Consider the following 137,829-nt stretch of genomic DNA (forward strand, 5'->3'; position numbering starts at 1 on the left):
CTTCACCTCTTCATCTCTACTTTATCCTTCCTCCTCCCCTCATCCTCGCTCGCTTGTTTCCTTTACAGTGCACATGGAGAGGGAGTCTGTGCCGGAGGAGGAAAGTGGGGGATCCACGAAGCGCCTCAGTGCTCGAGATAATGAGAGGTTTTGGGTGGCTAAGGGCCTCCCCAGGGTCTGGGTCCTTGGTGCTTATGCCAGAGGTTGCGTGCAAGAGGCGGATGAGACAGTAGGGTCTAATTACAGTATTTGGGGAGGTGGAGGGGGGAGGTGGTTGTTGTTGGGGCACTGTGATTGGCTGGCAAGCCCAAGGCTGATGATGCGTACAAGCGAAGAAGGAACAAGAGAAATAAACAGGATCATGGCAGTGATGCTTACCTCTTGTGCCACCCTTATAATTATTTCGGATGCCTGCATATAGAGCTTTATTTTTTTATTCCTCATATATCTGTATATAAGTATTGAAAATCACAGTACTATCACAATAGAGCTAATACACAAGGAATTATTGCATTACTGAGGTTCAGATAAATTAAAATGGAAATATTAAAAAAATATGTTTGTATATATTTTTAAAATACATTACAGGAATAACAAATTGCACTAATTAACAGTAAGTGACAGGTGATCAATGGCTTTAAAATCAGTGCAATGAATATTGGGTAAGCAGATCTTATGAGCCAAACATTACAGCCATGAAACTGATGCCAAAATACCCATTGAAAAACTAGGGCTAAATAACTCACAACTAAGAACTAAATAACAAATATAAAACCTTTACGTAATGAATGCCCAAACAGCAACCCCAAACTCAAAAAATGTAACCCTGTCATTTCCTTCAGGTAGTTATAGCAGCCCTTTTTTTATCTTGATGCTTAAAAAATGAGCAGCTGCACAAAACTATGATGAAAATACAGAGATTTGATGATTATTACAGTGAATTTGGCACAGTGACATAATCTGATTCCTTTACTGTATTTGAAACCACTTTTCATCTCACAACAATAGGAAGCTGAAAGCTGCCCCCTCCCCTCCCCTCCCCTCCCCTCCCTCACCCCCCACCCCACACATGCACACAGTTCCCCTCAGTGCCCTGCAAAAACACCCCCCGGGCACAGCGCCGCTGCACAGCTAACAGGATCCCCAGGCTCCAGGGCCAATGTGTGGCTCCAGATTGCATCACTCGCTGCACACAAGCCCCCGGCTTTTAAATAGCGTCCGTGTGCTGCTGCTGAGGGGCCTGTACCCACAATGCCTTTTCTGTGTTTACAAAATGTCTAAACAAAGACAATCATTTGGCCAAATTTATGTATTGGTCTATAGTATATATATGTCCATCCATCCATTATCTATATCCGCTTATCCTGGGCGGGGTTGCAGGGGATGCTGGAGCCTATCCCAGCATGCATTGGGCAAGAGGCAGGATTACACCCTGGACAGGCCACCAATCTATTCCAGGGCACACACACACCATTCACTCACACACCCATACCTATGGGCAATTTAGAGTGTCCAATTGGACTGTGGGAGGAAACCCACGCAGACCTGGGGAGAACATGCACACTCCACACAGAAAGGCCCAAGCCGGGACCCCATGACCTTCTTGCTGTGAGGCGATATATATATATATATATATATATAACCCTAACCCTAACGGCAGTTATAAGCAATGAGGCCTCTTTCTTTGGATGGGAAAATAGCCCATGCCTTGAATCATTTTGTGCAGCCTGTGTTGGTCCTCTCATTCTTTAATTTGGGGGCTGTGGCACTTGGTAATGTCCAGGTTAATTTAGGCTCAGGTGTGCAAGTCAGGGGCTGTCATTTTAGCATGAATATTTTAATATTTTAATATAATAATATTTTAAATGTTCTGACTCTGAAATATAAAATGCCACTTGGTGCGGTTATAACAGGGAATTAAATTCTCATTACGCTTTCTCATCTAAAATGTGTTACAGAGGAACTTCTCCTGCCAGGGAACACTTACCAGAAGAACCCATAATGGCATGGTATTCATTTCATGCTCAAATCCCAGTCATTATGTGCTTCTTTATTTAGTGTTATATTTTCCTCAGCAGAAGTAAGTATGAAAACGCATACATTAACAAATGAACTCCTGCAATGGTTGTGATTAACAAATATTATCCAGAAAAGAAAATTCATTCAAACTGTGCATGGCTACAGTATTTGAATGCTCATGGAATGTTTGTTTATTTATGTATTTATTTATTTATCACTTTGACTATCTCTTTATTTGTGTTTTTATTTGGAGAAGTATAAATAGTCCTACTCTGAGGTTACTCTGAGTATCTGCAACAGTGTCCTCAGTGTTACAAACGCCACCAAGGTGTCCTCGCATTATTAACGGCTGTTGCTAAGCAACTACATTAGGGATAGTACCGTATCATATTTTAGGCATTGCAGGCAAAACGCTAAACAGCGAAAAGAACAGGGAGTGCAGAAGAGCTCCACCTTGTGGAGAAACAGGCTTTAAACAAGCAGGCTGCTGGGCTGATTTCTACAAGGAGGGGTGCCGTCAAGGCCTGAGATAATACTGCATCATCCAAACTGTTTCAGGAAATGTCGTTTCAAAACTTGATTACTTGTAAAATATAGACAGAACCCTATTATAATAGAAAAATAATACCTACTATAAAGTAGGCAAACAACTTTCTTCGATCCAGGCATTTTAGTGAGAGTCAGTAGAACCTGACAAAAATGTATAATTTAGTTGTGGCCTGTGTGAGGATTCCTTCACTGAAGGTACCACAGCTTAGAGTTTTAAATGACTGTTTTGCACAGTGTGTACAATGGTAGCTGTGTAAAGTGGCTTATGATATGGGCTGCTGCCTTAGAGCAAATCCTACTTGTTAGAATGACAACGTTCCATTCGTAAAGAGCCAGAGAGAAGGTTGTACTCCGGTGCATTATAGGCAAGCTTTGTGCACTGGTGGTTCTTCTATACATGCAGTACTGGCACAAATTATGGAAATTCTGCATTTATAAACAGATTATGATGATTAATGCAGTATTTTGCAACAATTTCTCTTTTTTGCATACTAAATGTTATCTATATTAAATGTAATATCAACATAAATAAAAAATGCAGGAATAATTAGCATTTGTATTAATCAAGTAAAAATCAATACACATCCCTATATGCATTAGTTCATTCCTACATAACTGAGCAGTCAAATTTATCTTACTGTTGGAAATTTTATAATCAGCTTGTACATGTATGTCATGCATGTCATGATTTTATTACTATTATTATTTTGTTTTTGCTGATATACTTTATTTCTCATGATTTCATTATGTCATTACCATCTTTCATCAGTACATATTTTAGCAGGATGCCCATTAATGGCCACAGCCGGGGGGAGGTCTGATGTATCCGCGCTCCTCTTTGGCCTGAGAAATGGAAAAGAAAAAAAAAACAGTTTAACAGCTCATTGTCCCTGTCTGTACAGTAAAACAGCCTAATACCAGGTAGTGGTAAATGGACCGCATTCATGCAGCGCATTTTCCAGCAATTACTGAACAAAGCGCTTTACAATGACTGCCTCTCGTTCACCCATTCGTGCGCACGCGCTCACACGCCAACGGCGAAGTCCGCCACGCATGGCGCCAAACGTCTCATCGGGAGCGCTCGGGGTTAGGCGTCTTGCTCAAGGACACTCTGACACGCCGTCCATATCTGATGATCAGCGTTTGTTTGTTACACAACAGTGATGTTGCTACAATGTGGGAATATGGGCGGGGCTTATGACAGCCTTTGTGGATCGGCACCCTGAGCCTTTTTTACACAATCTCAGATGCCTGAAGTGTGGGCAGTGGCTAGACTGACACTGACACGATTGGGCTCCACAGAGTTACACAATTAAACCAAAAGCGAAACTATGAACAAGCCATTGCTGCGTTCACATCGTCAAGCTAAATCTCAAATGAAGTTTTCTACAGGTGCATTAAAAAAATTACATGCATGCTGAATTGGAATTTAAGTTTGCCTACCTGCTCTTTACCCGTACTCCTGCTGTCTCAGAGTTAGCTAATGTAAACCGTAAATATGCATCAGAATGACTTTTCAATAGTGATGCTAAGAGTCTCACAAGTCAACTCTGCTACAAATGCTGGGAAAACGAAGCCATTCCAACATTACTGAAGACAGGGGGGTTCAAAACAACGTTTCAAGTACTCAAATAAAGACACAAATAGATAATCCCAGAGTGAAAATCTTCTTATCTCATCACCCTAACAGTCCTCTGCGTTTTGTTAATTAATTAACTTGGGATAGCCTTTCCGTTTAAGAAAATGGCATGAAGATAATCTTTGCATGCATGTATGGGGTTAGGGGGATTAAATCAATTATATATTATACCTTTGCTGCTATTGTTTTTTTTTTTCATCATGCTTAAGGGAGGGGGGTAATGAACTGAAGATTAATCATTTGGACTTCTAAAACCCCTGTAGGTATTTAATTTAACTTTAGGAGGTGGGTTAAGATGGCAATCCCCTTGGTATGATTAAATTAGCATATTTAGCTTCATCAACATGTTATTTTGGCTCTACGTGAGCCAACTGTACAGTTCAAGAAATCTTTTCGTGATTAATCTCCATGTGAACACAGTAAAACTAGTCACACAGTTGCGCATGACAAAAGAACTGAACCAAGGACAGCGGGCTAAGAGCGCCACCTAATGGAGACAAGGAAATTAACTAATAATTCTGTAATCAATAATTCTGACAGAATGAGTTATGATTATTGGACCGATAGACCGAGACCACGGATGAAAAGAAATATATCCTGTTTGAGCGGAAATATTAGATTTCTAAATGTACTATTTATTTAAATTGCATCTGTTCGAAAATGAGGCGCGAACCCTTCGTCTCATTTTATTTCAGATGATCTATTACCAGAGTATTGAGCTTCAATGGATCTAACAGTAGATTCTAATGCAAGAGTAATGAAAACCATTAAGGGAGCTCTGCGGTTTCAGTTGGAAGACAAAATTCAATGTAATATTTTTTTTTTCAAGTGCATGTGGTTACAAAGCATCATCATTGCCCAAATTTGTGTCTCACAAACTTGGAACTTCCAAGTGACGAAAGACGAAATGACTATACTTGCAGATGACACATTTTCATGTTCATACGTCAGCTGCTGGCCTAAATTTGTACGTGAACGAGTCCATGTTGTATACGACAGGAACCTCATCAGTTAAGTCTCGTGCTTTCTGTGATCTCGTGCTGAACGTAGCCTACTGTATGTCGCCGGTAATGACATCTCAGGAAGAGCCTACAGGACATAAGAAAGCCCCCCCCCCCCTCCTCCAAGTAGCCGTAAAAATTCTCATTTCCAGTGAAGCCGATTAGCCACGATCACTGAGGAAGTTCATGCACTTTTGATGTTCTAACTCCGTGTTAGAATTTATTTGACCGTTTTACCGGGCTTTACAAAATCGCTACAAGCAGGCGAATGCTCTTTATCTGAAATTTGGCTGTAGTTTTCGCGGATTTTACGCCGTATGAAGGCGTGTATTATTTATGCTGCCAAAACAGCAGTTTTTTTCTCATCCGAATTTTTCGTTATCTCCCAAGAGAATTGCAAGTTATCTGATTGTGTCCGCAGCCAAAATTGCATTTTACGGCATAGCAACAGGAGTGGAGAAAGGTCTAGAACCACAGACTTAAGGTAAAATTTCTAAAAATTGTACCATTGCTCTGCAAACTGTAATTATTATGCTATCAGTTATTACAATTACCATTTTCATTATTAAAAGTAATTTATGTTCTACAGTTTGATTAGTTACACTGACGTTGTTGGAATTTAGCAGGGCGACTGACGAAGCTTACATTCTTTACATAATAATAAAATCAGTTTATGCATCTGGATAATTACTTAAGCAGCTGCACTTAAGAACTTTGCACCAGGGTGTAACGGCAGTGCCTCACCAGGGAATCGAACACGCAGCCTGAGTTACAATTAGCCTCCTAACCATTATGCTCTGCAGCGACCATCATTATAGTCCGTTGTTTTTGTTGATGATGATGACGAGTATGATGATGTTGTTGTTGTTGTTGTTTTTGTTGTTGTTCACTGTTATACCTAACTGTGTCTCGCCTTACACCTAACCTACCCATATAAAATGTACCATGTTTTGTGACACAAATCATAAGTCAAAGAGAAGTATTTCCAAAAGCCTGTTTGTCACCACCTGTCCAGATAATTTTATCTTTTTTGCCTATTACTTTCCAGTGCAACTAGGGAAATGAGAATAGTCACTAAAAATGAAACAGTCATAAAAGTATGTAAGTTGGCTGCATGACGTACTCATCAGTTAGCCTCACAAGAGCCACCTGCTCTGCATGTGCTTGGTACATTTCCATGGCTTAAATCTTCAAAAGCCTACATGGGCTGTGTAGTTCAAGCAGTCATTAGATCGTATGCATACAACAATACCACTGAAATAAGATCCTTGTCATTTTTCAAAGGGCAATGTCAAGTGATTTTATGAAAGAGGCATTCTTGGGGGTGGCATGAAAATCAGTTGCAATGACAAGACAGAAGCAGTTGCTTTTATTGCAGATTTTGACCTTTCGAGCCTGCTGTTGCTTACATATTTATTTGGCTGTCTGCATCGGCCTTCACCGTATGTAACAGAACAAAACAAGACTAAGGCCTTGAAGCAAGACATAACACTAACTGTGGTCTGTTGTCTTGCATCTGAGCCCTCTAACACGTAATTATCTTGCCATAAAATACCGATATGTGCTAACACAAATGATGTTTTGCAAGGGCTTTGCCGAGTGTGGTTGATGTCTCATTGTTCACCACGGTAATTAATAGCATCGGCTGATATTTAGCGAAGATAAATAGGTGTCATGTTGGTTAGCCCCCAGGAGTGGACACCAGAAGGGGAACGGATATGTTGCAGACACTTTGCACGCCAGCTTCCTTTTGGCGACCATGTTAGTGGGTTGGGGCTTGCGTAACAGTCATGGTCTGATACGCAGCATGAATCAGGCTCAATATATCCGTCTTTGGTAATGCTAACACCCTACCACCACCAGCCCCCCCCCACACACACACAAAAGAGAAAGAGTGACAGAAAGGAGAGATCATGAGGCAGTGAGGGGAAGAGGGATGGAAAGTGTTTTTGTCAAATTGTCAGAGTTAAAGAGCCCCAAGACACAAAGCAAAAAAAAAAAAATTGCACCATGAAATGCTGACCAGTATGGCAAATGGTCAGATGATCAGAAGACAGTAATGGCACAAAACAAAAGCCTAACAGCACAATGTACTGTTGGAGATTTGTCTTTCAGACATATTGAGAATACGTGCATTTATTGTGACTATCAGCAGGGTGAATGTATTTCACTGGAGCGTGGGGCTAGCGTGGGGCTAGTGCATTAAATAAAAAGATTTAAAGTCAGCTAGAGATGATTCTACTCAAAACAGGAGAAACCAAAGACAGTGTTCAGTCACAGAGGAAGTTGCGTTCACCACAGCTGCTGAAACTTACAGGAAGGAAGAGCGTCTCTACTCACAGAGTCCTCCGCCGCTGTCTCTCTCTCTCTCTCTCTCTCTCTCTCTCTCCGCTCTCTCTCTCTCTCTTTCCCACCTTTCACAACGATACGGCGCTCGACTTCTCACCTCCGCAATTAGCAAAGGGGCCCAACCCCTTTCACGTGTTTTTGGCGAGCGAAGCTGATTCATTTTTTAGGTGTTCCTCTCGCACCCTGTCCTGCCGCAGTGCTGTCGCAGTCGCTCTCGGAGTCCTCCTTTCCTTTCTTCTGTCTTCGAGTGGCACTCTAGCGCAAAAAAGAAAAAGAAAAACTGGGCCGCTGAACTCGCTCTAGCTTCTGACCTTGTGTCACCTCCCTGTCTCTCTTACCTTCTCTCTCTGCAGCGGATGCTTTTGGACGGGTCGACTGAGACGCCCCTACTTTGGACTGGGGGGAGGGGGGAGGAGGGGGGCAGATGGTCCTCAGCACTTGGAGGGCTGTGCCACAGGATTGAGGCTTCCAGTGCTGATCTGAGGAGATCAGGCTGCGCAGAACGAGGGAGGGGTTGCCTTTGCCGGGCTGAGGGGAGCGGTGCTTTTTTTAGGGAAGAGGGCCCGTCCGTACCGAGCTGAGAGGTTAGCCGGAACTCTGGAGACATGGGATGCTGCAGCGTGACCCAGCGGCACACCGGGACTGATGAGGTGGGACCGGAAGAGATCGAGCTCCTGCAGATAGACAACCATGGGTAAGAGAGCAGTCCCTCCTTCAGTCCCTTCCACAGGACTGGGGGCAGGGAAACCCTCCTCTGAGCACTGCTGAACCTAATATCTCACAAACAACCACAGCTAAAGCTACTGTATCCCCTTAAGAACTGTATTTCATTTGGAAAGCAAGATTTTAAGATTGTCGTTGTCATAGTTGTTGTAGTGGTATTTGAATTAGCCATAGTATTGTAGTATAGTACAGTATATTTGTATAAATATTAGTAGTACTATTTCTATTAATATTAGTTGCAATTGTAACTGTACACAGGCTTATATAAACTCAGTGTTTACTGCTGAACTTCCACATTGTCATATTGTTCCTATTTGAATATTATATTCACTGTTATATTTGAGCTGTGCTGTAGTGGGCACGTGCTTCATCTCTGCCGTGGTCACCAGAGCTGGGTGGTGTCGGGCCTTGTGAGCCAGGACTCATGGAGGTTAAAGGCTCCTCACATTAGAGAGGAAAACTTTGGCAAAACAGAGCGGGAAAAAAGAGCGGAATCACCTCCAGTGGGGAGCGGTATGCGCTCGCCCAATCACATCACACCCACTCACACCACACGATAAAAGTGGTCTCCTAACCACTGTGAAATGGCCTTCCGCCATGCTGTCTTCTGTGGGTGACCGTATGGTCAGTGCATCTAGAAGCCGGATAATCTGCAAACAACAGCCAGTGGAAAAGATGCTACCCATGCACTCAACATCCTGCATTTCTGCATTTACATTGTTCCTTTGGCTAGTTTTTTTCCCCCCTCTGTGAATTCAAATTAATGATGAAATTTGACCTTTAGCTATATTTCTGCATTTACAGTATAATTTAAACTGTACTTTGACCTCTTGCATATGGGTGTATATTAGTTCATTTCTGTATGTATTCATTCTTCACACTTAAAATGCCCAGAAGAAAAACAAGTACAGTAACCCAGATGGGGCTGTTTTATCTGTTTAGTTTTATTTCAGTACTTGGACGACCCCTCCCTTGTCAAAGTAAGTAACACTGACATGCCCCACCCCACCCCCCACTCATAAAAAGCTCATTATCAGAAAAGGGCTTTCTACCTTCTGGCCGTCTAGTCTTCCAGAGGAGCCAGAATGCTGTCAATCCCTTCTTTAAAAAAAAAAAAAAAAAAAAAAGACAGACAGCTAGTTGTGGGAGGAGCTAATCGCTTGCCGCAGAAGCACGCTGTCACAACGCGTTGCGACACCAAAGTGGATCTTCGTCGTGAACCAAAAAAAGGCGGGACGGCGGCGCGTGGGGAGGAAGCGCCTTGCGAAACGGCGGCGATCCGGTTCGGCGAGAGTTGCGCAGCCGCGCGAGCCGCCGGGCGGGCGGTCAGTTTAACGCGGGCGGCAGCGGCGGCGGCGCGGGCGTCTGCAGGGGCCGCACAGATAACGCGGGGCGCTTTAGCACCATCTCCGTCCCGCTTCCTCTCCGAAACGGTCACGTTTTGTTAAGCTGCTTATCTCCGAAAGCCCTGTGGAGAGCACGCGGGGGGGGGTGTCAACACGAGCCCTTTGGTCACTTCTGAATAGCATAACGAGCCAGATTGTGTCAGACAATTACGGCACAATCATGGGTATTTGAGGTACTTGATATTAGATTTAGATTTAAGATGGTACCGTGAGATAGACTTCTCGGCATTTCTGTAGCGCTAATGAAATAACCTGAAGCTTTCTTGTGGGTCACACGGTTACACTTGGGGGAGACTGTATCACAAATATAGTAGTAGTAAAAAAAAAAAAAAAACACAAAAAATGGTGTAACAAGCTGGAATGTTCCAAAGCCTGGTAGGGTGAAAAAATAGACTGTGGAAAAAACTATGGGCAAAGTCACTGTGACGTCACCCAGCGACTCTCCACGGGCTTTGTGAAAAGGGTTTGGAAGCCCGGGATTGTTACCATTGACTTGCATTGAAATGGGTGGCAGAAACACCTATACTGGAGCCAACCGCACGGGCGCTAGCGAGCAACGTCTTTTGGCGAAACCTTAAAATAGCCAGTAACGTGCAGACATGCCACGATGTTATGACAGTTATGACGAATCCCAATTTTTGAAGTGCCCATTACCCACTGTGGGTGAGTGTGTGTGTGTGTGTGTGTGGATGGAGGACTGAGATGGTTTTCTTGTTCTCAGGGTGTGGAGCCTGGGAGAGCTGAGGCTGCAGCAGTCTCAGAAGAGCAGGTCGGAGGAGGACCAGCGGCACCGCCACTCGTCTGCACGGCAGCCTTCACCGGAGGTCAGCGCGCCAGGCTCATCCTACACCTCGCCCACATCCTTTTTTTTTTAAAGCCTTTTTTTTTCTTTTTCTTTTTTTTTTAAACCATGATTATTTGCCCTTTTCTCCCAGTTTGGAGTGCCCAGTTGAATCCGTAGACCCGTCTCACTGCTGCACCGTCCATCTGTCAATTTGGAAATTGCAGAAAAGTATAGGTGCAGGCAACCGCCGCTATTTATGTTCTGCGTGTAGTCCGCCAGTTGAGCTGCGCAGCTCAGCTGCTGCGTCAGAGGAGCTCGTGCCCCCGTGTGGTTGACGCGGGCAGACTGGTACACAGTGAGATGAGACAGTCTCGCTAATCGGAAACCTGCTTATCTTATTGCAGATACAGTCGCTTACCCTCCTGTGACCTGGTGATTCATTTTTGCCCACCGTAGGGGACACGAGTCTCTGGTCTTAATCTCTGGAATCGTATTATTCTACTGTGCTGACACCCTGCTGTTCTGTGTGGAGTCCATAAAAACTCAAATAAATCATAATTAAAAAAAAAAAAAATTCACTGCAATATGTCTTGACAAAATGACATGACAAAAAATATTATGTCAAATAATAAAAATGCTTAAACTTTTTTTCGGCTGGGCCTACAGCCACCATGCAGTAGGGCTGCCAGGACTGGGATGTTATCCATACGCTTTATCCCCATGTCTTCGTGGGATGAGGTACCCAGCAGCCCCTCACACTCAAATCTTCCGCCATTTCGATTGGTGAATGTGGTTTGTGAAGCGGTCCGATCACAATCACATCTTTCAAAAAAACCAGCCCGACTGATGTTCAGCGCCGTGCGCTCCCGAAGCTGCATGCGCTATTATCCGAGTGCTAACGCTAGCCCAGGCTACTTTGGAGAACCGCACAGCAGGACTCACAGTTCCCAGCTCACGTGGCTGCTCTCTGACCGGACTGCCTCAGTCTTTCCAGCCCCGCCCCGAGCGGGAGAAAGACTGTTGACGCTGTTGTGATCGAGTCGAGGGATTTACGGACGGACTGTCGAAAGGAACCACAATGGCGCTGTTGACACTGGCGTTGCGGTAGCTTACTCAGCCTCAGTGTTTCTAGGGAGGTAAACAAATAGCAAGGGTTCACTTTTTCTGTTGAGTGTATATTTACAGAAATGTTTTTGTTCTTGTAGCCACAGGATGCAGATCCCGTTCCTGCAGAAGTGACACAATGTCGCAATTCACAGGTGCAGTATAACATACCTATGTTACGTGTTTTTAATCTGTCATATCAAATATGAATGAATGAATGGATGAATGAATGAATCATTGCATTTATGTAGCACTTTTTCAAATGCTCAAAGTGCTTTACAGTGATGAGTGGAAACTCACCTCAGCCACCACCAATGTCTGGCACCCACCCCGGTTATGCGCCGCAGCCATTTTGTGCCGGAAATCTCACCGCACATCAGCTGGAGGTGGAGAAGGAGAGAACGTTAACATTCGAATATACGTATTAACTGTTTCAGTTGTTTCAACAGTTGGGCAAGTTTTGCAGATCTGAGGGCATTTTTTCAGCTTGACTGGCTGTCATATATGTTTAATGTTTTATGCCTCATAAGGCCTTTACTTCCTCTGGGCAAACCATAACCTTCCATTTGCTAAAATGTACCCGCGGTCCATTTGCTAAAATTTACCTTCTGTCCTGATTAAGTATCGTAAACATTTTAATGTTGATATGAAGTGTAATGTTAACGACGCTGAGTGTGATATTAATACTAAAACCGATTCAGAAGGGAGGCGAGGGTTCAGCCCGGTCCTCAGGGGAGTATCTTACCCATAAATCAGACCTAGGCCTGTGGTATTAAAAAACTGAAATGACGGCACCTGTTGACAAGGGCCATAATCGTAAACAGCGTGTGTGTGTGTATGTGTGTGCGTGTGCGCATGTGCATGTATGCGTGTGCGTGTGCGTGTGTGCGCATGTGCGTGCATGTGTGTGCGTGTGTATGTGTGTGCGTGTGTGTGTGCTTATCTTTAGGCTGTGCTCTGGGGCAGATCGAGGGAGCACCTGCACCAGCGAATCTACTTTGAGCCAATCAGAGCCTGGGAGGGGCAGCCAGCGTACGCGTACGGAGAGATCCTCTGGTCTTCCCTGGTGCAGATCCACAGCCACTACACAAAGGTAAGCAGCTGGAAGCCTGGGCATTATGAAGAAGGCATACATGTGTCTGAGATAACATCTGAAATGTACCGAATCGATTTTGTGGAGGGGGGGGCTGGGACAATTCCAAGGGCCCTGACTGTGAGGGGCCCTTAAAAACTTGCACTGTAATTGTGTAGGGATGGGGTGCCCTGGGGTGGTGGGGAGCTTTAATGGGAGATCTTTTCTTGTGGCCCAAAATCCCTGGTGGTGCCCCTTTTGGTAGCAGTGTTCCCCAAGACTAGGTCCTCTTGCAGAAGCGCTGCAGATTTGAATCTCGGCTGTGTTCTTACCTGCATTGACCTAGGAGTCTGGCAGCGGTATAACAATAGCAGCTTCATCCTGCCAGGGAAGACCAGCCAGGCATCCTCAGCTTGCAGCTGCATGTGTCCTAAAAAAACAATCTGCCAGGCTCTCGCAGGTTTGCAGCTGACGTTAGCAAGTGCGTGCAAAGCCCTTCCTGTTGTACCTTGTGGTTTTGTAAGTGCTACCTACTCATAGAGTGTGAATGATTCTCCGGAGTGTATGCAAAGCAGTTATGTATATATGATACGTGTACACGAACAGAGAGTGAGAGTTACTATTATGAACCCTTGTCAGTGGGTGGTGTCACCTGATTCTGACTCTTGTGCAATGAAGATGCGCAACTTTGGATTTAAAAGTATGAAAAAATGAGAACAATGAAACAAGAAATTAAAACTTTCATAAATAATACATAGCATGTATCATAATAAAAAGCCTAATTAATACTTGCATGTCTGTGTGCACTATATGTAAGTTTGCAGCACTTTCAACAGTATTGGTATAAATTCACAGATAATGAAGATGTTTTCGAACTGAGGTTGAATAATCCACATGCTTTTGGATCGTGCGTAGTAAATATCATCACTTTCTGTGAGAGGCTGGTCCAGTAATCAGTGAATGTGCTTTCATCAGGATATTACAGGTTATATTCTGCCAACACTAAATCATTTTTGCCCCCCGTTTTCTGTCAGGAGAACAATGAAAGATACATGGTACTGTTTTCCTTCCATCTTCTGATGCTGGCCCTGGATGCCTCCAGCCGTGAGTTTATCTATGAGGTAGGACACTAGACCTACTGCTCTTCAGAGGGGTTAGTGGATCTCCTATATTTTAATTTTCACTAATACATTGTCATAAACTGTTTTAGCAAGCACTATACATCTCCTAGTTAACTTTAGGTTAAATGCGTCAATTACCCGTTCAATCAGAAGTTAACGTTGAAGTGAATGTCCAAGCACAGTGTACACACTGCTAGATCTGTAGCTCTCATGTCTGGAAATTATGTGCTTTACAGGAAAGGAAACTATTGCTATAAAACTTCTTTTTTTTTCTTATTTGTGACTAATTAGTTATATTAGTGTTTTGGCAGATGATTATATCAGTTGTTGGTACAGTGGTAAGGGATCTGTGCTTCGAACTAAAAAAAGAATTTCTGATTCAAGTACCAGGTGCAGGGCTTCAATGAATAAACAGCTGTGTAAGCACACGGTGTCTAAATATAAGTCAGTGGTGCATGATCAAGAAAGAGCTGTCTGTTTAATCAGTAATCATTGCCTGCTTTCGTTCTAGCGCAGTTTTTTTCCAGTTTCCTTTCCTATCGCACTTTTTGCTGCTTTGATAGTCATTTCTGCTGCTCCTGCTATTACTCCTGCTACCATAACAACCAGTACGTGTCAAAATAATAATACTTAGTGATAGTGTATCATCATTATCATTACCAGCGCCATCGTACACTTGTCCCTCGCCTGTTGGTAACGCTGTCCCTGTCCTCCCACAGGGTGTCCTGCCACTCTCAGGACTGTCGGTGCGAGCGATATCACAGGACGGAAGCACCCCCAACAGGTTCGAGATCACCGGTGAGTCACCAAATTGCCCCGTTGCCCTAGTTACCACCGCCCTCTGCCGCTAGGCTTCCACATTTCCACAGCACGTTCCACCATTCGACCTCACCGATTCGGCTTCCATTTTGTCAGTTGAAGCTTTTTCCAGAATCTGTGCTGCTTGTTATCGTGAAGGAAATGTTGCTGTCAGTCCTTTGTGAAATAAGATTATCCCTAAAACTGTAGTATTCTGATGCTTATCAGAGTTTTGATGCCCATGTTTTCTATTTCAAATCATTTCTAGCAGTAAATATGTCTCATCTGGGGCAATTGAGTAAGCCAAATTATCAAGCAAGATTTTCGTGAGTTTTAGTATTGCATTGTGGCTATAACACCAGATCTAATAACCGATTGTAGGGTTTGAATCCCCAGGGGTACATCGCTGTTATACATTTATATAGTTTAGCCTAATAACAACATCATTTATCTATAGCAAATTTCAAAATCACAGGGACATTCCTACAAAATTAGGATAAAATGGAAATATCGGCATTGGCAATAGCACAGTATTCTATGCATATATTTTTAAGTACCTGCATCATACATTTTTTTTGGCATGTGAAGAGTTGGCTAGCCTTGAAGAGGCGGAACAAGGAAGTACATTAAAACTGTTGATTTTTTTGGTCTACGTCGTCTCTTTAACTGAAATATCAGCAGGCAGTGGGCCAGGGGGTTGCGGGGTCATTCGTTAAAAGGGTGATTATCGCTGCAGGTCCCATGGTGGACTCCAAGATGGTGGTCTGTGCCAGCCCGGCAGACATGAGGAGGTGGGTGGACAGCATCCAGGAGAGGAGACGGAAGGCCGTGACGCAGCAGCTGAACACCTCTCACAGCGTGCTGTCCTACCTGGTACGAGTGCCCCCCCCCGACCCCCCCGCTAACCCCCGCTCCAGACGGGCCTTCCTCACGCAGGCGCTCTGGTAATAACGGGCCCGAGGTTCTGCGTGTGGTAACGGAGCACTGGGGGCTAACAGCCGGAGCTCCGGTCACGAAGGCTCCTTTCTCTCAGCTCCCTCCCTGATGCCATCGCCTGAACGTGGCATGTTCTGTACCTGTTACTAGCTGAACTGCAACGGACGTCATTAGCAGCAGGACTATGTTGGCTGCTGTTTTTTGTCCTGGCTAATGTAGGCTTACTTGCCAGGCGCTCACAGGTGCAAATGGACACGTCTCTCCTAGCTTTGTTTTTTTTCGTACTGTTTGGTTTGTAGTGATGCCTTCGTGGGTCTATCAGACGAGCACACGCTCTTCAGCCGTGTGGGTGTCGCTGCCATAGTGACGGCGTGATTGGCAGTTCCAGATGGGAGAACAATGGGAAAGCCAGTACCAGTGCACTCCATGACCAAGCGCAGCAACATTTACTGTAAAATTAGCAAACGCTGCTAGACTTGGACGTGGAAATGTGCACTGGAAGTGGTTGGCCAATCTGACGTATAAAACGACTCGATTTTTTTTTTTACTGGTTTTGCGTTTCCTTGGCGACAAGGTGCCGTGTGACGAGGGCTGGAAGAAGGAGGAGCTGAAGAGGCACCTGCTGCGCGCCCCCATCTGGCAGTGGGAGGGCACCCCCATCCAGCACATGGGCCCAATCAGCCACCTGTCCCTGGTCCGCACAGTCAACTCTCAGAGAGAGGTGAGCCGGGGCAGTGTCACTGGCTGGGGCTGCGGGGGTGCACTTTTCCTGGACTTTTGCTTCGAGATTAGTTGGCAACCATTTTAGAAACAGATTCACTTGGGGAAAGTTTTTTTTTTTTTTTTGCGCTTTTGTCAGAAGGAAAATTTTGAGGAATGTGTTGTTAAAATTATGTGTAGGAACGGCTTTAACAGTAATCTCTCTCTCTCTCTATTTTTGTCTATCTCTCTTTCTCTCTCTGTCTCTCTCTCACTCTCTCTCTGTCTCTCTCTTCCTCCCTCCCTGTGTGTGTGTGTGTGTATGTATGTCTCCCGGTGTGTGTGTGTGTGTGTGTGTGTATGTCTCCCGGTGTGTGTGTGTGTGTGTGTGTATGTCTCCCTCCCTGTGTGTGTGTGTGTGTGTATGTCTCCCGGTGTGTGTGTGTGTGTGTGTGTGTGTGTGTGTGTGTGTGTGTGCGTGTGTATGTCTCCCCGTGTGTGTGTGTGTGTGTGTGTGTGTGTGTGTGCGTGTGTGTGTATGTCTCCCGGTGTGTATGTGCGTGTGTGTGTATGTCTCCCTCCCTGTGTGTGTGTGTGTGTGTGTGTGTGTGTGTGTGTGTGTATGTCTCCCCGTGTGTGTGTGTGTGTGTGTGTGTGTGTGTGTGTGCATGCTTGTTGCAGGGGTCCAGAGAACGTCTGCTGGTGCTGTTCCCTCACGACCTCCTCCTCCTGTCCGTTGACGCTCAGTGCAGCTCTGTGACGTATGAGGTATGGTCAGCTCTACCTGCCACAAACCCCAGTGATCTACATACGTCCACGCTGTAGCTAAACCTCACTCACTGCACAGGGGCCCAAGAGCATAGCTGTAGCGTGATGTTTGAGTGACAGCTGCCGTATCCTCGATCCCTTCGCATTCAAAATACATCTGTCCTTGCTGCTCTTTCGTGCAGCCAGCCAGCCTGCTTGGTTTTGAAAAAGTAAAAAGCTTACCTATGCACTTTATAAAAACACACACACACACACACACACACACACAGTCACACATTTTCTTTTTGAGATGAGCTTTTGCACACCCAGAGAAGAGGACCGGTATGTGTCTAAGCACAGGTTTCCTCTTTTGAGAAAATAACAGCTAACACAACTAATGAGCTAGCACTAACAAACAAGAAATTCACCCTCTTGCAAACACCAGAAAGGATAATGTTCAATAACACTTTTAATAACACTTATGACAGAAATATGTTTAAAAGCACATGGTCTTGTCCTCAAGATTATATCCTTTCTGTCCAGAAACCACCCTTGCATATTAAAATCTCACTCACAAATAAAAACGTTAGTGTCTAGGCTACCATTTGCTATTTAGCTTTGTAGAACTGCACTTCAGTTGATTGTGTAAGACAATTAAGAAATACAGTTAGAGCTTTTGTAATTATTTTGAAATTATTTTAACTGATCTGTTCAAACAGAGCTAATACCACATCAGTGAGTAGTAAGAGGCCTGTTGACTCACCCACTTATTGTGTACACTCTTTTCCTATCTTGAGTACTAACTGAAATTTGTGGAAAAAACGAATCCATGGTGATTTTCCCTTCAGTGTTCCCAGATTAAGCGCTTTCCAAGACTGTTCTATTTGTTTGTTTTTTGTTTTTTTCAAATTTGTAAGACTGCCCATCCTAACTAATGATGCTACTATTGCCCTTTTGAATAAGATGGAAGGTCATTATTCCCTATCTTAGTTTTTTTTGCAAGAAGGACACTGGAGCATGGATTCTGCAATCTGTTATTTGCGCTTAAGGTAATAGCAGTAAGATTTGAACTCAATGGGCCGGCTTTACTAAGGCCTATATCACATGCAAAACATTTTAGCACACGTAAAACCAATAACATGGCCAATGACTGAACATGGTATTTGTTTTGCACCAATCATTAGTTGTGTTATTAGTTTGATAATGCTAGAGGCCTCAGTACATCAGGCCCCACTGTTGGCTGACGAAGAAGTTTTTTGATGCTATAGCATATGGCCGACACAAGAGGGCACACTTGTATTTTTTCACAACTTAGTCATAGAATTTGTTAAATTTGGATGCTGTACTTTTTTAGATGGCAGTCATTTGTAATTGCTTGTCTAAAATATGATAACAGAACTAGGTACTAGGTAGTCCATGTTCAATTCCATTATAATATTGAGACACTTCATTCAACGGAATTCCATCACGTACATTATAATTAAACAGTTTCATTTACTTTCGATACTTTTTTTATAAAAGAATTATGAAATAATTTCAGATTTTTTGATTTCATGATTTCTTATCACAAGGCCCACATTGGGAACCGGCTCTGAAAACTTGCTACAGAGAAGGAAAAATGTCCTTTTAAAAACCTTTACCATACAATATCAACACATAATTAAAATCCAAGTTACTTTAAAGAAATACAATAATTCACTAAGATCCCGTATTTATCAATGCTATTGGGTCCCAGGTCCAGTTTTGATATATTGCATACATCTGGAACACGGCTATGTCAATAGCTTAAACATTTCATTGCACTCCTGCTTGTTTCCTGGAAAACACAGCGATCGCTGGCGTGATTGCTGCCACCTATTCTTTGACAGCAGATTTAGTTTTACTTTGTGATTCAGTGGGTCATGTGTGATCACGCTGTCTGAACAGCACTGCAGCGTTGGGAATAGATCCAAACCATAGTCAAAGTGAAAGTGCATTAACACAGTAATACTACTACTGCAGTCCTTAGAGGTAGAGTATAACAGCTAGAATGCAGCAATGGGGGGGGGGGGGTCTCTTGTGCGGTGGGAAGGGGCTTTTTGTTCACAAAGGGGGGGGGGGATCCCCAGTAGGCAACCAAGGTTTTGGTGCTTCATCGACGTAACAAGGGAAGAGCAGTTAGAAGATAAATGAATGAAACTGCCATTTCAAACAGTGAAGAAATTTCTGCAAGGTTCTGATGTGCTTTATGGCACTGATTTTGAGACTTTTTTTTTTCTCTATAAGCTAATTTTGTGGAAATGGCAGCAAGTTAAAGAAACATCACTTTTTTTTACTAGAGTTACATAAGCATATATTGTAGGTGCTGTTTCATGGTCATTGGGTTGTTTTGCTTGTTTGCCTGCAGTTACCACTACATGCTATGTTTTTTTTTTTTTTTTTACCTTTTTATGGTCATTTTTAGTTTAGGAGATGTGATACTTCTCAGTTTCACGTCCTGTTGTAATTTCTGTCTCTCTTTCTATTTCTCTTGCTCTTTCTCTTCCTCCCCTGTTTTTGCTGTTTTCCATGTGTCTGCTGTTTCATTTCTCCATCTTTATAGCCTGTGCTTTTTTGAATCAGTGCTGGCCTCTGTTTGCACCCATTGCATTTCAGACACTCATTCAAGTGAGCAATGCGCACTGGATGGAAATTTCAGAGACGGCTCATACGGCTGTCACACTCATCCCCGCTGTACGCCGTTACAAGCACAGTGACTCAGATCTGTTCACAATCACACACACACACACACACACACACACGCACACATGCACGCATGCAATGATGCCTGCACACGCATGCAGAGGTACACGTCCACAAGCGCAAGTCCACACGTACGCAGGCCGCAGACACACGCCTGTGTCTTGCAGAGATGTGGCTTTCTTCATACGCTTACCATCTATTGCCAGTTGTTTTTATTATTTTTTTGCGTTTGTTTTTTTTTTTTTGTTTTTTTTTTCCCTAACGTAACTGAAAGTAGCCCCTGCGCCTGTGTGGGAGGGGTGCTGCGCACTGTGGCACAGTATATCTGCCCCCGGCTTCCCTATTTAATGCCGTCTTCAGTCCTAATGGAAAACATGCGCCTGCCGCCTGAAGAGCAACAAAAAGAGAAGCTGTAGGCGGATATGAAACTACACTCCTCCCAATGACGTGAGCCCCCAAAAGGTTTATCGTGATGTCACGAGATGCACCACCGGCACTGTCGTTGCTTGGGTTAGGGGGTACGGGGGAGCGCGTCAGGAGACATTAACCGTGTGTCCACTTCAGAGAAAAAGGTGTTCATCCCCACAAACGAATCATAACAGTGATAAATATCACTAAGGCACAGCTGGTTTTAGGGTAGGACTGTTGCATTTCCAGTTGTGCTCACTGGGTGATCCCAGGTTAAAATGAGAGGTGTGCACGCTTTTGAGGGGTTGCGCAGTGCAAACAGCAGCTGGCAGAGAGGTGATGTCACCTTGTTTCTGTCCATTGCAGGGTCGACTGGCACGAAACGGCATCAAAGCCCGGGAGCGGATGTCTGGCAGACTGGAGTTTGAGCTGACAGGTACTGCGCGCTGTCCCAGAAGCCCCCCGTGTCAAAATGTGTCATTGCGAACAGAACCGTATTTCAGGCTCATATTTATATTTGGAGCCTTTGAGCATCGTCTTGTGCAGTTTTCTTCCGGTAGGGTGAAACTGGCCACACCGTATGAGTCAAACAAGTTTGGTTTCCATATCCGCTGCCCAAAGTAGTAGCACTACTGCATCAAACGGTTCAGCTACCAACGTAAAAACAGTTTAAGGGTGCTGTACGCTCGCTCATTCTAATCTTTGCCCTGTTGGGACTTCCCCAAAGGTGACCTCATGGAGCCTCTGCTGGTGTCATGCACCTGTCCTGGAGACTACGACAGCTGGATTTTCCACCTGCAGCAGGTTTGCAAAAAAAAAACACGTTTAAAAGCAGCGACTGAACCAGGGAGAGTTGAAAGTTTGGTCATCTGCTCCTCACTGCTGCCCGTAGCTTTAATGCAGAGCACAGTAATCCCACAGATTACTGTGCTCTGCGTCTTTGGCTAATTCGTCTCTATCAAATGCTTAAGGGCAGAAATTCAGTCATTTTTACTGCACAGTGAAATGATCAGTGTTAATTCAGCTCCTACAGAGTACATATGGACATATGGGTTCGAGTAGAATTAACACTGGACATTTTACTGTGTGCATATTATGGCACAGCAAACCTTAAGGCTCACTGTAAACTACAGGCCTATTTCTGCCCTTTTCTTTTTTGCCTGTCCAGCCGGAGAAGGATTCCAGGCCTGTCTCAAACCAGCCTGCCCCACCTCTCATGCCCAAGAAATCACAGAAACGAACGAACGCCTCGCAGGTCCCCGTGTGAGCGACGCCCAGGCAAGCAGCCGCCCCCCCCCCGCAGCCTGGACGAGCCTGTCAGCCACGGCTCGCCGCTACGCCGCTGAGGGCGCAGTTAAAGAAGGGGATTCTGGGTAATCCTCCGCGTAGCCGCCCCGCTGCCACGCGTTGCCGATCCCATAGCGTTCCAGACCAAGGAAAAGGAAAAGAATACTGCCGCTGGTGCCCAGCGCTGGATGGAGTTAACAGACCTGATCGAGTACACGGACTGAGACTGCGCACACACAGGCTCAGTTCAGACAAACTCAACGAGCATCAGCGTGATTAAAGGGGAGGGCTTGTGACGGGTGTGCGCTGGTGAGCGGCGTTGCCGCGGCTTACCGTAGCCCCCTGCCACGCGCGAATGGGGAACGACCTGGTCACCGTGGTGACGGCGTGAAAGCCACTCCAGCCTTGCACGCTCGGCTCGAAGACTTGCGGCGGTGTACCCCCCGGCTCTGACAGGACTCTTCTTCAGAGAGCAGAGCGTCACCAGCACAATTCAGGACTTTCCCCCTCTTGCTGCAAAGCGAGAGAAAAAAAGGTTAAGCAGGGATTATTTACATGGAATGGCCCAATGACTTAGAATGTACAACCCAAATAATGTTAGGGGTAGACCTGTGCGCCTGAATGAGTCGCTGCATAAGAAAGTGTCACGTCTCGAACAAGATACATCTGCCATTCAGAATCAGATGGTTTCAAAATGCATTTTTGTGTAGTCACACAAAAAATACCTCAGCACAATTTTAAAATACCCCAGGGAGTTTCCTTTCACAAAATAAAAAAAACAAAAACAAATTGCCATGGCTTTGTTTAAAAAACCGAAATTCTTGACTGGGCTGTTTTTCTGTGCAAAGCTTTGGCGTTTCTAAAGAAAACTGGAAGGGCTAAAGTAGAAGTACAGATGGTATTTGTGTGCTTGCAAAGCAATAGCTGCCCTTCACATGTATTAGAATGAAGTATCATTCTGTGCTTGATAAACTGAATTGGTAACATGTATAAAGACATTCTTTATAAGCTGTAAAAAAGGAAGTGATATTTAGATCAGAAAATATGTGACAATATGAAACAGGTGATATGAAATGAGAATCTGTGCTGTGCCTAAAAACAGCTGAAAAGGATTAATGAGGTGTTAATTCTCTTTTCTTTTTTCATCATGGTTGGCTTCGTACAGTGTTTCATATCTAGGATGCTTAGTGTAATGCGCAATGGTACTAAAATGATTTATGGACATTCCATTGAGCTGTGAAATATGAATTTCAGCACTGCTAGGATCGCTGGTTGATGAACTGCATTTTCCAATTTATTGTATAGAATTATTAAGCTTTACCATACCCTGAATTATATATTTACAGGAGTGCCAACTACTTAACAGAAAAAATATTTTAAAAATATTAATATTAAAGAATTAGGATAAATTATTGATTTTTTGTAATGTTTACGTCATGAGTGACTAGAACATTTTCCACCATCCAGGTGACACTGAAACGATTATAAAGGTGAACTGTTGATTACAGCTGATCCATAATAGTTAATAAAGCCATAGAACACATTAGTCAAAAGACAAACCAGCTAAAACAGTCATACACTGCAAATGACCAGACATCCTGATACATGTCAGAAAGCAATAACACCAACACACACAAGTTCAACATTTAGTACATTTATTTATACAATAAGCAGGGTGTGAACACAAAAAAAAATCGTATTGCCTTTTTAAAAGATCAAATTTGGACATCATCTGTTTTATAGACATCTACAAACAAATGAAATTAAGGATGCACAACTGACTGCTGTGAGTTCTAACTGCAAACATTTTGATGACCCCTTATTTCACCTCGGGTTTCTCCTATATACACCGACTCACAGAATGTCATTTGCTGCACTGTTCACAGGTTGCAGCAGGGACAAAGTGCTCTTTTGAATGGCTTCTATACAGCACACAAGCAAGGTCTTGAACCAGCTTTTCAGAGTGGCTACAGAAAAGTGAGTTACGCCTGTTTGCTTGAGGAACAGAACAGACCACAGGCCATTCCACCAATCAGAGCCCATCATTTTGCCACTGCATCGAGAGTAGCACTGCAAGGGCTGCAATGAGTTTGGAAACCACATTTTCAACACCAACATTGACTTCATGATCTACTGTCATCCAATTTTCTGGCTGCCTGGTCTGAATACTTCTTGCTCCGTTTTCATTTTCTAAAGGCACTTTCTAAAGGTGATCAGCTCCTAGAACAATTACAATTGAGTTGTGCAGCCAGGACCAGTCAGCTGAACCTTAAGATCAAGAATTTTGATGCATTCATTCAGAAATCGGTCCTTTCACAACTCACATATTATCACGTATTATCCACATATTTTAAGCCCATAACTAGATGGCTGGCATTCCCTCGAGGTCGTATTACTGGACACACAGACAAATACACAGTGCAACCCACACCAAGGTGGCTCCATGCACACAACTGGAAAAGAGAAAGAACAAAAAAACCCTCAATACAATTAGCAGGTCAGCTAACTAGCCAGATGAGAGGAGCTTATGTGGACCAAAGGACCAAAATCAAATCATATCCAGAAAGCTGAAATTTACTCATGGTCCGTAGATTTTGGTCTTCTAATCTATTTGTGCTTGAGAAAGAAAAGGAAACCACAAAATCTATTTTTTTCAGAAATGAGTATGTCAAAATAGCGATACCCAGCGATCTAGTTCGCTTGCTATTTGTTCAGAGGTCAGAAGAAAAAAAAGGAAAGTCCCTATCCGTTGATAGCAAATAGGTTTTTACTTTTAAGAACTAGATTTTCTTTTTGTAGATTAAAGGCCTGTGCAAAACTAGACCAAAAACAATTAGAAAATTGTCAAAAGAAGAAATCATAATGCCCGGGTGGAAACCGAACTCCCAATAGAGAGAGTGAACTGCAGCTATAAAGGCAGGAGCAATTCTAGAGAGCCAGACGCCGGCTGTGAGCTGCTTCAGATGAAAGTCCCTCCTTCGGGTTACAAGCAGGTGGCCAGGGGTCAAATAAATTCAGACGGTCCTGAAGTGCGCTAGCCTGCGTGGCACGGTGTCCCCCCGAAGGAGTCCGCACGACGAGGAATCCGTCGGCAAGAGGAACGAGAAGGGGAAACATCACTCCAGAAATAACCTTCTTTCCGGAAGATACCGAGTTCAGGCCTGAGGGGTCACTCGTACGTCAGGCTGGTCAAGCTGGCATTTCCATCGATCTCCTGGATGGGGCGGTCTCCCTTCTCCTCCATCGACAACTGGAAAGGGAGAGTCTCGTCGGGCAGGTCCACGGCCGTGGAGGTACAGGCTTTCCCTGCTGACGAACATGGAAGAGGCATTAATGTCGGCGGCCTCTGATCAGACCGTCTGCTCCGCTCACACCTTGTTCACCTGTTCAATGCTGAACTGCTCGCCACCGATCGATGCACTTTGACTGTGCCCTCGGATCCCAGACTGCCCGTGTGTGTGTGTCTATATGCTCTCCATTCTGTGCCCTTACCGTTTCCCAACACCCTGTGAATATATCGCCACGCAGATGTGAGTTTGCTTCCAACCCGGTAGCATTATGAGCCAATCCAACTGCGTGAATGGGACAGTCTATCATTTATGAATTCCTGGTAACGAAACACCGGGGAACTCCTGCTGAGATGCACCAGGGCAGGGGTTTTTATTTCAACCTTCAGTGCTTTTTTTTCCCCTCTTCCTTTTAATTTCACACCTCTCAAGCTCTCCCTAATTCTATATGCTAAAAATAAACTCTGTGTTTATACTGAGCTGCATTTCCGTCAGCGCGTTGGACAGGTGTTGATACTTACTCTGCACTAGCAGACACTGCCAGGCCTTACACCCAGAGAGTGTTTTTTTTTTTGTTTTTTTTAAATGAAAAGATCTCCAAATGTCTACTCAAATGACAACAACATGTTGCTTTTTCAAGGGCTAATGTTACCGCATGCTTTTTTCTAAATTGATTAGCAGCTCCGATAGCCTTTCCCATTAGCAACAAATGAGCAGCATTGTTTACAATGGAGCCACGCTGGTTGTATCCAACTGCTCTTTCATCAGGATGTAGCTTCACTGTGGCGTGGGAGAAACAAAATGGCTGGTTTCAGCCACCATAATTGACATGGAGAAACGCAACTGCAGTCGCACGTTTGCGTTCCGCATTGCGATCCCTGTTTTGAACCTATCGCTGCTTGCTTGCTTGCGGTCACGTCACGTCACGTCGTGTTTTTTGATGCCTTTTGCACGACAGTAAACCTGGTCACTAACTGACAAAAGAGATAAAATGGGGACCGGACAACAGGAGCGCGTCAAAAATTTACCAAAAATTCACACCACTTACTGGAGTTCATCTGTTTCTTCTGCTTTGACATGCAGGTCTTAACCAGAACGGCGAGGGAGGTGAACGTGCACAGCGCAAGGATCAGCCCCAGGAACACCATAGTGTGACCTGGTTCTCCTGGTGGATTTTGAAAAACGTATAGCATCAACAGTCAATACCCCAGCGCAATATTTATAATAGAGTTACCAATATACAATCAGCAAGCCGTTAAAAACACTGTACAGCACTGTATATTTACAATGCCGATGGACTGGTATTTCAGCCGTTATACAAGACAATAGATCTGGAGTACTATTGGGGGAAAATAAGCATCCCGTGTTAAAAAAAAAAAAACACAGTTCCTGATGAACTACACTGGTCTCAGTTCTCCACCGCTTAGAAGCAAAGTAGGTGCTCACCAGGCATTCTGCAAGCTGGTTTGTGTGTCTTGTTTCCAGGAAATAGTGTCTTCAGGCCAAACTGGTCACACCTGGTTCAAAAGAGACCACAGATACCCAGGTGGCAGGTGGCAGGTGGCAGGTGGCCGAGGGGGGGGGGGGGGGGGGATTAGGGGGCAAAAACAGTCTGCACACAACAAATAGCAATTTCCACGTTACGCATTTTTTGTGTCCATGCTAGCTGACAGAAATGCATGAAGTGAGCATGTTAATTAGTCGACACAGCAAGCTATCAAATCAGGAGGATCACAGACCAGGTATTATGCTATAATAGTAACAGTGGTTGTGGTGTGGAAAACGCCATACTCTTGATGTTTCTATTTCTTTTTAAACTCAGCAGAAGTTGCCCATTACATTACATAGCCTTTTTTTAATCCTCTTGACATTCAGGCTAGTCAGTTTGCCACACTGGACTATGCACTTTGCAGTAGTCTCAAAATTTTGTGTTAAAAATATGACCATTTACAAGACTAATCAGGAAGTGGACAAATAAAGAGTCTTACCTTGTTAAAGGTTTACAAACCCCTCCGTCTGTGTCAGAGTACATGCCATCAGAGCACGGCTCACAATGGAAAGAATATAAATATGTACCTGTAATTAAAACACACTCAGCATCATCCTTAAGCACCACAACACTGAACACACAGCATTACACATGCTAACTTACAGTATGAGGGGACTTTGAATAACTTATCGCTGTGGTGCTTAATTTGGCTATTTGTTTTCCCCGGGTGAAACAGGGGTCATAGAATTGAAACTATGACTGAGGTCTTATCTAGGAACTGGGATTTTAACCCGAAAACAGGAGGCTGGTTTTCTGCACGTCAGAAGCCTGCACTGTACTTGCAAGAGCTGTCTTTCAAAATGATTAAAGTATATTAAGTATCAAATGGATATCATGTAAAAGATAGGTGGTACCGGGCAACCAGGATAAGGACTTCAGTCATGACAGTGAGTGGGGCCAGACTTACCAGTCTTGATCAATTCATGGCCCCTGGGACATATCTCCTTCTCCTGACAACTACCACACTTGAGTGAGTCGCACAAGAAACCTTCATTGCATGAACAGTTTGCATCAAGAGTGGTGGAGCATTCTCTCAACGTAACTAAATTTAGGATCAGGAAAAAAAACAGGAAAATAGAGAATGACTGTTATTTTAAAAGGTGGCATACTTCTGACTGTATTTTGGAGATTCATCTTGTGCAGGATGCCTGGAGAATTCTTACCCTGTTGGCAGGTTGTACATTTTTTACAGCTGTCCAAGTTGTCAGTTACTTGGGAGTATGTGCCCGATGAACAAGGAGCACAGGTGGTTTTATGCGTCTTACTGCACTGTTTCTTTACAAAGTGACCTGCCAAATAAGAGTATTAACTAGCATCATGAATGCGGCTATTTAATACAACGTGGTCCTGATTCATAAACACACCATTCAACAGTACTCCAGCTAACAATGGAATAAATAACAAAACTCCAGTAGTCCAAATTTTACACAGCAACAATTCAGGAGACATTCGCATTTAAATTCAAGGTCAGATATGGGCATTAAAGGCTCTTGGTTGCATCCTCCTGAAGTAACTGAATCAAGTTTTTCATCATAATTATGCCAGAACGCTCAAATTCAGTTTCAGGCACCTGGCTGTGATCGAGAGAAGGAGACGTACCTGGAGGACAGAAGTCACAGCACAGTTCGCCGTGCGAGTACTGGTGGTCATGGTCGCAGTCAGCTGCCAGCTGCCCCAGCTGTGCCAGTGCGAGGCAGGTGAGTATGAGCGTGAGCCTTGGGTTGCTCATGATTCTGTCTGCCTGAAAGTCTCTCAGACCTTTTCAAGTGTGAGTGGGAGCGAGTAGGGCTTTTGTGGTATTTACACTCTATACGTCCGATGTTTCATTGGTTAGCTGCAGAAGAAAGGAAGGGGGGGCGGGGAGGGGAGGATGGTGAGGAGAGGGAGAGAGAGAGAGAGAGAGAGAGAGAGAGAGAGATATTCTGTGAAACCCCTAATGCCAGTAGTAGTATTACGTCACAAGTCATATAACCACTATTGCCCCTGCCTAGAACAGGGGTCCTCAAGGAGTAGGGGTTTTCAAACCTTTTTATTTTAAGACCTCACCTCAATAAAACTTTTTTTTTTTATTTCAACTCCTTTATCCAACACACTTATACAGGCTGAAATGTGCTGGCCATTTAATAGAGAGAGAGAGTGTAAGAGAGAAAGAGAGAGAATCATTTCTATGTTTAAAAGTCCATGCTAATACAAATGACATGACCAGTCACTGGAACCCGAGCAACCAGCAAGGCGCAGCTCGAAGAACCACTGCAACAACAGTTTCCCATAATATAAACGGGCACTTCCAGTATTGTACAGTGCACGTAGGGCGTTTCCAAGGGCCCTGACAGACAGGGGGTCTCAAAAAATGGTGCTATAATTGTGCAGGGAGGGGGTGGTGGCCTTGGGAGGTGGGGCCCTATGAGACATCTTTTCACGGGACCCAAAATCCCTGGCGGCACTCCTGCATAGCTGTCTTATACATGTGACAACAACAACATCCAGGGGGGCCACTTCTAATCTGTCGTAAAAGAAACTGTGATAATAAACAGCAAAAAAAAGATGAATCATTCCACATCTATGGCCTTATCACAGCAAAGCTCTTTCAAGAATCTTCAGGTTCAGTCACCAAACTCTGGAGGGTTCCCAAAACAAAGGTACTGAAGACACAGCACTTTGAAATGTTTTAAATTTTATTTTAACATTGGGGGACATATAGTAGCAATAGTCTTGTTTCTCTGTAATGTGTATGAAGGGTTAACATACTGTATATGGGATTTTGACAGAAGAGGGTGTGGGGGGGGGGGGGATATGAACATGACACTGGACATATTTGTTTGTTTGTATTGGGTTTATGGAATGAGCAAAACCTAGCTGGAAATTTATAGGAATTCATACGTTCTGCCTAGACTCATATTTTTGGTCCTAAAAAGAAGAAATGTCTGGAGGAAAAAGAGATGAGCTCAGTTTATATTCAAGGCATGATTCATTTTCCAGATAACGAGGATATTGTGTGGGTGCTATTGTTGCTTGAATTGAGAATGATGTAGTGTTAGGCTGGGTGATTCATATTTCTTTGCAGGATTTTACCAACTCTGTAGATACACTACCTGGCCAAAAGTATGTGGACACCTGACATCCAACATTTCATCGGAATTATGCAAATGGGCTAACACTAATATTTATTTAGCAAGGAGAATATGAAAAAATGTATGGAAAAGGACATAACCAATTACACCGAAGCTGACCGTATTAGTGTTAGCATTGGAGCAATTCAAGCCATAGATGTATGAGTCAATTCTATTTAATCCCATTGATCGGGAACATAGCTACCACAGTCTCCAGAGTGTGATCTGAATCTGTCAGTAAGGTGATTTGGACTGGTGAATAACTTTAGCTCTCTGGGCAGCTAGCTAATTAGGATAGCAAACTATTATATCTGTGATATCTATGATATGACTATTATATCTATGATATCTGGCACCTCAGCCTGTCATCAAGCCTTCTACCAAATTTACTGCATCGATAAATCAAGTAAAAAAAATTTTCTTCCCCCCCCCCCGTTTTAGCTATATAATTTTTAAAAATTTATTATAACGGAAAGTCAAACCATATTTTGAACCTTGGTGATGTTATATCACTGCTCACCCTGTAGTCACACAGCATAGCATCAGTCAGCTAACTTTCTGTAGCTAGTTATCGGAGAAATCCCAAAACAGTTACAGTCTACTTTTTCTCTAAGCCTACGCATATACAAGTCATGCTTTTACTGCTTATACAAGTTATGATGCCACATAGTCCCCATGGTACGGTCAGCACTGAAAGTGGCTATCGAGCACATATTCATATAATGAGCTGGTTTCACACCACCACTGGTGATTGGTGAAAAAATATTTCATGTAAATCACATTGCTCAAGACATCAGTAACAGCGCATTCAACTACCAGTAAAAAAATAAATATTCCAGTAATGAGTGGGCTGTATAAGTACTTAAAAACTTTTTCTTTTAATTCAAATTATCAACAGAATAACAAGCGCTTAATATCATAGAATTTCCTTCATTATATGTAACAGCTATTATGGGTCTTCAATACAATGGAGAGATCAATCTGCTCAACAAATGTTGACAATGAAAAGTTAATGAGAACTGCTGATTTGAACTGCTGATCAAACACACAAAATGGTAGGTGACAGTCAACAACGAAGAAAGCGCAGGACTGCCTGGTCACCAGTTGCATTACACTTGAAACCCTGCCAGACCCAGGAGGCAAGACATGCACCCCCTCCACAGCTCACTCACGCACACACACGCGCACACGCACACACGCACACACTCGTGCACATGCACATATAGCGGTGTATGATCCCACTCACATTCTCTGAAATGTCACAGGTCTTTTTGCAGTTTCGGTACATCAACCCGAGCGCTAATGTGCGTTACCTGTAACTCATAACCCGCAGCGCGTCACCTCTGACGCTATCTCCCACGTTCCACCAACCACAGAAAAGCCCTCACTTCTATAAAACCCAAAATGTCACTGCAGCTTCAGACAGAAGGGAAACTCACTGAAGCGTTCTCTAGTGTTTGCTCTTTGGTTGCTCCAAACGCAAACTTTGCCATCGCTGACATCTCCCCACATTAAAACTATGTATTTCAGTATCACTCTGTTCTACATTCACATATGTAGGTAGCAAAATATAATTTAGAAAAAACACACTGAAAAATACCTGTAATATAAATAAAAAAATTTAAAAAAATCATATTCAAAAGAGATAAGCACCCTATCGAACAATTTAACTAAGCTGCTAGCCATGTCAAATCACACTGATGTGACCTCAGTGTCTAGCAAACATTTAGCCTTAAAGCACCAAGTAACGATCTGTGTAACTGATCAGAAGCAACATTTCTCCCCAGCCCTTAGGCCGAGCGTGTTGCAAGAAGACCAGTGCTTCCTACCGCAGTGAGCTTAGTCATTTCTGTACCACAGTTCCTTTTTGCTCTGTCTTGATATGCGTGCCTCGAAGTCGAATCAACGCACGTTTGCATAATGTTACGGAATTGAGGCCGTTCTTATTTTAAGGTTGGTCTGCCTTCTAAGAAAGTGAAAAGACAGCTGCATAGTTCACACATTGTTCAGCTGCAAGCTCTGAAATGACTACACGAACACTGAGTACCCCTGCAAGCCCAGCTCCATCCGTTCATAACTGCCTACTAGGACCACTATTATTGACTCACTGCAATATTAGTCGTTTATTGTGTCAGCCACTAATCGTAATACATTCTTGCAAACAGACTTTGATGGAGCTTACCTTTCACTCCTGTAATCCATGACTTGCTTTTAAAATGCATGTCTCTAGGTGCTCTTGTGAAACACAAAATAATGTGAATCATAACATGATTAATAAAAGCGATATCATAAACAGCTTGGTTTTATCCAACAAACTGTCATTTTAACAAAGTGCATTTTACTTGAGAATTTTGATAGTGGAAAAAGGTAAAGGCTATTTCACTGTTGTGCTACAATATTCACCGGGATACCACACACCCACAGATGAATGGATGTTAGTTTCCCCTTTTTGCAACACAATGTTCATTAAAAAGACCAGGTTAAGCATTAATACAAGAAAATGTGATCAATTTAGAGTCTTATTTCCATTTGCTACCGCTTGATGGGTTTGAATTAAGAGTAGTTAAGTGTGTGTGTGTGTGTGTGTGTGTGTGTGTGTACGTGTGTGCGTGCCTGTGCGTGTGTGTGTGTGTGCGTGTGTGCGTGTGTGCATATGTGTGTGTGCGTGTATGTATGTGTGTGTATGTATGTGTGTGCGTATATGCGTGCGTGAGTGTGTGTGTGTACGTGTGCATGTGTGTGTGTTTGTGTGTATGTGTGTATGTGTATGTGGTGTGTGTGTGTGTGTTGCACCGTAAGTTATTAAGTAAGGTACAAGACATAAAAATGTGTGCTGTATCTGAAGGAAGCATATCTCATTCCTAAACACAGAAATAGGTGCTCACACCTATTTAAACCAGGATAGACCAGTGTGGGAAGGGTTATTGCAGCCAAACTTGTGTTGTGTTTCAGTGATCCCACTTGCCAGTGTGATTGAATTAAACTTCCACCTTCTTTTGTAAAATGTTTGCTGTTCTGGTGAATTCCTACATCGCCCTGACTCCACAGAAAGAAGCGATGGTTCCTGAGAGTTTGAGGAAGAGGATGGGATGAAAAAATATCTTCTGCGTTGGTTCAACAAGAATCAACGAGAATGGCTGAGTTCCATGTTATGAAACCGACCACCCTCACCAGCACAGCACTCAGTCAGCCGCAAACCCTCACAACCAGCATCTGTTTTTTATAGCACTTCCCATTCTACATTTGTCACGCCATCTTGGGACAAAGAGTAATCGATGAGATCCAACCAGCACAGTGTCTGTGCAAGAGTCATTTGTCACCGAAATATTTAAGTTGTTTGGCACCTTTAATAGCCACAAGAGGGAGACAAAGACAACTGTACGGACTGGGGGGAAACAGACAGCACGCTTTTCAGGCAATATGTGGACCGTTTTACTAGAAATGACGTATGCATAATTTATCACAAAATAAGCAGGACTGTCCGACACACTGTTAATCTTGAGTAGGGTTAAGGCCCCGCAACAGACACACGCATCCATTCCAGCGTTTTGAGGACCCCTGGTGGTAATAGTGTCATAAGTAATTTAACCACCTTTTCATTTTAAGACCTCACCTCAATAAAGAGAGAGAGAACCAATAGTACTTTATGGCAGTGAGGTGTGGGGTCCACTCACACAACACAAATTTGCAAAATGGGACAAACATCCATTTGAGACCCTGAATGCAGAGTTCTGCAAAAGTATCCTACGGGTTCAGAGGAAAACCACAAATAATGCATGTAGGGCAGAATTAGGCCAATATCCACTACTAATTAATATTCAGAAAAGAGCCATCAAATTTAGGAAACATTTAAAAATAAGTGACCCCCACTGCTATCATTACAAAGCCCTGAAATGCCAAGAGGTGAATTTAAAGAAGAGTCCCCTCAGCCAACTGGTCCTGGGACTCACTGAAGAAAATCCTAACACCACTAATAATAGTCAGTCCCAGGACAGTGACATCCTCCTAGCTCAGAGAATTCTACCAAACACAATTATAATGAAACAAAAAGAAAAATATTTGACCTATTGGAAAGACATGACAAAAACTCAAAATAAACTTAATTGCTATTTGGCCCTAAACAGACTGTGCACCATGGCTGATTACCTGACCATGGTGACAGATAGCAAACAGAGAAAAACCTTTACAATGTGCAGACTCAGTGAGCACAGCCTGGCCATCGAAAAAAGGCTGACACAGGCAGACCTGGCTGTCCAGAGAGGACAGTCTCTGCAGTCAAGGAGTGGTGGAGACAGAGCTACACTTTCTCACAACATGTGGAAAATACCCAGACATAAGGGAGAATTTCTACCAGAAATTCACAAAAATATGCCCTGAATTTGGAACTCTAAATGACCACCAAAAGCCCCCCTATTTATTAGGAGAACACAAAAAATGCATCAGACTAGCAGCAAATTACATCACAGCTTGCCATAAACAGAGGGACAACCAGTGAGCCTATTTGGGTAAGCCTATATGTCTGTAAACGGTATGTCCATGTATATGTTCATGTGTTCAATGGTGTATGTTCTTTATATGTTCTTTTCTGTGCTTTGGCAACATAAGTTGTATCTTGTCATGCCAATAAAGCATTTTGAATTGAATTGAATTGAATTGAGAGAGAGAGAGAGAGAGAGAGAGAGAGAGAGAGAGGGAAGTAGAGAGAGAGGGAGAGAGAGAGAGAGGAGAAGTAGAGAGAGAGAGAGAGAGAGAGAGAGAGAGGGAAGTAGAGAGAGAGAGGGAGAAAGAGAGAGGGGGGGGGTGAGAACTAGAGAGGGGGAGACGAGAGATCATGTCATGTCACCATGTAAAATCAGTCTTTTCCAAGAGTGTAACACTAAATGTAAACCGAGACAATAACAGCCAACTGCCTCCCAAGGTCGTGGCGGTGCCTGGGTGTTGGATGAGCAATGACATCACGAGACACGACTCACAAATGTCAAGGGCTTTTCAGTTCTGTTTCCAGAGCACCGGGGCTGAGGCTGAACTCCTCCACATCGGTGCTGGGGAAATCCTGAGCACCAACAGGGCTCACCCTCGGAACCAGAATACGCTCTGAAAACAAATACCGTTCATTGCTGCTGTTCCGGCCTCCAGCCGACGCCTCTTTCAAAGGCCCGCTTTCAAAAGATAACATGGAGTGAAATAAGACTAAACATGGGTATCCATTGTTGTGTGATCCTAAGTTACAAATGTGCCTATAATTACATCCAATATTCAGATTGTTTATGAGACTACTGAGATAAGGGAAAAAAATATCAACAACCATTTTGGCACAATTGGTAAAAAGCAACATGTTTTTGAGGGGGAGGTCATACTTCCTGGACAAAGTGTTTTGGCTCAAATCAGGCTAATGACCTTATACATTTGGACTCCCACACTATAGAATGTAACACATGAAAGATGCATAACTAAAATGAAATTAGTAGGAATTACAGTGATTTATTTCAGAGTAGGTTGAAAATTCTCCGTAACGTAGGAAACCAAGAGCAACTACGGCAGCTCAAGAATAATCCCGCAAAGCCGACGGCAGGGATTATTCTTGAGCAAGGTATTGTGGGGAAATTGAGTCCTATGAGGAAACCTGGTGAAATACATTTAGTATATAGCCCAATTTGTAAATGACATGGAAGTTGAGGTTGATTGAAGTCCATCAGGACCTACACATGCATTGTGCAACAAAAGGAAAAAAGCCAATGGGATTCTGGAATGTACTGGAAAAGGTATTTAGTATAGTCAGTCAAGGTTATATTGATGTTGAACAATATCCTCAGAGTACTGTGTGCAGTTCTGTGTAATACAATAAGAAATATATTGGAACATAAGGCAAGAAGAGGGGAAACTAAATTGGTTCTAAATTGGCAATAAAACATAACAAAGACTTATTTAAGCTTCTCAGTCTTGGGGAAAAAAAGACTAAAGGGCATTTGATTGATGTTCTTAGAATCATAAATGTCATTAACAACATAATCAGGAGGTAGTTTTCACAAAAAGTTCTCAAAGTCAAAGAGAAGCTTTTTAGGTGTTCAAGACCACAATTGTAAACACCAAACCGGACCATGTACTATTTGGTCTGTAAGTAAATAGCAAATATATGTAAACTGAATGGCCCATTCTCATCATTATGTATTCTTATGCTCTTTCAGCAACATTAACATATTATCCTCAGATTTGCTCATCCAAAAATAAGAGTTCAATTTCGTTCAACAGGACACAAAGATTCAATTCTAATCCAAGACATTTGCAAAAATACAAACAACTTTTATTTGTCATACAAAAAAAAGTATACAACCTTTTGTAGGCACAAATAATTACCAATGTGAACATGTAACATTTTTAGCAGGTACCACTGGTACAAATTATAACCAGAGCAGACAGGGATCAGGATCATGGGGGATCACAGAGACAGGTCAGTCTGTTGAAGCCCTCAGTTTGACCCCACCCAGGACCCACACACCGTACTGCCCTACAAAGCCTAACTGCAGCAACTACGCAAAGGGTGAAACTGAGAAAAATGGCTTTAAAGTGTTTTAACCGGCCAGCCGTCATGGTATTTGGGCATAAAAATCACCTCATGAATTCATATACAATTAGTGCAATATCACTTACATACCAATAACCCATTGGGGCTGGCCACTTCAAACACGTTAAAGCCATGTTTCTCAGCTTTACTTTTTGCGTAGTTACTGCAGGCTTTGTAGGGCAGATCCATATCCCCACGCAGCAGCATTTCTCGTCTCAGATGGTCAGCAGGAACCTTGCCAGTGTGCTGTGGCACACTCCCCCCCCCCCTCCCCTCCCACACCCCCACACCCCTCACACCCCCAGCCTTGTTCATGAAGCTGCATTGTGCATTGAGTTATGTACTTCCCCCATATTTTATTAAACCGACCATTTAGACGAGAGTTGCGTCAGTCACAGCGGCAGGTATAGGCCCTTCGCTAAAGAAAACTCTAAACATGAAAGTAATTCACTGAACTCAAGGTGTAAAGTGTACGTCATTTCCTAATCAAAAGAAAACTAAAACATCCTCTGGGAGGGAGCATTTCCAAACCCGACGCGCCCATTGTTTCAAGTCTCAACCCCAGGTGCCCTGTCGTTAGAGCCTTTTTTTTGCCTTTGGAAAGCAAAGTGAGTTTGAGGTTGGCTCTGGAAAAAACCTGCAATCTAATTAGTTCCAATAAGTTTTATCCACTGAGCTCATCCCTGTTCTCATTGTACTTCCCTTTGTCTCTCAGTATTGACCTTAGCCCAGACTGCTACTACTGCCAACAGTGCATAGTAAACATAAACATATTTTAGAGTAAAATTACTTTCAAAGGTTCATTGCTATGGTCATTGCAATCTTCTTTGACAACAACATGACAGCACATGCAGGGCAGTGGGTCCCCAGGACCCAGGCTTTTGAAAGTTAACAGGAGGATTTTGTTGTTGATCCGTTGTTTTATTGGAAGCCAGTGAAGGCCACGGAGAATGGGGGTGATGTGATTCCAGGACTTGGTATTGGTGAGGAGACGTGCAGCAGAGTTTTGGACCATTTGCAGTTTACGGAAGGATTTGGAGCTGATGTCAGACAGAAGAGTGTTTCTGTACATTTCAGTACATTTTCCTTCCTAATTGCCTTGCTAGAAAACTATTTATTTATTTTGATTAAATGTTAAAACTTTGGATCTACACAGACTTAGATGAATTTCATTTGAATCACTGCCTTCTTTTGGAGCCCCATCTATACAACACTATGGAGAAGTGTTGTAACTGACAACTTTTTTATTGGCAAGTGACATCGCCTGGACCAAGTTAGACAGACTTATTTCACATCAGCGTATCTACTGTGGGTTATAAGCCCAAAAAGTGAGGCTTTTCTAGTCAGCAAATGAACATAATAACAGTACATGCATCCAAAATGCAATATATTCCTACACAACTTGTTTCATATGATGAAAATTCTGATAAAAAGTTGTATTTTGCACCGCAAAACCTGTGTGATTACATATTGTGGGTGATCACAATAATCTGCACAATCACAATCACAATTTGCATTTGCAAAAATGTACACAAGAACCAGAAAATACTTATTTTGAGTGGTGGTTGGCATGACCGGCAGTTCAGGCACGTGCAGGGGGGGGTGGGGCGGAGGGTGCTCAAGCACCTGCCCCTTTGCCCCTTGCTGTCCAAAGTGCCCTTTTGTCAAGGCGTTTTTTGTTTGTTATGCCCGTTTTGAGCGCCTGCCCCTCTAAAGGTCTCTGCTTGGCCCTGAGGAAGTTACCACTTAATGGTAAAACACTACAACATTAATACTTCTACAACATGCAGAATCCTTGTCGAGCCTTACTCACAGAAGAAAGACTACAAAAACAAAAACAAAAAGAGTAAATCAAGCAAAAACAGCCGATTACCAATATCACAGTTGCATTAAATATTTCAGTCAAAGACTGTAGACAGCTTGAAGGTCTGCTGTAATTAAAATATGGGTGAAGTAGTGGAGACCCCCTAAAAGCTTCTTTTTTTCTACACGATTGCCATACCCATGATGGGGGTCTTTATTGGGGTTCGTATTTAACACAGAATAGCCTTAAGCACTGAGGCGTTCCTGCTATACCCATTAATGAATTGTGGGGAAGACAGCCACCCACAAGGAGGCCAGGAAACACTCACTGAAATGCTGAGTGTTCCCAATGGGTAGCAGGACACGTGTACGATGTCACGGCTGACCCTGGCATGACTTGACTAGCGAGGAGCAGCTGCTGTCTCCGCTCTCTTCCACGGGTCTGCGACAGGGAGTGTCTGAAGAGGGAAGAGAAGAGAAGGGAGGACAAGGAAATGAAATGCTCAAGACGCACACCTGACCAGGCGGCACACAATCGAGCATGAGGCACCACAACAGCTGTGGATCAGCTGCGGCTACGCACATGTCACATGTGCACAGTGCCTTTTGGCTTATGCATCACACACACAATGCAGCAAAATACCAGACACCGAGCCAATATGTACCTGCCTTCTTCTTGTAGTTCTGGGTGAAAGGAACGATTAGGTGCTTGCAGATGACAGGAGACAGAAGGATGAGAAGGAGAATTGGTGGCACAGCAATGGCGTAACCAGGGAAACCTGCAGAAGGCAGAAGCATTCAGCAATCTCAGGTTTACAGTGCAGCTTCACACATCCACTGCACTAGGCAATAAACAACTCAAGCCAAAAGCTGTTGAAAGGAATTTATTGTAAATACAATAACTGAAAAACAAAACTTGTGCAATATGAACAAAGTACATTACAGGCATTTAGCAGATGCTCTTATCCAGAGCGACTTACACAACTTTCACATATCATTTACATTTTCTTATACAGCTGGATATATACTGAAGCAATACAGATTAAGTACCTTGCCCAAGAGTACAACGGCAGTGTTCTACCTGGGAATCAAACCACTGAGCTGTAGGTTACAAGACCAACTCCTTACCCATTATACTACATTGCCAACATAAAAAACGTATTTTAGCATATGCATATCCAGCCATTATATTATTCTTATTTTGCCCTCATGGTGACTGCCTACGGGATGCGATGAGAAATACCTCCAGGCTTCGAGACTGGAGGTGTGTCTGCACTCAGAGAAACAGATGCGGAGGCAGAGGCGGTGGTGGGTGGAGTGACGGAAGGGGAGGCGGAGGCGGTGGTTTGGGGAGACGTCATGGCCACGGCTGCAGACAAGGTGACGTGCTTCTTGTTGTCGAGGCCCGAGACAGAAGAAGGATCCTGGGGGTTGGATGTCCGGTTGTTCCCCGGGTCGTCGTGACACTCCACATCCGAAGTGTGAGAGCCCGGTTTCCTCACTCCCCGGGTCCCGCAACTGGGCAAGGGAGACAACACGTGAGCAACATTCAAACATCCGCCATCCACTGTCCCGCGGAAGAAAAATTCCCTTGAGGAAGAGGAAAAAGTCCAGGTTCAATCAAGACTCTGAATGACTGACTTGATGAAAAGAAACAGGACTATAGTCATAAAGCATTCACTCTCTGTTTTCCCACTTACGATGAGGCTAAATAGTCAAACGTTTCAAAAGGTAAGCTGCCCTGATTGAATTTTACTTTTCTCTTTGATTATCTCGGAAATTATTGTTGATTGGATAAATGCTAGAAAAGACAAAACATCTTCAGATGAAATAAATCTTTCCGTACTTGGTCCAGTCTTCGCACTTTTTGCCAGCAATATTGTTGAATTTTCCTTGTTGACATCTTACACATTTCTTTCCTGAAACAGAAAAATGAAAAGATTTCCTTCAATATCAAAGAAATGAAAATCTCTTCAAGTAACTTAGAGACAATACACAACAGCTAAACTACAGTCTCAATGTCTTTCAAATTACTTTCCCAAAAGCCAGCCATCCAAAAACACTTAAGTTACTGGAACTAGAGCTTTGATCTTAATTTCAACACTTTTACAGCTAAAATAGAACAGTTTACTACCCAGTCTTCTGTGACTCACAACTAACAAAAACAAAAAATAGTACCACACACACAACCACACCAGTGGTGCAGGTGCAAGAGAGAATAAACAGTGTTGGCGAAGAAAATGGAGTCTGCACACCACATTAGCATCTCCCAAATACCCAAAAATTAATTTTAAAATGCACCACAACATGATGAATGTTTTGACCCCTGCTTTAGTTTTCACCGCGATAAATTTTATTTACACCCATATAAAAGCTATAAGGTCAGGTGCTTGTTGCAGTGACAGAGGGGGAAAAAACATGGCAGAAAAATGTAGAAATGTGTTTTTAAACAAAACAGCAGACAATAGGCTGAAGCTGGCAATAGTGTATAAGGCTAAAAATGTACAGAAAAATGTACAAAACATGTAGGCTGTCCAGAACAGCCACCATTTGTTCTAGTTTTTTACCTGTCTCATCCAGCTCAGAACCCCTGTCACACTTGCAGGAGCTCTGGTCTTTCTCTCTGGCGACAAATCCCTCGCGGCATCGACACTCTGCGTCCGCCGTGCTCGTGCACTTCGAAATAAACTCACTTCCCCGCGCTGGAGGAAAAAAAAAAATGAAAATGAGGTTTTCATTTATAAATAGATAGACGTGTCGACGCTCACAGAGAAGGTGGTATGCACGAAACCAGAATGTGTAGCCCATCGGAGTTCCTGTGGTTTGACACACAGCGAGAACCCCCATCAGCTCGGCAGTATTGTATACCCTCATTACATATCCTTGAATTTGTACGCTCATTTATACTGTTCTGACATTTCCATGTATATGGTAAAAAGCTATGGGAAGGCAAAGAGAAAGCTAGGTGGACCAGCAGAAAGAGAGAGAACAAGAAAGAGACATCTGAGGATAGGTTATTACACAACCCAGGAAAAATACGAGCAAAAAACCTGAAACATTCATTCATCCCATACCTTCTTCACAGGTTCGACAGTTTTTACAAGAAATTCCGTTGTTGGGTGTTGACTGGAACGCGTAGTCTGGGCAGGGTACACAGTTGCCAGTCCCGTATTTTTTCTCATGACCTAAAAAAGTTTTAAAAAATTTTCATTGTCATTATCATTATGATCATTGTCACCACCATCACCCTTGCTAATAACAAAATCTTAACAATCTTAACAGAAAAACAAACTCACAATATAAGATGTTGGTGTACAATGCTTGTTCCAGCAGGATTGTAAGTAAGCAGGGCACTGCTCTTAAAGACTGAGAAAGCCCTCATACTTTACCTGGCGGACACAAGTTTGGCGCTCCTGACAAAAACTTCAGGCAAATGCAGAACCATGTTAGGCAGCACAGGAGTCTTATACTTGCGTCCATACTTGTGCATTCAGCTGTACGGTATCTCTCCTCTTTTTAGCACAGACCTGAAATTTATACGGTCGTTGTGAACAAAGGAGACACCATTTACAAAAAGCCGTATTTTTTTTCTTTCTTCCCTTTTTTCGTTCAGTCCTCAAAACCAAGCGGTTGTGTCAGGGTCTCAGACTATCGCACTGCTTAACACAGCGCCTCTGAGCATTTCAGAGCTCATGCTAATGACATAGGCAGTTGTGTGGCACGTTTATAGCCTCGCCCTCACTTTTGAAGACACAGCGTGGAACGCTTCCGTTTGCTCTGACCTGTTTCCATTACACGGGCAGCAGGAAGTTAAGGCATTAAATCTTGCTTCTCAGGATAACCAGCAAGCGCATATTTTCACTTGCTAGTACAACAATAAAACTCCTGTGCTTTTATATCATAGTTGTATTACATCAAGGATCACCAACATATCTGCATTTCATTTGAGAGAGAGAGAGAGAGAGAGAGAGAGAGAGAGAGAGAGAGAGAGAGAGAGAGAGAAATGACATATATAATGTGTACATTAGTTTGCCGGTTGTAGAGTTGATTATTATTATCATTATTATTATTATTGTTGTTGTTGTTGCTGTTGTTGTTATTTATTTTTATTTTTTGTTTGTTCATGTATCTATTATTGTTATTACTGTTGCTCTTTATAACTCTTGCTTTGGCAACACTGTGCATGTCATGCCAATAAAGCACTTTGAAATTGTGGAATTTTTAAAATATATATATTTCAAATATATACAGGCTTTCATGAATTGAATTTTTTTTTAAATTTTCTCTTTGATTCAGTCATGAAAGTCCTCTTTCAATACTGATGAATGACAAATTACAATCTATACTAGATTTTTCTGAAACATCCTGTACAGCAGTTATTTACTCTCTTTGCAGACATTCATATTTTTGGTTTGAGTCTGGGGGAACTCCCAGGTTACCTCCACATTTTTCCTATTTTGAATTACAAAGAAATTGCAGTTGCAAGACTGATATTACTGTGAGTGAGACAGGGCAAATGTGTTGGATAAAAACTGATTCTATCAATACTTCACTGCCCATAAAAAGTGTATTAATTATATGATGGCAGACACTTCAGTAATTTAAAGTTCTATATAGTTCTGTATTTGGGCTGGCACTAAATGACATTAACAAATGGTGGAAAATATTAGACACTGATCTTCAAATACTCTATGAAACTAAAAAGGGGGAAACGCAAGAAGAAACTGGACTAAAAACCGAAACAACTGCTGTGAGAAAGTAAATCCCCCTTCCCCCACAAAAAGTGTGTCTTACTCAAAAGTCTTTCTTTATATAGCCACCTATTCTCAATTCCCTCCAGCAGAACCGAGCACAAATAGGCCTTCTCACAATTATTCAATCGGCAAAAGGTATGACACATCATTCTATTTATGAAAGCTGTGCAGGAGACAGAAAATGAAGGCGACGGTTGTGAGACACTGACAGCTCAGTAGTCTGGTGTAACACAAACGGTGTTTGGAGCCAAGCTAAGCTCTGTTGCCAGACTCTGGAGCTGGGGGAAAGGGGGGGGGGTGGTTTTGGCGAGGGGGGGGGATCATTGAGAGGTGCACTGCCTCCCACGCAACCAGGGGCACCTGAGTCCTTGGTTTGGCAAGGGTGGTCTGCTGCTGTCCTACCCCAATGGAGACACTGTTATCTGCTCTCCTGTGTTCTAAGGGCGCAAAAAAAAAGGTGACAGGTTTTCTCTGGGTTAAGAGACAAAAATCCATTGAGAATAAGAGAAAAATCCCCGCAAAGAGAGGAGTTGCCATGGTAACACCTCTGCAGAACATACAGGCAAAAAAAAAAAAAAAAAAAAAAAAAACCATGGAGCAAAGCCTATTTCAGTTGTGTAGGTGTCACTTCCTTCCTCATCTACCATAGGTTCGGAGGATGTTTCCAGAAATTGCATTGAGACTGATGCTATCTGTCAGAAACTCTTTAGATGGAAATTCGAACCATTGTTCCGGTAACACATACCCACACCTCCAGCAAAAGCGTATACCTGTACAGCGTGCATACTAAACCATCCCGGCATTCACTGTATCAGTATTGTTTTCACTTGACTGTTCTTGGCATCACAGTATAACCATGGCATCGCCAAAATGCAAAGTTTATTGGCCAAATGCCAAAATATTACTGATTTGAACTGAATGGAACAACTGCAAACCACCATGTGACAGCAGTAGTTTCTGAGGTGTGCAAAATTAAAAAAAAAAAAATATATATATATATATATATATATATATATATATATATTATATCTTCCAGACCAAATTTTCACAAAGCCAAGTTATTTGAGGAAATAAATTTAATTACTTACTTGTCTGATGGAAAATAAATCAACTTGCTTCTTTTTTTGACCAGGCATACATAAAACAAAGACAAAAACACTGTTAAGGGTACAAGTGAGGACAATTTTCTTTATAGAATACAAAAAATCAAACAAGATTAAATCAAACAATATTCACTTCACTGCTAATTTAAAACTTGCCTGAATTGCACCTGCTGCTGATCAGGCTGTTAGTGGAAAGCCACTTGTCTCTGCACATTGCTGCCCAGTTCGATTCTTCATACGTTGCAGTACGATATGTCTGCCATCTCAGTTTCCTTCAGTAACTTGGACATAGCAGCCTCTGTCCACTACACATTCTCACAAATACTGCATCACTAAGACAACATTTTGACCAGATAGGTCTTTTTTTAAAGTGATTTTAAAAAATCTGTAGATAGACATATCATCACTGCCAGATTAGTGTACATGCGCTACTTGATTGTGAAACGTACTGCATATGTCAAACACAGTGTCTTCTGCAATGACTAGTCTACATGTTAAAACATACTTAAATCCATAACCACCATAAGATCCTAATGAAGCACAGCTCATATACTTCCAATGTGTTCAAGGTTGGTAACGTGGACGACGTTTGCGAGTTGTGTGGCCAGTTAATCGTTAGTTCTAACAAAGCTGCGGTGTTTGATGATTCGAGTTTTCAGATTTGCTCGTTTTTCTGACAAAGGATAAGCCGCGTTGGTCATATAGATCACGTTCGGTGTTGTTCATGAGATGCCTTCCTGCATTTTAAATTTGAAATGTTACGTCAAAAGGGGAAAACACACTGCTTTACATTTGTACTGTAAATAAAATTGCTCCGATCTTGTTGTTATTGCCCTTACAATAACAACAACATCAAAAGTTAGATGAGGAACAGTGAAAGAGAGAGGACAGCAGTAAGGTCACGACAGTGACGCCAGCTTTTGGCGAAGACTTTCAGGGAAAACCTCTCCGGTTAAAACCTGAAAACGGACTCAGTCAGCAGAATTTCTCATAAACGAGATGAGCGCGAACGGAGGCAGCGTCCGGAGGGGGGGGAAACGAGATCCTCAAGGCCCGGGTCTGCCTGCAAAGAGCGTCGGGGGAACATATGCGGCTGTGCTGGTTTGGAAATTACAGGTTTCGCACCAAGACTGCTAGGTCTGCAACCACGCAATGACAGGTTTCCACCAGGAGGAAGCCTGATCAAACAGCCGCTACCTTAACTGAACATCTCAGCAGACGTTGAATCGTCTGTGCAAAGTCACACGTACGAGAAGGCAAGACGTTCTGAAACAAAATTCTCAAGCGCCTGCTACTTGCTGGAAAAGGATCAGTAGTTCGATTATAACTTAAAATGTATAACCTGACATCTTTATATACATATAATTGGAGTAATTGAATTATGATGTGGAGAAGATCAATAAGCATTTCCAACAGAACACCAGCAAGGTATCTAGTGTGAGGGAACCAGCCTACGCTAAACGGTGAAATTAGTCATAACTTTGAAGTAGCGATCCATTGAATTATACTTTCTCAAATGTACATTTATAAAATAATGCTGATGTGATAAAAAAAAAAAATTACCCTAACAGTAACGTTGAAAAAATTACCCTAACATTGGCATTGAAGATCAAGTTGATGATTGACAGGTAAATGGACTGCATTTATATAGCGCTTTTATCCAAAGCGCTTTACAATTGATCCCTCTCAATCGCCAGAGCAGTTACAGGTTAGGTGTCTTGCTCAAGGACACTTCGACATGCCCAGGGCGGGGTTTGAACCGGCAACCCTCCGACTACCAGACAATCAGTCTTACCTCCTGAGCTCTTACGGTAGATACTGACTGACGCTGCAAAGAAAACCCAGGAGGCTCTGCAGTAACGGGGGGTTGCTAATAAAACCACCATGTGGTTTCCTGTTTTGGTGGTTGAAAGCTTTGCTTTTCTTTCTTTCTTCTTTTTGCTTTATGAAAAATTAAGCATGTAGATTTGTCAGTAAATGTCACTTTCATTTCCCACGTTATCTCAGGACAAAAAAAAACCATGCGAACAGTAAGTGAGTAAGTGAAGCATTCGCTCCCTGCACCGAGCAGCTGGTCCACATGGCTGTGTCATGCCCTGTTTGTGTACCTTCTGCCATGCTATTTGCAGCTGACATTTAAAGCAGGAAACGAATGGTACAAAAATATTGCTTTCCTTTCAAATTAGAACCATAGAATTTTAGCTCACTGCATTTTTAACATGGGCAAATGGATTGTGTAACAAATCTATAAACAACCAAGTGATTTTTAGGGATAAAATCTAATGATGTGGGAACAAGTAATAACATCTGAAAGTTTTGTGGTTCATTTTTTTAAAAAAACAATCCACACAGTAAATTATCTGAATTATTAGCATTTATTTTGAGCTGGGAAGAAACATCTACTAGCTTATGTTAACTCAAAAGAGCACTTGCAGTTGCCTCTGAATAAAACATACTACCATATTTACATTGCCAACGCCATAACTTTGTCTCATGTGCTCTTTGAATAATTAATGGGTGTGCTTCTAGCCGTGGCATAATTTCATCTTAAATATACAGTATTTCCTGAACAAAACGGGACATTTTTATCAGAACCTGGGAATTTTGCTCTGTATCATACTTTAACTTAAAAAAAAACAGTACTTCCATGCCAATTTACATTATGGCCTATATACAAGATGAACAACTATACTCAAATGAATGCACGAATGCAGCAGTAAAAATGATCTTAAATTAAAAATAGTTTTTTTTAACAAATTTGTGAGAGGAGGGAAAAAAAAGTTTCTAGCACCTTCTGAGTTGTTCTCCAACACAATCCTCTCAAAATGCCGTGCCTAAAGTTGATGGTTTGGGTAGGGGGCAGGGAACCGGGGAAAGATGAAAGTGCTGAAATCTGTAACGGGATTAAACGCTTAACGTGGGGACTGTAGTCCGAGGGACAGTCAGGATGCAACTGTGCGCCTTCCAACTCAACCCATGCGGACCCAACACCTACTGTATACAGGAACCCGACTGCAGGGGGCAGTCATGCAACAAGCTTAGGACTGAGGTTTGGTGAAAAAGGGGGGGGGGGGGTGGCGGGGGGGTTGCGGAAGAGTCACACTGCAGTCATACTGTTCAGCCCGCAGGGCGGCGATAGTGTCCGTGTGTGTTTGGGGTGGCGCCCCTTACAGGAGTCACACTGCAGTCATACTGTTCAGCCCGCAGGGCGGCGATAGTGTCCGTGTGTGTTTGGGGAGGCGCCCCCTACAGGAGTCACACTGCAGTCATACTGTTCAGCCCGCAGGGCGGCGATAGTGTCCGTGTGTGTTTGGGGTGGCGCCCCCTACAGGAGCTCCTCCTCCAGCTTCTGGGTGGCGCACTTGATGCGGTCGTTCTCCCGGAGGTTTCGTAGCCGAGCGGTGCGACTCGTGATCTCCTCCACGTAGGATTTGGGGAACCAGCCCCTCTCCCCGTCAAATAGCCGGATCCCCTCCACCCAGCCTGAAGGGAAGGGGAGGAGCCAAGCGTTACGGTGTGAAATGAAATCTCTTTCTGCGGGAAAACGCCGGAACTCGATTCAAAGACTGAACAAGCTCCACGTGTCCCTCGATCTTCCTTCAGAGATTTGACAATTTGTCACAAAGTTCCACAGTAATAGGCATGTAAGTAAACACAGAAACAGAAAATGTACACAATGCTTTGGTAAACAGTGGTGACCAACCCTGTTCCTGGAGATCTACCACCCTGTAGGTCTTCACTCCAGGCCTTACAAAGCCCTCCTCACCCAACAGCTCAAGATCTCGTTGAGCAGCTAATTAGTAAAGTCACATGTGCCAAATTAGGGGTCAAATGAAAACCTGGGTTGGGTTGGCTACCAGTGTTTCAAAATATAGGCAGGAACATAAAAAGCACAGCTCACTTTGAAAGTGCAGCAATACGTGGACACACACAAGTACTACAGCCCTGTCTGATAAAGCCCTTTCTGAAACAGAGCTTCTGGGGGTGGACAGTCCACTTCAGTAAAAGAACTGTTCCAATGGCCTACAGAGATGAACTACAGATATGCCCGCCCAGGAGAAAAAGAGGAAGTGGACAGCGGACTGAGAGGCTCACCGTCGCTTGTGATGGTCTTCGCCTGAAGAATGTCGGCCTTCTCCAAAGTCAGCTCGTCGTGTTCCACGGCCTGGTAGCTCTTGATGCACTGCACCTGGGAGAGATCTGCACGAGGAACAAAAGTAAGGGACCAACCGCTGTTTGTTCATGACATTTTTGTTAAAAAAATAAGCACACAGTTGCAGGCTGAACTGGAGAATGTGAGGAGGTCTTCATCACATTTACTGATGGTGATGCTGCTGTGATCCCTCCACCGTACAGCCGAATTAAGCTGTCATCTCTCCACCGTACAGCCAAAGCCGCATTGGATGGGATGGAGCCAAAAAACCGCAGAAATCCTGTTCAAATGTGAAGGTATAAACATATAAACCGTCCCTCCGTCTCTCAGTAACACACTCACCGTCGTTCTCCCTCGTCTGCTCTCCACTGGACTCCAGATCCGGGGGAAACATGGCCGAGATCCAGCGCTGCTTCTCACTCCTGTACATAAAGCAGACTCGAGAGTAAACGCACACAGAAGCACCACCAGCCGGTCCCTACAGAGAATTGTCACCTTGGGTCCTTTCCTATCCCCCTGCTAACGAAATCCACGGTGCCCTCGTGTGCATATTTCCAATATAGAACACACCTCAAAAACCAAAAAAAAAAAAAAAAAGTAACATCAATGAATATAAGCGCCATCCTTCACACGGAGTTTCAATAATGAAGTGACACATCTTTCGTTGTAAAGCTGTGGTGTGAACTCGATTAATTTTTTTCACGATGCCTTCAAACCAGGGGAAACTTAGCGGCGAGCAAACGGGGGGGGGAAGGTGCTCCCGTTCCCAGTATAATTCAAATCAGCAGCTCTCACCAAGGGCCAGAAACGGGCGGACCTCCAGGAGATGGGACCTGACGTAAAATGCCCACTGAGGGGGAAAAAGGCACCGTGTGGCCCCTCTCTCTGAGACACTGTGTGGCCCCTCTCTCACTGTGTGGCCCCTCTCTCTGAGACACTGTGTGGCCCCTCTCTCTGAGACACTGTGTGGCCCCTCTCTCACTGTGTGGCCCCTTTCTCTGAGACACTGTGTGGCCCCTCTCTCTGAGACACTGTGTGGCACCTCTCTCACTGTGTGGCCCCTCTCTCGAGACACTGTGGGCCCCTCTCTCACGTGTGCCCTCTCTCTGAGACACTGTGTGGCCCCTCTCCCTCTCTCTGAGACACTGTGTGGCCCCTCTCTCTGAGACACTGTGTGGCCCCTCTCTCACTGTGTGGCCCCTCTCTCTGAGACACTGTGTGGCCCCTCTCTCACTGTGTGGCCCCTCTCTCTGAGACACTGTGTGGCCCCTCTCTCACTGTGTGGCCCCTCTCTCTGAGACACTGTGTGGCCCCTCTCTCTGAGACACTGTGTGGCCCCTCTCTCACTGTGTGGCCCCTCTCTCTGAGACACTGTGTGGCCCCTCTCTCACTGTGTGGCCTCTCTCTCTGAGACACTGTGTGGCCCCTCTCTCTGAGACACTGTGTGGCCACTCTCTCTGAGACACTGTGTGGTCCCTCTCTCACTGTGTGGCCCCTCTCTCTGAGACACTGTGTGGCCCTCTCTCACGTGTGGCTCTCTTCTGAGACACTGTGTGGCCCCTCTCTCACTGTGTGGCCCCTCTCTCTGAGACACTGTGTGGCCCCTCTCTCACTGTGTGGCCTCTCTCTCTGAGACACTCTTGCTCTCTCTCTCTCCCTCCCTCGTTCTCTCGCTCGCTTGCTCGCTCACTCACTCCGTGCGCGCCTTCAGCAGGATCTGGTGCTTGAACTGTGGCCCGTCGCACAGCTGCAGGTGGAAGATGAAGCCAGAGATGCCCTGCAGCTTCTGGCTCAGGTCCTTCACCTTCAGCTGCCCAATCCTGGCATGCACAAACACCACAAACTTCCACGTGCTGCAAACAGAGGAAGACAGGAACGTCCGTTGTACAACCATTGTGCTCAATTCTCCAAAGAACAGCGACAGCTAACACAAAGGGTGTTTGTGAAAGAGTTTCACCTCTCTGGCTAAAGAAAATACTTTGTCATTCAGTGTCATTTAAAGATGGTTAGTACATTTTCAGTACTTGAGACAGCAGCAGAATGGATTATTGAGAGGGTTGTCATGCTTTGATTCAATAAAATATACTTAAATTTCACTAAAAATAGGGCTTTTTTCTGAAAGTTCTAACTAGTTAACACTCTGATTATTTTACATGTATGTACCAGGGAGACAAAAATGACAGTTTCCTGGAATGCAAACAGTGTAAAATGTAAACAAAAGTATGTCGTCGCCGCTCACTCCTTCTTCCGGGACAGCAGAAGGCGATCGTTGAACAGGTGCAGGTAGACCGGCCGAGTGGGCAACTTCAACTTTGACCCGGATATACTCATGGTCTGCGTGTCCACCTCCAGCAACTCCCCGTGTTTCACCAGCCACCGAGACTGAGAAATCAGCGGGAAGATCTGAAAACAGAAAGTACACGAAGACATAGAATACATAAAAGACACGAAGGGTTAAACTTTCTATTTGACCTGATAATGTACCGCTCTGTTCTGCAAGAAACTGGCTTAAAGCAAAGAATTGTCACATTGGGCACACACTAATCATTGGTTGTCTTGTGAGTAGCGTTTAGGCATGTTGGATATTTCCTCAGACATACGCAGACATGGTTAGGCGCCAGCTGGTAGCTATGTTCACTTCTTTAATACGAGAACTAAATCAAGGATGTGCATTTCTGCGTACACCACAAAACTGAGTTAGAGTTTAATGAACTGAGATGTGAACTGAGATCGAAGGAGGATTGGATGTATACAGACAGACCATGCATTGTCGTGAATTTTTCTAGAACGGCTGACCAGTGCCTTCTGAAATATCTGAAAGCTTTTGACACTACCTTTCCCTCAAAGTGGATTTTCTTATTTAAGTGAATGAGTTCTTCAGTTCTCTTCATTGACTGAACACTGGAATTACATTCCTTTATGATCTGTAAAACACAGGGGAATAAATGAGTTACTGCTGGTCCATCTATGGCTCGTAAAGTTTTTTGCTAGCCTGCTCAGCGTTCAGAAATTCTGGTAAAATGCCTTCACACATGACCCTTTCCCAATAGACCTTTAAAAACAGAATCTTACTGAACACTCAAGAAAATTTTCTTTGACATGGACAATTTGTCAAATAAATTTACTCCAACATATAAGATTGGTCAGGGAAGAGAATATTAAACTTGATACCTTTTTCAGCTCATTAAAAGCTTTGGTGGCAGTGTCCTCATCTCGAGATCCAGGGGTTGTCCTCTTCAGGATATTCTGAAATTCGGAAATTATTATCAATTATATTTAATTTAAGCAACACGGATGAGAGGTCATGATATATCGAGAATACATTCACGGCTACTGTTGTTTTTGTGTGTGTGTGTATGTGTGTGTGCATACGTATGTGCGTGCGTGTGTGTATGTGTGCGAGCGTTTATGCGTGCGTGTGTGTATGTGTGTGTGTGCGTGTGTGTGTGTGTGTGTATGTGAGTGTGTGCGTGTGTGTGTGAGTGTGTGCACGTGTTTGTGAGGGGATTTCCAGTATAATCACTGTAGAATGCAGTCTCAGAATCTCAGATCTGAGAATCTGTGCTGATCTCTGCCTCTGTTGGGTTATCGTTTGTTGTAGCTGTTTCTTCCTGGCTGAATCTGATCTCAGAAGTGTTTTTGTCAGTGTAAGCCACTACCTCTACCAGCATCTTTAGCCTGGTTATCCTCTGGAATGGGAGGATGAGGAAGGAGGTGAGAGGAAGACGCTGGCAGATGGGGTCTTCCTCCAGACGAGCCAGAATTCCGGGAAACCTGGGGTTCTCCTGTCTGCAGGGTGGGGGGCGGTGGGGGGTGGGGGTACCAGTTAGATTCCCGCAGTTTCCATGACACCAACGACAGCACAGAGCTCAGTACCGTGAAGCACCGTTTAGCCGGGGTTAAAAAAGTCACACGGTCCACTCTGTGAAAGCAGCCCTACATGTTAACAAAAGGTTCTCACAGCAGGCGCTGGTAGGTCTGCTCCTGGTAGGCCTGGTTGGTGACGTAGGGAAGGTAGACCCTGCGCAGGGCAGGGCAGTGAGCCAGGACGATGTCACACACGTCAAAGCGCAGTATGTCTTCCTCCAAACGCTGCTCCAGGTCCTGCAGGAACCTGCAGTGCGGAGGGAGGGAGGGAGGGAGGGAGACAAGGAGAGGGCGTGGGAGAAGGAAGGAGAGAGGGAAGCAGGGAGGGAGGGAGGAGGGGAGAGAGAGAGGGAGACAGGGAGGGAGAGAGGGAGACAGGGGGGGTGGGAGGGAGAGAGAGAGAGAGAATGAGGGAGAGCAAAAGAGAAAATGAAACAGGTACAGAAAGAACATAGTATTCTGTTGGTGCATGTCTGCACAACTTGAGGCATCCTTAGCCTAAATATCAGCAATAGACAAAAATTGGCACATAACTCCAAACAAAAAGGATCTACCACCCAAATGATTCTTGTGTTATTTATTGTGCAGGGTAATAATTGAAACGCTGACGCATTTCGACTAATGCCTCCCTCAGGGCATGAAATCTGTCATTTCCTCTTTCTTGTTAAAAGGCAAGTGCGCAAGATCCCCACAGGTGAGAAATCCATGCGTCATACCACTAATCTCCCTCTTAATCTCAATATTGCAAATCATAGCATAGAAAACATGCACAAAAATTAGACAGAAAAAACAAACAACTGTTTTTTAAAAACAGCTCCAAAAAATATCTTTTTAAAAAACTGCTTCCAAATAGAAAATCACGCATGCCAGCCTGAAATGTAAATAATATTTGTAAAATGTCAGTTATGATGTTTCTGACTTCTTATTACTTTCTCCCAATTTAAGGTGAACAGTATTTGCAGCAACACAAGTATGTGCTCATCCAAAGCATGTTTGAGAATTCGGTGTTTCTTCTCCCCCCCTGCAGTCCACCCACTGAGCTCACATACTTGACCCAGGCTAACAGTCTCACGGATGCTAATAAGTAAACAGAACACAAGGATTGAGGAGACAAGGACAACTCTGCCAACTGAAACCCTACGTACTTCCAGGGCAATGCTACTGCTATTTATTCAGTGCCTCGGGGCACCCGGCCCAAATGGGCAGTGGGACGAACAGGATTCAACCCCAGAATGTGGAGTGGCTGTGTCCCTGCACTGAGATCCAGTGTCAGAAGGAAATAGGCCACGCAGAAGCCATTTAAAAAAAGTCCCTCAGCTTGTTTTCAGTCTAACCGCCGTGCCTCCGGGCTGACGGGCCAGCCCCTGTCGTACCTCTCGCTGACGTCCTTCACGTCGGGCAGCTTGGAGAACAGCCACTGCCTCTCCTGGGCCCCCAGACACTCGCTCAGGTCCCGGGACAGCATGAAGTGGTCCACCGCGATGGCCAGGCTGCGTATGTAGGAGGCCTCCGACGTCACCAGCTCAAATTTAGCCTGAGGTGAGGGGGCGGGAGCAGAGAAAGGGCGTACAGAGACTGACTGTGCTGACACAACCCCCCCCGCCCCCCCAGACAGATTCCTGACTCCTCCCCTTATTTTTTATTTCCCAGTTTTCCTCCATGTCTGTTTACCCCTCCCTCTTTTCCCATCGCTGTTCCTTCTTTCCTCACTCTCCCTCTTAATCCCGCCTCTCTCCCTCCCTCTCTCCCTCTATCCCTTCCTCCTCCCTCCTCTCTCTCTCTCCCACCCTCCCTCTCTCTCTCTCTCACCTCCTGCAGTTTCCTCTCCTCGTTGCTGAAGGAGTCCAGCGTGCCGCTGCTGCGCACGTCGGGGATGTCCTGCCACAGCGAGAAGGCGGAGCCCCGCGACGAGCGGAAGGAGCTGGTTGGAGAGAGGTTGTCGGGGGGCGTGGCCTCCCCCGCCTCCCCGTTCCCGAGCCTCTCGTCTTCAGCCCCCGGCTCCACCCCCTGCTGCCGCTGGATTTCCCTGTTGATGGCCACATCGCTGTACTCCTGGTACAGTATCACTGAGGAACCGAGGGCGAGAAACAAGGTGCAAGGGAATAATAAAATTATAATCACAGTGGTGAGGCAACACACAAAAATGAGAGGGAGAGCAAAGTACTAATGCTTTCTGTTTTTATTAAAAAGAACATTCTACTTAATACTTTTATGGTAGGTGTGACTAAATTTAGCTTTATGTCTGACTACATAATTCCTCATCTCGCACCAGATGTCCTCGCAATCAGTGTTGCCTTAAAGAAGTGATTTCATGTAAAGAACACTGAGTAAAATTTCAAAATATTCTTTCTGGCACCTGTTTACACTGAATTGCTGAACATTACCGCAGGGCAAAATGTTTTTCTGATGAAAAGTGGCACAGGCATTTGAACGGAGCTCCACAGGGAAGAGGGGTTTAAAAAAAGGGGATTGATGTGGGGCATATGTGAGGAAGTTGGGTGAGAGAGGGTGGGTGGAGGCGGGAGAGATTGGGGGGGTCTTACGGCTGGGCAGGAACCGGGACAGACGATTGCTGCTGAGAGTCACTGAGGTGCCCGCGTGCTCCTCTATGGAGTCCTTCCTCGCACTGAGGGGAGAGAGAGAGACACAGGGGTCACTGCCCACCTCGCCTGACGCAACGGCCTGGTGTGCCGACGTCGCCACGGCGACGGCCCTCACCTGAGCCTGGCGCTCCCCCTGTGCAGCGGCGTGGTACCGTCAGCGGGGGGCGACAGCAGAGCGGGCGGGCTGGGACCCATGGGGCTGTGGGGGGCGCTGTCACTCGACCCCCCTGAACTGCGATCTCTGGAGCTGGATTTGTCTGAGGGGGGGAGGGGGGGAGGGGGGGAGAGAGAGAGACAGAGAGAGAGAGAGAAGGAGGGGGAGAGAAAGAGAGAGAGAGAGAGAGAGAGAGAATGCGAGAGGGAGCATACAAAATAAAGATAGATAGATAGATAGATAGATAGATAGATAGATAGATAGATATTTAGATGTTTCTCCTATTCAAACCTTGCATCCGGTTTTTTGTATTCAAATTTTACACAAAAACAGTAAAAGAACATAAACGGAGAAATGAACTGAAATCAAATGTTGAAATAAAAAACGTGATTCACTTCACAATTATTTGACACTGTCTGTATTAAGGCACAGTGTGAAAGTCCTAATTGTCACTGTAAACATTTAGGCCTATGTTTGGTGCATCTGAAAAACACGTATGTTGTTAAAAATGTAAATTATGCATATTCTAGGGATAAATATCAGAACTAGATCTGCCACCAATCCTCCCTGCATTTAATGTGTGATTGTTAGCCAGGCTACTGAACTGGTCCCAACAAAAAACTGATCAGATTACTGGCACCTGCAAAAACCCCAGCCAGATGTAAACCTCCCGCATCTCTCAATAATAAAATAATTAAGAGGGAGGGTGAGAATTTAAATTTAAAGAATGACAGTTTTTTGCTAAAACTGTATATTCAGATCATCACGGCAGGACAAAAAGCATTTATTTTAGTTGCTGCGTCAAAAAGAATGTTAGCTTGCACGGGCGAATGGGAAGAGAGAAAATCAAAACAAGGGTTCACACATTTGCATTTCCCGGACTTCAGAGCGTTACGACACACATAGGTAAAAATGGGTGACCAAGGAGCCTTCTGATTGGTCAGGCCCTGCTCCTCCCCCTACAGAGACTCACTGCTGGGGCTGTGGCTGCGGGGGGGCTGCCGGTCCCTGGAGGCCACGCGGGCGGACAGGGACTTGCCCAGCTTCAGGGCCAAGGAGCTTTTCCGCTGGGAAAGCTGCAGTCGCGAGATCAGCTCCGACGCGGAGAACCGCCTCCTCTCCTGGTCGCCGTGACGACGGGCGTGGAGGCCCCCCGGCGGCGGGGGGGCCTCGGGAGTCGGGCCGCCCGCGCCCGCGCACGCCGACCCGTCCCGCCAGCTCCTGCCTCCCGGGGCTGGCTCGGGTGGCGGCGGCAGATCGGGGAGGGCGTCGGGCCGGGGGTCTCCGGCGCCGCCTGCTGGAGGGGTAGGGGAAGGCGCCGGGGGCAGCGTGGGGGAGACCAGCCCCAGCTCTAGGCCTTCTTCCAGAAAGGGCCCCGGAAATAAATACTCACACTCTGGGCTGGGGCTGCTGAGAGAGTCATCGCTCAGACTTTCGGGGGAATACACCCGCATCTTACGCCCTGCAACACACACACGGACACGCACGCACACACACGCACACAGACACGCACAAACACCATTAATTACACTCATGTAATAAATTAAACTGTCTTTTCAAGTGTTTTAATCTTGTAATGAGACTTGAAGTCTTTTCATTAGCTTGTTTTAAGTGACGTTTTGCTTGACAAGTTAAATTGTCTTAACCCGTTAGGCCATCTGGAAATGAGTAAAAAAGCATTTGTCTTATTTAGTAATAGAAATAAGATTTTAAGTCTAAATATAAGACCAAAATTTAAGTCTAAATGTAAGATTAAATTAACCTTTTTTTTTGCAGTTTATCACTATTTTGCAGTATGGTTTTTGGCTCCATAAGTTCAGGTAAGTTTCTGTAGACAATGCTGAACTGCATTCACAACATTTTGGTGATTCTTTACTTTGAAGTACTGAGGTCAGTGATAACAGAGCAACTTTTATGTGGTTTATGATTTTTTTTAAATGATTCAAATAAAACGGGTAGTTGAAGAGGCGATGTATTCAAGCAGGTGCTCACTGATAGATTTCTCTTTGATGTCCCCGTAGGACGTGCGTCTCTGGGGACTGCAGGGAGCAGGACTGCAGACTCCTAAATCTAGGGAACAGGACCTCTGGGAGTGAGGATGGTGGCTGCTGTCTGGGGACGAGGACAAGGGGAGGAAGAGAGGGAGCGTCAGAGGGGGGCGGGGCTGCGCGAAGACGGGCACGTCGCTGGATCCCTCGCTGCGTTCCGTCCCGCTGGGGTCGCGGACGACGCTCGATCCCTCGCCGTGCTCCGGAACCCTCCGTGCATCCAGGGCCGCGCGGGGGCCCAGACCGGCGCCCTCCCCCGGGTCCGGCGGGGGGGTCAGAGAGCGTCCGTTTGGGGAAGGGCAGGGGCCCAGGCCGTTGGGGGCGGGCGGCGGCAGCTCAGTGAAGGCCAGCGTCTCCTGCTTGCACACGGCCACGTGGTGATGGGGCTGTTGCGGAAAGGCCCTGTCCTTCCGGGCCTCGCTCAAAGCCTGGGACTCGGGTGAGCCCGGGATCCACATGTTGGGGCCCTCCCCTCGGCAGCGGAGAGCGTGGAGGTGGGGCTGGAAGTCAGGGAGAGGGGGAAATCCATATCCAGGGAGCATGACGAGCGGGATGCATTGGAGCTTGGAAAAAAGGACAAAAAATGTCTGCCATAAGCAAAGGGAAGTCTCATTTAAATATGAGTAATGTGTCACAAAATGGCACATTTGGTGACACCAAAAGAAATAAGTATCAACATTAGTAACTTGAACAGAAGTTGAATCATATAGCAATTTCACATTCCTTTGCTATTGTTACTTTCCATATCACACCTCTCTGAAATATGCCAGTTCAGTCTACTAAACTGCTGGTCCACAAAATTAAACCAATTTAAAATATTGAATTTTAAGACTTTATTCTAAACTCTTTATTGGCTTGTACTCCATCATTCGTTCTGCCCATGTTGACAACATGATAGCCTTCGTACGCAGGCCCAAGCGTGGCAATCTTCCAAATCGATCTTAATGCGGCAGGAGTTCTATGAGGAAACATACCGACCGAACAAAGCACCGTGAAAAATGAAAGATAATTGCGAAGCTAGGCTCACGCTTGCGGCCATGCTAAAGCATACCGCGGCGCTAGGAGATCTGTGTCACACTGTCAGGGTATCTGTGTCCTGAGAGATGGGTCCTGAGCCTCCTGAGGGACCAGACAAAGATCGTGCACCAGTTCATTCTGTTCAATGTTCCACTTACTCATTTCATACGCACGTGTGCATAAACACCGGGCCTCAGTCAGATCAGTATTTTCAACACGCTGACTCTTTAGATGCCAGTAAAATTGGCAAACACTCAGAGTTTTCTCGCTGAAACACTAACAAATCGAGTTTGTTGTGAATATCAAAGAAAATATGCTTTTTAAAAAAAGATTGTCAGTAATTGGCAGGAATTCTAAGCATTAGGGCATTTCAAAAAATTATCACTAGGCTGATTCATATATGCATGCACATACACGTACACACGTGCATACAGTACATACATGAAATAATACGTATGTTTTAATTAAACTCATGACACCTCACCCTAAAGGCGCACCTAGCTGAATTAGAATTTAATGTGCGTGTATTAATGTAATATATCTGTGTGAGCTTTAGTATTTATGAATACGCAGTGACATAGAAATGCGGTGTGTCTTTAGTGGAGGAGAGTGCTGTAGGTGAGGTGCTTGTTGACGGTCCGGCTTGCTGCTCCGGGTTCGAGCCCCCGCCGGGGCGGGACTGGCACGGCCCTGCCGTTCCGGGCCTAATTAGAGGGAGCGGCGCGGGGTCCTCTCAGCCCCTGTGCTGATCCCCTCCCATTCATCCTCAGATGGCCCTCTGGCTCACCTGCAGCGCGACCCCCCCGCCGTGCCAGGACAGGGCCCGGGGACGAGGCTCAGCAGACACAAAGGAGGCTTTCATGTGCGCGCCGCGCACCTTTAAACCACTGGGGGGGAAGTCCCTGACCCATTACTCTCTCACCCCACCGTCTGGGTTCCTCCGTCCCGTCGACGTACGCCTCCGCCCCGTCCACACGTTCCGTGCGTGACCTTATGGAACCTTTTGTTCTTTTTTTTTTTTAATATCCTTTATTTTTTTTTATCAAATGATTTGCTCGACTGCTGGTTTTAAATGGCAAAGGAACTGATAAAAAAAAAAACTTTGCTCACCTTCTCAGACCTCGTGAAACTAATTTAAATAAAGCCAGAATGGAAAGCTGACTGATAAAAGGAGCACACAAAATCGAACCTTCAACAAAGCAGAGGGTGTTCTTTCTTGCCTTCCGCTTTCCCTTAAAAAAAAACCCCAAATGCGCAATCAAAACACAACCTGTTAACTAGGTCAGCTGTCAAGTCTAATTAGGCAGCAGATCTATTCTGTCCAGACATTAGTGCAGCGATTACCCTTGTCTTGGAATCTGAAGCATCATTACAGGGCCAAAGGTCAAGTGGAAGTGAGTGTCACTTAGTCAGAATTCAGGTACCTGCTGTCCAGCAGTATGCACAAATATTTATACGAGAAGACAAAACACGCACAGTGTCACAATATTCAGTGTCATATTTACCAGAAGCAGAATTTTTCACACCGTGTTCATAGATCATTAAAAGCTGAGGTACAAGTACACCCCTGGTCAGGATTTATGTTTCTTAGGGCCATTACCCACAATCCATCTGTGTTTTCTGTACTGGTGTTCCAGGCTTTAGGCTTCAAACTCACAAAAGGACACAAGGTCACTGTGTCAGTATCTGACTCAACTAACTTGCATTTCTGAGTTTCACTCTGCGTGGTGTATGCAAATATTTTTTTAAGTTTTTTTACAAGTCTTTCCAAAACTCCCAAAGTGCATTTCCCTCTCTCTAAAGCTTTTCTTTTTCCAAATTTGTTTAGAGCTTTCTCATGCCCCAACTGCCTCTTTCTATAAAATGAACAGTCCCTCGTGCCTTTTTCGAGAACAGAAAAACAAGTGGCCTTTGTTTCCTAAAAAAAAAAAATCAACGTCCCGCTTCCTCTCGATCTAAATGTAAACCCCCCACTCCCCCCCTACCACCACCACCACCAACCCCGAACCCAGACGGTATGCACCCAAGTAATCCCCACCTCCCCCCCCAAAAAGTCCATCCTTTCAGACTCCACTTCCATCACCCTCCCCCCTTAATCTGTGCAATGCCACGAAGAGGGGCTCGTAAACATACTGAAAGGGCCCTGAAAGAACACAAATACACAGGATATGGGATTCACGGGCAAAAACACAGGATTTATAAGTTAAAACATGCACAACCCTCATTGGTTATAATAGTGCCCCCCACTTACTACGCACTGTTGACACACACTATTACACGCACTCTTAAACTGTACACACTTACACACAGACACACACATGCACATACACACACACACATACACAAACACACACGCACACACACATACGCACGCACACACGTACACGTACACACACACACACAAACACACACACACACACACCAGGGCACATACCGGCAGGAACGCACACAGGCTCAGACACAAATGATTACCTGTTCCCTGCCCTAAACAAAGGTCTCTTTATACTGGAGCTACAGTGGAGGAGACAGCTGGGGCAATCAGGAAAGAGAAAAGAGGACAGAAAGACTTTTTCCCTGATCCCATAATCCACGCAAAAATCATTTTCATAACATTTTATTCTTTTTTTTCGTACATGCAGTCCAATGTAGGGCACATTAATCAAAAAGAAAAAAAATCAATCTTCTCAGTCTCAAATTTGCCGGGGGAATGTTTACCTCAAATATAGACCTGAATATCAGCAGTCTGATTCATCAAAAAAAATTCATCAGCAGTCTGATTCATGAGAAAATTCTCAGTTCACTGCCAAATTTGAATATCTAAGCTGTCATCATATCTCACTTCAAATAACTCTTCAAATAACACAATCAACTTACAGCCCCAGCAATCACTATCCACTCTACTGCTTCTTGTAACTAGCGTGCCTAACTGACTTTACTGAGAGCACTTTAGGCCATGTTTACACCAGCCTGAATTCAGCTGCTCTTCAGTGTACCCAAAGCGTTCTTCACTGCTGTAATCTCTGCAGGTACACCTTAGTCCAAGGCCAGGAGCAGATTCTCCCAGTTTCATATGCATTTCCTACATTGCACAAGTCATGTTCAGTCTACGTCATGCCTGTCTAATACGACAGCAGATCACACACACGTTCCAAATGACTGTAGTTTCATTGAGTTTCTGTAGTTAGACCCAAATCCATTCCTGATTTGCCACAGGAGAACCAGACATCAACTGCCTCTAAGCTGCCATGCTGCCATACGGCTTAACAGCAACATGCTTGAAAACTGAAACTTCGTCTTCTGAACACACAATATTTTCAGTTGTCCATACACAAGCAAGTTTGGTACCCAGGGAATCATGGGAAATGAAGGAAGGGTAGTAATTACACTCTGCTCACTCAAATAATTTAATACACATTACTGACTGTGATTTTATCCTTATTGACTACTGTACCCCCACACCTGAATTATATTTAATACACATAAAGCTTTCAGAAATTAAAATACAATTCATTGTTGTTCAAATATAAAAATAACAGTCTCTGATGTTTCTAGATTTCAGGAATTCAAGGCCTTGATGTTGAAGATTAATGAATGAATTAAATTTCAATGTCAGGTTTGCTAAGCAGATGCACCATCCAGTCAGACCCACACAATGAATATTTTTTGTACATTGCAGAAATTACACAGTTGAGTATTTTTCTGAATAAACTGAGATTGAAAGTAGGATACATCCACCTGTGAAACCTCTGACTAACTATCCAAGGCCCATTCTTCAACCACAGTGCTACACTGCCACCCTCAGTGTTAAACCGTACCATTCAAACTACCTGTGTAAACAGAATGTGCAGCTAATCTGTTAAGTGTCAGCAGACCAGAGAACCATAGTCTACCACAGTCCTGTGTTAAATAATGCTTTTTTTCTGTGCTTTCCCCTTGTTGTGTAAGGTGCCTCTCAGTAATGCACCATGACTAAAATTCAAAAACCTATCGATGCTGCACTGTCTGTGTATAGGAGGTGTGTACCACGGGTGTGTGAATACAAACAATCACAGTTTCTCGTTCCGTAAAGTCATGACAAACTTGCCCGCTTGTGCTGAGTAACACAATGGGATAATGTTCAGGCAGCCAGCATTTTAACGGTTAAAAGGTTCAAAGGTTAAAATACAACACTGCTGGGTGGGGCAGCCACGGTTACACCCTGGGGTGAAGTATTTAACTTGAAGTACCTCAACCAAACTATGAAAATTTATTAAATATTTAAAAAAAAACTATGGATGTCACCCTGGATAAAAGGGTACAGGAGCATATAAATAAGCCTATTATGAAAGTCTCCTCCTTCCATAAGTTCATATCAGGGTAAAAACTGTTCAGTTACAGACAGCCCTCTTACTCTCTGAAAGAAAACAAACTAATCTGAGCTCCCAGTGTATCTGCAATGTGGCTACTTTCATATACAGAATGTTTTTGTACGATATTCTTCAGCATGGAACATGGCAGTCCTTATATCACTAGCATCATTCATTTTAGATACACAATTATTTTCCATTTTTACAGCCCTATATATATATAAGATGAAAAGTGTCAATCATCAGTCAAACAAAATGCAAATTTTTCCCCTAACCTAAAATCTCCCATTGCCCATAAAAAGTAAACAGTTTACTCTTTACTCTGGTAGTAAAAGAAAGAAAAACTGGCTTGCACTGGTGTCAGTTGCAGTCACTGCAAAAGACTCATCCACTACATTGATGAGTGCATGCTGTGCTGGTGCAAGACTGGCCATGCACGCAACGCAAGCATCAACGTGAGAATGACATCACTGACTGTTCAACAGATCACTTCCCGGCAACCACGTGGGAGTCATCCAATCAAACAGCCTGCCCACGTGCATGCACTGGGTACATTCATCTCTCCTGTCTATATCGTGCATCCCTCAACCTTTTTACAAGGTGAGGACTGTGCTGGAGGAGAATTCAATCTGACCGCGATACCACTCTGTCCATAGCATAGCTTTCACATTGCAGTTTGATAAAAATGTCAACCCTAAAACCATTCATGGCCTTAATGTCCTCATTTCTGCTCTCTACCAGCGTTTTACTCTGTAAAAATCTCTGACTTCTCCCACCTTACACAGGAATATACAGACAAATGGCCATCAGACCACAGAGTTACACACGCCGCTGAGCGGTTCTGCTCGTTAAACGGAGACAGATCGCATCAGCGCTCTGATTTCCCCAACGCTCACACTGTGCCCTCCGTTCCTAGCTACAGTGCAATCGGGAGCTTTCTCGCGTGGGACGGGGGGAGTACTGCTGTCATGGGAACGAGCGCTACAGAAGATCTTACAAAATCCGCAGCAAAAACATCCTGGTGGATGGATTACTTTAAACATAGGTCATTAGAGGCAATCGTTGCCTGAGACAGATCTCGAGCCTTCCTTTGGGATTTTTTCGAGAAACAATACCATGCACTTGACTACAATGCCCCTAAACCTGCTTAACAAACATTATTAAAAGTAATTAGCAGTAAATATCCTCAGAAATACACACATAAAACAGTAGGACTGTGATTAGCCTGTGGCACAAATAGCCCAGATCGGGCAAACTGGAGTGTGGATTTATTGAGCGGAGCTCATGATCTGCCAGTAGATATGAAGCTGGAGGCTGAAGTGTACTTTCCTCCGCTGAACTAGACCATAAAACCAGACCTGACAGCCGATTCAGCATTTCTCCTCATAACATCTCAACTGCTGACATCTCGGGAGGTAATTTCTCGAAATAAGAATAACAGCCCAATTGGAGCAGACACCGCTGCATGCAGACTGCAGATACGTCTGACGGGAGAGCTTTGGAACCCCGAGGACACGTTGCACAGAAGCACAGCCTCGCGAGAGGACTCAAAAATGCGAAGGTGATAATAACACAGGAGCCAATGCTGAAGTAAGCAGGAATGAGAATACTGAACCTCACCCCAAAATCCAAATTTTTACAGTAAATTAGCTGGGCTCATGATCTGGATGTCCAATTCATCATCAGCACTGTCACGTCCTGTTCTAACCTCATAACTTTCTTCCATAATGGCAAGTAAGCTACGCTTAGCATGCACCGGTAACTGTCATCCTTGATGATCCGTAACCACTACAGAGACATGTATGCTAAGTCAGGTTAACAGAATGTACTTTGCATTTGTAATGGCTCAGTTTTGGAACTTACCTGATTTTAAATTAAAATAAATTTAAAAATAAAAAAAACCCAGGTTAGGCAACCTTATAAACAAAGCACAACCAAGGCCAATTTAAACATTAATTTCGCACTGTTTCGCACTGTTGATGCCTGGCTTTTCTCATCAAAGTGTCTTTGATACAGTAGCTCTGTTAAAAATAATAATAATAATTTCTTTTTTTTAAAACTATACAAATAAAATGGAATTGAATTGATAGAAAAATTGGTTAATCTGAATGCCCGAGTTCTGGTTGAGGAATTTCTGCTCTGTCGCATGTCTGCCTATTCCTCCGTTCTTCCACACACGCGTGAGGAAGCACCGGGGAGCGATTCGCCCTCAACACTGCCACAAAGGCGCAGAAAGGAATGTGTGTGCCAACACAAATTTGGAGGGAAAACAAACTTTATTATTGCGCTGTTTTCATGTCATAGCATAGGGATCGGATAATTACATCAATTATCCGGCATCCCATACGGATCCGCCATCCCTGTGACGTCGTTCTTCTCAGTAATAAGAAGATGCTCCATCCCGAGAGCTCCAGACACGCACGGACAGACCGCAACGCGCCAATCGAGCGTGGCCTCGGCGTCTTTATCTGCGTGTGGCTCCGTCACCCGAGAACGGCGGCCTGCCCGTGTTTACACAACTCCCTCAGCCTGAGGCCTTCCTCTCCTGACAACTCCGGGACCACAGCACAGCCTGTCAAAGACTTAAAGAAAAAAAGGCTGAAGGGGGCTCGTTGGACACACAGCCACGCAAAGACATTTGAGCCAGGTGAACGCCTCAGAAAAGGAACGCGAGAACAGACGCAACAAGTCGAGACTAAAAATCATTTTAGAATATGACTCAGTGTGTATCACACCGTATCCCGGCTTCCCAGCACGGCTCCCTGTCTGAACACGACCGATGGGAAAACATCCCTTTGAAATCAATAATATCAGCGGTTGGGTGTCACAGGGTTGTTGATCCAAAATGGCCACACTGGTTTAAACTGACGGCACTTGGGCGCTCAATGGGACGGGTAGGTATAAGTGCTCTCCACAGCCGCTGTTTCGACCTTATAACCTTGGTATTGCACAATGGAGCCTGGGTTATGTCTTCAGCTGCTTTTCACAGGAGGTCCAGAAATGTGGGACACAACTTGTCATATCCTGATAGCGGTTGAACAAGGCCAGGATCTTCAGGGCACTTACTGCTAATTAAACTCACCCCCCCAAATGGCACGCCTGGCTACTAGCTGTCATCAGTGAGAGATCAGTGAGTCTCTCCTCCAAACCGCACCAGCTCTTCAGCATTTCTGTGTGGTCTGCTGAGTGCGTGCACTTTGTTTCCAATCCTCTGACTTGTTTGAGTGACACTACAGCAACTTCAGAGACAGACTTAAAATTCCTAACCGGGGATAAAAACAGGAAGCCATTTAAAAAAATTTAAAAAATCTGACAACTTATTTCAAGATACAATTTCATTCTTGGCCAACCGAGACAAAACGAAATAGAGGAAGACAGATAGATCTTATGTAATAATTATAATCACGTAATAATTATGTATTAGTAAATGAAGGCCAGACAAATGGCTTGCGAAGGCACTGTGAAGAAGCACCGTCAGTCTATTTGAGAATAATGCCACTAAACTAAGAACCATAGGCCTTGGAATGACAACGCAGCATCTCACAGGCAAACGCAAAAGCAACTGCAGTGGTCGCTTCCCCCTTCACATCGCACTGGAACAATCTTCTCCTCTTCTCCCAACACACTTAGAATGAACAGAGACCAGATACAACACACCAGAAGATAAAATCCATCGTCCGCACAGCCAGAAACAACACCCTACCTCCATTAAGAATAAGTACTGAGCACCTGCTTATATGTATGTACAGTATATGCAGTATTAATAGACAAAGATCTAATTACCTAATGACACCAGCTATAATTACAGCCCTCAATATCAACCCAAAGTACGCAATGAACAAATACTTAAAAATGTAATTGCTTGATGGTATTCTGTGAAGTGTATACACTGAGCTTCTCAAAGCTTTGCTGAAGGACAAAAAATCTGGAACCGAATTCTTAACTCTCCGTACACTGTAAGTAGCTGACCTACTTTCCACATTCTGCAGATTCATCAATTATCCATTAAGTCCCTGTTTTCTTTCTCTCTCACCATTTTGGATGGAGAAAAAGCAGAGCCTATTTACAAAAAAAAAAAAAAAAAAAACATTTACCCTCTACTACATGGACAAGTAAAGACAAGCCGGTCGCAGGCACTTGTTTTGAAATGTGATCCGAGACAGAGCACTCCCCGAAACTGACCAGGTTAGGTAAAAAAAAAAGAAAAAATAAACAAAGCCTGGACTTGAATGTTTCCTATCAGCTTTGAAAAACAACCTGCCCAACTAAACCTAGCCTTCTTCTGCCCCTAACGACTCACAGCAAGGCCCAAAACCCGACATGCAAATTAACCCGTTACTTTGAATAGTTTTGTAAGGGCGGGTCTATGTAATAAAATCCTTATGGCACGATTATGTCTGTAGCCTCTGAACACGTTACAGTACTGGGACTGTATTGTTTGGATGCCCGCGGAATTGTGTGCCCCCAAATGTAAAAAGAAGGTGAGACCACCTGACAGTTTTGGAGGGGTAGAAGTTGAACACCAGCAAGACAAGTCAATCAACCCAGATACTTTAAGGAAGCAATCTTTCTTTTTTACCCGACCTGGGTCAAATATGTATTTGTTTTGGATTCAACTACTTTTCTACTCTTGACTGATCTTGTCTGGTGTATTGGAACTAATTAAATACTTTCAAAAAGAGCAAACCCTGCCTTCTGGTCATACTGGCAGGCTCAATTACACCAGGCAAGATCAACAGAGCACAGAAAAGTATTTGAATCCAAAACAAGTACGTATCTTACCCAGGTCTGTTTTTTTTTTTTTTTCCCCAAAATAAATAAGAGCATGGCGGTAACAAGGAGCATCATCGGGGAGTGTCATTCACCATTTTACGGCAGGATTAAGAAGCTCAAACCAAATCCCCTAACTGTAACATTTCCTTTCTACCAAGGGTTTAGTTCAACAATCAGTCAAACAATACAAAACCAGAAACCCTCCCTTTCATCTGTACACGTGAAACAAGCAGCACAATTAGCAACTCCCTCTTCTCCAAGGGGAGAGAAGTTCAATTTGAGATGAGTATTGCAAAAAAAAAAAGAAAAATGCTTCAGTGTCAGCAGAGATAAATCGCGTACATTTATGAGCCACATAAATATAAAGCACAACAACTGTGAAGCTCGGCACGCTTCCAACTTAACGAACGTTTCGCCGAAGCAGCGCTTGCCGCATTCTGATGGTCAGGTGGAACAGAGGGGAAGCATATTCATATTCAAAAGGTCAAAAAATGCTTTGCCGTCTCCATAATTCAGGCGGGAATTCCGGGTAGCCACAGCCCTGGCATCGTGAAACCGAGCCGCGCTCAGGCCTGGGAGCCGCCGGAGCCAGCTCCACTGCACACCTGGGCAGGTGTGCAGGCAGCACGGGCAGGTAAGAGATTAGCATACATTCCTGCAGGGCACGGCTTTCTCGGTCCTGTCAAGCGTTCACACAGAAACAGAGAGAGAGAGAGAGGGAGGGAGGGAGGGAGGGAGGGAGGGAGGGAGGGTGGAAGGAGGGAGAGAGAGAGAGAGCAGAGGGAGCCAGAAAGAAGGAAAGAAAGAAAGAAGGGAGAAGAAGAAGAAAGGAGAGAGAAATAAGTGGTGGGGAGAGGTAAAAAGGAGGCTTAAGTCAGAATAACTTAAGGGTGCATACTTTGAAGTCGATGTAAACTCATTTGAAATTTTAAAGTGAAGCGCAGAAGCTATGGGGGGGGGGAGGGGTAGGGGGTGTAAATCAGGGTTGTTTATGTTAATGGTATACCAAGGGACAAGCCTCTTACATTCCAGAAAGCATTTTAAAAATACCACTTTAGAGACAGAAAACAGATTTGGTTTTCAGTACTGTAAAAAGACACTAGGGATTAAGAGAGTTCATTAGATTGGAATTTGGTGCGTGAAGGTGTACTGTATCGCCATCAGTAGCGTACCGCAGCTGAAGGTACGTTGACTGGAAGGGGGAGGCCACTTTCAAAATGCGGGGAGCAGCAAGTTCATTTTCACTGCCCACCCTCCCGCCCCCCCAGGACAGACCTCCTCTGACACACACAGGCACTGCACATTCCCCAAATAGCTGGGTGCTTGTCATTCCACCGAAATTGCCTCCGAAGACATGGGAGGAGACAGAGAGAGCCACTTGGAGAAACTCGTCCGTCAGAAGGAACGCTACAACACAGGCATGCTAATGGTGGCAGCTAGCAAGCTACAAAAATTAAAGTCTATTGGGCAATTTTCCCCAAAATGATTATTCGTTTCATTTGGATAATGTGGGTTTGGTACTCACCAAAACGATTGTTCGTCTGAATTGGATAAATGTGGGTTTGGTATTTACCGAAACGATTATTCATCTGACTTGGATAATTTGGGTTTGGTCATTTTCCACCAAGAATGCGGTTGTTGACCTTCCCCCTTGTTCTCCAGACCCTCTCCAGGTACCCCTTAAATAACCCACAGTGCTCCGATCCACTGCTCTGACCCCTTCACCGGCTCCATGTCGCTGCTTGCATTCACCATTTTGGCCTACACTCCCTCTTGTCCCCTTGAGATAAAAGATTATCTATCCCATATCTTCAGTCTCCAATTTCTAACCCTTCTAACCATTTCTATTCTCCCGCTCCCAGCGTGGAATGAGCTGACAAGACAAATTCAAACTAGCTGAATTTCTCTTTTGCAACCCAAATGATTTTTCCCCCCTAGGACCTACAGCTCCCCGAGCTTGTTTATAACAAGAACTGTTATTAAAGTGTGTTATTAAAGCTGAGAGATGAAATGTGTGAGACAGAAAAAATGTTTAGGGTGGAGGGGGGGGGGGGGGGGGGGTTGGGGGAAGGGGAGGTTGTCCAGAGGAATTCTTAACTGAGAGGGGGTGGGGGGTTATATGAAAGATTTCTGTTGACAAGTATACCATCTTCACCTGCTTTCCTTTTAAGAATGTGCCAACTAAGACACAGGAAAGCCAGCATGGACATTCATTTCATTGTGTGAGATTTACGGAGCTCAGCGTAAGAGCCTGAGATTGGCCACCCATGCATGAGTCTCACTCCTGATATCGGACACTTAAGGTCTGTAGCCCGCCTGGTGGAGTCAGCCAACCAAGTAGCCAAGACTGGGCTTTGTTTTCTGAAGCTCACTTCCTGGTCTTGTTGAGAGACGATGCTGTCAGTGTGGTTGGCTCCAGCCAACCAAGCCTTTCAGCCGCCCATTTCAAGTCAATGGTATAAATACAGTACAAAATACAAAGTCAATACGTAGTCGCATTATGTGTTTTTCTTAGTCTAATGTCTCTCCATGAGATAATTTAAGTTATTCTGTCATTTGGAAAACGTTTTAATATTTTGTGGACCAATCAAGAAGTTTGTGTCACTGCCTCGTCACTGCATGCCATTCGAGCACCGGTATCTCATGCGCTTAATAAAGGGAACGGACTGTCAATCACATTGTGCCCAGACCCGGCCCAGACTTGATGACCATATAAGGGTCCCCCCTTCTCCCTACTTTACAGTCTCTGGCTCCAATCTGTACAAAATGGCAGCACGAAAATTGCACTTCCGCGGCTTAAAAATGCTTTTCACGAGCGTCACTGGGTGACGTAACAGTCACTTCGTTCATATTTTTTCTTCAGTCTGTGGGACCGTCCACCACCTGGATCCCAGAGAAGCCAAGCTTCATTTCACTGTGCCGTACAGACAAGCTGCAGATACATTATGCTGGAGGGCTGTGCATCTTATGTAACTGGTTCAGGGAGACCACAGGTGCCCAAGTAACCAGAGGGGGTTGCTAAGGCAAAATCAGAGGGGGTGGGGGGGGGGGTGTATCCTCCCTTCCTGGGTGACACCCTGGGTCAATTATCACCCCCCCAGGACTCCCAGCCTCAGTCTGCATGAGGAAGGTCAGGACTGGGGCTGTGGCACATTACCAAATTTCTCAAGGGCACATCAGTGGCACCCAGCCAAGCATTCCAGCCTGCCGGTGGCCTCGTCCGTTTGCCAAACCGTTACGCTGAGCAGATGCCCCTTACAGAGAGGAACTAGCAGGTTGCTTCACTCCCGAAACGAAGAAAACCGCAATCTTCACAGATTATTATATCGCATCGTAATGATAAAGAAGGGGCCAAGCAGTGGATTTAGATCACTGTAATGAGCAGCTATGGCAGACTGCCTTGTGACTGCGTGAAAAGAGACAGAGGGCAGGTACTGCGGCAGGACTGTCCCTCAGCTCGATGGGCCCACGCGTACGTTCAGCTTCCCCTGCTTCCGCTGTTCTGGCTGGCAATGCACTGCGGTGATTTGAGCTCAAAGCCCTTGCTCTGTGTGACAGCAAGGTCCACTGAAAACAGGCTCTGTCGGGCTGCATAGTGTGTTAAACTAGTGGGCATGGGAGAGATAGAGATGAGAGAACAAGCAGACAGACAGGACAGACTAGCACTGTGTCATTTCAACCTCACGTCATGGACATCCAACCTTCCCCCCCCCCCCCCCCCCCCCCCCCCCCATCCCTATGGCCCAACAGCCTATGCCTAATTTTACATATGAACTGCATTCAAAGTATTTTACTTCGCTGTCCTTACAAGTTTGTGGTCGCCATTTTCACAATACAGGAAATTTTCACAAAGATAAATCTACCTGTTCCCACATTTCTATCTTTGTTTGGATGCCACAGTGAACACAATGCCTGCCATACAGGGGCCATGACTCACGCTTTTCGTTATTATACACAGCCTCTGTATAATGGTTTGCTTTTAGCCCTCTATCGTTTTGATAAGGGAATCTTATCACAGGACACAAGGGCCAGATTCCCCCCCCCGCCCCCCCCCCCAGAGAATAAATCGTAGTGTAATAAACGAGAGCGCACAAAGTGCTGAGTGCTCCCGCTTATCTGCGCGAGCGAGCCGCTCTGAGTCACACCGCAGGGCCGCACGCCTTTCATCTCCACACGAGCGGGCAACCCGGGACAGAGCCGAGTGCCAGCCCAGCGCTGCCAGGGCATTCAGACGCACTCAGACGCACTCACGGGCGCCCAGGCGCTCAGAAAGGGGGCAGACACACACACACACGCATGCACGTACACACACACACACACGCACGCACGCACGCACACGCAAGCATGCACACGCACAGACAAACATACACACATGCGCACACGCACACACATACACGCACGCACACTTACGTACACGCACGCACAAATATAAACACACACACACATACACACACACGCAAGCATGCACGCGCACACACACACACCCACACAAACGTACACGCATGAGCATGCAGGCACGCACACTCACACACATACACGCATGATGGTTTTTTAAAAAAAAAGAGAATATTTATTTTGTTGGAAAGCGTTTTATCCCAGTTTTAATTGTAATTTCTTCCCCAATTTGTAACGGCCAATAACTGGTAAGTCCATCCCATGCTTGTGATGTCTGTACAAGTTCCAAAATCAAAATGCATGAAGTGAATTATTTAGTATTTAGGGTAGGAGGCAGGGAAGGAGATGTCCCGATGAATTTACGACTGGCGGGTTGGGGCAGGGGAGGGGTTGTACTTCGGCAGCCTTCGGAGTGAAAACTCACCGACTCCATCATGCGCTTCCATTCTGTGGCAGGGAGCAGCAAAGCTATCGTGCTGGAGGACTGAAACCTGCACATCCTGCGCAGCTGGCGCAGACAGACCGCTCTCTGTCCCCCCTCCCTTTGAGGACGGCACTGTGGCCAAGTATGTATCGCCCCACAGGACTTCCAAACGCAGTTCAGGTGCGTCGCTGGACTGAGAACCAGCACTTTTCTTTTATAAACCACCAGAAAGGTGAGAGGCAAAAAATATGTATATATATATATATTTTCAAGAGTCAATTATAACATTCACTGATTTACAGTAAAAAATAAATAAATGTATCTCACTTATTGTGCCAATGACATGGTGCTGAGTATTTACAGTACCAGCAAAGCCTAAAAACGGTAAAGTCAAAAGCACGTCAGGCACTCACCCACCTAGAACCGCCTAGAGCAGGGATCCCAAACTCAAATCCTGGAGGGCTGCTGCGTGTTGCTGGTTTTCGATGTGTCACAGTACTTATGTGCTTAATTTAAGGCCTTGATTTGCACACCTTGGGCTAAATTGGCTGCTGATCGAAAGGAAATCACAACAACCAGCAGAGACTGCGGCCCCCCAGGACTGGACTTTGAGACCCCCTGACCTAGAGAACGGGGAAAAGCAGGACGGGCGATACTGTGAGGCCCAAAAATCTGCATCCCCACCCACCGCTTCTGACAGCCCCGCTTCACGGCCTCCGTCACACGATCCCGCAGGTGCCGGTAAACGAAGACACACAATAAAACGCTTTGTGGATATACTGCCACCGTGAAAAAGCCAGGGGATAACGCGGGGTGGGGGGGGGGGGGCATGGGCAGGAAGAATGCGTTATCTGTTCTGTGACCATATGGGAGAGGCTATATTAACAATGAACAAAACTACCGATGGTTCATTCCAGCTACAGTAGGCCATCCCTTACCCTAATCACAAGCACTGCAGCTGGCTCTGGATCACGGTTTTGGGGGGGAGCGTAAAAATTTTAAAAGCGATACCACAAGGTGCTCCGTTTGATGTAGACAAACACTGTCTCACCCTACGATGCAATATACCTCACTGTATACCTTAGCGTATATTGTATCCCATTTGCTTAATCATGCAGTTATTGTTATAATTTTTTTCAACATTTTTAATAATGAAAAATATATATACCAAACACTATACCGCACACATAAGTATATACCTCTACAAATATACATCCAATTGTATCCAACGGACTCATGCAAGGTTCAGTATGGAAGTCGGATGGGTTTTTATTATTATTATTATTATATATATATATATATATATATATATATGAATACACACTGTTCTCTTGTATAGCAGATAAAGAATTGGATAAAAGATGGAATCTGCTGCCTTCTGCCCAAAGGCAGATTAAAATTCTGAGTGTTGGATTCTTGAAGCACACAGGCACGCAAACACACCCACACACACACACACACACACACACACACATACACATACACATACACACACACACACACACACACGCACGCAAACATACCCAAACACACAAACACACACACATACACATACACATACACATACACACACACACACACACACACACACGCAAACATACCCAAACACACAAACACACACACAGACACACACACAGACACACGCACACACACACACAAACACACACACACACACCCACACACACACAGACTTTTAACTCCCTGCACAAAATTGAATATGCAGATGTGTTTCAAAACACAGCTATGCGTTTCATCTTTCCCAGCATGGACCACCCTCCCCCATCAAGCCCACTGAAAGCACACGAGGAAACCTCAGCTTACACCACTTTAATATCACACACCCAGCCAGCATGTCCATCTCACAGGCAGTCTACCTGCTCCAGAGAACATTCAAAACAGAGTTATTAGAAGGACAGAAACACTGTGCTGAACCTACACAGAAAGCACAACTCCCAACACAAACCAGTCCAATACACTCCATCATCCCCTCGCTATCGCTAAAGCAACTTATGTCAACAAATGGGCCACATGACTAGCCACCAAAGCTAACAAAGCACGCCAGAGATCAAAAAGTAGCTCAGTTCCAGCAGGTGAGCACCAGCTCGCAGCGGCGCTCAGAATGATAGTTACGACACATCTTTCAATGAGCCGGACAGTTTTTTCCCCCCACTCGGTGCATGTAATTAACACATGCAGTAAGAGGAGTAAGAACAGCCTGTCCATGTTACGGTACGGTATACTACCTCATAGAGGGTGACTTCCTCTGGGCCGGGCAACAGTCTGCAGCAGAGTGGGATTCTGGGTCATCTGATGGACTGGCTGGGGTGCTGTGTTATCCATGACTGCCCCGTGGCGTCCGCTGCTCTTCCTCTCCACTCCTCTTCCTCCTCCTCCTCTTGCTGCCAGTGCACCAGCTCCCGGTCGCGGAGACCAGACGAGACGGAGCAGTCCCCTGTCCCTGCGCACGCTTTCGCTCCTCGCCAGCCCTCCTTCCAAAAAAAAAAAGAGAAAAAGAAAAAGCCAAAACAAGGCAAAAAAAAAAAAACTGCTAAGAGCCGCTCGTCCGGTCCGGTTTCTCTCTGAGTGGATTCCCTTTCTCCGTCTTCCTGTCTTTATTCTCCCTCTCCTCTCACGGCTCTACTGGCAAAAACCTCTTCCGAAGACTCCCCCCTTCCATCTCTCTCCCTCAAAGAGTTATTTATTGTTTTATCTGCCTAACACCTGCCAGCAGAGAGAGAGAGCGAGAGAGAGAGAGAGAGGGAGACAGGGAGAGAGGGAGGAAGAAAGGGAGAGAGATATAGGACAGAGCTGCTGTCTGGTAGAAAGGTAGAGCACTGTGTGTGTGTGTGTGTGTGTGTGTGCGCGTGTGTGAGTATGAAGGTCTAGATTCTTGTCTGCCGTTTGCACTGCAAGTACGCAGCACGCAAGAGGGGCGAAAAAGCAGAGAGTGTGATTGTGCGTGTGTGTGTGTGTGTGTGTGTTTCTGAAGGCATCTGATTGGAGAAAGCAAGTCACTGCTAAGACTTGCCCAAGCTCACTTATCCCCCCCCCCTCCCCTCGCTCTCTCTCCAATTTCCCTTTATCAAACACAAAAAAGGGAGAAAACAGGTTCAGCCTGACCAACCTTGCCCCCTCTCGGAGCTGGATAGCAGGGTTGCTGTGTGTCAGCAGCCACTGAACTGAGCTACGTTGTGGTAAAATAAGGCAGCCATCTTAAATCTCTATGAAATTAAAAAAGTACGACTAGATTCTCGTTGGCAGATTCATATCTCTCCAAATACTAAAATATGCGAAAACATACGGGTAAAATCCTGAAGAACGGTGTGTTTTTAGGCGGTTTTATAAAAATTAATGGATTCACACATATGGCACAGCAGGTCCAAACTTTGCACATGCTGTATGTCTGTTTCGGATAGTGGTAAGCAATCATTTTCTTTACAACTGCCGCATAATTAATTTTTTGGCAGCACTACATAAGGCATGTCGAAAATTCTGCACAGAGAACTGAACCGAGTGAGTATTCGTGAAGTATCAACGAATCCCCGCATGGCCCTGTTTCGACACGGCCCTCAGAGAGAGGCGCCCAGGATTGACTCGATCGATTCGACAGCGTCAGCTTTTGCTCTGACGGATCCCTGCGCCGCCGGTTCCTGGCGCCCCTCCTCGGTTCGGCGATCTGTGCCGTTACACGCCGTCCCGACCGCGCCGCGCCTCCTCCCCGCGCCTCCTCCCCGCGCGACCGGGGCCGGCGTCGCAGGTGAGAACCGCTGTCGGCTGCGCATACCTCCGGGCCCCGACATGTACTAACGCACACTTCCTGCAGGCGGAACGGGAGGGAGAGAGGTGCGCGCCGCAATCACAACAATCGCAAACCCGGCAGCGGCAGGACAGCGGAGAGGGAGGAACAGTAGAACTGCCCCCAGGGGTGGGGGGGCATGGAGATAAAACGAAAAGCATTAAAACGGAACACCTGCCCGTTTCTGACTCCTAATAAATCACTGTTCTTTTTTTTTTTTATGGAATGTCTTTTGGGCTTTTTCTTCTTCTTCTTCTTTTTCTGACAGTAAAGTTAACTTCATATTAGGCAGGTTAAGAGGGTCTCTAAATGCTACGATGCCGTAGACTAATGTATCATTATCCGTCTTTATTTCTAAACTCACTCATTTGACTCAATTCACTAGCTCTTTACTCAAAGAGGCAAAATAAACTGAGAGGGATGAAAAGGAGAACTTTAACAAAGCAACCCGTATTTATGAATTGCCTGGGATTACAATGGACTTCATATGAAACGGCACAGTACATTCAGTTTTGCAACACAATGCAAATTCATTTTGGGTCAGGTGATCCATTAGATTCCCTGGAGTTATAAAACAAGTCCATACACACCTGTATATGAAATACCCCTCCCCCTGCCCTAGCAGTGTATACTTAAGGGAATTATTAGGGATCAACTTTGGGCTCACATTCCTGGTCTGGAGCAGCCTGCAGACAGCTGGGGGGGTGGAGCTTGGGCCGTGGTGCGCAGGCCAATCAGACCACGCCTTCTGCTACAATTAACTCAACTAGGGACACACGATTTCACCCAACTGCCACTAAATCTGCAAGGAGGAAGAAACATTTGCAATCCATACTGCTCAAAAAAAGCGTGCACACACTCACACACACATGCAGTCACACAAACAGACACGCACATGCACACACACACACACACACACACACACATGCACACACACAAACAGACACAGACACACACACTGACACACGCACACACAGATGCATACACACACACACACATACACATGCACACACACAAACAGACACACACACACACACGCACAGGCAGTCACACAAACAGACACAGATGTACACACACACACACACACGCACAGGCAGTCACACAAACAGACACAGATGCATACACACACACAAGCAAAGGGGGAACTTCCCATTATTGTAGTGGCCTCATCGTTTTATTTCCATTTGATGTAATATCCTGAATATCACTGCAGCTAAGCAACGGCTTTATCACCCCAGGTCCTCCTGCTTCCTCTGTGCCAGTTAGCCCACTATACTCACTTCTGCATGACAACTTTTACCAGAATATCTTCCAAGAAGGCTCATGCTCTTTAATAAGTAGCGACACGCAAATTAATGTTTTTCCCCCATAAAATGGTGTAAATAAAGAAGCCAATGTGATCCCTTTAAAATTTTTCTCCCCGCCCCCCAAATGTAGCTTCTATTTGCGGCCCCTGGCAAATTAGAGAGTGGCGCATCAACACAATCGCACGGGTGTAATTTCACTTAAATCGCACATGCACGCACACGCACGTGCGCACACATACACACTGCCCTCTGATCTGGCCCATTCTAAAAAGGAAGGACTGAATTGCCATGTTAAATAGGGGATGTATTTCTACACGAACCAGCATTTCAGCATCATTTGGAGCCAGAGAACTACTTTGAAAAAGCACATCACAATAAACAATCATGCACTCCCAGTCAGAGTTTAGCAACCTTGCAACTCCTAGTCGTTTTAGTAGTATTCACCAGCTCAATAATTAGTCCATCAAGGGTCAGACATAGGCACACATATCACCGGTTTCCCAACTACAATCTCCCAATATTTTTTTTAAATAATGTGAATAAGCACAATTAGCACTTGCGTTGAGCTCAGGGCCGAAGAACTAGATATCCATATTAAATATGAATCTCACTGCAGCTCTGGCTCATGAAGTGCGTTCTGTAGAACCTTTGCTTTGATTTCTGAGGAGTACTGAAAGAGGGAAACCAGAGAGGGCTATACATCACAATACATAAGGACACAAGGGCAGCCAGCATGCACCCAGCACCCATTCAACCACATAGCACAGTGGCACCAAGGTAAATCTGACACACTGTTCCCTCGACCCCAAATGACATCCTCTCTGAAAAAAAGGTGAAATAAAGGCCATGTACCCAAACATAGGCATTAAAGACTGTTGCTTCCGTTGCTTCGTGTCATTATAGTGGTTCACTGGAATTGCTATTTTCACAGGCGCAATCATTCTTTACAAAAAAATAAAATGCTGTACGGTAACCAATGATTACAACTGAGGCTCCTTTAGGGGGGGGGGTGAGTTAAGTGAGTCATCTGATTAAGACGCCATCATTGAGCATGGATGGGCCCCAAGATACGCGCTAGAATCGTGCGAACCGTGCCATTGCCAACGGTGGCCCGTAGCCTCACAGGCTAACACGTAACCAGCGGTAGCATTGCCCAGGATAAGGAGGGTTCAGGCGGCGGATGATTCATATCTCATTCCTCTCTAGCGACCCCTGCTGCTCGGCCGGGAGAATGCCACTAAAGTCACCCCACTAAACTGCACAAGAAGCGACGTCCTTAAATTCATCTGTGCGCGAGCACGACTGGCGGACCGCAGCGTGGAAAGAAGAAGGGCTCAGCATCACAGCAGGTGCATGTCGTGCCCTCCCGAATATACACAACTGGGAAATTCAAAATGGGGAGAAAGGGGGTAAAAAAAGAAAACAAAATAAATGAGGCATCATGTGGATGAATGAACCGACAAGGCAGCTGATAGATGATGAACACAGAACTATAAAAGACAGGCACAGCAGTGAAGTCAAACACTGTCTGAATACAGAGAGGCCAAAACTGTGCCACATCGCTCACAGTATACAATACAGAGCCACTGACTGCACGCAATCCACAGTACAGTAGAGTGTGAGGGTGTAGTCTAGCAGATAACCTTTTCACCCAACAGTGTCTCAGTCACAGCTGCAGCTTCAGTTGGATTGATACTTGTAATTCAATCTGGGTTTGCCAAAAAATGTTAATAAACACCTTGACAAGACATGTCAGTGTGGTCGATTGGCAAAATATAAATGCACACTTTGAGGAGATAATTTCTTCATCAGTGAATTACAATAAACTCCAGCTGGCGAGAAATCAGAAAAACACTGCCCTGAGGTGATGGGTTTGACATCTGTCGAAAATTACAAGATACTGGGCGGGGACGGGCAATGCCTTCCAGTGCCATTTGGTTCCTGCATATTTTAAAGCTTATTAACAATCAGAATTTATTATCTAATTTTATTTTTATTAAGCAGTAACATTGTTCGGCTGGAGGTTACTTTATGTTCCACAATTGTCTTGCAGTTTGCAATCGTGTACCATCAACAAATCTGGATCTTTAGGGAGGCAGTCCTGCATCAGAACTGAACGCAGGACTTGAACCTGCAACCATCTCGCTCAGCTTCTAGGGTACCTGCATCAAACATAACCCTTTGATGGGCAGGTTCTTTGGAATGTTTTTTTTTCCAAAACTCTTAAGTCAGTGTTCTAGAACTCCACTGCTTTCAATCACCAGTACTCATTGTTACATCAGCATTAGGATGTTCAGTTAAGAATCTAATCTAATCAGTTCGGAACATTCAAATCACATACCGTACCTCTGAAGTAACCAAAAACTGATCACAAAGGGTGGGGGGGGGATTTGGGGTGCTGCAGCCTGGAGCTTGTCAAACCCACTTAAAAATCTTAAGCTGTAAACTTCACCTCCCATAAAGCTTGCTGATATATGTTTGGAGAAGCCCTGCCTTTTGATGAATGTGATGGTAAATCAATGTCAGTTAGGCCCGCAGACACCGAAGGAGGCTGGCTAAGGCCTTCCTCATTATATAGCTGTTCGTTCTTTTTCACTTCAATTCACGTATGTGCACCAAACTAAAGGTAGCTAAACAAACAGCAAACAAATAGTTTATCTCAGGCACAAGGATAGACCAGTGAATATTTAAGTGACGGAGAATCGATCTGGCACCCATAAGGCACAGAGGGAGTTCTGGACTCTCTCTTGCTGTGCCTGGCTGAGGTGACTTGCAGCCAAAAGAACCCAAGTGAACTGAATCTGACCCAGGCCCCTGGAGTAAATAAGAGAGGGGCTTCACAGACCAGTGATTTAACAGGAGATGGCAGGGTCAGGGAGAGAGAGAGAGAGGGACCCGCGAGAGCTTTTAGCAGAGTATCGGCTCAACAGGGTGGCCCAGCGCCCCATGAAGCAGCTTTACATTGGTGTTCCTGTGCTCCTGTTCACCAGCTGTGTGTCCTGATGCAAGGAATTCTCCAGGCTCAGGAGCAATGGCGCCCCCTAACGGATATGAGGTGTAATTTAGAGAGGAAGACTGATTATAACTGTTCTTTTATTGCTTAAAAAAGCGCAAAAAAAAGTGGACAGTGCCCCTCCAGGGAGTCAAACCTACAACCTGAGCATTACAAGCCCAGTTCCCCAACCATTATAAAAGAGTACTGCCAAACCATGCTGCTGTCCAGAGAGAAAATGGCAGACTCACCACTCCAGGCAGAATCTGCAGAGGACTCAGCCCAATGGGTTGTCAGGCACTGATGGTATGGTGGAACAGGACGTATGTCAATGAGAAACTATAATGTATAGAGGTTTGGATTAGTGTGGAACAGAAAAATAATTATTGAAGAAACAGGCCCACACCCTACAACAGTAGTTACTTAATTTGAATAGCATCTTTTTCAGGTTTTGCAGATCCGACATGTTTGGACAGCAGTTGTTCTCAGGGAAGTAAAACACACGTCCCTTAAGATGACTTCTGAAAAATGTCATACTGGTTTACCAGCCGGAGGCAGGACAAGAAATATCTCTCGCTAAGACGGGGCAAGAAAAGGCTTTTGAATGAATCAAAAAATTCATCTACTTCTGAGCTTGGCCCAATTTATAATATCACATGGGTTAGCTGAAACAACCTTATAAAAAAATTATTAAACAGTTGTTTTTGTATAATCCAATACAGCTGGGCTACAGGGGTTCCATTTCCAACTTATACCATGGTCAAACATGTCACAACCCATCGCATGTCTGTCATCAAGTTAAATAATACCATTTGTACAATTTTATCAAATATTTTGAATAGCACTACATCTGTTCTTTCAATGAAGGGGTTCGTGCTTCATTGCTCACCGAATCCTGAAATATTCCTGTTAGCGTTTCATTTATGGATTTAGCATCCCCCCGACCACCCTGACTCGACCGGCCCACCCACCCCCCAAAAGGTATTCCCAACAAGCACAAGCACATCATATCCTAGATTCAGCTTCAACTAAATTCTATATGAAATGAAAAATCACCTTACATTGAAACGTTCCCTCAACCACACTATCCCAAGCTTCAGAGAGACGCTCAGAAGCTCCAGTAGCGCAATCGGTTAGCGCGCGGTACTTATACAGCAGTATGCAGTGAAGCGATGCCGAGGTTGTGAGTTCAAGCCTCACCTGGAGCATGAGATTTTAATAATAAATCTGTGTGTTATCATTACAGCACAGAGGGTTGTCTTAAAAAGTACATATGTAACCAGCCAACATGACCTAAAATAGAGAAACCTGCTCACATAGGATTATGAATAACATTTTCTTGGGAGATGGTAGGGTCCAGCCTGGCAAGAAAATTCTCATCAAGAGTGGACACAAAAAGATCACAGCAAATTTTCACTAAAAGATTAAATACATGTTAGTAAGTGTGTGAGTCAGGTTTATGTGCTGGTTCTTAGAAAAGAAGTAGGGGAAGAATTAAAACCCCCAAAACACACACAAGCTCCAGTAGCGCAATCGGTTAGCGCGCGGTACTTATACAGCAGTATGCAGTGAAGCGATGCCGAGGTTGTGAGTTCAAGCCTCACCTGGAGCATGAGATTTTAACACATCTGTGTGTGTAAACATTACAGCACAGAGGATTGTCTTAAAAAGTACATATCTAACCAGCTAACATGCTTTAAATACAGAAACCTGCACGAGCAGGATTACTATGTATTATATTCTCTTTGGAGATGGTAGGGTCCAGACTGGCAAGACAATTTTCATCAAGAGTGGACACAAAAATCACAGCAAATTTTCACTAAAAGATTAAATACATGTTAGTAAGTGTGTGAGTCGGGTTTATGTGCTGGTACTTAGAAAAGAAGTGGGGGGGAAATTAAGACCTCCTGAACACACGCAAGCTCCAGTAGCGCAATCGGTTAGCGCGCGGTACTTATACAGCAGTATGCAGAGAAGCGATGCCGAGGTTGTGAGTTCAAGCCTCACCTGGAGCATGAGATTTTAACACATCTGTGTGTTATCATCACAGCACAAAGGGTTGCGTCAAAAAGTACATATCTAACCAGCCAACATGCCTTAAATACAGAAACCTGCACGAGCAGGATTACTATGTATTATATTCTCTTGGGAGATGGCAGGGTCCAGACTGGCAAGACAATTCTCATCAAGAGTGGACACAAAAAGATCACAGCAAATTTTCACTAAAAGATTAAATACATGTTAGTAAGTGTGTGAGTCGGGTTTATGTGCTGGTTCTTAGAAAAGAAGTGGGGGAAGAATTAAAACCCCCAAAACACACACAAGCTCCAGTAGCGCAATCGGTTAGCGCGCGGTACTTATACAGCAGTATGCAGTCGAGCGATGCCGAGGTTGTGAGTTCGAGCCTAACCTGGAGCATGAGATTTTAACACATCTTTGTGTGTAAACATTACAGCACAGAGGATTTTGTCCAGTTAGTTAGTTGGTTAGTCTCTGAATTTTTTAGTTCAGAGACTAACCAACCTACATGACAATAAAGGCAGTTGGAGTCCTGCTCAGGAACAGGATTCCATGATACAGCTGTGTAAATGGACACTGTATTTTTAAAAAAGGATAAAAATCTGTCACTGGGGAAAAGAGCGTCTGCTAAATGCCCATAATGCAAAGAAGGAACTTGTAGACTCTAAAAGCATCTACACAGACCACAGATGAGAAAAAGAAAACTTTCCCCCTTGCACACACAACACACTTAGACACCCTACAAACACCACAATAGTTTTTCAAAAAGCACCGCCAAAACATCTATTCTATATTTTAAAATCCAGTTTTATTAGTCTTCTGTCATACAATTCATCCACAAATAACTTTATTATTTTCAAGTAAAGTTCCTGTTAAACAGAAAAACTCCTACACAGGGTAACCAGAAGGCTCTTATTTGGGCAAGCAAATTAGCATTTTCTGAAGTGGGGATTTAGATTTTTCCCCCCAATAAACCATTGTATTCCGAAACTTGACTCCTTTTTCAATATTGCTTGTAATATTACGCACCTATTAATTATATTTAGTGTTTTTATATTATTGAATGTTCCATAGATATAGAGCACTTTGAGATGTACTACTCCTGAATTTCAATTTACTAAATGAAGATTAGAATTATATTATTATTATTGATCTGAAGCATGCGTTCAAACAATGACCAAACCAGCACACGTACAACAGCAACAATTTGCCAGATGTATATTTTAAAGCAAAAGTTCAGCCAAAATATTTCAAATTTCCCTTCCTAGCTCAGAAATGTTCAACAGATTCAACATGGTCAGGCTCTCATGCTGTGATGGCAGCAGATTCCAATCTGCCATTTACTGGATTTTGACCCAAAATGGATGCCAGTGGGAGAGCAACCATCTACACTTCAGATTACACTTCTCCTCCATTTATCCCATTTCTTTCTGTATTAATCAGCTGATGAAGTGCTGTTGACAGGGATTTGTGAATCCACCATGAAACAGGGAGCGTAACTACTACCAAAGTACAAAGGCAGGTTTACAAGTGTTGCTTATGTTGCATGAGCACCTAGAGCTACCAACACTAGCTAAGATAGCAAGTTTCCGGCTAGAAATTCTCAAGAATTAGAAAGTTTAATTTTAGAGTGAACTATCATTACTGAAGTTTGGGGCTAAATTTTTGTCACAGGAAGACTGAATCCATTTAACCCAAACAGACCACTCTGTTCCTCCCAACCCAACCATGGGAGGAACAGAACAGTCACATTTTCCCTGAGCAGCACAACCGCACACATGCACAGTTTGTTCCCACATACTGAAGGCCACTGCACAGCAAAGTTCGGTTTGAAACGCACAGGCAGCGGTCAGGTTCTGGTCATGCTCCCGGTCTCTGTCCCGGTCCCGGTGACCGGGCTGGGGCGCGCTGCCCCAACCGCCATGCAGTCCTGGTGCCACAGGCCCTCTGCCAGGGCATTGAGGAGGGGGCCAACCTCCCCAAACCCACCAACCACATCTGCCCCCATGCGGAACACGGGCAGCCCCCACACTTCCTGGAACTTTCTGACGTCTTGATCGGTTACGTCCGTGTGCATGAAAAGGTCAAATCTGACAGAGCAGATAAGGACAGAAAATTTTGTTTTAAGACATTACAGACAAAACAATAAAAGAACAGAGGCAGGTGGGCGGAGCTTCAGGGGGTAAAATAATGAAGGTCTTTAGCCAAGTAAGCAGGATGCGTGGGTTATGTATTCTGGTTTTCAAATACTGACTCATGTGGTGCATATTTTCCCCTAATTTCAATGAAATCTCAAGTTTTCACTGCCCACTATTCCCTTGCACAACATATCATGAACTTCCAAGCAATTCAGACAATTCCTCGAACAGATACAGGTTGTTCATTTTTTTCAAAATGTATGCTGAATTCAACTGATACTGTTATGATATGTCTGCTCATTTACAATGATATTCAGAAAAAGAAGATTTTCAGAAATGGTGGAAGCTGGTAAATGCATTTTTAACTCTATAAAGTCTTTCAGAACTATTTTAGGGTTGCACCACCCAACCCGTCCAGACATCTGAAAGGTAATATAAGCATTTCAAACGCTCACTCAGTAACACAAAGCACCACTGCCAACTAGCAAAATAAGGTTTGTAGGCAAGTGTAAGGCAAGTATAAAGCAAGTAAAACAGGTATGAATGACTGGTCTCAAAGCAATGGGAATTACATATACACTGTAACTGATGACACAACAGAGATTTGACTATTAATGTGGACATCACTTTTTGTCATATCCCTTACTTTGATTTACTTTCACATTTCTGGTAGTGACCAAAAGATTCAGGAAACTCCAGCATAACTGCATTTTAAAGGATACTTTGTACCCACCACCAACTTCACGATGTTGTCTGAAGGTTCAGAGCTTCGAGCAATCTGATTGGACAGATCTTCAAAGGAGGCCCGGTCTGTGAAGGAGAACAGGAAGAGAATGGCGTCCACCTGCTCCTTGCAAGACTAAAAAAAAATAAAATAAAATAAAAACAATAATATAAATAATTCCATCACATTCCTGACAAAAATTGTAGTTGCACAATAAGCATGTCAAACTATGGAAGAGAACTCTGCCCATCACTGCTGCCCTCCTTCCAGTTAGCTCTGCTGTCGTACCATGCAGTTCTTCCTAGTCAAACTGACTACATTACCCAGCACCATACAATGGGCTTATACACCCATAAACCTCCCTGTTGCCGTTGCTTGAACCTAAATCTCGTTATCTTCGCTGCCACCATTTTGTCTGCCCAGTATCTGCCAAGATTGAACGGCTGCCATCCCCTGAGTTCCAATCCACCCAATTGTTTCTCATTCAGTTTCTTCAGAGGAGTTTTCATTGCCACTGTCGCCTATGGCCGGCCAGCGGTACACCTGCGACCTCATTGTGTGCGACCTCAGCAACATACCGGGAGAAGGTGGTCGAACCTGCGCAGGGCGTTCTCCCCACAGTCCCACAGCTGCAGCCGGAAGAACAGCACCTGCCCGTTATCTCTCAGCTTCACTGGCCAAAACACCACTGTGGTCTCAATTCCTGCAAAACCACACACGCTCTGGTCTTCCTACCAGCGCCCAAAATCAGAACCCTCAATCCCCACATGCCCAACTGTACCCGTACAGTGCACAAGACACTGCACAAAATATGAAACTATAATGTGCGTAATCTTTGCAAAGATTTTGCGAAACATAGTTGTTTTCAGATCATCTGCAGTTTATCTACGATCTCGTGATTTTGTGAATTATTCAGCTTAGTTCATAGCAAGCACAATCGGATTCTAGAGTCTGTGCATTGATGCCCTTTTTATAAGCGCCAATATAGTTTTTTCCAACTCGCAATTTCTTTTTATCTACTAATGCAAATATACAGATAATCTAACACGTACTCACCAGTGGTCTCATAGTGCATGTTCGGAATGTCCAGGCCAGCAAGCCGGGCAGCAAGAGCAGTCTTCCCCACACCACTCTTCCCTGAGATAAAGACCTTGTACCGAACAATATCAACACTCAGGTGAGGTGGCAGCACTGGAGCTTCAAGGAGACCTTAAAAAAACAAAACATAAATAGCACTGTAACACCATGGGTCATTTGTAGTGCGTTTAAGCTCGAGTTTAAACCACTATACCACAGAACCGCATTTCAACTGGAATACTTAATCCTTATTCCACCGTCTTGGACAGCTCCAACAGTTGTTATGCCGTTCTGTGGTCTAAAGGTTTAAATTAAAATCATCACCTAACACTTTATGATACTCAAGTCACAAATGAAAGTTGTCCTTACATCTATGGTGCACAATTTTTACTTAATTAAGTAATACAAACATATAAGGTGAGTGGGTTCTTGCTCCTCTGGTAAGGATGCAAAGAGGTACGCAGACATTTAAAGTGCACATGATAAGTTCTAGCAAGAGTACTAATATGCACTGAAGGGCTCCGCATACCAAAAAGCCTGCGTTGCTTCTTGTTTTTTATTCGGTTGAAGTACTCCTTGCTGTCAGCAGACCGGTACCAGTCGATGAGTATGACTGATCCTGGTGGGGGCGGCGGGACCATCCTGAAACTCGCCTCTAGTTCGGCGTTTTCTCTTGACTTTAAATATATGCCAACATGAACGTACAGACGTCAGTATCATTCATTTGCATGCAATATTTTCTCGGTTACAAATGATGAAGTAGTGTAGAGTATCAATAGTGACGTGCGATACCTGTAAAGTAGTACTATGCACTTATATTCTACAGTCGAATTGCTTCACTATGTTCGGAATACTTTTAGATTTTGTATACGCAGAAACGCAATACATAGTTCGTATGCAACAAGTAGGACTATGTCTATATTTAATTCGTATAACATTACCTAGTTACTATAAATAGCAAAAAGTTAAACTAGCGATTTTTTCATTTATAGCCTACTAAACAAGGAGACTGCATTGCCTCAGCAAGTTAATCACCTCGTATAACATCAACGCATTTCGAAACAAAAGCTCAGTTTTGTATTATTTTCTGTTTGTTTTTTTCATTCAGTGATCGCTAAGGACAAGTCCTCAATATTTATTTGCACTCACCATAGACACCACCTGAGCCCGTGTTGTGTTTTTCTTTATGACCTCATCAAATCGCGACGTGTTTTCCTTGAGGAAAGTGTTTCCCAATGAAAGACCAAACTCTAAGCACAAACAATAAAGTAGCGTACATTACATGGCAGTTTACTCAAAGGGAGACATGGCAGTCTTCAAATATCGCGGTAGAGATCCACGCGTTAAACTAGTGCATTAAAATGAAAAGACCAAACTCGGCGCCGCTACACGAACCGAATTCAACCAAGCAGCGTTCCCATCGTGTTGACCAATGCAACTACGGGGCGTGGTTTTCGGTAAGTTTTGTTGAATGACGCCTTCGTTTCAAATTTCATTAGATTTTAGCTAATTATTCATTATTCACATTGAAACAGAACACAAAACAAATTATTGCAAATTGGTTGAACAGTTTATGGTCTGTTCGAAAACTGGTAGTTCATTTTGGTTTGTCTTGAGATTTCAACATGAGTATGAGAGATGCCTTAAGGAAAGGCTAAATGTTCATGGCCGTTTTTATAGGCCATTTCCAATGAATAGGCTAAGTATTTATTCTAACATCTATTTTCGCCATTACAGGCAGATTCATGTTGTATTTTTTTATTTTATGCACTGTGATGAGAAGCATTAACTAGTTCATGCAATGTCAGAACACACACGCATACACACACACACACAAATTGTAATTCTTTTTTATTTTTTATCACCGTACATTTATCTTAAAAAATATTTTCCTTTAATCTGTACTGAGGCAAAAGTAAGATGTCTCCTGATGGCTCCCTGTTCCTAGCTGGTTATGTTCATTTACAACTTCAGAGCTGAAATCCAATGAGTGAGGAATGTCTCAATCTGTTGATGAGAAAGGTCTACATTAATGCTCGCACTGAAAAGCCACTGTGGACAGAATGAACTACAGAAATCTTCTAATTGGGAATACAATTCTGCACACAGAAATATTACAAAGAAACCACTAAAGGTAGTGGCCTGATAACATCAAATGTCAAATCCTGGGGCACCGTGTGCTTTTTAAACGCTTCTGTTCTGTTATTTATTGTTGTCTCTCAAATTTGTAATACCTGCAAAACAACATAGTCCCTTGAAGTAATACTGTTTTGCAGAACAAACAACGGCAGCGCAGTTATGGAGTTTGGTAAGAAATAAGCATTTCAAGGCTTCCTAGAATTGCCTTTCTCTAACAGTACCATCGCTAGCTGCCCATCGGTGTCCTCTGGGTGGACAGGATTCTGGCGACCAATCTGAGACCGCTCGCACACATTTCGGTACAGATTCAAGCAGGCCATCCTTGTTTTCCCAAAGAAAATGGTCTGCTCCGCTGCCGTTTTCTGAATACTGCTCCATGTCCTCTCCTTAACAGACAAACAGAAAACAGGGTATACACATGTGTATCATCTAAGGAAGCCAAGGCTCATGCATCTGAGCATGATGCACTTTTGGTTACCTCCTACTTCCAACCATGCTTTACCACATCATCCCTCCAAAAAAAAACAAGTATTATTATTTTATCAATGCCAACTCGTTAGTGTTCGTTCATTGCTCTCTCTCCATTGTCCTTTATTCATTGCTCTCTCTACATTGTCCCATTTCCTTTCAGCCATATTTCACTCTCATCCATTTTCCAGCTCTCAGTCTCACTCATTCTGTTCACCTCAAATGGGCTTCACCAGCATCCATGTTCTTTTTTTGGTAAATGGTAAATGGACTGCATTTATATAGCGCTTTTATCCAAAGCGCTTTACAATTGATGCCTCTCATTCGCCAGAGCAGTTAGGGGTTAGGTGTCTTGCCCAAGGACACTTCGACACACCCAAGCCAGGGTTTGAACCGGCAACCCTCCGACTGCCAGACAATCGCTCTCAACTCCTGAGCCATGTCGCCCCATTTTTTCTCCCCTAAAGACCATTACTTCTGTGTCCGTCTTACCCAATGCATAAGATTCTGCTGCGCTTCGTCCAGTTGCCTCTGGTATTGCGCCGTTGTACTGGTCAGGTGCATTTTGACATCGCTGCTCTCTTTGGTTAAACTGTCCAGATGGGCCCGGGCCTCCCGGATCTTTTCTTGGCCCTGATGGGTAAGTTTTCGAAGGTGTTCCCTGGCCAAGACCAGCGTCTTAAAGCGAGACATCACCCGTCGTGCTTCCTGAACCCATGTTGGACAAGAATGAGAAAGTCATCCATGGGAAAGTGAATCGTGCCAGATTAACCGTCTCTGTCTCCCATCCAACCTCTTCCCACGCAAAAAAAATAAATTGTAACCTACGACATTGGTGGCCTGCACAAATGTATCCATGTACTGGCTGTAGACCGCATATCTCTGCATGCGTTTCTCCAGCTGGTCTCTCTCCTCAGTGAGCTCTCCGATCTCCTCTTCAAGGTCACTTACGTCTACCTCCCTCACGGCGATCAGCTGCTTGTCGTGTTTCGCTTTTCTCGTGGCCGCTTGTTGATCTGCATCTTTTATCTGAGCGACAGGAAGAGGTTCCGAGACTGTTCACACTCTTGAGTGGGGTATATTTTATGGCTTGATGAGCACCACAGAAATTCTCAGTGTTACCCCCTCATGCGTTCCCACCTTCAATGCCCTCAAATCTTACAGAAGTTGCTTGAAAATATAATTCTGACTAGATACTAGTGTTTAAAATTAGTTATGTATGCCTATGGGCATGATACGCAGATACTAAAAGTTTTTATTCCATGCCTCAGGGCACAATTATAAATTATGCCTTTATCAACTGACCATCGATCTGAATTCACATACTACTCAAAATGCATAGGATATTGGTTTGGGGTTGAAAGAGCTGATCCCTGGATAACATTAATTTTCAGAGGAATTTTATGGATCGACGAATCTAGGGAATGGGACCCTGAATTGACTTGAAACATCCTTTGCATTGTAGGTAAAAAGTGAAAATCTTGCCTTCAAAAACTCTGTGAAATCTTCCTTGCAGTCCTTCATTCGCTGCATAGTTTTCTGAAGATTTTCCTTGTGTTCTTCCACAGACAGAAGAGTCAATTCAGATTGCTGACACACAGATGGAGATGGGAAAGGGAGGATTAAAAATAACACGCTAAGACTGCTCTCCAGCTTCTTCAATCTGCATAAGCATTACATTGCCTTACCAAACTATCTACCAGCCTAAATGATGGTACAACACAATGACAAAAATATGGTCTTAGTTTTGATACAAGAGTGATATTATGAGACACTCAATAATTAGAAAATTTCATCAAGAGGGTCTAAAAAGATGATAATTGCTGAAATGTCAGATGTCCATGTCTTCCGAGTACAAAATGTTATTTCACATGTACTTGAAATATGCAGAATACTCCGGAATTATTTGACTGAAATAAATGATTGACAGTGTTACTTGGAAGCTGGAGGAAACATAGAACATTAGGCTAATCCATGTTAAATCCAATCTCTCCTCTGCGACAGTGAATTGGACTTAACACTTGATGTTGTGTAAAAAAGAAAATAAAAATAAAATAAATAAATTCCTTTCTGGACAATAAAGGTTTCAGAATACTGTCAAATCTTATTCCAAAATTTAGCTGAGAATGCATGCTTTTTAAACATTTTTGTGGGAAATCACAACCAGTCAGAGCCCTTATCCCTCACCTCCTGCATTCTCAGTTCAACGTCAGCCTCCTCCTCATCCTTCTTTCTCTGCATCAGCTGGAGGGAATACAATGGCAGGTCTTCAGAGGAACCAGGCTCCTGTGAAAGTGATGCCCTGTGTTATGCTGATGCATAATACAACAAGGGGTGCTTTCTAGTTTCCAGACGTTTTTAAGCCAACAAGTTCCTGTAACACTTTTCTCCTACATGCATTTTACAGGAATTATTTGCGGACGCATATGCTACTTTGCTCATGCACGAACTTCGAGATTTGCGATGGCTTTCTGAGAAAAAAATTCAATCATTTCGGATCAACATTCGTATATTTTATCAGAGAAATGTGGTGGTGTTAAACATGTTTGATATATTTTATAATTGGTATAGCCTTACATATTGTTTACATATCAGTAAACCAATTGAATTGCTACATATAGTGAATTGCAATACGATATAATTAACAAATGCTTTTTTTTCTTAGATCAGCGGAGAATGAGTGAAATTTGAGGACGATGTCAGTGAAACGTTTTGCGACGTTTTCCTACTCCCATGAAGTATTTTTACAAGTGCTGTTCATATCGAAATACAAATGTGATCCGAGCACAATTCCGTACCATTTTGAGTTTTCAACGGTCCAAATCAATTGCTAGTCAAATTTGCATGTAGATTTACACTTTCAGGGGCGTCCCAGAAAGACTACGCTATTTATCTGACTCCTTTTGTTCATTTACAACGTCACAATGGCCGGAAACAGCTGACGCAAGTGTGCATATCTATAGTGACGTAGAAATAGAGGTATCGCTCGCTCTAGAGTGGTTGTGACCTCACTTTACTATCATTGAAAGTATTTCAGCGCGAATCTACAATCCACACGTAGTTATAAAGTCACATGTAATGTCAAGATCATTGCAAAGTGACTATCCTATCGGTCATATATCATAGCAGACTTCATTATGATGCCCGAAATTAGTTGATTGTCTTTCGGTAATATCTAATATCACATATACCCAGTGTAATTCCCAAATCTGACCAATAATATAGTTATACGTTAAATGACAATGAAATTCTAATGTAGTGCACTTTTAAAGTTTATATCAACCTACCATTGTCATATACTAAAACCACTTTGATTGGAGATTTGGCTTTCAAAGTACCCTTTAGCCAAGAAGCATGTGACTCTGGGTCACATCCAAGACTTACTTTATTTTTTAAATTCTAAAACACAACTTAAGCTTCACTGAGGAGTGGCCTCAGTAAAGCTTAAGTTGTTTTTGAATAAAACAAATGATTCAATAAAGAATAAATAATTTTATTTATTAAAAATAAACACTAACTCAGTAATAAACATGAAAATAAGTTTTTATTGAGCATTCAGTAACACTGACATAGTAGCTTAGACATCATCAACTAAATAAAACAATAACAGGCTCGAAACAGGCTTACACCTTCAGCTGTTTGGCTGAAACTTGACACGCATTATTCCAATCTTCCAGTAAAGGACATGGGTTTAATATCCTCCAGGAAAGCTGAAAAAAATACACAACAGAACCCAGCCATATAAACAGGTAATTTAGCAGTACAACTGAAATGATCTGTCACTTCCTGTCATATCGTCACTAATCTATCACAGCATGTTCACAGGTAGCATGTCTAACAAGTGCAACATATACCAATTATCGTTTTACTTGGATCTGCCACGCCTAGTTCGACAGGTTGATCCGAATTTCGTGAGCCGGGCACAGCTAGGCTGAACAAATTAAATTTCCATATAGAACACTTCACAGAATACACTGTACCTGTCAGAGGTCCTGCGTATCTATCCCATTGGTCTGTGAGGACAAGGTCATTATCCATGCCTCTCTGTCTGAGCTGCAGACATAAACACGCAAAAACTTGAATGAATATTAGTTTTTTTCTTAACGGAACAGTCTGGCTGAGAAACTGCTACGTCCATGTTCCACCTTTTTTAAAAATACATTTTCACTCATTAACACCCAGTTAACATTGGCAGGGCAGGCCCAGCACCGACACTTCCTCAGTCCATCTAGAACAGGGGTGTCCAACTATTCTCCCAGAGGGCCACAGTGTCTGCAGGTTTTTGAGGTTTCCTTTCGGCTGCCAATTATTGCCTTGGGAACAATGTGTGCGGATCCTTCAGCCAATCAATGACTTAAACCACTCGTGCCGGGACACCCCGAAAACCAGCAGACACTGTGGCCTACCAGGAATAGAGCCTGACACCAGTGATCGAGAACAAGCATGAAGTGTGGCTTCAGTTGCCCTAGACTCAGTCTGCTGAGCTGCACAGTCAAGGGAGTACACTTCCTGTGCAGACAGAACAGGCAGATCACAGGTGCCTGTCAATCAGCCAGAGGCCGATTGGACCTCTATCATTGGCCAATTCTACAACCAGTTGACTGCCAGGCCACTCTGCAGGGCTACCAGCCTCAGTTGGCACCATTATGATTTACTCATGTAACATTTAGAAACATTTCTGTCGCATGTTCTCCCCGTGTTCACTTGGGGGTTTTCTCCCACAGCCCAAAGACATGCAGGGTTAGGCTAATGGAAGAGCCTGACTGTCCTGTAGGTATGAGTGTGTGAGTGAGTGGTGTGCGTGTGTGTAATAAAATTATTCGGGAACCTTTAAGACTGAGAGGCGGAAAAGCACAGCAGTGGTTACACAGGGCTGAAGGGACGGACCGGAGGGAGTGGAAATTCTGGTACCTGGTGTCCGCAGCGAGGATGAGGGCGGTGGGGGCACCGGTGTGGTTCCGTGAGAGACGGAGTAGGAAAGACTCCGTAGGCAGGCCCAAAATTTCGGCTTTCAGCTGCCCCACCCCCACGCGAGCCGGAAACGCAGAGTAGTCCAGCACACTGAACCGTCCCGCTCTGTCAGAGTGCACAACAGGGGAACAGGAAACACTCGTCGACCTCAAAGGAAACCAGGTGAGCTCAGTAACCCAGCAACCGCCAATAATCTAAAGCCTCAACTGCTGACAGTATTATGCTTGGAAGGGGGAAGGGAGAAAAAGGAAGAAAAAAATATATAAAGAAAATGAAAAATTGGTACGGCCCATTTAGAAATAACGGCTTGGCACCGTCTTAAAATTTACAGTATTGCATGTAATCAATTAACAATGCTTTACTGCACACTTTAACGATATCAACATTTCTTAACATATCATATTATCGTATATCTTATTTAACTGATCTCATATCTTATTTTAACATTTACACAAGGCGAAGTGGTTTTATGTAGTGGCAGTATTTTGACTTCTGAAATGCAAGACGACATAAGTGTTGCCAGGACACGTCTCAGCCTAGTCACCTACATAACTGGAAAAACAGAACCGTGCGTGTTTGTAATTTAACCAACTCAGTCTTCTCACATAACTTCACTTTTGCAATATTTCAGAAGATCATACTGCTTGAGTGACAACAGGAGGAGGTCGTTGAAAAGGTGCAGATAGATGTCCTTGAATGACACTATAGATCCGCTGCTGGTGCTCCCTTCCACAATGACCTGTCGCAGGGGACCATCACGCAACAGACGGCGCCCTCTACTGATCAGGGGGATGGACTACAACACCAGAGGCAACAGGAAAAAGATAAGTGCAAGACATGGTAACCGGAGAATACAGAGCATTATGATGAACGTGTGAATCCAGCTCAGCAAATCAGTTTTACAAATTCATTTGCATACGTTCCTTATCCATAGCTTTCCTTTCATTCCCAATCTGCAGGCCTGTACCACTGCAGCAACATCCTCCGTAAGAGTGTGAGAGTGAACAAACGTAATTAAATGAACTGCTTTCAGAGCTACACACTTCCAGCCGGTCTCATTTGAAAGAGGCAGGGCAGGGCAAGAAGCACCTTGACATTGCCGAAATCAACCAGCTTATCCAGGCGCACCAGTTCCTCCGTCTGCTTCATGCGCTGAACACCACTGTCACACTCCGTCACAATCTGGAACAGACGGGACAGGGGAGATGGAGCCAGAGATTGGGGGTAGGGGGGATGGACAAACAAACACGTTCTCCGTTATCGCCACGGTAACAAGGGGATGAGATGACTACGATAACTGACGCATAAGGTCGTCAGTGCGGTTGCCAGTGCAGGTTTAGGCTCAGGCTTGGACCTCTTACACACAGGGCCTGGGTTCCACCTGCCCCCCCTCAGGTCACCTCCACTGGCGTTCCTCTACCTGGTGTACGGCCGCAATGGCTTCCTTCAGAGTGATGGCAGGCCCCGAGTCAGGCGGGGTGAGCTTCAGGACGTTCTGAAATGACAGCGTTGCCTAAATCCCCTGACGCCATTACACCACAAGCATTCTGAAGACAAAGGGGGGAAAATACGCCTTTTTGCTGGACCGCAACAGCTGGGCCAGCCCTATAAACGCAAATGTCTGTGACTGACTGAGTGATGAAGTTGACTGCATTGGTCCGGTAGGCCGAGCATTGGTAGATGTCTTGTAGGCTCCAGCCAGTTTAAACCTAGGAATTTACCCTGGTTCTTGATGAGGACATCAGTGAAACCCACCCTCCTCCCTGCCCGCTCCCCTCAGCGTCCTGACCCACCATCCCAAATCACTGCCACCCCACCTCCAGGATGATGCGCAGACGTGTGATCCTCTGAAAAGGCAGGACCAGGAAGGACTTGAGGCTCCGCCTCTGGCAGACGGGGGCGTCCTCCAGCTTCCTCAGCGCCTCGACGAACTCTCGGTTCCCCCCCCTGTGGGCGCGGGGGTGAGACAGAAAAAAACCAGCTCTGTCAAAAAGCCCTTTAAGCGCAGCAGCGACCTCCTGCCATGGGAACGGAACGTAAGAGAGCGGGAGGACTGGGGACTGACAGCAGGCGGCAGACGAGGGCCTCCTGGTACATCATGTTGGTGACGTAGGGCACGTAGGCGCTACGCAGGGCAGCCCGGTGCTGAAGCACGAGGTCGCCGACCTGCGGGATCACAACGCCGTCTCCCAGGCGACACTCCAGGCTCTGCAGGAACCTGCAAACATCGGATAAACACTCGTTTATCCCTGTACATGGTTATGGAAGACAACAAATAAGCAAAAAAAGAGAACGTTCAAAAAGTTTTCATAGAGACCGCCAAATAACTTAAGTCTACTTAAAGCCATCTGGGGTGTATTTCACAATGCAGGATTGTCGAGATAGTGCAGGAGAACTGCATTGAGTAAAACCCAGAACAACTCTTTTTACTTCAGTCCATGTTCTAGGTTTTGGAGTGTTCTGGGTTATACTGAGGACAGTTACCCAACTGACTCTGTAATCCTGCTTTGTGAAACAAACATTGTTTTTTCCCCAATATCAAATAGCACCCATGGACCAAGGGCCTATTTATAAATTAAAAACAATTACAGGTATAACACGCAACATGCAACCTGTTTGTTTCCAAGTGATTAGGATCTTTTCCGTGTGGGTTTTCAACAGTTTCATTTTCACTGTGACAAGGTTAATTTATTACACCTAGATTTTAGTACACCAGAACATTCAAATGTCAGCGGTGTGATCTGACACAAGAGCAGTTTATACAGCCACTTAACTGTAGACTGAATTGCCCGTACCTATCTCATCTTAAAAGCAATAAATCAAACTACAAAATCAATCATTTTTAGTTTCAGGCAACCCTTCACCTGATCCGACCTGAAGAACTGCGTATGTTCATATGCAAGAACTGCCTGTTCCACCATCACACCTTAACATTGTTTCAGAAGCAACACTCATTACACATGAATAAAAAATGATTATTATTATGGATGCATGTGAGCCAGCAGAGCAGAGGTCACTCCAGTCCCACCTCTCGCTGACCCTCTTCACCTCAGGGAGGTTTGAGAAGAGGATGTGGTGCTCCATTTTGGGCAGGGTGAGTCGCAGCTCCTGTGATCCCAGGAAGTGGCTCACAGCGACCATCAGACTCTTCAGGTAGGAGGCCTCTGACCCAATCATCTCAAACATGGCCTGACATGCAAAGCATACAGGGAAGAGTGGTACAGGGCTCTACAGCAGTCTCCTTTCATCCGCCATTCTGGCTCATAAACATGCTCATACTAGGGTATGGTTTTATAACATTCCTGGGCTTTGACATTGCAAAGTTTTACATTTTACAAAGATGAGAGAAAACTTCAAACACACAAAAGGAAGTTTATGTGGACAAAAACATCCTTCAAACGCATGGTGTTACACAAAAGCCAAACAACAAAAAAAAAATCCCCCCTACTGCACCTCCTGCAAGCGCTTCTCCCTGGCGGTCAGCACGTCCAGTAGGCCACCCTCTCGAACCTCAGGTAGGTCCTGCCACAGGGAGAAGTTGAGGGAGCGCGATCGGGGGACGGGGTCTGCCGAGTCGTGGTGGGGCGGAGTCAGGAAGCCAAAAATATTGGGCACGTCTCGCTTTCTGCTCAGCTCCTCCCTCACACACTGCAGCCAGTAATCCTGGTACAGAGGCACTGGGGGGTGGATGGGAAAAGAAGCAGGGAAAATTCACACAGGAAAACAAGTGGATAGAATAACAAGCAGACAGGCAGGTCCTGAGACAATAACAGCGTAACGTTAAAACCGACTTACAAATATGAATATACTTAGACTGAGGTATTAATGCATCTTCTGGCTTGTCCTCCTCTTTGGTTTCTTCTGCGTCCCTTTAAAAAAAAGGGAAAAGTACTCAGACTGATCTTGAGTCTTGTTCACAAAGATCAACAGATGTACTTAGGTTCAAAGGGGTCGTTTTCACCAGAACTTCAAACAGCCAAAGATGTTTCCCCTAACACCTTTCAAGGGTGTAAGACCACAGATATGTGATCAGAACTTAACCGTACACTCTAATGCTGATGTAACAATCACTGCTGGCAATTGAAAGCAACAGAGTTCTAGAATGTTGACTTGAAATTTTGAAAAACATTCCAAAAAACCTACTCATCAAAGCGTTGGTTCTCACCTTTGCTCTGCTAGGCCCTCTCTGGGTGGTGTAATTTGGAGAGAAGGTTCCCCCTCACTCTGGCCATAGGAGAAGAGTCGGGGCACGGGCGAGGGGACATGTGACCCCTTAATCCACGAATCACAGGCGGCTACAGACCTCAGGGCCGCAGCAATGCCGCCCGCAGGGCTACAGAGTGCCTCTATGAGAGGAGAGTACAGGTGCAATATGAAGCAGGAGGGAAGGAGGAGAGGAGAGTACAGGTGCAATATGAAGCAGGAGGGAAGGAGGAGAGGAGAGTACAGGTGCAATATGACGCAGGAGGGATTCAGAGAGGGAGAGAGATAGGGAGATGGACATCATCCAGTATGACACTATATAAAAAAACTGTACATTCTACTAAAATTACTGGCAAATGGGTTCCCAGAACTTTACCGTATAAATAATGGTAACAATATGTTAAGCATACGGCAGCAGTTTATACAAATTTTAAATATATTAGTGTTTTACCATACATACAGTTATTTACATTTCAGACATTTGCAATTTTACATCTTTGCTATTTAACAAACTAACTGTAAAATTCAAGGACATTTGTTTTACATTGTATGTTTAGACACCCACCCATGAGGTCTTCATAGCTCCCTTTGGCCTCGTCTTCAGAAGGTACTTGCAGTCCAGTCACCTCCAGGTCACCCAGCTCCTCCGAATTCACAGGTGCCCCGTTGTCCAGAGCAGGGAGGTTTCCCTCGGCTTCACAGTGCGTGGCATGATCCGGATATCCACCGTCATCATTTCTCCTTTCAGGGGAACTTGTACCGGCGTGCTGTGCCACTGCCCCCTGCTGGCTACTGCTAGAACTACGATGCCGCATTGCTGCCTGTCGCCTCAGGGTTACAGGGCTTGTGTGTGGCCTGAAGAACACTTCCATTGCCGAGTAAGTGGCACACGCAAACTAAGGTAGCCAGGATAAATAATAGTAACAGGTAAGCAGGCATGCATTCAGATTTACAGCAAAGAAACCTAACAGACAGCTGCTGTGGCTGACTACAGCAAATCCCATCTCATTTATCATATCTATTCGATAGCCAACAGTTCGCATTGTATGTGCGGTTTATGACTTTGAGAAGAACAAAACAATAGCTACTCCATTCCTAATACAGTACATATTTGCAAAACACAATTTGGTCCTTCAAGATTACTCGACTAGTAGTTTTTAGTAGACAATTAGATGTTCAGGCGTCCAATTATAACTGCGTGCAGTGATAGCTCTGGTCTTGGTGTGTTCTCGAGTTTTAATATGCTACATCTCTTTTACCCGCGTAAAACGATGCACTACAAATTAATTCATTGTGAATTGATTCCCCGGTAAACTTATATTAGTACATTATACTTGATGAACTTACCGGTGTCTTTCTTGGCTTTCGATCACAATAAAGGATCTATATGTAATAGGCCTATATGTTTGTTGTCCAACTTGTCCACGTGATCTCATTTTAGTTCATAATTATCCGGTGTTGCACTTTAATACGGTGGCTCTTTAGCGCAAAACTGTTTTGGGGCCCTTGCGTCCAGATGCAAAATAAAAATAATAAAAACTTGCAAAATACATAAATAGAAAAACTTTCTGTCATGAAGTGCAAAACGCAACAATCCAAAAACTAGCGGCCCAGAACTGATGGAACAAAAAATAAAAAGCGTCTTTTTTCAGAGCGCTTTCACACCATTTAAGTTCACTTGTAATTAGTCGCATGCTGAATGCCCGCAAAATATTTAGTAATGCAACTTGACACCATCCAAATTCAAAGGCACTTGAAATTGCATGAAGATTAATTCGCGTAAGTTTCGTTACCCCAACTGCAAGGACCAGAATGACGTTATTTACACACTGTAAACATGTCTCGTATATCCTGGTAGAATCCTTAGCGCACCAGTATCCTTATCCGAAGTTCATTTGGGCAACACATAAAGGTCCATAACGCCACATAGTCATATAAGTAAAATTATGGACAACCCTGAAATCAAAGTGCACCATTGGTCAAGGAACACATTAACGCGTTACTCAGATACAGCACCCCCAATAATAAGAATTATCTCATTTAAGTAATAATTAAGAGGTAAATACATATGCCTTTATTTCCGCTGTGCTACATACAGTACCATGTTAACATATGTACACATTATTCATGTTATGTTACAATATAAAAGCTCATTAAAAACATGCAGGTTATGAGGTGTGGCTGAGATTGTATTTGAATGCCATACTGCACATTCATTTCATTAGGCTTCTTCAGTCATCTGAAAAATAAAAACGTAATTCACCAGCAATGTCCTGTGAATACTCGGGCAATCCTTCAATGGGAAGAAGAAGAAAAAAACTGTGGCATTCCCAAAACTGAACGCCAAACAGCTTTCTTGAATCAATTCATTTTGACTGCAATAATGCACAAACATTATTTTTCATAAAACGTCTGGCCTCTTGCATATCTGAACTTGTAAAAACTCCCAATTTTACATGGGAAATTCAGCAGGAAAAAAAAAAAAACCAAAGTGTCCAAATGAACAGAAATAGAATAAATATGGAATAAGGCAGAACCCCCAGAGGGAAAGAGAGGTGTAAACTGTCCTGCTTTTACTGCAGAAAAATGTGGGCGAAGATGCCAGAGGAGTGTGCTAATGGTGGCTGTTGTTTTTCGGCAGAATAGCCAGGTGTGCCGTTTACTCAAGCCAAAGACTGGGAGGAAAGCTGGAGGAGGGTTTGTGACAGAGGCACTGAGCGGAGCACGGCATCCTCAACCCACACAGGAAGCAACTTCCCTTAACCTACACAGGAAGCAACTTCCCTGAACTTACACAGGAAGCAACTTCCCTAAACCTACACAGGAAGCAACTTCCCTAAACCTACACAGGAAGAAACTTCCCTGAACCTACACAGGAAGCAACTTCCCTAAACCTACACAGAAAGCAACTTCATGACCAGCTATTTGAGAGCCATTACTACATTTTTGCTTTGCTTCGGATGCACTACACTAAACTACAGTCTCTTGCATTAACTTCACATGCACTCGCCCCTTGTTTGCAGCATTTTTTCTTTGTTAACCACCTTTAAATATTGTTCTAAAAAAGATTATATATATACAGATTAAGATTATATTTAAAAGTTTTACAGGAGAAGGCCACAGGTAAATAACAGTGATAATGGTGACCTCAGATATCAGCAGCCTCTCAGTTCCCACACATCTGAATAAAGCCACTCTAAGGCTTTTTGTGTTGTATTGGAATTCGGAGAAAGGGGGAAAGAATTCAGAATGACGTGAGTGGCAAATGGAGTGTGAATGTATGCCCATATGTGGCTGGAACTTTTAAAAAACCAATTTCTCAATGTGATAAAAGGGACAGTTGTTTGCAAACTGAGCGCTATAACTTTAAAAGGGAAGAAATATCAAGATAGAAAATGATGTGTGTGGAGTATTAAAACTACTTTCCAGTGACTTTGAAAATTGCAAAGTATTTACATTAGTTTTGCCCCAGATCCTTTCTGTCCCACTAAAAATAGTCATTTCTTCAAAGAAAGCCGAATAATGTTTTTTTCCCCATAAATTTTTAGATCTGCAGTAGTAAATACCAGTGCTCTCCAGTTGCTGATCTGAGTTGAAGGCAGTGTGGAGCAGAGATCACTCAGGGGAGGAGCCATGTAAACTGTCAATCAAACCGTCACAGCCCAACTTTCCAACATCAGCCAGTGCCCATCAGCAAGAGCAAAGCCACAGCACTGTACTGAAACTCAAACAGGACGGACCCTCTGTGCAGTGCAGGACCTCTTCCACCATGAATAAAAGCAGCACCCGACTCTTATTTCTTCCTCCTCCCAAAGACAATGGGCCTCATTCACCAAACTTTTATTCTTTAAAATTTATGACATGTGCAGACCTTTTGTTTTTGTGCGTATCCCAGGTGTATGAGATGATGAATGCTGACTGTTTGTAAATGTTATGCATAATCCTGTTCATGCGATTAGCGTAAAGAAACAGCCACAAACAAATACAGATAAGAAAAAAATCATGAATGGCAAAATATTCTTGGAAACACAAGTACACAGTTTATGATCAAATGTGATTGAACACGTTTCGTGAATGAGGCCCAATTACTTTCACACCACAACAGCTTATTCATTCATCCTGTGTGCATTCAAACTCATAATGCTCCATTGTGTCAATTAGTAAGAATAAAAAACTTTGCTAAAAATGTATACCTCCAACATGCCAAACGCACGCACACAAACACACACACACGCACGCACAAGCACACACACACACTTTAATACCTCATGGTAACGGCATGCAACTGTAACCATTGCTCCCTATATTTTTTGAAAAATAAAAGAGGAAATAAAATAAAAACGTCTGAAATGTTAATGCAGTAGTGCGCGTGCACGCGCACACACACAATCCGCTCAAGGCCAGAGTGCTCAGACCAACACAAACCATGAAAATATAAAAACGAATAAAATGACATTGTGCAATAAATACTGAGCTTTAGTTCACCGTCTTTCCCAGATGAACAGTGACCTTTACAGGGCTTAGTGCAGGTCTCCCTCTTTTCCTTCAGCACTCCAACGCGCTGACCTGAGCCCGCTCCTCTCCCTCGTCCCGCACGGTCAGCTCGACCGCACCGACCGACATTAAAGTGAGGTAAAAAGCCGGCCCTTCCGCAGGTCCGAAATCCAGCAGCTTTTGTGCTCACGGTCCCCAGAGTGAGCCCGTCGTTCCCCTCCTCGGCCACTCTCTGCAGCGACATCCGCAGAGCACTTTAGAGACTCCGGGGAGCACTGACACCAGGTCTCCACACTGAGACCACAGTGCACTGAGGGCCCGAGGTCTAATGCAGCATTATTATTATTAAACGGAAGACCTGGGGATAAGCAGGTCAGCTTTAACACAACAAACCGTCTCAGTCTGTAACCCTTCGGGAGTGACTGAAACGTTACATTGCCACCATCTTCTCTGCCCCCGGGAATACAGAGTCCCACATGTAATCCAGAGAAGGTGCTTTGCAAAGGGGACTGGCACGGCTTGTGCTGTCAGCAGATGTTTCCGTGACCACGTCCCCCCCCCCCCCCGGTCCCTCAGCACCAGGGCTCTCTGGGGGCTGTGCCAGGGTGCAGGCTGTCCCCGTGCTGCCAGCCGCTCCTGATCAGAGCCAGCGCCTCTCTGCAGCGCGTCTGCACAGCGGGGTCCGACACGCCCTTCTGCGGGAGAGTCAGCTGGGGAACGGGAGAAGAGAGGGACGATGAGGAGAGGGGCGGGGGCGGAGAGATAGGGGCGAGGAGGTGGGGGGGGGCGAGGAGGAGATGGGCAGGGAGTGGGAGGAGAGGGAGGGGGCGAGGAAGAGAGGGGCGGGGCGAGGAGGAGATGGGCGGGGCGAGGAGGACAGGGGCGGGGCAATGAGGAGACAAAATGAGGTGGATAAAGAGAGGGGCGGGGTTGGGGGAGACTAGTTTAATCCCATTACAGTTTAATGTTGCTTTCTAGCATGTTCTATGTATGCAGTTCTCTTCATGGTTCTCCTCCTCCTCCTCCTGTCTAACCTGAAAGACGTCCCTCCATGCACTCTGCAGAGCCCCGAGCAGCCGATCTCTCTCCTCACAGCCGCTGAAGTACAGAACCCAGGGGGGCAGGAATTGAGCACGCTCCTCACTGAACTCCTGTAGAAGGACAGAGAGAGAGAGAGAGAGAGAGAGAGAGAGAGAGAGAGAGAGACGGCCTTTAACCTGTCATCCCAGAAAAAACACCATTTAAACCAGTGAACTGCGTGGAGTCATCGGTGACTCACAATGACGCAGTACGCTGCGTCCGTCTCCAGGCACACGGCGGTGATGTCACGCAGCTCGGCCGTCCCCAGGGAGCGGAAGAAGCTGGTCTGGCAGTCCTGGTGACACGTCAGCAACTGCCTGTCCGTCAGCACGAGGCAGCATGGGATACATGGGGAGGGGCCAGCTCCCTGCGGGATCATCTGTAAGGGAGGGAGGGAGAGAGAGAGAGAGAGAGAGAAGGGAGTATGAGAGAGAAAGAGAAAGTGTGTGAGAGAAAGAGAAAGTGTGTGAGAGAAAGAGAAAGCGTGTGAGAGAAAGAAAAAGCGGGAGAGAGAAAGAGAAAGCGTGAGAGAGAAAGAGAAAGCGTGAGAGAGAAAGAGAAAGCGTGAGAGAGAAAGGGAAAGCGTGAGAGTGTGAGAGTGAGAGAGAGAGAGTTATTCTTAAGTTACCAGTGCTACAAATATTTCCAAAAAGAACAGACAGGTTAGGGGGGGGGGGGGATTGGAGCTGTAGCTGCGCCCCTCGGGGGCCCGTGCGCACGCAGGCGTGTGACCTCACCCCCCTGCAGGCCGCCTGGCAGAGCAGCTGCATCCACTCGGCCATGTCCCCCTCGCTGTCTGCGCTCAGCTCCAGCGGCGGCCGCTTGGGCAGCACCACCTGGAACGCGTTCCGCCTCTCCGAGGACCCGGAGCGCCGGCAGCCCCCGCAGTGCTCCCCTCTGCAAGGCATCATGGGAAAGCCCCCGAAATTACCCACGCCCGCCACGAGCAAAGCGATGAACAATGTAGGTGATGAACTATTCTGTAGGCTCAAAACAAGGAAAATCACATTCGTTGAGTTTCTCAGTACTGGACTGAGTTGGATTTTTGTGTGGTCATGTGAGCAGCCCAAGCCTTAGTACCACACAACAAAGTTCAACAGCGTGTTGCAAGTACTGTGGTCTTACCCCAAGGAAATGGACAGAAGTGGTTTCACGTCTGTTCTCTCTGGGTACTGATACAGTATACCATTGCTGTAAAATATAAAGCATTTCGTTTGATTAAAGTAGGAAGAAGGTTAAAAATGTGACAAAAAGCACCAACTCAACATGCAAACGTGTCCATACTGCACAATATTACAGGCACCATATTAAAAACACCAAGCACCAAAAGCACCAAGAGTGGAACAGAAATAAATCGATAAAAGTAGGACAGCAGGCATTTAAACCAAACATAAGTGACTGTACCTGAGAACAAGGTAGCACCTCTTCCAGTGCCCCCTGCCCAGGTAAGAGGTCCCCGCGCGGTAAAACAGGGGCCCCTCCTTAGTGCTGCTGGAGGCCAGGGGCCCATTCACAGGGGAGCCCACAGTCACATCCATGGGGTCCTCCCAGTGAACCAGAGAATACAGCCGTATGCACACCTCAGACACCTGCAGTACAATGCAGCACACAGAAATAACAGCCTGGATGTCTGGTAGCTGAATAATGATCCTGAACACACTGAGGCTATGTATTGCCTGGATTCTCAACAGGGGTTCCTCTAAGGTACTGTTGGAGGTCCCTGGCCAGACTTAACATGCAATGACCAGATTTGGGAAAATGCATCAAAATATAATATCAAATAATAAACTTATGATGGGGGTCCCATGGATGCCTCTGAGTCTGGGTGGAGGTACCTGGAAAACCCCAGATTTTCCGTTATCGCACCAACTTCCAAAGATTATACAAGCACAATGACAACTTTGTGCAATTATCTTAGGGCAGGGATTGGTTGTTTTTGGCTTCATGTCACAGTGAAGGATGAATGTGTCTTACAGTCAGTGTAACCGACTGTGAACAGGAGAGGCCTTTACTCAGCCTGGGCGGAGCGAGCTGTACCTGGCAGTGCGCCTCCTGGCACACGAACTTGGTGAGGGCGAGCCTCTCCATGGTCGCGTCGGTCAGGACGGGCGGGCGGGGGGGCTCCCCACGTCCTCCAGCCATGGCCGAATTCAAAGCATCCAGAAACCAGCTGAGGGAAAGACACAGGCGGGACACGGGAGTGAGGGGGTAACACACGAGTCAAGGACCGAAATTTAAGGTGACGGCCATATTACAGCCGACTGTTAGCCTCCGTGTGTACTTTAGTAAGAGTGCTCATTACCACTTACTGGGGGTACTTGCACAACTTTACAGAGAAGCGCTTATGGCAACAAATATACATTTTATTCACTGGTATTTATGAGAATGTCTTCATAATACTCTAATGCTCATCAGTAAGTCGGCTCCAGATTCATAAGCAGTATGACACCTCCACAACGTAGGGCTGCAGTGTGTGAGATCGGTGTACAGCTGTGTTTGACAAAACATTTCTTTTTAAAGTTGGCAAAAAGCACAGCCTCATACATTACTTTTAGATCTAAATAAAAGCATGTACACAACATAAAAGCTCGGAGCCAGAGGAAGGGGGCGGAGGTGGCACTCACACGGTCAGCGACACGTCCGCAGTGTCCAGCAGGACCTGCCTGCTCCTGTCGGCACACACCAGCCGGACCGTCTGCTGGTCCAGACCCACCTGAGACACAGACGCACACGGCCTCCAGTCACAGACCTTACTAACAGAGCCCAGGAGCCCCACGCTCCACGCACAGCTAGGCTCCACGCACAGCTAGGCCACACTCACGGAGATGGAGTCCAGCTCGCTGTAGCTCAGGCTGTCCTCCACGTTGTAGGGCTTCTCCACAGAGCCTTGGGAAAGAGGGAACACGCGGGACATTCGTAAGGAAACCTGAGCGTTCTTAAGCCCTCAAACACAGCCCTGGTGCTGACAGCTAGCCCTGGTGCTAACAGCTAGCCCTGGTGCTAACAGCTAGCCCTGGTGCTGACAGCTAGCCCTGGTGCTAACAGCTAGCCCTGGTGCTGACAGCTAGCCCTGGTGCTGACAGCTAGCCCAGTGGAGCTCACCTCTGCGGAGCAGGTAAACGCAGGAGTCCGTCAGCAGCACGTAGAGCGCCTGCAGGTTGCCCTCCATGTGGCCTGTGCTCATGCTCACCATCTGAAAGACCACTGGTTAAAACAGAGAGCTCAGACCCAACCCCTGCTGGTCCCCTGTTCTCCTGCCGGATAAAACACATTGTGTTCTCCTCCAGGCAGCCTTACATGTGTGGGCTTGATGTAATCACACTACACATGATGTGGGTGTGTGTGTGTGTGTGTGTGGGTGTATGCATGTCTGTGTGTGCATGCGGGTGTGTTTGTGTGTGTGTGTGTGTGTGTGTGTGTGGGTGTATGCATGTCTGTGTGTGCATGCGGGTGTGTTTGTGTGTGTGTGTGTGTGTGTGTGTGTGTGTGTATGTGTGTGTGTGTGTGTATGCGTGTCTGCATGTGTGTGTACGCGTGTCGGTGTGTGTGCATGTGTGTGTAAATTTGTGCATCTGTGTATGTGTGTCTGCGTATGTACGTCTGTGTGTGTGTGTGTGTGTGTGTGTGTGTGTGTGTGTGTGTGTGTGTGCACACGGGACCAGCTCTAGCCTGTCTGTGGCACAGCTGGCCTAACTCCCTCCCACCCCCCTCACCTTGCAGAGCTGCTCCTCACTCTCCCTGAACACATGCAGCATGAGCAGCAGCAGGTGGTTGTTGTCCACCCTGAAATAAAAAGCTCACGGTCAGTGCCACAGAGACAGGGAATTCAGTTCAAAAGCTTAAAGGGACCGTATACCATAACAGTAGGCGTAGTGGGCGACAGTGTTGTAGAATGGGTAAGGAGCTGGTCATGCAACCTAAAAGTTACAAGACCAACCGTTACCACTACCGTTGTACCCTTGAGAAAGATACTTAACCTGCATTGCTCAGTATAGATCCAGCTGTATAAATGGTAAAATGTTGTGTAAGTGGTTCTGGATAAGAGCATCTGCTAATGTCTGTAATGTAATTTACGGAGATCAACTAGCCAAACACTACTGTGTTTAATGACAGGCGTCTCACTGGATTTCAGCAGGATGGCTGCTGTCTGCCGGGCCGGGCGGCTCCTCCTCCTTCACTTCCTGGCTCTCTTCGTCTGTGCGATGCCCGTTCTCCTCCCGCTCAGGACACGCCTCCTCTCCCTCCTCCACTAGGGCGGGGGCGGAGTCTGGTCCCACTGGCTTCTCTGCCTCATCGTCATGGCAACCCGGCAGGGCCTCTGACTGGCCAGGCTCTGCGGGGTCATCGTGTTCGTCGCACGGGACAGCAGAGCCGGGACTGTGGGGGGTGAAACGGTAGAAATCTGCAGGAGCCGGGGGGACCTGCAGGAAGGTGGGGTCCTGAGCCGTGGGGCGGGACAGGGGGGAGGGCGTGGCAGGGGGCTCGCCCTCAGGGTCCCCCCGAAAGGGCTGCTGCTGTGGGCACAGGGGGCCCGCCCCTGCCCCAGCACTGGAGCCTCCCTTCGTCCCGCGGCCCCCTCCGGCCTCCCCCTCCCAGCCACGCCCGTCCCTGTCCAGGCTGTTCACCACCTCGCTCAGGAGCTCTCCTACGCCCTCCATGGACGAGGTGTCAGTCATCTCCGGGAGGCGGAGCAACCCCTCCACGTCCTCCTCCGCCTCCTCGTCCCGGGCCCTCACCGGGCCCGTCCCTTCCTCATGGGGCCCTCCAGAGGACACGGGCCCCTCCCCAGCGCAGCAGCCCCCTGGAGCCTCCTCATGTGCCCTCTCTACACACTCCGACACCCCCTTCCCTCGCCGCCTCTTCCCTGGCTTCCTCCGACGGGCCACCCTGGGACAGGAGCGAGAGGAACACAGTAAAAACCTCTTATTTTCAACATTATTTTCAACAGTAACGAGTAGTTATGAGCATTAATAAGCAGTAATGAACAGTAAGGAGTAGTCATGAGCATGAATAAGCAGTAATGAACAGTAAGGAGTAGTTATGAGCATTAATAAGCAGTAATGAACAGTAAGGAGTAGTCATGAGCATGAATAAGCAGTAATGGACAGTAACGAGCAGTCATGAGCATTAATAAGCAGTAATGAACAGTAACGAGTAGTCATGAGCATTAATAAGCAGTAATGAACAGTAACGAGTAGTCATGAGCATTAATAAGCAGTAATGAACAGTAAGGAGTAGTCATGAGCATGAATAAGCAGTAATGAACAGTAACGAGTAGTCATGAGCATGAATAAGCAGTAATGGACAGTAACGAGTAGTCATGAGCATGAATAAGCAGTAATGGACAGTAACGAGTAGTCATGAGCATGAATAAGCAGTAATGAACAGTAACGAGTAGTCATGAGCATGAATAAGCAGTAATGGACAGTAACGAGTAGTCATGAGCATGAATAAGCAGTAATGAACAGTAACGAGCAGTCATGAGCATGAATAAGCAGTAATGGACAGTAACGAGTAGTCATGAGCATGAATAAGCAGTAATGGACAGTAAGGGGCAGTAATGAGAGAGCTCTGCTGACCGGATAACCTCCAGCTCTGTGCTTTCAGTGTCGTCCCCGTTTGAGCAGTCTGGCCAGCTGGTCCTCTGGGTGGGAGTGACGTCAGCGTACGTGCATGCGCCCGAGTCTTTTGTGAAGGCCCCCGCTGCTCCCGTCCCCATCACCGTGGCGATGACCGGCGGTGATTCTGGGGCGATGGAGCAAGGGCAGGGGACGGGGTCAGTGAGGTCACCCTCTGTAGGAAGAGGAACAGCAGACACTGAATCAGAGAGGCAGACAAACAGACAGGACGAGGCACCAATCAGATACAGTGACAAAACACAACCAATAAGGTCAGAATGAACATATACAGACAGACACCTCATGCCAGGACACACTGAACATGATTAAAACTTGCAGACACATACAAAAACAGACAGACACATACACGTTGACACATCAACATGCCAAAATGCATCTAATCAAAAAAACTTACGGATCCATTGAGGACTGATCGATTTATTTGTTTGACCCATTTTTAACTCTGTGGCTCTGGCATTTTGCAGCTATTGCTTACAAGGTTAGACACCAGACAGGGTGAGTTACATCAGCAACACTGAGGGGTTGTAGTGTGTATTAGTACCAGTCCATGCTGTAAGGGAAAACCCAAACCCAGACAAACAGATCATCTACATAAAATCCAAACTCAGAACATGTATTTTGTTGCAGAGGTAACCTGATTGCATAGCCGCAGAGTACAGTATTAATTATTTAGACATTGGAAGACCACAGCATAAATTGCGTCTTTTGTTTATATTCAATATTAGTAATTGCAGCAAGAAACTCCAGCTGTAGACACAAGACAGTTTGTCATATTATGGTAGCAACGGAACGAAGCGGACTATATATATATATATGTATTTACCGTCATTGTTTTATTATACCAGCGTGCTTTCGTGCGTTTTCAGAGAAATACTATCACTACAAATGGTTTAGCTATTTCTCAGCATAATGATGGATGCAAAGACTAAACAAACTCACCCCATATTGTCTTCAAATGGATCCATGCCAAAGAAAAGTAATTATTCATCCTCTCAAAAAGCTTTTACTAACAAACTTTTAGTAGCATGCACTCTAGCACTGTCTTCTATTGCTTCCTCGACCCTCCCCTAAAACCTAGTATATGGCTGGACTACCGGCCAACGTCAGACATGCGCGGTGTAACTTTATCACTCAGTCAGTTAGTCATAAACATTCACGTTTGTAGGGCTGGCCCCGCTGTTGCGGTCCAGCCAAGAACTCTAAACTATCACAGTTCCCATGTAAACCACTTAAGGCAGCAACTGACTTTCTCCATAAGAATTACAAACACCGCCTTTCTCTTCTGGTTGTCTGCATCCACTCTTGATGAGACAATGACCCATACACTTCTCTTCAAGGATATCCACAGGTGATATGAGCAACTGAGAGGAACTCAAATGCAATCAAATGTTGACTAACCATTACAAATCACTGCTGAAATGCAATCAAAGCCTGATCAAACAGTGTCAAGTGCTGGAGACCCAAAGAATCTTGATCAAAAGCCCCGTTAATGGAGGACTCCGTATCGCCCAAAATGCTGTGTGACTTCTGCTATGACGCAATCAGGTTTGTATTTAGTTCCCCAAGATCATTCCTTCCAGGAATTCCAGTGTTAATGAATGAACAATAACCGGTATTTAAGATAAATAGCAAATGCAAAAAAAGTGATCACTTCCCACGTTAGTAATTATACGGATAAAGACTGAAGCCAGGAGAGTTGGTTTTTGCCAATGAAGGGGATGTAGCTGAGCACTGCACTTTGACGTTACAGATTACAAAAAGACCGGCCAGTGAAACATGCGACCGGACAAGCGTGGAGCAGCAGGACGAGCAGACGCACAGGTGTGTGTGTGTGTGTGTGTGTGTGTGTTCGTGCATGTGAGTAGGGAGGGGATTGGATAAACTCTTCCCACCTTCCCAGTCAGCACTGGGCAGTGACTGCAAAACGGGGAAAAGGTCACCAAAATCATAATCTAAAAATGGAGGGAAGACAAGGAATATAAAGAGAATGGCAGATAGAAAAATAAAACAGTGACATGGAAAAAAACATAACAGCTAACATTTTTGTTTGTTTTTTCTCTGTTGCGGTTTTTTTATTAATGAATTCAACATTAATTCAACTTAACCGTGTTTGTGTCACTATGTTGTGGCAGGCAGGTGAGAAAGTAATGACTATACGAGGAGCATTCACAACTTTTATCTTCACAATCAATCAGTCAACAGTCAAAAGCAGTCAAATTTCACAGCAAGTCTTTCACTCTTGACTTCGATTGGTTGTTTGGATACTTTATCATTCCACATGCTCCGGTCAACTGAAATAAATCAATATAAGCATCCAATTGGATGGCAGCGAGCATACGTGAAGCAATAGTGCAATTTAACAGTTAACTGTCCGATATGACACCAGCCAATTAACGGCTTCCATTACTGGTGATTTGATCACACAATCGAATGTGTGAGATAGGGTGTGCCCCCGGGGGGTCCTTACCCTCACTGGAGGGGGCGATGGCACTGTCGTCCCACTCCAGATTGGTGGAGGTGAAAGAGTGCAGCGACAGGCTGTCCACACCGGGCAGCCGCTCTTCAAAGTCCAACAGGTTCTGAGGCTTGTAGTACTCCGGCATGTAGGGTGTCACATCCAAATAGGGGGCATCCTGCACCAGTGGGAGCAAGGAAAAGAAATTAAGTTTCAAACCGGGAGGGGGTGGGGCGGGGGGACCAGGCACTTTCTAAATATATCTTACATTAACAATCCTATAACAATTAAGTAATTTGGCAGAACCGTTTAGCCAAAGCTACTTGCAAACGTACATTTTACATTGATAGCATACAACACCACTAGAAGCAAACATATTTTTGCAACAGGCCGCTTTTGACCAGAGGGAAACAAATAGCATTTGTGACACGACACATTTACCAACTATAACTATAGAAATGTCACTCAGTTTCATATGGCTCATAAACCTCTGCTTGCAGCCCAATGACACGCTTCTGATGGTTTTTAATAGGACGGCAGTGGACATACCAACTCCAAGTCAAATCGAATGAACTCCAGTCCTGACACCAGAGTGAGGAACAGTGTGAGATGATCGTGGCTGCAGACCAAGGCGTTTCTGTAAAAGAAATACACGGTGCCCATTTACACACCAGCCACCAAACAGCTACCAAGCACAGCTGTCCAACTCAATGCATGGGAGATCGGTCTTCAGAAAAAGAGACTCACTCATAATAGTACTTCTGCAGCAGGGCCTGGTTTTCCTGAAAGAGACGGAGGTAGCTCTCCAGAGAACTCTCGCTCAGCGCCAAGTACAGCCATGCTCGGCCTAAACAGGATTCAGACCACAACACCACCGTTACCAGAACAATTACATTACCAACACTGCCCACATTAAATAAGGATACTGATCTATAATTCTTAGTTACAATACATTCACATGGCCAAGCACACAGACTGGCTAGAAAATCAAGGACATAATGTGCAAATCCCCTGCTCTCTATGAGCAGATCTGAGCACAGGTGATTGTGCACAAACAGCTGTACAAGGAAGAACTAGTTTCATTTTAAGTGAGTTGCCATAGTGAAGTCATCACCCTGCTACCAACAGGGCCCTATGAGCAGGTTACCTACATGAAAAATAGGAGTTAAAAATAATTACAGAAGGGTATATGAATTACAATAATGTAGCAAAAAAAAAATTTTTTAATACTTTCTCAATCATAAGCATTTGCAACTTTCCCTACCAGCAAACAGGGCGGACCGTGACTGTACAACCTACACGTGCCTGTCCATGTGTCTGCATAACGGTGCAGGTTTTCACTCACTGCGTCCAAGGTTGGTGGCAATTTGCTGGAGTCCCTCTATCTGCCGGATTGCTTCTCTGCGTGTGAAATGCAGAACCAGGACCCAGTATCCCGAGGAGATGTTCTGCAGTCTGAGAAAAAGTGTTCTGCTTCACTCTCTACTCCATATACTCCAGAGAAGAACGTTTAACAGGATAAACAGCTAAATGGTTTACCTAACTTTTTATGCCAACAAAACATCTCAGTTATTTGTGCTCAGCAGAACACAAACCTCGGCAGCACAGCAACCCTACAACACAGTGTTTTCCTTTCCCTTTAACCAGACACGTAACTACATACACTCCAAAATCGACCACAGTTTTCTCCACTGTTCGGCTCCTGGACAGACAGGTGAACAAACAGAAGCATCAGAGCTCCTTTCTCATACCCGTAGAGGAGGGCGTGGTCCAAGTGCTCACATAGACGTTGTAAGACACGGTCATGGTTCCTGATAGCTGGAGTCTCATCTTCACAGGCGGCAAAGTAACTCTGCAACTGAAGACATATGCATACAGACACTGATAGCAAGACAATGACAAGAACTGGTGTCTTTCAATATAAATTGTACAATCACTAACTTTTTCAAGGCAAAAAAAACTTTCAATTTATTCCTTCAATGAAACTTTAGAACTCAGTCATATAGGAGTATAAACAATTCACTTGTTAACAGTGCTAAAGGAACGTTACAGAAAATACTGTATGATTGCACTGGTGTATTAATAGCTATCATGTGCTACACATGCATAAATCTAGTAGAATTCTTCCTTTTTAGACTTTTGTTTGCCTTGAACATACAACTGTAACAATTTAGGATAATTGTTTGTGTTGAACCGTGTTGTACTATGCCTATCTATGGAGACAACAGGATTTGGTGACGTTTAAGTTTCTACATTGAAATGTGTCAAAAATAAACCTAGTACTACAGAAGTTGCATCACAGGCTATACATGCCTATATAATTTATCATACTACTTATACCCCGGCCCCTAAGAGTCTTTTTTTTTACTTACCTTCTTCACCGACAACGAAAGATTTTCCAGGATTCGGTCTTTAACTTTAAGTTGATCCATCTCTAACTGTCCTCGCCCCCAATGCTTACCAACTGTTCTCCAGGTGTAAGGTTGGTTTATGAATAGTCACCAAACTAACTTGCTAGCCAACCATTTAATCGCCCATGACCAGTCGGATAACGTTATTAGACTGTAAGAGCAAACCAGCTTGACAACAATAGCTAATATGCTAACTGTTAATACGAGCCAGTATTAGCTAAACTTCCACGAATCCGGCTGGCTAGCTCGTCTGCCATTTTCTGAGCCAATATTAATCTGTACCTGGCTACTGTAGTTGAGTAGCTAGTCAGCTACATAACGTTAGTGTTAATTTCGAGAAACTTTAGGTTTGGAAATGTGTCCGACCCGAAAGACATAGCTAGCTAGCTAGTTAGCAGCTAAGCAACCAACAGAAAGTTGCGAACGATATGTCGGTAGCAAGGAAATTTAAATCAGAGTTAGCCAACGTTAACTTACAATGCAAGCAACTGTGCCAAACAGACAGTAGTCAGCAGTAGCCATCGTTAACTGACACACAGTCAGCATTAGCTAGTCTAACTAAGCTACTAGACTAGACTACCCACTTGCCAAAAGTAAAGTTACACCGCCTTCGCCGTTAGCCAGGTACACGGCTTCATTCTAGCGGCAATTTAAATTTGCAGGTATCCACCTGAAGGTGCTCGCCTGCATATGATACGGCATTGACGCGCAGTCAAGCACCAGAAATTCCTGCAAAAGAAGACGTGAAACCTGGCTGCTCAAGAAATAGTCTACACTGCCTGTTACCAGACGAACAGCTGGCTAGCCTTTGTCGCCGAGGTTATTCGCTGTAAGGTTACTCATTTCCCACAGGTCACTCTCTTAACATGTTGTCAGGATCACATAACCTCTACATTTCTTTTCAGACGACCCGACAGTCCTTATTTCAAAAACGGATTTGGATAAATTGCTTGTATCATTGCTGCGGCTGTTGGGATAGTCATTATAACTTGACTCCACTCACACATCCAGACAGTCAACAACAAACTCCGGAAAGTAACGGAAGTGATGTCATTACACTGACCTGAAACTGACCACAGATCAGCCAGACAGATATATGAATATTATCATTATTATTGAAAATGAATAAATGAATGCAAACACGAATAAGAATATTAAGACTAACAACAACAGTATAATTTGTCTGGTTTATATAAAACACAGTGGTTGCTGTGTCAAGCAGAATACTGTGCTATCATAACATGTCAAAGTTCGTGTTGCCTTGATATGCCATGTAGACTCATGAGCAAATGCTTAAAATCACAGTGAACTAATTTCCTATTGAAAATCCATGCCCCACATTGGATTCATTTTGCAAAGCCTATACTTAGTGGTGGCATATTGGCATTTTTTTACACTTTAATCCACAGAAACATAAGCAAAGTATTTTGTCTAAATGTACATGCCTATGTACTAATTACTACAAATATATCTCTGTTAATTGTCCACATACACACACGCACACAAGTACAATGTACCAGACTGAAAGTTTGCACTAAGAGTGGCCAAGATCAGCCCAAATCATAGCCCATTAAATGTGTTTGTTATGGTATAGACCAGGATTATGTGATTTCAAAGTATGCAAGCACAACATAGAAGCTCCAGTAGTGCAACCAGTTAGTGTGCAATACTTATAAAGCAATATGCAGCTGAGGTTGTGAGTTCAAGCCTCACCTAGAGCATGAGATTTTAATAAATCTGTGTGTTATCATTACAGCACAAAGGGTTGTCTTAAAAAGTACACATGTAACCAGCCAACATGTCCTAAATAGAGAAACCTGCACAAGTAGGATTACTATGTATTATATTCTCTTTGGAGATGGTAGGGTCCAGACTAGCAAGACAATTCTCACCAAGAGTGGACACAAAAATCACAGCAAATTTTCACTAAAAGATTAAATACATGTTAGTAAGTGTGTGAGTCAGGTTTATGCGCTGGTATTTAGAAAAGAAGTGGGGGGAAAATGAAGACCTCCTGAACACACACAAGCTCCAGTAGCGCAATCGGTTAGCGCGCGGTACTTATACAGCAGTATGCAGTAAAGCGATGCCGAGGTTGTGAGTTCAAGCCTCACCTGGAGCATGAGATTTTTAATAATAAATCTCTGTGTTATCATTACAGCACAGAGGGTTGTCTTAAAAAGTACATATGTAACCAGCCAACATGTCCTAAATAGAGAAACCTGCTCACATAGGATTATGAATAACATTCTCTTGGGAGATGGTAGGGTCCAGCCTGGCAAGAAAATTCTCATCAAGAGTGGACACAAAAAGATCACAGCAAATTTTCACTAAAAGATTAAATACATGTTAGTAAGTGTGTGAGTCAGGTTTATGTGCTGGTACTTAGAAAAGAAGTGGGGGAAGAATTAAGACCTCCTGAAAACACAGATGCTCCAGTAGCGCAATCGGTTAGCGCGCGGTACTTATACAGCAGTATGCAGTCGAGCGATGCCGAGGTTGTGAGTTCAAGCCTCACCTGGAGCATGAGATTTTGATAAATCTGTGTGATGTCATTACAGCACAGAGGACTTTGTCAAGAAGTATGTGACTAAAAAACATACATAGTTAAATATGTAAACCTGCTCAAGTAGGATTATGTACTCTTTTCCCCTGGGAGATATTAAGGTCCCAGACAGGTAAGAAAGCTCTCATCAAGAGTGGCAAGGACGGACACAAATCACAGCAAATTTTCACAGAAGATTAAATATGTGTTCGTAACAGTGTGGACCAGGCTTATGCGCTCCAAGTTGTAGCCTAAACACTGCTGGGTTGAATCCCACGTAGGGCAAAGCCAGTTCCTTTATGGTACACTGTTTCTCATACTACACACTCTTATAAAGAAAGATTACATATTTAATCATAAACAAGTTTTTTTTCAATTCCCTCTGGGGAACATTCTACCTGGTCTAATGGTGTTGCCGGAGCTCAACAACCACATACACATTAATATAAAACAATGCAAATACATAAAAACAAAATGCTCTATTTAGAAATCTTTTAAATAAATCCCAAATGTTACCCACTCTGATATGCATAAAATGAGAGGTTTAAGATATGCAATTTCCCTCACAATTAATTGGCATAGGAAATTGCCTGGAGAAAAAAAAAGTTGAAATAAATGACATCAATCCTCTTTTAGGATGCAATTTGCTCTCTCTTAGCCATTTTCGTTTCTATTAGTTTTGGCCTGACTGTTTAAGCATTTGGTTTTAGCATTAACATTAATTGGCTTTATGCATATGGAAACAAATACAATCACAAGACCTGCAGACACTTCTCAGTGGAAACTATCTGGCTTACTAATTGTTTGAATCAACACAAAAAAAGTGTACTTTGCAAAGTGTACAATTGCCATAAATTCCAAGAATCCAAGTAAAAGTGTGCCCTATCAGTAACTAAATTTACATCACACGTTCAAAGTAACATTATAAAATGACAAAACCAGGCTTGTAAAATATAAAGAACCAGTTTCTTTATTTGTATGTTTTACTCATGTATACAAGATCAAAGTGAATTTAAATGGCCTGAATGTTGTTGGTACAGAACCAAGTTCTAAAAAAAATAAAATATTAATAATAATAATAATAATAATAATAATAATAATAATAATAATAATAATAAATCAGAATTCAAAATAATCTAGTTGACTAATTGACAGAATGAATGAATACTTCTGACAGCTGGATAAGGTAGCTAGACTGAGGGAAGAGATTAAAGATGGACTTCAAAAGCTAAAGGTTGAAAGACAGGGGCACAGTTAACGCAGAAAAACCCTGAATTGAGGTAAAAATCCTGGCTGAGCACAAGCTACCCACGTCCCCGGGAAAAGCGAACACCCGATTAAAACCGGGGGGGGGGGTTGGGAGGCGGGGAGTTGATATTAGTCTGGCTAATGCTGCAGAGGTCAGACTTGCTCTCTAGCACTTTCCATGCACTTCACACACGCTGCCATTCCTGAATGCTGCCTCGCATCCTGTAATACCAACCCCAAGCAGGCTTACGTTCGCATTTTAGAGACAATAAGAACACAGCTGCATTAAAAAAAATAATAATAATCATAAAAAAAATCAATGCACACTTCACTCTGCATTTCACAGCACAACTTTCCTCAAGTTCTCCAGGATTGACAACTATTGAATAAAGAGTGGCTGATTGACTGATTGACTTAATGAATGAATGAATACATGAATACATGAATAGATGAATTTACGAGCACATAAGTTGACAGGACTTACTTCTGTCAAAAAAAAGTTTACAAAATTAAGGGTAGGAACCCCTCTGCACAATTACCCCTCAGTCCTGCCTGTAGCACAAGCACTCTCCACTGTGTTCTCTGAGCTTTTTTTATTATTATTCATTAGAGTGCTTATCAACTCCTTCAAAAGAAACCCCTGTGTTAAGCCCTAACTGTGCCTTTCCCACTCCAAATAAAACTGAACTCAGTTCTTATGAACCTTAACACTTCATGTTAAAAAATAGTGCATGTCAGGGGTCAGCAGGCAAGCGGATGTGGTCAGGACAGAGAATGCGAGAATTCCCATAGACTACTTCCCATCGAGTCCAAACCTTCAAACCCCCTTTTGTGTTGAAATTTTTACCTCAGTGGTCCTTTTAAGCTGACACAGTGGCACAATTTTACCAGGACCACCGGCCAGTCAGGCCACCTGTAACTGTGTTACTCCTCTCTTCCCCGCTCACAAGAGGAGTGAACTTGAGAAATCTACACAGAAGAGAAGTATTACTGTGACAGGGAGACACACGCTCCCGGCCCCGTGTCAAGGCCTGTTTGTGCAGGCCAGTGCTGCCGCACTCTTTCAGTGTAAAAAGGCACCTTTTGGTTCTATGAGAAAAACAAACCCACAGGAAAATGCTCGGTTGGCTCTACCGAGGAATCATAAACTAGTCCCTTACGGGCCCATTTGCTGTGGTGTTTGTTCACAAACCAGACACTTTCCTGATGCTTCAATCTGAAAAAACCGCCTTTTTATTTCTGAAAAAACAAACTAATATCTCATCCCAATTAGATATAGATTGTACATTAACTGTAAGGTAAACTAGTGAGATTTTCTAGAAAACCCAAGGTGCAATTAAAAACAGCTTCCAGCCCAAGCTTCCATTTTCTCTCTACAAAATGGCACTCGGCAATCTGCGATGGTCTTTTCCTAAGCCCAAGGTCCAAGAAGATTCATAGCTCCTCTTTTAAAAACCCAAATCTGTACGAGAATTAAAGATGGCCGTCAAGCATTGTATTGTGACGAGAAGAAAACAAAAAGTAAAAGAAAGGGGAGAACTCAAAGACATGCCCGACCCCACGCCCCAAAAGCATGCCACCCTAAAACACCTGCCTGCAGCTGAACCAGCAAACGCTCACGCGCTTTTCACAACGCACCAACATCGTCTGGCGTGCCGATGAAAGAACATCACGTCCCCAGATTCTTACTTATTTTTATTTATTATTATAATTTTTTTTAAACTTCTATCACGCATATTGTCCCCAATAAAGTCCAGGAGCCTGCACTTTCCTCTTGACAGGCCAATGGGAGGGCAGACAGAGGTTGGGGGGGTGAAAGGTCGGGGCCCTGGCTCCGGCTGGGTACCCTGCGGAGGGCGGGTGTCTAGGAGGGCACAGTGATCTTGCGGGCCAGCAGCATGAGGAGCGCCAGTTCTACGTGGCCCTGGACCTGCTCCAGAGCCTCGGCCGCCTCTGAGGCAGAGAAGCCGGCCGCCTGGATCTTCTGGATGTGCGCCGCGGGGAAGCGATCGCTCGGAGCGCGTGGGGGAGGGGCCGCCGAGGAGGAGGAGGGAGGAAGAGGGCGGGAGACGTGCGGCGGAACGCGGGGGTCTTCGTCAGGCGCTGCCGGGGCGGCGCGGGGGGGGTCCGCGGTCGCCGGCGGGGCGTTTGGGGGAGCCACCTCCATCGGAGAGGGCAGGGGGTCGGGGGCGTTGGGGCCGACGGCTCGCCCGTCCGCCACGCCCCGCCCCAGCTGGCCCTCGGGGGGCTCCCGGAGCTCCAGGTCCTGCTGAGGTGGGGCGCTCACCTCCGGCTCCGACCCAGCCCTCCGCTCCACGTCCTCCATCTGCTCCCCGCCCGCCTCGCTGTCCCCACACGCCTTCTCCCCGTCCATGGCCTCCGCCTCCCCTCCCCCCGGGCTCCCCGCGTAGCCGGAGGGGGACCGGGAGCCGGCCGGACGGGCCGGGAGAGGCACGGGGGCGCTCTCGAGTCCGGCAGCGCCCGTTTCGGCAGCGGCGGTTGGCGCCCGGGCGCAGTCCAGCGCGGCGGGTTGAGACCGCGCGGCGGGACCGTCGTCCACCCCGTCGGCGTCTTCCCGGCAGGCGGGGGAGGGGGACGGGGAGGGGGTGGGGCTCCGTTCCTGGGACAGCATGTGTTTGTTAGCCACCAGCAGCTGGTGCAGCTCCTTCAGGGCGGCGGCCAGGGAGGGCATGGTGTCAAAGTTCGGCTGCTGCTCCCCTTCGGGCTGGTCTCTCTCGACGGGGGGGGTGGCCTGGGCCTCGAGGGGCGTGTCCATGGCCAGGTGGGAGGAGGGGCCGGAATCGCGGCGGGGCTGGGAAGCGAGGTCCCCCTCCCCGTGGAGACCGAGGCCGGGTTCCAGTTCAGGGTCGCGGGGAGCCGAGCAGGGGCGCTCAGCGCAAGCGGCGTCCATCTCCACCCCCCGCCCCTCCTCCTGCTCGTCCTGCTCGTCCTGCGCTCCCGAAACGCACGCGTGAGTGTTTTTGGCATCGGTCGACTGCGTCTCCTCCAGCTCCCGCCCCGTCTGCAGCGTGGAGGGCTCAGGGTGGGAGGGAGACGGGAGCGCGGGAGAACCCGTTCCGCCCCCCCCGCCCGCCCCCCCCACTTCCATGGCTGTGGGAGCGAGACTTTCGGCGTCTTCCGTATTCATAGAAACCTTTGGAGCGGATGTGGGGAGGTCCAGGGAGGCGGGAGGGGGCAGGGGTAGGGGTAGGGGGGAGGGGCCTGCTGTGGGAGGAGGAGGGGCCTGGGGCGGGGCCTCTGGTTCTGGGGTCTCCGGGGTCGCTGGGACCGGTGGTGCAGGTCCGGGGAGACCATAGGAAGGAGGATGGCTTTGGCTGGACCCTGAAGCAGACGCCCCCTGTGGCGGGTGGGGGAGCAGAGAGGCGGGGGCAGACTGAGACCTGTCCAGGGCGGGGCTCTGGGGGTGGCCGGGGGAAGGGGAGGGCAGGAGGGAGGTTTTGTCAGAAGGGGGGGATAGAGGGCACGGTTGGACTGGTGGTGAGGTAGTTTGTCCATCTTCAGTATCTATGGGATAAGTAATAATCAAACTCATCAATTTCAATGGCGGCATGCAAATCAGCTCTAAACTTGCAGGATAACAACATGCTTGGGAATCAAAGCCAAACCATGCAAAAAAAAAAAAGAAAATTAGAGCATACTTAGTTTACATTTCCATAGCATGACACAAGGAGACAAAATAATAATTGAGCCATCTTTCAAGATTTTGACAGTTCCTCTACTTTTCAATGTGTAAGGTAGGCCTTTGGCACTTTTGGCAAACTTGTACACGTATACATGGACTGCATTATCTCATAATTACTCGGACATTATGGGCAATGCTATCAATGTAGAATTACTGCCGATTCTGTGACCCTTCAATGAGGATTTGAAGCCTCATGCCTGTTTGGCCCATAAGGCCCAGAGCGGCCAGGCCGTTCGGACAGGGTTTTGGTTTCCCTGGTTACGGAGCTGCAGTACCTGCTCAGCGGCCCCCTCTCCAGCTGTCTGTCCACATGCATCACTGCTGCTCTGCTCAGGGTTAGACACACGACACACGAGACACACACACACACGCACACGCACGCACACACACAGCACACGAGACACACAGCACACACGCACACGAGACACACACACACACACGCACACGCACACGCGACACACACAGCACACGAGACACACACACACACACACACACAGCACACGAGACACACACACACGCACAGCACACGAGACACACACACACACACGCACAGCACACACGCACGCGCACACACACACACACACACACGCACACACACACACACACACACACACACACACGCACACACGCACACACGCACACACACACACAAACACAAACACAGCACACGGCATGCGAGAGGCAGAGAGTTAGCACTCACACAAAAGGCATGCACCAATTCACCACTCGGGCTCACTGCTGCTTTCATGATGCAAGGCAGGAGGTACAGCAGGCCCGGAAGCCAAGTGACCTCTGACCTCAGCGCTACAAAACTAAATTGGTCTGGTGAGGACGTGGTCACGTGACCTGCTGCAAACTGTGACAGGGTGCTAAGGAACATCAAAAATGTACTATGGCTATACAGGAATGAAGCACAATTTGGATTATAACCATAACTCCTCTTGCCATATCACAAGGGCTTCCTACAGAGAGAAAAGCTAAAACCTCACCAAAACAGGATGTTAAGAAAATGGTTAACACTAACATCAACCGCAGTTCTGGGATTTAGTTTGTTACCAGAAAACCATGATGCATATAGTTGTTGTGCGTGAGTGTGTGAATAGAACTCCTTGTGCGGGTTCAGGTGATGACATGCAGGGACCTCGTGGCTGAAATATGATCCAGCTCAGGAGCTGCTTCGGCTGCTTGCATCAACAAGGCTGGCAGCGGCTGAGCAAACATTTCGCGTGCAGTAGTGCTGTCGTGCCTGCCCCTTCTCTCGCGTGTGTAAGCTCTACTACCCCCCCAACCCACCCTCGCCCTCTCTCCTCACTCCCCTCATCCCCAATTCTGCTCAGCCCCTGGCTCTGTGACCCCCACCCCTCCTCCCCTATCCCCAATTCTGCTCAGCCCCCAGCCCTGTGACCCCCACCCCTCCTCCCCTATCCCCAATTCTGCTCAGCCCCCAGCCCTGTGACCCCCACCCCTCCTCCCCTATCCCCATTCTGCTCAGCCCCAGCCCTGTGACCCCACCCTCCTCCTCCCTATCCCTGATTCTGCTCAACCCCAGCTCTGTGACCCTCACCCCCTCCTCCCCGGCTCCGCCCCCGGCTCCCCCCCGCGCGGTCGCTCACCGCTCTCCTCCCCTGGCTCCGCCCCCCCTGGCCCCGTCCCCGCGCGCTCGCTCACCGCTCTCCTGCACGGATCTCTGCAGCGCCTCGGCCAGCTCGCGGTCGCTCACCCCCCCCCCCCCCCCGGCTCCGCCCCCCGGCGCGGTCGCTCACCGCTCTCCTGCACGGATCTCTGCAGCGCCGGCCAGCTCGCGGTCGCTCACCCCCCCCCCGGCCCCGCCCCCCACGCAGTCGCTCACCCCTCCCCCCGGCTCCGCCCCCGCGCGCTCGCTCACCGCTCTCCTGCACGGATCTCTGCAGCGCCTCGGCCAGCTCGCGGTCGGCGATCTCCTCGGGCTGCGTGTCCTCGCGGCTGTCCGCCCCGTAGGCCAGCCGGGCGCACTCGGGAAGCTCCGCCTCCGGCAGGAAGCGCGTCTCCGAGCCCGTGGTGCCGATGAGGAGCACGCTCTTCTTCAGGTCGATGGAACACTGAGCGCCGCCGGTCAGAGAGAAAGGTGAACGCGCACAGGAAGTGAGAGCAGCACTAGCGGACTAAAGAGGTACTACTCAGAGGTAACCATGACGACACCACAATCAAAGCCGGATCATTTTAGGAAGGGAGGACAGCGATTCAGCCAATGGTGACGAGCGAGAGAGAGGGAGAGGGAGAGGGAGAAAGAGAGGGAGGGAGAGGGAGAGAGAGAGAGAGAAAGAGACTGAAAGTGAATGAGAGAAAGAGAGAGAGGCAGACCTGGTGTCTCTTCAGCATGTCCAGCCCCAGCAGCATGTCCATGGGCTGGTCCTCTAGGATGGAGAAGGAGCAGGGCAGGAAGTCCCCCTCAATCTGGACCTGGGCTGGAAACATTAAACACACAAGGCCAAACCTGGTCAACGGCTAAGACAGTTATGCAAAGATCGCAAAACGGTACAGGCATAAACAACTGAACAACACACAGAGACACAGGGGCTATTAAACAGCACAGGGGGGACAATACCTGTGAAACAGGGGGATTTAAAGCGCTGAAATTTGTGATACTGAATTTTTTAAGAGGCAAAGAGTCTTGTTTCAGTTTCGTTTTAGTTCTATGGACAGGCGTGCTTCATATTTTTCTTTCAGTTTACAAATGTTTTTTTCATGGCCGGTTTAGTTTTAGTTTTGATTTACAATAATCTGAGACAGTACTGGGTGGATGAATCGAAACACAAAAACAGAGTTACGGTTTTAAGACAAAAAGCTACAAAAAGCAGTCAGCGGGCATGCAGGGGGGAAGGTAAGGCTGGCCGGGCAGGGACTGGCGACGCACCTAGATGCACCCTGCCGATGATTTTCTGGGTGCCCACGCCCTTGGCGATGCCCGCCCAGCGCCGATCCACCAGACGCATGATGTTGCATCGCTCCGCACACGCCTGGCTCATGATCGTCATCTGGGCCCCTGTGGGGAGGGGGAGCAGACGATGCAAGGGAAGAGAAAGAAGGGAAATACAGTGCAGTCCGTCAGTATTTGGACAGTGACAACATTTTTGTCATTTTGGTTCGGTCCTACAGCACGTTGGATATGAAATGAAACAATGAACACAAGGTTAAAATGCAGACTGTCAGCTTTAATATGAGGGTATATCAGGTGAACTGTGAAAGAACAGCAGTCCTTTTTATACAGTCAACTCATTTCAGGGTTACTCTTATGTATATGCATAAGAGGTATCCGTGTGTGTGTGTGTGTGTGTGTGAAGGGGGGCATACAGGCGTAGAAAGGGCAAAAGTGGGGTAAAAACAGAGGTGTTTGGGGAAGAGGACTGTTTATGGTCTATGGTTGGCTAGTACACATCCAGGCAGCAAACAAACCCATGCAAGTGTGTATACATCACACATCACACAGCTGTGACTACACAAACATCTCCCTGAGGCGTCTCCAGAGTTCAAAGGAAACAAACTGTGTCAACACGATCCTGGCAGCACAGACACCGCGGCACAACGGCACTCAAGCCACCGAGGAAGAGGACGGTGGCGGCGGCAGTCACCTGAGTCGACGAAGGCCTTGACGGGGTGGCCGTTGACCTTGCAGTTGATGTAGAGCATGACCACCTGGCCGAAGCTCTCGGGGGCCTCCTCCATGGCGATGGTCATGTTCTCCTCGATGTTGTGCTGCCTGGGAGGAAGAGCAGCGGCTGGGGATGAGTCAGTCCAGTGTGCAGGACTCACCCTGCTGTGTGTGACGGGGCCGCCGCCTCCATTGTCAGCGAAGGCCGTGTGACAAATGGAGCATGTGGGCATGCAGTGGTGCATGGAGTTATGCAGCACACTGCTTATCTGTCAATCAGAAGCCCGTATCCAGGGCGACGCACAATGGCCACAGTTAATGCAGTCTGTACCCTGTCGGCCCGGCTGAGTTCAAACAGGAGGTGTGAGTTAGTGTAAATATTCCATTCCTCTGGGCGCCACAGGAGCGTCCTGAGCAGGATACAAATCCTGTGTTTCTGTGTGTGTGTGTGTGTGTGTGTGTGTGTGTGTGTGTGTGTGTCAGTGCGTGTGTGTGTGTGTGTGTGTGTGTGTGTGTGAATGCGTGTGTGTGTGTGTGCGCATGTGTGTGTGTGTGTGCGCGAGTGTATGCCTGTGTGTGTGTACCTGATGTCCTCCTCTATCTTGGCCTGGGCCTCCAGGTCGAAGGGATCAGCAGTGAGCAGCCGGATCCTCTCCTGCTCTCTGCGCGCTCGCTCCTGCTGCTGCTCCAGCAGCACTTTGGTGAAGCGCTCTGTGGAGAGAGATGGGGGGAAGCACCTATTACATCACACTGCTCCTCTTACATCACACTGCTCCTTTTACATCACACTGCTCCTTTTACATCACACTGCTCCTTTTACATCACACCGCTCCTTTTACATCCACACCGCTCCTTTTACATCCACACCGCTCCTTTTACATCACACTGCTCCTTTTACATCACACTGCTCCTTTTACATCCACACTGCTCCTTTTACATCACACTGCTCCTTTTACACCACACTGCTCCTCCTACATCCACACTGCTCCTTTTACACCACACTGCTCCTTTTACATCACACCGCTCCTTTTACATCCACACCGCTCCTTTTACATCCACACCGCTCCTTTTACATCACACTGCTCCTATTACATCACACTGCTCCTTTTACACCACACTGCTCCTTTTACATCACACCGCTCCTTTTACATCACACTGCTCCTTTTACATCCACACTGCTCCTTTCACATCACACTGCTCCTTTTACATCCACACTGCTCCTTTTACATCACACTGCTCCTATTACATCACACTGCTCCTTTCACATCACACCGCTCCTCTTACATCACACCGCTCCTTTTACATCCACACCGCTCCTTTTACATCCACACTGCTCCTTTTACACCACACCGCTCCTTTTACATCCACACCGCTCCTTTTACATCACACTGCTCCTTTTACATCACACCGCTCCTCTTACATCACACCGCTCCTTTTACATCCACACCGCTCCTTTTACATCACACTGCTCCTTTCACATCACACTGCTCCTTTTACATCCACACTGCTCCTTTTACATCACACTGCTCCTTTTACATCACACTGCTCCTCTTACATCCACACTGCTCCTCTTACATCCACACCGCTCCTTTTGCATCACACTGCTCCTTTTACATCACACCGCTCCTTTTACATCCACACTGCTCCTTTTACATCACACTGCTCCTCTTACATCACACTGCTCCTTTTACACCACACTGCTCCTCTTACATCCACACCGCTCCTTTTGCATCACACTGCTCCTTTTACATCCACACCGCTCCTTTTACATCACACTGCTCCTTTTACACCACACTGCTCCTTTTACATCACACCGCTCCTTTTGCATCACACTGCTCCTTTTACATCCACACTGCTCCTTTTACATCCACACTGCTCCTTTTACACCACACTGCTCCTCCTACATCCACACCGCTCCTTTTACACCACACTGCTCCTTTTGCATCACACTGCTCCTTTTACCCCACACTGCTCCTTTTGCATCACACCGCTCCTTTTGCTTAAAGGTGCCCTTATCCACACCACCTTACACAGTCGGCTTCGTTTATTTATACAGATGGATATTTTCAGTGAAACAACTCAGGTTACAGGCCTAAGCAGACGCAACAGCAGCGGATCAGAAGGAATATAAACCTTTAAGCTCTGAGTAGCACAGCCAGTTCCGACACCAGCACACTATATGCCTGCATATCAGCTTTCCCAGCACACATGCGCACACAATCACTTCCACTGTGGAGCCATCTCTACTGCCATCAGATAGTGTGACTCGCACTGGGATTAGTCTTAATGGACACCCTTCCCCTGTGACAGCATCCAATACACCTGACGTTGAAGATGCTAGCAAGCCTCACCCAAGTCTCCGCTCAGCAGGGCTTCAGCCAATGGGGGATTCCTCTCCTTCAGTAGCGACAGTTCGTGTGGATTAGCCAGCAGCATCTCTCGGAGCAGAGCGGGGTCATCCAATCCCTGCGGAGAGGAGGCGGAGCCTGTAAGAGAAGGGGGCGGGGGAGGGACAGGAGCTTGCTCCGGCTGCTGTGGCTGCTGCTGCTGCTGCCGCTCTTGCGTATTTTGGCTTTGTCTCTGCTGTTGCGAGGGGGGCCGACGCCCCGAGGAGGTGCCCGGGACCGCGATGGAGCTGAAGTCTATGCGGGGGAGGCCTGAGAGAGGGAGACACAGGGAGAGAGAGACGGCAAATGAGGAAAAGGGAGGATTATTTCTTCATTGGGGTGGCTCAGGTGACGAGAGAGTAGAAGGCAGAGAGGACGGGGGGAGAGTAGAACAGAGAGAAAGAGAAAGACAGAAGGAGAGAAGCTGGGTAAGTGAGAATTTCTGGGGAAATGATTTGGGTGGAAGGAGTTAAGGGAGTAAAAAGGAAATTGAAGGTTATAAGGGTTGAGAGTCAGAGGCTGAAGGTGTGGTCAAAGAATGAAGGGAGTGGTAAGGAAGGAAAGAAGGCAGCCACAAATTTTTTAAAAAGACAATTTTCCCCCTTTCTGAAGCCTGTTACAGAGACGTTTTGAGAGAAGGGAGAATTTGTGACCCATGGGGGAAAAGAAACCTGTCCCCAAACCAGCCTTTGACCTCCTCTTCATTTACCGTAGTAAATCCTTAGCCCATTTTATTGTCCTCCAGCACTGTAGGCCCCTCTCAGGTGAAATGATCATCTCTGGATCAACACCCCCACACAAGTGCTGTGCAGATTCACTGAGCTTTAAACAAAACCTCAGTGGCCCGTCCTATTCACACAGCCCACTCCGCCACCGATCCACGTGCTATATAGCTCGGTGAGTCAGAACATCATTTGCATACCAGAAAAACCAAAAAAAAAGAAAAAAAACAGAAACAAGGCCGCTATTCCGCCGTACCTGGGAAAGAGGGCTGGGGCGGCGGCGCCCGTCGTTCTGCCTGCCGGAGCACCACCACGTCCCCGTCCTTCAGCCCGTACGTCCCAAGGGCACGGGTGGGGTCCTGCAAGGGCTGTTCTGCGTAGGATATCTGGCCAGAGAGAGAGAGAGAGAGCAGACGGCACTGTGAGACCCAGATATCCCTCACACACACACGGTGTGAGGCTTTCAGCTTGTGCCAGACATGTCTCCACTGTGTATATAATTCCTTCTTCTTTCCGGCTCCTCAATGCTGATGACATGATCCAATGCTATGATGCATATAGGTAATGCTATGAAACAGGCTAAGCCTGAAAAGTGTGAGCATTCACCGAGTATCCAGTCAAAAACTGGACAACAAAACCCATTTAACACTCTATGCCCATGAAACAAGTTAGGCGGAAAAAGAGTACAACACATTCTTGTTCAGTTATTTGACACTGCCATGAAATCAATGAGAATATTATGGAACATTGCTGCCAATATAAACATAGCCTTAAAATGATATAAGAAAAGTAACCCTCCAGTAAAGTAAACAAATGCCTGAAAATACCAGTAAATTGGTGAAAAACTACCACAAAACACCTAAAAAGTTCTAAATTCTGACACTTACAGAGATACATTACAACATATTTTTGTCCTAGGATAGTCAATATTTACTGCATGTTATCTGCTCTGTTGACAGTATACTTAAGTATCCAGTATAACCTTTACTCTTGTAACCTGCAGGACAGGGATCACACAGGGATCACACTGGAATCAGCGTGGACTTAATGAGAGTTCATTACACCACAGGCCACGCAAAACCAATAACCTCACCACAATCCTGGAACATCTTGAACAAAAGAAGTCACCAAGTTATCACTTCTACTTTCACAAAACTAAGAACATCCTTCATATCTAAGGTTATTCCTGCTCGGAACAAGGGCAAACCACATTGAAACGAAATTGAAAATGAATTCAATTTAATGCGCAGTACACTGCACCTTACAAGTATTGCCATTATTATATATATCCAATGTGATACTGTGCTCATAATAACATTACAGTCAAACGTTCATATCGCTACTGTAACGTTCATATCGCTACTGTCTATTTGCAGTTATCAATGTTTGCAGGGCATAGATGTACCTAGAAATACTAGGCTAGCTAAGTTTGCCAGGGAATTAGCTTGCACAGTATCTATCTGAAGATTGTCTTTTGACCAGTGTTGAATTACTTTCGGTATAGGTGTGGACGGGTGAGTTCATAACAAATACATTCCATTCTTCGATCATTTTAGTGTTTTGAGATCAAGTCGTTTAGTAAGCTAGCAAGCTATTCTGCGGTCAGGATTCTAAGATATCAACTAACAAGTTGGCAAGGTAGTAATAAGCTATTCATAACGCTATATCATTACTGTCCTTACTCTGAACAGTGCAAGCCTCGACGATGAATAAAAGACGTGAGCTAGCGGGTTATATACATACTGAGAGATAATTAAGGTTAGTTGACTAGCTAGCTTCATTGATTATTAATGGATTGCAATCTGGAAAAATATCGCTGGTTGGTCCCAGACATTAGGGTTAGCATTAAAAGCAGGTAAGTCGGCTATTATTGGTTTGCCATATTGGTACAACCAGCTGCTAGCTGGCTAGTTAGCATTAGCACTAACTAATATTAGCACGTTAGCCAGCCACCCCATGAGTTCACTGGTTCACCTGTATTTCCGCAGCCGGTATTCCAGATTCTAATTCACACAGAGCCACAAAGTCCCTCACTTCGAGCTCAGGTGACACGTCCAAGGAAAATGTTATTTCCGGGCGGTCCCTCGGAGCGCAGAATACGGTCACCAGCATTGCGCTTTTGGGTAGGTTGTGTCACTTTAACCCGCGGTGGACAGGCGTCGCTTCTCCAACTAGCTAGCAAAGCTTTAATGTTTAGTTTGGCTAGCAATGTAGCTAGCAAGCTAAGATTTCCAAATCTCACAAAACTCCGACGATAGTGAATTCTTCTTAATTTTCCCCTATTTCGTGGTGTGGAGTGCCAGTGACTGACCCACACATGTAGTATTATAGCGAAACTAGTACACAGCTCAAGAAAAGCAACACAGTTCTTTTTTTTTTCTTCGACTCGCACCCACTTCCTCGACGTTGCCACACTGCCGTAAATTAATTTAGCTGCTGCTGCACAAAGCATGACTGTCGTGCGCTTGAGTGGGTGGAGCGGGTGAGTCAAAGGGGGTCGTAAAACGCCGCTTCCCACCTTGGAAGGTGGTGTTACTTCCGTGGGATTGAAGACGAAAATATCGATATTATAGTTTCTGGACTAACCGCCAGAATAAATAGCTGTAGATCGTTATACGAGTTTTTTTTTATTTTTTATAACGCACAAGTACCAACAGGAAAATTGTTTTGTTCCTTCCCTTCACTCACATAATTCAGAGATGGGTTGTTTCGCTACACATTCACGTTCATTCACGTCTTGGGAGAATTCATCTTGGCTTTGTGCTATTCAATAGGCTATATTAGGTTGCTTGCCTAATTACATGTTGTTTTTTTGAAAAGGCACAATTAGGCTAATCACTGGCACTCCAAATCAGTGAGGTGCAGATCCCAAATTTGTGTATCAGGTTATAATGGACAATGAAGAACACATGAGAATAAGCCATTCAGCATTGAGTCTGTCTTCCTATTCATATATACAGGGCTGTGTGTATGCTGGTTTTGATTCCAAGTGATCATATGTGCTCATTTGTATGGTAACCAAATGAGGAAATGCATGCACACACACACACACACATCTTCCTAACATGTGCACATGCATATTAGGCTTGTCAATTTAAATCTAAATCCCACGCAGACACGACTGTAAAATTCACTTCATAGTCACACATTTCACCAAGAAATAACTCATAAACATTCAAACTTCTTTGGGTGGAGGGGAATGTCAACATTTTATTGTGTATTTTTCTGGGTAAAAAATAAGGGCATTAAAAAAACAAAACAATCTTGACATGACAGCAAACATGATACACCCGGACCTTGTTAAAAAGATCACCAAATCACCACAGAAAGATGATAAAAAAATAACAGTGCATTTCCCCCCCCAATTTCCTCAGGCCTTGGCTTTAAGTTAACTGACATTTCAAACTGAATCAAAAAGAAGGAAATGATTTAAATACCCCCTCCCTATTCTTCCTCTACCACACCCAAAATCAAGCCATTTGTTAGAACAAGTGATTTTGTTTCTTTCTGTTCCCCTTTACCGCCAGCAGAATCTCTCCTTTTAAGTCTTCCACACATCCTTTGTCCCCCACTCGCCCTCCAACCACATCCATCACTCCAGGACCATCTGCTGCTCTCCCCAATCATTTCTTCAGCCTACTCTGCCACCCCTTCCCCTCCCCTCCTACTCGGCCTTCTCCTTCTCCTTCATGTGGAGGAAGACTATGCTGAAGATGAAGAGGCCGCCCATCATGGAGAACACGCTGGCGTAGTACGGGTATGCAGAGGGGATGAAGCGCTCATACTGCGTGTGCTGCAAAGGACGCACAGACACCTACGGCCAAGGAGACACAAGATTAGCCACTCACTGTTAGCCATTCACCTGTCCATCTGCAGGAGGATAACAAAAAATCCAGAAAATCAACATGCTAGTTTAGAGAGCCATTCTCTCAGGTGTTCTTACCTGGGTAGAAGAATACAGGTGTGTGTACCCTAGTCTGTTGTAGTCCACCTTGAACTGGAACACTCCATACACATCAGGCAGCTTAAACTGAACGCTGTACTTCCCCCCTGTCAAGGTGAAGAATCATACTACATGATGTATGCATCAACAAACAATCAGGAAATAAAGGAAAAGAAACACGCGCAAATCAAAAGTATGTGAACTTGGGTCCTACATTAAATATACAAACGTGAGATAAGGACCGCACCTCCATAAAATATTTTTATAGATCTTTTATTTGCACGGACATGTACATTCAACAACAACCAATCAGAAACGACACTGGAGAACCGCTAGCCATGCAAGTCGAATCATGTGGTTCAGCTTGTTCCCACCAAGTTCTATGTGAACAGAAAAGACCCCCACATACCGTTCTTCTTGAGGTAAGTGCGGACGAACGGGTCAATCCTGACAAACTCCAGCTGGATGTCGTCTCCGTCGAAGGGGACCCATTGACCCTCCGACAGCTGCTCGATTACGATGCTGTACTCCTGGAGGAGGAACAGGAGGGAGCAGCCGAAACAGAGATCAGAAACAAACAATGCGGAGAACATACAAACGCCATGGGGTAGAGGAATATGCACTGAACACACGACTGACTCACCACGAGGTCGGTGATGGTGTAGGCAGCAGGGGGCGTGCTCTCCCCGACCGGGTGATGGGTGACGGCCCCGACGCGGAGAACTCCTTCCTCCTTGAACGCCCAGCGAGAGAGCGCCTCGGCCAGCTCCTTGTTGCCCGTCTGCTCGTGCCTGCGGGGACAGAACCAACGCCCCACTGCTCAACATGCAAGACAGGCATGTTTGTGTTGAGGAAGGCGCATTTCACACACAGGAAGGCTGCGTTCCAGCCATTTTGAACAGGGAGAGCAGCCCTGAGGTTCAAAAAGGAGGCCAAAACACTGCTTTGGGAGAGGTTTTTTTTGATGGGAGATGGAGTCCATGGCTTGGCTAGACTGAATGCATGTTCAATAATCAATATGGAGTGTGGACTGGCACAGTAAACCTCAACAGCCACTCAGTTGGATTTATGACCAGAGAAGGCATATTAAGATCACCATGGTGCCCTTGAAACACAGCCATGCCCTTTAATCCGTAACTGCCATCTTGTTTAAAGTTACAAAAAAAAAAAAAAAACCTGACCAAATGCCAGAACAGCAGGGCAGGACAGGTGAATGTCTGCGCAGGTGCATGATGCTTACCTCTGGGAACCGGGTGTGGCCTTCTGGACAGGGGAGTTGAAGAAGGCGTCACTGAAGAAATGCAGAGATCCACTGAAGACCACCCTTGCATTGTTCCTGGCCTGGAGACCAGCGATCAGCAGCGTGTTCTTCCCCACTGCATGGGGGTACTGAGAAGGGAGAAAGGGCCCCTGTTAAACACGCCTTCTCCATGCAAACGTACAAATCAATATTTACTATTAAGCAGGATCTAGAACATATCTACCTCCTGCCCTAACATTACCATAGATTAAAAATAACTAAAACACACATTTTATAACTTTCTACAATTCCAGTTACCAGTGAGCAAAGCCTCATTGCTGTATTTGCAGTGTCCATTACAGTCACTAGGGTAAATTTGAGAGCTCCGTGTAAACAGGTGTGCATTTAACCCTGTTCTTCTGGATTTTGCTTGCTCAGGATTCCATGAGGTGAATACAAATGTATACGTGTTCATAAATGCAGCATTTGCATAACAGAATCATAGCCAGTGATATAACACCTTTCCTTAAATATATACTCAGCGCTCCTCCACTTAGTTTACCCACATGCATGCGGAAAAGACTATTCCCACTATAATTCTGATATCTCACTGACTATTAGCACAGCTGACATATGTCTTCTTCACTTACAAAACACATATTGGTAAATGGCACTTGTGGAAGTAAGGACCACTGCACAATGTTTCTAACATTAAAGCATGTCTAGGTATTTAATATTTTCAGATATTAGATAGACTGAATCAGACCTGGGTCAAATATGTATTTGTTTTGGAATCAAAAACTTTTCTGCGCTCTATTCATCTTGTCAGGTGTAACTGAGCCTGCCAATATGACCAGAAGGGGGCACTTATTGAGAGTTTTGTCATTGACTCCAATGATCCAGACAAGATCTGTAAAGCGTAGAGAAATATTTGAATCCAAAACAAATACGTATTTGATCCAGGTCTGGACTGAATACATGTTTTCCCCTCCAGAGACAGAAGCTGAAGGGCAGCTTACCTGTGTGATGGGCCGGTCAGGGAAAAAGGAGTAAGAAGTTGAGGAACCAGTCAGGATGTCCAGCACCAGGGGGTTATCAGGGTCAGCCACCATACTGAGCAACAAGAGCCATCAGCACACAACCATGAGTTACCAATGAAAACAGAACTGCATCAAATATCCCATCAGGCATCTGTACATTATGTTTTTCAATTTATAAATTTTAAAAAGATAAGTATATGTTTATTTTGCCCCAATGAACACTTCAAAATGAAATACAAAATAGTGATTGTACTTTGAGTGCTGATCCTTTCATTACACTACTTCAAACATGGGCAAGCAAGTCCAAATGGGGTGACTCACCCAACGCCCTTAAAGAGAATGGGCTTTTCTGTTGGCTTGCCAACAATAGTGGGAGCCTTCAGCAGGTTCTCTGGGTCTGCAACAATCAGAGTGTGCTGTAGACACAATGGTAACAAGAGGTGAGTACAGAACTGGAGAATACTCTACAAATTAACTTCACATAAAATGAACTTTAATTCAAGGTTAAAATTGTGGCAGAAGCGCAACAATCCAAAGCTTGTAGTGGTGCTAACTGGAAGGTCTCAAGATTTACAGTCCACTTCCACTGACCTCGCCCGGATCCAACACGTCATAGTTGTGGTGGTCAATCACTGCCGTTTTCTCCTCATCAAACTCGATCCCACACTCGCTGCCGAGCTCTCTGAGTGGGTCGCCTGATGGGTGAGGAGATGGAAAAGCAGGTGGGTAAAGCCAGAAATAGACAGTCCACGTTGCCCAAGTCTAAGAATGTATTGATGCACATAAGTTTGCTTATTTTTCCATTCTACATCAGCCGTTTACTGCCTAACGCTGACAGAATTCACATTTACAAGTATGTGAAAACAAACGGAAGTGCAAAGTATACCCCACAACCAAAAGTAGAACAAAAAAAATCAAGACAGGGAACACATTTGAAGAACAGTTAAAAGAATGTTTCTTTTCTAATCCTCAAGGGCAACAGCACCCTCTTCCAGATTTGCATGATATAACACCAAACCAATCATAACCTATCCTAACCTAAGAGAAAAGGTATGTTTCTCTCATCTACTGGTCAGGGATTTACCGATATCGGAACTGGCAGCGACAAGGACGTTTCCCCCTCCATCAATGAAAGCCGTGATAGTTTCGACGTTGATGTTGCCCCCGAAATCTGAAACATTATGGAAACTTTATCATCACAAAAAAGAACAGCGCATGTCAGACTCCCTTCCTTATGATGAAATTGTGTGTACCCAACATGACAAGGATTGGTCCAAGAATCAAGTGCGAAACAAATGCAATAGTCCACACTTGACACAGTTGCGCCAATCAGAAGCATAAACTCACCTTCCACGGACGGAGAGAAAAGGATAAGGTGATCATATAGGAACTGGCCGTATTTGATTAGCGAGAGACCAGGATCGTCAGCAGTCTTGAATGTCAAGTCGAATCCACGATCTGAAAGCATGAAGAATCAATGTCAAGTTGCAACGTTCTGAACATTAAAGTTGCTAACAGAATAGCAAAACAACCTGTAAAAATACGCGATAAGCTAAGAAGAAACGCCAAATAATACAAAATAGTACCGTCATCTCAGTTTATCACTAGATATCAAATAATCGGATCGGGCCTGCTTTATCTCGCAGGCTAGAAGGCAAATGGCAATGTAGCTAAGATTTAAAATGCAAGATAATTATAATTCAGCGAAAATTCTCAAATTACCAAAACGAATACACTCTGCACATAATACAATTAGTTATTATCAGGAAACGATTCAAACTGAGTCGTGAACTCACCGGTTAAACTGCGGAAGAAAATTGAATGGGTGTCTTTGATGTTCAGGTTATCCAGCAGGACTAGCGTCTTTCCATCGGCCAATGCAGTATGCAACGTGCCTAAAAGCACCAAAAGGAACACGAAAAGACTTTGCGCTTTGTTTTTAGGTCCAGTGACACCCAGTCTATTAAAACTGGACCGAAACCTCGCACACACTCCTTCCACGGCCATGTTTCCTATTAGAGCGACGTCAGCGCTATAAGCGTCACCTTTCAACTTGCACCAGCCATCCAATGACATTCCAGAATCATGAGATCTGAATATTACACCAAGGCAACAGACATTACCGTAAAGTGTTCGTCTAGGGTCGCGAAAAAAAAGAACAAGAATACATACATGCAATAGAAATTCGACCTCTTGCACTTTAGAAATGAATTTTGTGCAAAACAACACAGAACGTTTTATATTATCGTTTATCTTGAGGACTAATATTTATTATAGCTGGTAGGGGCTATTCTGTTATAGGCGAATTGTCTCGAGTTGACCAATCAAAACCCGACAGCTCTACACGACCAGAGAAGAATAAAAGACAAAGAGAGATGCGGCATCGTTGATTTTCTGCCGTTGTTAAGTGTGCTGTTCTACTCACAAACTAAACGAGTCATATATTTTTATGCCCAGGTAGTCAGTTAAATATTCTAATGAAAATTCAAATTAGACAACACTGACATTTTATGAAAAATATTTTTATGAACCACTTTATATCGTACACTTTCATTTAGTATAGTAATGAAGCAGAACTGACATTTTCCTGGGAAGCAGTTGTATTTCCAGATTGAATAACTTGCAGTTGGTCATTGTTCGGCTGTAGCGCATGTCCAATAAATGTCCCGAAGGAATATATTTCAGTAGGCTAGCAATTTCCATTTAACACTGATTCCTAGTTGTGGATCTTGTTAGTTTCCCCTTTGTCTTTGTTCAAGCACCTTTCTTCCCGGCGAAAGAGCTTCACGAGCCCTCGACAGTTCTTGTCATACAGAAAAAGATTCTGCTCATGAAAACGCAGTGAAGTGCAGACATAATAGACAGACAGTGATAGCAGACGCAAAGGTAATGTGAACTATTGGCCTGAAGACAAGAAGGAAGCCTGTGAAGACCGGATAAGGGGATAACGTGAAAAGAAAAAAAGATTATCGAGAATGTGAGCATGTGCACTGTTAGACGGTGTCCACAAGGGGGAGACAACGCACAGCGTTATTTTCTCTTCCGTGTCCACAAGAACATAATACTTCAGTTTCATTTGTTACCAGGCCATCGTGAACTCTGACATGGCTCAAGAAGCACCAGCACTTGACAAAAGTCTTTATTCCAGATTATTTCGCTTCAGTGCAGCCAATTATTGGGGTGACAGTGGATGCGGCTGGTCGGCTGCCTGGACTGTTGAAACCAAACTGGAGAAAGATATAAAGATATTGGAAAGGGGAAGTGAAAGGTAGAATCCCTGTTATTGCTTGTTCATTTTTTAAATGTTACCACAGCCATCACAGACAAAGGTCTTATTTCTGATATGCTGTCAAAAAGGAGCAATCCCTGTGTTAATCCTTCCCTGTGCAGCGGACACAGGGATGTTGAGGGACCATCTCTCGCACAGGGTAAAACTGACACCACAGCCCCTAGATACAAATATCACCATGTTTCAGCAGCTTTTTTTGTACATTTGCTCATGTATAGTATGGCTTCATCCCCCAGTGGTACACAGACAACATAAACATTGTGACTACAACACCAAAAATAAGTTATTCTTAGGACCGCCCACATTTACGGTGTTAGGAAACTGGAGATAACAATTAGAAAAAAATAAACAAAAAATTAATTCCACATACTTTGTTTTACACAGCACTTAATATTTTTATTCATCAGCTAAATGGTAAATGGACTGCATTTATATAGCACTTTTATCCAAAGCGCTTTACAATTGATGTCTCTCATTCGCCAGAGCAGTTAGGGGTTAGGGGTTAGGTGTCTTGCTCAAGGACACTTCGACACGCCCAGGGCGGGGTTTGAACCGGCAACCCTCCGACTGCCAGACAATCGGTCTTACCTCCTGAGCTATGTCGCCCCTGAGCTACCCTCCAAAATCCTTGCTTCCATTTTGGCACCCTTCCATTTAAACCAAAATGGAGGTCTGGCTTAGTCCTGGAAGCCCTGCTTGCGTAGCAGGGAACTCAAGCCCAGACAACAAAATAGTGTAATTACGCGGGCCTGTTCGTCTCTCATTGCAACTTGAATTGCGCCAGGACCGTGACACAAGCAAAGGGTGAATTTAATAAGTCAAGATGATGAAGTGACGTAAGAGGGAGATTATAATGAGCA

The 137,829-nt window shown here is 45.1% G+C and overlaps 9 protein-coding genes, 1 long non-coding RNA gene and 6 other non-coding genes across 24 annotated transcripts; 8 read left to right on the forward strand and 8 right to left on the reverse strand.

The window, feature by feature from the left end:
* Positions 1-5,268: 5,268 nt before the first annotated feature.
* Positions 5,269-22,181, forward strand: LOC135238378 (uncharacterized). 2 transcript variants are annotated; one of them, XM_064306188.1, is made up of 13 exons: positions 5,269-5,692; positions 7,911-8,251; positions 10,408-10,510; positions 11,676-11,729; positions 12,524-12,667; positions 13,681-13,767; positions 14,487-14,565; positions 15,302-15,438; positions 16,076-16,222; positions 16,882-16,968; positions 20,443-20,512; positions 20,804-20,880; positions 21,245-22,181. In XM_064306188.1, the coding sequence occupies exons 2-13, from the start codon at positions 8,163-8,165 to the stop codon at positions 21,341-21,343; spliced, it is 1,173 nt and encodes a 390-aa protein (XP_064162258.1). In that variant the 5' UTR covers positions 5,269-5,692; positions 7,911-8,162; the 3' UTR covers positions 21,344-22,181. The 2 variants fall into 2 exon arrangements, with proteins under 2 accessions (XP_064162258.1, XP_064162260.1); XM_064306190.1 differs by lacking the exon at positions 5,269-5,692 and having other exon boundaries at positions 7,126-8,251.
* Positions 22,182-23,001: 820 nt separating this feature from the next.
* LOC135238379 (tumor necrosis factor receptor superfamily member 3-like) lies at positions 23,002-28,042 on the reverse strand. Of its 2 annotated transcripts, none has more exons than XM_064306192.1 (7): positions 27,799-28,042; positions 27,363-27,488; positions 27,107-27,241; positions 26,639-26,726; positions 26,097-26,167; positions 25,699-25,815; positions 23,002-24,669 (listed from the first exon to the last, which is right to left on the reverse strand). In XM_064306192.1, the coding sequence occupies exons 1-7, from the start codon at positions 27,926-27,928 to the stop codon at positions 24,533-24,535; spliced, it is 804 nt and encodes a 267-aa protein (XP_064162262.1). In that variant the 5' UTR covers positions 27,929-28,042; the 3' UTR covers positions 23,002-24,532. The 2 variants fall into 2 exon arrangements, with proteins under 2 accessions (XP_064162262.1, XP_064162261.1); XM_064306191.1 differs by having other exon boundaries at positions 23,002-24,672.
* A 7,546-nt stretch (positions 28,043-35,588) lies between these two features.
* Positions 35,589-41,673, reverse strand: si:ch73-361p23.3 (tumor necrosis factor receptor superfamily member 4). The gene is made up of 6 exons (XM_064305724.1): positions 41,064-41,673; positions 40,749-40,859; positions 40,242-40,376; positions 39,521-39,593; positions 38,340-39,192; positions 35,589-38,132 (listed from the first exon to the last, which is right to left on the reverse strand). The coding sequence occupies exons 1-5, from the start codon at positions 41,152-41,154 to the stop codon at positions 38,895-38,897; spliced, it is 708 nt and encodes a 235-aa protein (XP_064161794.1). The 5' UTR covers positions 41,155-41,673; the 3' UTR covers positions 35,589-38,132; positions 38,340-38,894.
* Positions 41,674-45,887: 4,214 nt separating this feature from the next.
* Positions 45,888-74,324, reverse strand: LOC135237735 (rho guanine nucleotide exchange factor 19-like). Of its 2 annotated transcripts, none has more exons than XM_064305127.1 (16): positions 73,555-74,324; positions 56,301-56,919; positions 55,282-55,770; positions 54,270-54,411; positions 54,095-54,177; positions 53,361-53,617; positions 52,925-53,085; positions 51,646-51,798; positions 51,344-51,473; positions 50,856-50,930; positions 50,519-50,608; positions 49,924-50,087; positions 49,379-49,537; positions 48,027-48,106; positions 47,627-47,731; positions 45,888-47,014 (listed from the first exon to the last, which is right to left on the reverse strand). In XM_064305127.1, the coding sequence occupies exons 2-16, from the start codon at positions 56,896-56,898 to the stop codon at positions 46,857-46,859; spliced, it is 2,844 nt and encodes a 947-aa protein (XP_064161197.1). In that variant the 5' UTR covers positions 56,899-56,919; positions 73,555-74,324; the 3' UTR covers positions 45,888-46,856. The 2 variants fall into 2 exon arrangements, with proteins under 2 accessions (XP_064161197.1, XP_064161198.1); XM_064305128.1 differs by having other exon boundaries at positions 55,702-55,770; positions 73,555-74,321.
* A 6,196-nt stretch (positions 74,325-80,520) lies between these two features.
* Positions 80,521-80,614, forward strand: trnai-uau (transfer RNA isoleucine (anticodon UAU)). The gene is made up of 2 exons: positions 80,521-80,558; positions 80,579-80,614. It is a non-coding gene; the product is annotated as a tRNA-Ile (tRNA).
* Positions 80,615-80,924: 310 nt separating this feature from the next.
* Positions 80,925-81,018, forward strand: trnai-uau (transfer RNA isoleucine (anticodon UAU)). Its single transcript has 2 exons — positions 80,925-80,962; positions 80,983-81,018. It is a non-coding gene; the product is annotated as a tRNA-Ile (tRNA).
* A 309-nt stretch (positions 81,019-81,327) lies between these two features.
* Positions 81,328-81,421, forward strand: trnai-uau (transfer RNA isoleucine (anticodon UAU)). Its single transcript has 2 exons — positions 81,328-81,365; positions 81,386-81,421. It is a non-coding gene; the product is annotated as a tRNA-Ile (tRNA).
* Positions 81,422-81,730: 309 nt separating this feature from the next.
* On the forward strand, positions 81,731-81,824 carry trnai-uau (transfer RNA isoleucine (anticodon UAU)). Its single transcript has 2 exons — positions 81,731-81,768; positions 81,789-81,824. It is a non-coding gene; the product is annotated as a tRNA-Ile (tRNA).
* A 157-nt stretch (positions 81,825-81,981) lies between these two features.
* Positions 81,982-86,769, reverse strand: cplane2 (ciliogenesis and planar polarity effector 2). Of its 2 annotated transcripts, none has more exons than XM_064305143.1 (6): positions 86,514-86,769; positions 85,894-86,041; positions 85,344-85,496; positions 84,866-84,990; positions 84,286-84,422; positions 81,982-83,515 (listed from the first exon to the last, which is right to left on the reverse strand). In XM_064305143.1, exons 1-6 carry the CDS (start codon positions 86,514-86,516, stop codon positions 83,275-83,277), a joined length of 807 nt encoding a protein of 268 aa, XP_064161213.1. In that variant the 5' UTR covers positions 86,517-86,769; the 3' UTR covers positions 81,982-83,274. The 2 variants fall into 2 exon arrangements, with proteins under 2 accessions (XP_064161213.1, XP_064161212.1); XM_064305142.1 differs by having other exon boundaries at positions 86,400-86,523.
* LOC135237746 (uncharacterized) lies at positions 86,686-89,819 on the forward strand. Its single transcript, XR_010324901.1, has 2 exons — positions 86,686-86,821; positions 89,540-89,819. It is a non-coding gene; the product is annotated as an uncharacterized LOC135237746 (long non-coding RNA).
* A 1,677-nt stretch (positions 89,820-91,496) lies between these two features.
* si:ch73-15b2.5 (rho guanine nucleotide exchange factor 19) lies at positions 91,497-98,653 on the reverse strand. 3 transcript variants are annotated; one of them, XM_064305130.1, is made up of 14 exons: positions 98,493-98,653; positions 97,711-98,041; positions 97,108-97,288; positions 96,738-96,811; positions 96,396-96,619; positions 95,971-96,131; positions 95,008-95,160; positions 94,760-94,889; positions 94,363-94,437; positions 94,032-94,124; positions 93,584-93,738; positions 92,883-93,047; positions 91,952-92,024; positions 91,497-91,681 (listed from the first exon to the last, which is right to left on the reverse strand). In XM_064305130.1, the coding sequence occupies exons 2-13, from the start codon at positions 98,015-98,017 to the stop codon at positions 91,955-91,957; spliced, it is 1,788 nt and encodes a 595-aa protein (XP_064161200.1). In that variant the 5' UTR covers positions 98,018-98,041; positions 98,493-98,653; the 3' UTR covers positions 91,497-91,681; positions 91,952-91,954. The 3 variants fall into 3 exon arrangements, with proteins under 3 accessions (XP_064161200.1, XP_064161199.1, XP_064161201.1); XM_064305129.1 differs by having other exon boundaries at positions 93,548-93,738; XM_064305131.1 differs by lacking the exon at positions 93,584-93,738.
* A 2,509-nt stretch (positions 98,654-101,162) lies between these two features.
* LOC135237734 (pleckstrin homology domain-containing family M member 2-like) lies at positions 101,163-114,261 on the reverse strand. 2 transcript variants are annotated; one of them, XM_064305125.1, is made up of 20 exons: positions 113,186-114,261; positions 112,565-112,671; positions 112,159-112,268; positions 111,561-111,660; positions 111,363-111,450; positions 110,826-110,991; positions 110,251-110,310; positions 108,299-108,512; positions 106,842-107,606; positions 106,433-106,502; positions 105,822-105,912; positions 105,541-105,605; positions 105,344-105,432; positions 104,757-104,889; positions 104,124-104,308; positions 103,845-103,910; positions 103,457-103,616; positions 102,919-103,098; positions 102,674-102,790; positions 101,163-102,349 (listed from the first exon to the last, which is right to left on the reverse strand). In XM_064305125.1, the coding sequence occupies exons 1-20, from the start codon at positions 113,243-113,245 to the stop codon at positions 102,212-102,214; spliced, it is 2,964 nt and encodes a 987-aa protein (XP_064161195.1). In that variant the 5' UTR covers positions 113,246-114,261; the 3' UTR covers positions 101,163-102,211. The 2 variants fall into 2 exon arrangements, with proteins under 2 accessions (XP_064161195.1, XP_064161196.1); XM_064305126.1 differs by lacking the exon at positions 110,251-110,310 and having other exon boundaries at positions 113,186-114,260.
* A 991-nt stretch (positions 114,262-115,252) lies between these two features.
* Positions 115,253-115,346, forward strand: trnai-uau (transfer RNA isoleucine (anticodon UAU)). The gene is made up of 2 exons: positions 115,253-115,290; positions 115,311-115,346. It is a non-coding gene; the product is annotated as a tRNA-Ile (tRNA).
* Positions 115,347-115,656: 310 nt separating this feature from the next.
* On the forward strand, positions 115,657-115,750 carry trnai-uau (transfer RNA isoleucine (anticodon UAU)). The gene is made up of 2 exons: positions 115,657-115,694; positions 115,715-115,750. It is a non-coding gene; the product is annotated as a tRNA-Ile (tRNA).
* Positions 115,751-118,695: 2,945 nt separating this feature from the next.
* Positions 118,696-129,946, reverse strand: ddi2 (DNA-damage inducible protein 2). 2 transcript variants are annotated; one of them, XM_064305135.1, is made up of 10 exons: positions 129,432-129,946; positions 127,714-127,843; positions 126,700-127,005; positions 124,933-125,059; positions 124,329-124,456; positions 123,614-123,742; positions 123,061-123,164; positions 122,606-122,798; positions 120,996-121,046; positions 120,166-120,542 (listed from the first exon to the last, which is right to left on the reverse strand). In XM_064305135.1, exons 1-9 carry the CDS (start codon positions 129,567-129,569, stop codon positions 121,036-121,038), a joined length of 1,266 nt encoding a protein of 421 aa, XP_064161205.1. In that variant the 5' UTR covers positions 129,570-129,946; the 3' UTR covers positions 120,166-120,542; positions 120,996-121,035. The 2 variants fall into 2 exon arrangements, with proteins under 2 accessions (XP_064161204.1, XP_064161205.1); XM_064305134.1 differs by lacking the exons at positions 122,606-122,798; positions 123,061-123,164; positions 123,614-123,742; ... (3 more) ...; positions 127,714-127,843; positions 129,432-129,946 and adding an exon at positions 122,389-122,472 and having other exon boundaries at positions 118,696-120,542.
* A 692-nt stretch (positions 129,947-130,638) lies between these two features.
* On the reverse strand, positions 130,639-135,741 carry ddost (dolichyl-diphosphooligosaccharide--protein glycosyltransferase subunit (non-catalytic)). The gene is made up of 11 exons (XM_064305133.1): positions 135,477-135,741; positions 135,028-135,138; positions 134,765-134,851; positions 134,272-134,375; positions 134,002-134,096; positions 133,660-133,753; positions 132,641-132,789; positions 132,044-132,191; positions 131,810-131,930; positions 131,401-131,507; positions 130,639-131,271 (listed from the first exon to the last, which is right to left on the reverse strand). The coding sequence occupies exons 1-11, from the start codon at positions 135,685-135,687 to the stop codon at positions 131,122-131,124; spliced, it is 1,377 nt and encodes a 458-aa protein (XP_064161203.1). The 5' UTR covers positions 135,688-135,741; the 3' UTR covers positions 130,639-131,121.
* Between the last annotated feature and the right edge of the window lie 2,088 nt (positions 135,742-137,829).

The sequence above is a fragment of the Anguilla rostrata genome, chromosome 13 (assembly GCF_018555375.3).
Source record: "Anguilla rostrata isolate EN2019 chromosome 13, ASM1855537v3, whole genome shotgun sequence".
Taxonomy (NCBI): Eukaryota; Metazoa; Chordata; class Actinopteri; order Anguilliformes; family Anguillidae; genus Anguilla; species Anguilla rostrata.

Excerpts from the sequence above, each read along its gene's own strand:
- si:ch73-361p23.3 (XM_064305724.1), bottom strand. The coding sequence starts at position 41,154 with ATGGACGCAAGTATAAGACTCCTGTGCTGCCTAACATGGTTCTGCATT. Across the intron at positions 40,860-41,063 it reads GCCAAACTTGTGTCCGCCAG|GTCATGAGAAAAAATACGGG; the intron begins GTAAAGTATGAG and ends AAACTTTTTTAG. Across the intron at positions 39,594-40,241 it reads TTCTGAGCTGGATGAGACAG|GAAAGAAATGTGTAAGATGT; the intron begins GTAAAAAACTAG and ends TTTCTGTTTCAG.
- ddi2 (XM_064305134.1), bottom strand. The coding sequence starts at position 120,165 with ATGAATACGGAAGACGCCGAAAGTCTCGCTCCCACAGCCATGGAAGTG.
- LOC135238379 (XM_064306191.1), bottom strand. The coding sequence starts at position 27,928 with ATGAGCAACCCAAGGCTCACGCTCATACTCACCTGCCTCGCACTGGCA. Across the intron at positions 27,489-27,798 it reads CTGTGACTTCTGTCCTCCAG|GTCACTTTGTAAAGAAACAG; the intron begins GTACGTCTCCTT and ends CTTATTTGGCAG. Across the intron at positions 25,816-26,096 it reads ACCAGCTTGCAGAATGCCTG|GAGAACCAGGTCACACTATG; the intron begins GTGAGCACCTAC and ends AAAATCCACCAG.
- cplane2 (XM_064305142.1), bottom strand. Across the intron at positions 84,991-85,343 it reads CATGCACTATGAGACCACTG|GAATTGAGACCACAGTGGTG; the intron begins GTGAGTACGTGT and ends GTGGTTTTGCAG. Across the intron at positions 83,516-84,285 it reads AAGTTGGTGGTGGGTACAAA|ATTTGACCTTTTCATGCACA; the intron begins GTATCCTTTAAA and ends CTGCTCTGTCAG.
- ddost (XM_064305133.1), bottom strand. The coding sequence starts at position 135,687 with ATGGCCGTGGAAGGAGTGTGTGCGAGGTTTCGGTCCAGTTTTAATAGA. Across the intron at positions 134,097-134,271 it reads ACGTGTTGGATCCGGGCGAG|CACACTCTGATTGTTGCAGA; the intron begins GTCAGTGGAAGT and ends TTGTGTCTACAG. Across the intron at positions 132,790-133,659 it reads CTGACCGGCCCATCACACAG|TACCCCCATGCAGTGGGGAA; the intron begins GTAAGCTGCCCT and ends CTCCCTTCTCAG.
- LOC135238378 (XM_064306188.1), top strand. The coding sequence starts at position 8,163 with ATGGGATGCTGCAGCGTGACCCAGCGGCACACCGGGACTGATGAGGTG. Across the intron at positions 11,730-12,523 it reads CACAATGTCGCAATTCACAG|GCTGTGCTCTGGGGCAGATC; the intron begins GTGCAGTATAAC and ends GCTTATCTTTAG. Across the intron at positions 14,566-15,301 it reads CAACAGGTTCGAGATCACCG|GTCCCATGGTGGACTCCAAG; the intron begins GTGAGTCACCAA and ends TTATCGCTGCAG.
- si:ch73-15b2.5 (XM_064305129.1), bottom strand. The coding sequence starts at position 98,017 with ATGGAAGTGTTCTTCAGGCCACACACAAGCCCTGTAACCCTGAGGCGA. Across the intron at positions 95,161-95,970 it reads GTGAAGAGGGTCAGCGAGAG|GTTCCTGCAGAGCCTGGAGT; the intron begins GTGGGACTGGAG and ends CGATGTTTGCAG. Across the intron at positions 92,025-92,882 it reads ATCCTCGCTGCGGACACCAG|CTCAGACAGAGAGGCATGGA; the intron begins GTACCAGAATTT and ends TTATGTCTGCAG.
- LOC135237735 (XM_064305127.1), bottom strand. The coding sequence starts at position 56,898 with ATGCTCCCTGGATATGGATTTCCCCCTCTCCCTGACTTCCAGCCCCAC. Across the intron at positions 50,088-50,518 it reads AAATCCACTTTGAGGGAAAG|ATCTTCCCGCTGATTTCTCA; the intron begins GTAGTGTCAAAA and ends TTCTGTTTTCAG. Across the intron at positions 47,015-47,626 it reads GAAGACCATCACAAGCGACG|GCTGGGTGGAGGGGATCCGG; the intron begins GTGAGCCTCTCA and ends CCTTCCCTTCAG.
- LOC135237734 (XM_064305125.1), bottom strand. The coding sequence starts at position 113,245 with ATGGATCAACTTAAAGTTAAAGACCGAATCCTGGAAAATCTTTCGTTG. Across the intron at positions 105,606-105,821 it reads CGTTTACCTGCTCCGCAGAG|GCTCTGTGGAGAAGCCCTAC; the intron begins GTGAGCTCCACT and ends CTCTTTCCCAAG. Across the intron at positions 102,791-102,918 it reads ACGCAGCGTACTGCGTCATT|GAGTTCAGTGAGGAGCGTGC; the intron begins GTGAGTCACCGA and ends GTCCTTCTACAG.